This window comes from Hirundo rustica, chromosome 8, assembly GCF_015227805.2.
Source record: "Hirundo rustica isolate bHirRus1 chromosome 8, bHirRus1.pri.v3, whole genome shotgun sequence".
In the NCBI taxonomy this organism is placed as follows: domain Eukaryota; kingdom Metazoa; phylum Chordata; class Aves; order Passeriformes; family Hirundinidae; genus Hirundo; species Hirundo rustica.
Window position 1 is genome coordinate 7,471,131 of NC_053457.1, and position 144,179 is coordinate 7,615,309.

The window sequence follows — 144,179 nt, forward strand, 5'->3', positions numbered from 1 at the left end:
CCCAAGGAGAGAAGCTGTCTCTGGCCTGTGACTTCAGATGATTTCGGGCTTGGAGAATGTAAAATGCACATGAGACATCAGAGGTGGGGAGAAACGGGCATCAAAGGGAAAAAATTTCCCTGGCTAGCACATGCTCCCCTGAGCTGATCCTTATCCTCATGATCAGCTGTGCTCATTCCTCACAGGGAGGACTTGGAGAGAAAGAAAGGGAGCACTGCCAGATAGCTGAAGGGAAAAGCACAGCTAAATCTACATCCATTTTGTTGTAGCTGTAAAGAGGAAAAGACAAGACTTTTCAGGTTTTATTATTATTGGAAGCAGCAGAGGTTGGGAACCTGGGGAGCACAAGCATTTGGTGTGAACTTCAAGTACAGGAAGGTAATGATAGGAGTTGGCGTGGGGCAAAGCTGTTGTTTTTTGGTTTAGCTTTATTTCAGAAAACATAATTGCATACACACCACAAAAGAGAAATGAAAAGTTCATTCATATCCGAGGCAGCCAGCACAGCAGGCTCAGCTGTAAAAAGTCCAAGTCCAGTCAAATCAGCACCTGGAAAAGCACAGGGTGCTGGGAGCCCCATCATTTGCCAGGCTGGAAAGTGTCTTGAGAAAAGGGAGATTCCATTCCATTTAGCTCTTAGATACTCACAGATTCTCTGTTTAATTCCCAGCATTCTCAACACTCACCATCTATCTCACAAGCAGGAGATGAATCCTCTGGGAAGAGATGTCCCCCTGTGACTGGTTTGACAACATGGATCGCAACAGGTGGTTTGTACATTTCTGGTACAAGCCAGCTCTGAGTTCCTCCCGCTGTTTTCTTGTTTCAGTGCTAACCGGCAGATCAAGTTTTGTATGATGCTTTTCTAGAAAGTGCTGCCAAAGGGCCATCACCTTACACCTCTGAAACCACCAGGATCTCATTGCTTTCCCCTAAAGAAGGAGGCGCTTTCCTCCTTTCCTTAAGCCATTGAATAATTTTTTCTCAAACATGCAGTTGGATTCATAAGACCCAAACCACTCTCTCTGCAGAACATAAACAACTTAGAGAGCAGCCTGAAAATTTTCCCACACTGAGGTTGTCACCTTCTCCCCTCCCAGTTGGAGGATTGCTCTGAAACCAGGACAGTAATTCAGTTTTCTGGCTTTCTCCCTTTTCACTCCTTTATTTAGTGTTAACAAAACACAACCGTGTGCCAAACGCAGCGCAATGTCTGTGGAGAGGAAATGCATCTGGGACAGACAGAATCAGGAGCTGCAGCTCATTTCCCACAGGCCACGTCAGAGGACAACCCTCCCCCTGGGCCACTGAGCCTGGCCAAAGCACGGCTACAGGCACAGGGCAGAGCATCCCAGTGGCTGAGCTGTGCAGGTGATGCCATGAAAACCTCGTGTGACCCACAAACACTGACACCAGCTGCCAGCAAGCAGGCAGGGGAGAAAAGACTGGACACAGTAAAGACCAATGTGCCAGAAGAAGCCTTGCCCACAACACCAAAGGTTAGTCTCTACAGACTGATGGTGCTCATGTCTGGCAGCATTGTCCAGCCCCAGATCAGGCACTTGCTTCTCCTGGCCTACATGCTTGTTTTCGTCTTGTCCTCAAAGAAGCTTAGCAGTCACTCAGTGTAAGGGATGCAGAGACAACGTTCCCTCAAGAACTGAAATGTCAAGAAGACACAAGAAAGCCTGGTTGGAGCCTTTCGCAACAGGAAGGAGGTTGTTACAGCAGTAATTTACTGTGGTAGGTTTTGCAGTGTGATTGCAACATATCATTACACCAGTTTATCCTTTTCCATTTGGCAGACGCCAATTCCTCTCCCGTCCTCCCGGAGCACAAGCCAACATGGCTGCCTTTCAAATGGTTTCAAACTCTGCCAATAAAAATATATTATAAAAACCATCAACAACTGAAAATTCTCACAATTGCATTAGCTTACTCAAAACTAATACATACTTATATACATACACACAAGTAAAAAATACACACAGGTCAGCCAACTTGAAAGGGTGGCGCCATGAAATGGTGGGGTTGGTCTCTGTGAGTAGATAAAACAAACAAAAGATAGGTTGAGTAGGAGCCCAAAATGAGATGGGCTGTGCAGGTCTCAAGGCAGATAAACTCATGCTTAGTTGACAGCTTGCTGCATCAAATGCTTTAGGTACTTTTCAGGCACAAAGGAAAACCACACACCCTCTTTGCGAGACTTCTGTGCACTACAGATTGTGGAGTCAGAAGTCATAGGCCACAGGAACAGCAGGGAATCAATGTTCTATTGGTACTGGGGGAGGGAGCATTCAGGAAATAAAATATTTACTGTCATGTTTTCTCCCATCCCCCAGGATGATCTGTGCTCACTCTGCAGACCAACAGTCTAGTGGTTAGAAAAAGTCGTATTCATTAGGACCCTTTCTCAAGGAGGTTAAAATGAGCATTTCTGTTGCTGAAATGCATCCCTCTCCAGGCTTGGCAAAATAGGGATCTTCCCAATCAGGTTACAGACCCATCACCTAAAAGTGCCCCTGCTGTTTGTACAACCAGTGTGTGGGGAAAGGCATTTACTTCCCTTGCTGTGTTTTGTGGAGGTGGCAACGGGGAAATTTTTGGGCATATCCCAGCTGGAGGAAGGCGCATGAAAATCTAAATTCTCTTATTTGATCCCATTTAAGATCTTCAGACTTGATACCTATTTGAGAGCAAGGCAATACATTACATTAATCTTCCCATCTAAGTGATGGGGGAAGAGACAGTTGATATCAGGTCAGATTAGCTCTCACTTAATGGAAGATGCTCCTGCGATATTTTCAGAGGATGGAAAAAATAGGACAATATATTAGTTTCTTAATTGAACGAAAATAAATTGCTGCAAGGTACTGAGCTTATCCTTTGGGGGATCTGTCTGTAATTCAACTGAACCAATGTAGTTCTCTCACAGGGAAAGAACTAATTTAAAAAAATATTAAATAAAATATTTGTGACAGTTGCAACCATTCCACATCTTAGATTTAAAGAATTAGCAATTAATGTACAGTGATAAGGCTGCGTTTGTATTCTAGATGTCAAACTTTGCCTGAGCTCCAGTGCAATCAAGAAACATTAATTTTTAAAATGTATACATACAAGTGGATTCATAGGTTTTGAGGTGAGGGGGAAGAAGAGAGGAATAGAGAAACAGTCACTAATCTTTCCTCCACTTAAATTCTTGTTTATGATTTCAGCAGTGCAGCATAAGTAATGATGAGGAATGAAAGAATTTATATTTTCTCATTTAACAGTGTGAAGTTTTGAAAAAAATATTTTCATTAAAAATTGACTTCAATATCTTGTCAGAACAACATTTTCTTAAAGGTCAGCTATTACACTTTCAGAGAAAAGAAAAATAATAATCTTCTTAATCCTAAGTGACTACTTCAAATGAAACAATAAATGACTTATTTCTTTCCATCCTTCTGCATATATTATCAGCAAAAAATAATGAAAAGTAACTCCAGAGAAAAACCCTCTGAGGGTTTTTTACATGTGGATCAGTTCAGCACAGAATAGCAAATGCGTCTGTGCAGTCAACAGAGTGAACAAATTTGCAGGAAACAAATCTGCAGAATGAGTAACTGATCAGTAAGAGGGAAAAGATTGCATGTTGTGTAATATTTCTGTATGAAATACATTTGAACATGAGCCCTTCTATATGCAGGTAGACCCTTCATTCAATCGTGAAAAGCTGTTTTTGCAGTTCATTTTGATGATTAAATTTCATAAAGCAAACAATCTACTTCCTCGTGCTTTCTGCACTGCAGTGGGCCCCACTTCTTGGGCACCTGGTCAGCTGTACTTGGGCACAAATCCCAAAAGCAGTTCCTTGAGAAGATAATTTTCAACTACCCAGCAGCCAGGTTAGCAAAACTGAGCTTGTATGGGAGGGGAGGCGTTGGGGACGGAAGGTGTGTCTGTGCATGCAATGATCCCGAAGAGGAAGATGGAGATTTGCCATGGTTTGATTATTTTCCCATGCAATTTTCAGCCTGAGTTTCTTGCTTCTGCTCTGTTCAGGAATCCAAATATAATTTAAATATTTATGTCCATATTACAACACTGCAAAAACTATTTTTTTTTTTAATAAATAAATGGTTTAACTCACAAGGTAGATGTCAGGAGGTTTTTATACCACAAGGTCCTTTTCTGATTATTTAAGAAAACTTCATTTTAAGCACAGTGCAGTCAATCTCTGAATGAAAGTTCTTAATGAACTAATCCTTCAAAAATTAAATTTTTATGAAATCCATTTATTGCTCTTGTTAAATAACTCTTCCAGGTGTAATTCTCAAATGGAATGCAAGCCTATTAATATCGAGAGAAAACTGAGCAAACAGAAGCAGCTGTGAATATTTACTGTAGATACCCAGTGTGTGTATAAATCAAAATGATAAATTCTTTCAAGAAAATCTACAAATACCACCAAGCTTGCAAACTAGCTATCAGCTCAGCTGTATAAAATCTTTACCAGTGCTGGATCTCCATTGAATTAAATTGCGTAAACCCCTGATGTAGAGGAAGTGAAGGTTTCTAACATTAATAAAATTATATACAAGCAGATTAAAAGAAAATACCAACAGAAAGCTTCTGAGGAAATTCAGAGCAAAACCTTTACATTGGAAACTAGGCTGAAGCCAAACCAAGCCAATTCCAATTTTAAAATAGGAAAGCACACACTTCCAAATGCCAGAGGATTAAGCTGAGGGATGGAAGATGCACTTCATTTACTTTACACGATAGCATTAATAACATAATTTACTTGAAACAACAGACATTTTATGAGGAAAATCCCACCTGGTGGTCATCAAGGAGGAAAATGTCATTGGATATCTTCATTCGTGGCACTGAACAGACATTTTCTAACAAGTTTCCATAATGACCAACTCCATCCTAAAAAGGCAATAGGCTCATTTGGAGCCCATCCCTGGGTTAGCATGGAGCTGTTTCCTACTGCTATTAAACTTAAAATTCAGTTTTTATCAATACAAAGCCCTTGCTCTTTTCTTATACAGCTGCTCAGAACTGTAAAAATCATAGTTCTAGCACTCTGAATAAACCTGAGTAACATCTGCTTGAACTGTCCCAAATGACTTGACACCTTCAGCAAATGTTGTCTCATTAGTCACCTGTTTTCCCACATAGCTGTGAGTTCATTAAACAGTGGATTGCTCTGCATTCTCAATGGAGATCACATTCCCATGTGAAGACTGGTCATTTGTTCCTCCCTTTTTTTTTTTTTTTTTAATTTGTGTTTATAAATCCCTTAAAATAACAGCCAAATGGAAAAAAAAAAAAAAAGAAAATCCCAAACAGAATTAATCATTTTATTCTACAAAAGTTTATTATCTATACAAACACATGTTGAAGTCCTCACAGTAACTTTGCACGTCCAAAGACACTATATGAAGGTTTTGCTCCTGACAGCACCTTAAAAAACTTAGGAAGTTTACCCTCTCATGGTGTGAGTTGCCATGCCTGTATGATTTGTGTCTTTTTACTACAGCATTCCACTTCTACCAAGCTTTTGATGTAACTTTTATTTCTATATTCTGACTTAAACCGAGCATTTCTTTTCATGCCTGGTTTTATATGATGTGATTGTCAGGCACTATTTACTTGTAATGGAATTTGCTATTCCCTCATAAATTTATTACATTCTATAATTTTAAATCCTGACATTACAGGATTTTCATTATTTTGACACTTCTTGTGATGCGCCACTTAGATTTTTGAAGTCTTCCATGCACAATGGGTTTTCCAGTTTGAAAAAGAAATGCACCTAAGCCTTGGAGAAGTATAATACCGCCAGAATAACCACAGCCAACCAGGCTTGGCTGAAGTGAAGCCCATCTTTCTTGCAAACAGTTGCTCCAAACGCTGTCCCCACTCCTTGGAGACCTAAACTCTGCATCCCAATGCTACCTTTTCCACTCTGTATCCCCCTTTGCTGCCTAGCCTTAGATCTGCAGCCTGTCACACCCTGAGTGCCCCCATGAGAACACCCTTGGCATGAGGGTGCAGCTCTCAACATGACCCTCACCACTGGCCTTTCCGTCTCCCCTCCACCTCAGCAGCACAGCTGTCACAGACAGAAGTGGAAACACAATCAAATGCTTGGATGTCTTCATAACAGAGTTAAAAAAAAAAGAAGGTGAGGCCTCTCTGATCTAGGAAACTGCTGGCATGGCAACAGCAGAGAGGGAAATTGGTGTGGAATGTTTTTCAGCAGTAAATCATTATTTTTAAGGAGTCTAAGGGCAACCCTTCCCTGCTTAGTAGGTTTCTTGACAAAGGGCTTTCTGTAAGGGAGGAGAAAAACTGGTTCTTTGGCAATTTGAAACTAAAATTTCCAAAGTCTCCCATGAAAAGTGAATTTTCAACAGATGATGTGGCAACTTCAGATCTGAGCATTAAACACTAATTGAAAACAAGGTCAAGGTGACTCGTCTTCACAACAACATATGCTCATTAAGTATTAAATGAAAATACTGGCAAACAAGCTTGATTCTAGTTTTTTAGAGAAAATGGAAAAGTTACAGACTGAAGAAATGAATTGGAGATAATTTAATGTTTATAGATTTCAGTAAGAAATCTGATACACTGCTGTTTGAGATCCTGAGGGAAACCATTAATTAAATTGGCTTGCTCTGAAATGCAGTTAAATTGATACAAAGCAGACCACAGAGTTTCAGGGGGAAAAAAAAAATATATATATAGTCATAAGCCAGAGTCCTCCTAGTATCTACCTAGAGCTTTGACAGGGCAAGCGTAGGTCCTTCAGACTTTGCTTAAGGGAACTGAAAAGCCAAGTTTGGAGAAGCTTCCATTCTCAAGTAGACGTGCTAAGTACCCAAGGAGCTATTGAAAATGAGAGAAAGACCTCAAAATGGCAGAGCTAATGAAGCAAGGTTTGTATGAGACATTGCCTGCACTATGGTGTCTAGGAAACAGGGAATCTGACTGGAACTCTTCAGAAACAGCAGCAGCAAAGACGATCTAGCTGTGACACCAGCAAATTACATCGCAGTGCACAGGGCATGCTATAGCCAAGTAACTCAGAAACTGGGCAGCTGCAGTTGCCTTATTTTAAGGATTTCTGTGTCCATGGTCACCAATTAATGTTGCTCATATTTCCTGCTTCATGTACGCGAGATCCAACACCTTTCCTTGCCCATACATACGTTTGCTCTGACAAATGGATCTGTGAGCCCACACAGCTTTGACCTTGCAGTCAGTTTTCAGGCTGCCAACACTCAGCTGTCTGTCAAAAACACTCAGCAGCCAAAAGGCAAATAATTGGAGAACAAACGAGTGAACTCAGCTATTTGTACCAGCCCCAAATATCTGGAGATTGGTTTATTGCTGAACTACAGCCGAGTCCATGCCTGAGCTGGGTACCGATTGGGAAGCCCATGAAAACAGTTTTTCCTTTTAATGTTTGTTTTGCAGTCACAGCAGAAAGTGAAGGTGGGAAAAATATTTTCATAATTTTGGGACTTTATTCTCTAGCTAGAATAAAATGGGAAAATACAGAGACAGATAAATGGGAAATGAAGACAATGTTTGCCTATCCCAACTTTAAAATGCATTTTCTCTGGTTATGAGAAAGGCTTATACTGGCCTAAACTTTATTTGAGCTTTAGGGCTTTACCATGTATTTAACCACACATTTAACACAAAGATTTCTCCCAGGCAAAGAAGTTGTACAATTCTGCTCTTGATGATGGATTTTGTGTTCCCAGCCTATGCTCCAAAGCCTTTGACACCAATTCACAGTGCATTGGCAGCATGGTGGGAACTGAAGCCGCTATTGAGTTGCCTGTTGGACTTTCCATCCTCATCTGGATGAATCCTTTGCTGGAAACATCAGTCTGGAGCACTGCAGCCCTTGCCTCCCAAACACAGCAGTGCTCTGCCCTCCCCACAGAGTCCAAAGCCACCGAGGACTTTGGGCAGGTTTCCATATTTCGGGGAAAGAGCCCATCTGTAAAGGGCAGCACGTCAGCTGCTGCAAAACTTCCTAAATTCCCACAGCTGCCTGAGGGGACAACCACAAAAGCAAAGCTCACCCCTGTTGGGAGGGTTTTCCCCAACAGCCTCACCGGTGAGGAGGAGGAAGGCAAAGCAACAGCCTCCCTGTCTCCCTCCACAACCAGAGCCATGGCAGTCACCAATGCTGTGGCAATCAACTCTCTTCACTGGGAGAATTGTAACTTGGCAAGTTTGGTTTTGATGACAAGATTAATTTCACTCATTTGTCTCTCTGAATGTTTAAATACCATGTGGAAACCTTTGGAGTGTTTCAAACTTTTATTAACAATATACTTCTAATGGGTTTTCATAAGAACTGAGAAGAAATTGCTAGTAAGACATCTGTAAATAGCTTATTCCTTATCCTTGGGATATAATTCATTCCTAGTGCATGCAGGAATGTGGCACCAGGTCCAGCATATGGGGCTAACAGGATAAAAACCAAATAGATCAGAAATACTTTTTTTGTGCATGAAAATGTTTGTACAATATTCATGTAGATTTTTTGTGTAGTTATTTTTCTTTTTAATTTTTGCCAGACTCATACAATTTAAATTATTCAGAGTATTTCAAGGGAAGCAAAATGCACTAAAGAGATTAATACCAAAGTCCTGATGAAACACAGTGTTTTGCACTCTCAGCTCTATTATGAATGACAATAAAACCGTCCTGGCTGAAAACACAGGAATTTGTTCCATCCTTGACATAGTTGCTGGAAATGTAACAAGTATCCCTCAAAGACGAGCATGTTTTCATTGTTAACAGTAAATGTTTTCAGAAGCTGTGAGATTAACACATTACTGCAGTGCACAATTCACAAAAATCTCAAGTTAAAAAGATCTCAGGCTTTACATTTGCACTGAGACTTCACAAACACCACCAGACTTGTTCTCAGCAATGGGTCTGCAGCCAGTCCTGGACCACAGCTCACTTCCAGTGATGCAGTTACAGCCCCACCGCATCGGATGCAGGGGCTCCAAAGCATATTTGCTTTTATAAGCAAGTAAATTTAGTTGCTAGTAAATTCCTGTCTGCACAGGAGGTGCTGCTGCTGCTCAGGGCTAAGGTGGAAAGCTCAGCAAATGCACCTGCAGCAAATGCAGCTCTAAAAAAATCATCACTTAGGTATGTGTAACTGGATTTAAGTTTCTCACATCCTTATTCCATAGGTGAAAAAACCTGTCAGAACTTTCTGTGCCTTTACAGGCCCTTAAATCTTTAAAACGGTTGTGCAAGGAACAAGAAGTCACAATTAATCAAGCTGCTGTTTATCTGAGGGGCTCAGATTGAAAGGAAAACACAAATATCTTGATGATATTGCTCCTCATGAAAAAATCTGCCTAGTAAGAGTCCATGCCCAGCTCATGAAGTGACACTTGAAGCAGATTTTAAGCAGAGGAAGGCTGCTTTGTGCCCAAATTCCCAAGTTTTGTTTTGCTTAAGTTTCAAAACCATGTACATTTGCATACATGCCTTTGAAAAGTCTCCATCAAAAAAGCCCAAAAACCACAAACCAGCACTCGTAGTTCTGCAATGTCTGTTAGTTCAAAATCATTTTTTAAAAGCAGTAACATACTTGGTTGCTGAAATTTCATATCAATGTTTCAGTCAAATTGTCATTCTCCAAATACCTACCGGCCAAACAGTTTTGGGAATGAACATCAGGAAGCACTAACTGAGATGAAGGGAAGAAGAAAACTCAACCCTCAATTCTTGGATTTACTGGGGATGGTTTATTTTTATTTTTGGTATTTGTTTGGAGATTTTTAAATGTAAAAACTTTGTTATCTTATTAAATGCACTGTTTTATTACATTAAATTTTATTCTGTTGCCACTTTATGATAAGGATGATAAAACAATGGGAATGCAGGCTTGGATAAGAAAACCCTCTTATCTTTTGTGACCAAAATCTTCTAAAAAAAGTGAGCTCATTACTATGGAGACAAATCCTACTTCTTCCTGGGAATTAAGTGTCTACATGGCTTGAAAGCTGTCTGGCAAATTTCACACCTAAGCAGAAGAACTGAGAACATTTTTTTTTTTTTTTTTTTTTTTTTTTACAAAGGAAAAACCCCAAACTATCCTTATATCCCTTAGTTGCACACTTTATCTCATCTATTTTCAGGTAACTTCACCTCATCAGAAGGCCACCATGAAGGCAGGGGAAAGAGTGGCGTAAGTGGCATATGAGATATATTAAAAACACATGAGATGGAGGTCTTTTAATACACATGGATGTTCCCTGGAACTTGGTAGTTTGCCTTTTATTAGTTGCAATAGGGATTTAAGAACATATTTAACTTTTTCTCAGAGGACTTGAATAAATGTTTGGATTGGTGCCAGATTTTAATGCTTCTTCAACCTGTAAATGTTGGTAGGGGATCTGTTGCACCACAGGATTTAAAGAGCACTGGAGGATTTGCCCCTCTCCCAGGTGAACCACAGCCACGTGGTCCCTGGCAGCCTCTGTGCTTTAACAAAACACCCACGTCCTGTAACCAAAACTCTCCCCTGCACTGCTGTAACGTATCAGCTTGGAAGGTACACAGGAAGGGCATAAGGAAATGAGGAGAGAAAAACAGCAGGGAAAGTTATTTTCCTTCTGACATTAGCTTTCCACCACATCTCATCCTAAGACCAAAACTCTGGATTTTCTGGGAACACAAAAGCCACTGGCAAGCTCTTGCCTGCAGCTCTGTCGCTCCCTCTAAGCTAACCAGCCTGCAGGTTATGGCCCTTGCTGCTGCACTATCAGTGAACCGTGACATTTCAGAGAGCTCAGAGGACTGAGCTCTCAGATTTTCTCCACTCTGAGTCAGTTAAAATCCCTCATCAATGCTGTGCTCTGCGTATGTCAAAAGGCTGCAAAACCAGCTCTGAAATACTGAATTTCATGTCCAGATGTTGACTGAATGCTTTGTGAAGCTGTGGTTATCTCCAGCACAAATGTGGACAGCAGAAGTACAGAGCACTGAGCAGCAGTCCTAGCTGCAAGGGTCCTGGCCCTGTTAGATATTATTTAAGCAGACAAATATTGGGTGTGTGGCTGCAGTTTAAGTTAGATGGGATAAAACGATCAAAGGAGAACAGACCTTTGCATACCCAAGATAGTGGGGTCAGGTTCTTTGAAAACAACCTGCTTTATGATGTGACTTTCACTTCTGCTTTGTCTTTATTTTGGTGCTGAACAAACACAGCCACTACCGAGTACTGAGGCAAGAGCTTATTTTTTTGGAACAGATTGAGAAATGGTAAAGTTTTTCTCAGATTCTGGAAACTCCAAGTTTCTGCAGTTAGAGGTCAAGAGAGCCCAACTGATAAATTCAAGGGCATGTTTTTATCAGCTCCTCAGTGGATGCTGTCTTTCCCCTCTCACATGAGCCCTCTCCCCCTGTGCTTTCCCCTCTGGCATGAGGGGGACACAGATGTGCAGCTGTGCAGGGCAGGGGCTCAGCTGTCCCCTGGGGATGGGCTGCAAACACAACACCTCCACTTCCTTTGCAGTGCTGTCAGAAATCAATACCAAGCAATGCTGTGCCTGCAGCCTTGTGATGGAAAAATAATTTTAAAACAAAGAAAATCAATAGTCTAACAGACCCTGGCCAGTCCTGGTCTCTGCTGAAGAATAAGGGCAGAGAGAAGAGCTCAAGCACAAGGGAGCCATTGTGCAAAATTTACATTTTCACACTAAGCAAAGTAGCAGGTGGACTCAGCAAGAAGCCCTGCTTTGAGAAAGGCCAAACACCAGGAAATCTGTCACAGACCAGCAGCAGTAAGGAGCAGCATGGCAGAGCATTTTACCAAGGCAGGAGCAGCCCTGCGGCACTTATAGGAACACTCTCAAGATCCTGTATCTCTCAGATGGCTGCAAAATCATCTCCTTTACTGACAGCACTTTAGAAAGGTGCCTAACACAAATATTAACACAAAATAAACCCTAATGAAACAAAGCATTAGAGTTTAAATTGAATTGGCTCCCTAACAACAGTAGATGAACCAGTTTCACTGGTGAGAAAAGGTGAAAATTTTTCCCACTCATATTTTCCATTTGTTCCTTAGAGGTGGAAATAACCGTACAGACTTCATAGTGGTTTTTCTTCCAGAGCATAGAAGCAAAAGGTCATGTGTTGTCCTTCCTCAAAAGCATCGTGATGCTTTTGTCTGGAAAGGCAAGTGGCCCCCAGGGACTGAAGAGACCCACATGGGCAGTGGCTCGAACTCCAGAGGTTCCTCTCTTGCCCAGCCAGCAAACCAAAGCCAGAAACCAGAGTTACTCTTCACAGATCTCATTGAAATGGGATAAGCTTTTGCTCTTGCTGTGGTGAGAGTGCAGCTCTGCTGACGGCAGCACTCAATGTGTTCTTGAGGAGATGCTGGTTTTTCTCCTGTGTCCAAAGCCCTCTGTTTATTTTGAAACAGTGACAAAATCTCTGCTGCTCTCCAGAAAACGCTGTTGCCCTGTCAGTACAAAACATCCCCTCCTCCTCTGCCTGGCCACCCCTCACTGCCTCTGCCTGTCTGTGTGTGACGGGTGGGAGGAGAGCGATTTCCTTTTGCAAAATTATCCCTCTAAATTTTTACCTCAGTTGTTTCTGGACCAGCCTAACGCTGCATTCCTCTTCCAGCCACATGACTCTTCTGTTTTCCAAACTATGGCTTCCTTTTCTGGTCTGAGAGCATAACCCCAGAGCACAGCGCACTGCCCGTGCTGTCCCAACTACTCAACATCAACCACCTCTTTGGGCTGGCAGGAACCTCGCCATTTGTTCCCCAGAATGCACAGACAGAACCCTTCTGAAGGTGAAGGTCAGCAATTTCATATGCTATGTGAATGTTTTCTTCTTATATTCCAAATATCATTACACATTAAAAAAAAGCCCCAACGAAATCAACAACAAAAACAAAACAAAACCCTTTCCCAAGAGAAATTTCAGTCCATTATATATTTCCAGTGCTGAGCTTGTGGGTGTTTTACCAAGACAGAGATCAGAGCCCAAGTTAAGGAAGGCTGGCAGAGCTGTCAAGCCCTGTAAGAAGCTGTAAATGAGCAAACAAGATTACTAGTACATTTTTCAAATGACATGGGGCTGAAATACAAGAGTATTTAAATGACTTTGAAAAAGGTAAGGTAATTGAGATTTCTATCTGAGCAAAGCTAACATGAAAAGTCCTCAGTAAGAGTCAGGGTGTATCACTTGCAGTCTCTTTTGGATATTATATCACAGGACACACATTCTACTCTTTATCACTTTCCATACAGTTACTTAAATTATAAAAGTGAACCAAAGCTAAAGCTCAAGGGAGAAAACTACAACAGCTGTACATATGTATTGGCCAGTGGGATAGAGAAAACAGAGCCTTTCCAGAGCAAAACACGTGAGCTGGGCCAGAGCACAGGGTCCCTGTATTGGGGCCACATTGGGCAACAACACATCCCAAAGGCCCATAACTGCTGATATGGAATTTACATACATCACTTACACACCACTCCCTAAATCACCCTCACTGGAAGGAGACAGACACCACCACTGTTACCCAAACACTGCACATGAATCTTAATGGAGTTATTTTTCAGAGCAAATATTTTTTTGTGTATTTCATCATAGCAAAAGAATGACTCCAAGGTTTTTTAGGGATGGGTTGGCTTTCACCCAGGTTGCCAGAGTTCTGACTGCTGTTGGGTGCAGACAGCCTAAGGTGTTAGATTGGCGTGCAGAGCTCCTTTCCTCTCTTCTCCATAGCTGGCCTGTGTTTGTCTACAGCTCTGCCCTCATGGGAATGACCCTGCCACTGGGGTCAGACCCTTTTCGGGAACCCTCCCCATGCAGGGATCCATGTCCTCAAGGATGGAGTCTGTTACAGACCGACATGTTGGCTCCACACCTGTAGGCTCGTAGCCATTGTTAGCAAAACTCTTCAGGAGCTCCCATTCACACAGACAGCATCGTAACAAACACCTGAGCACCCTTAGCTGATGGGGTAACCTCTTCAGCATCCTCTGCCCACAATGACTCCACATGGCCAGCTCTTCTCCCAGTTGCTTGCAGGTGCCAAGGCAAAACAGGATGCTGCTCTGTTGAGGGCTTGCAGCCCCAGGGAAAACCCCAGAGCAGGCAGGACCAGACTTCAGCTGCCTTCACCAGTACGGCACAGCCCATCCTCCCCTCAGCAATGGCAACAGGAGAAATTCAACACGGAGAAATGCTAAACCCCAGCCAAAACCAAAAGCCAACAGAGCAGGCAGCCAGCAGGGTCCTGCAAGAATGCAATACGTGGCAGCATGCTGTGTTTTATTAAACACCAAGCACCTCGCAACAGAAGAACAGTCTCCAAAACGTTAATTTTCCTGCAGTTGATTAACTGTCCAGCATCCAGACTCACATTACCTCTGAGACTGAGCACGCGTGGGAGGGAAACTGGCAGCAGCCACCGGGAGCGAGTGCCAGTGTGCGATCGTGAAGCGCTCTCACACCACATTTGGGATTATTGCATTCCTTGGGGAGATGCCAAATACTCTCCCTGCTGAAGTTTTTCCCTTTTTTTTGGTGGATGTAGATTAGGATGAGAGGAAGGGGGTGACTGTTTGATTTTCAGTCGGATGCTCCTGCTCTGATTCTTTCAGGCGGGCTGATGGATACAGACGTGTTGCCCACCCCCAAACGCTTTCGTGCAAGGCTCTCGGGAGCCTCCCAGCTGCAAACAACTCTTTTTCATAGAAGCCTTTTCAGAGCTGCCTTGCCACGCTTTTGAACATGGAAAGACCCCTCTCAGACAACAGTATCATTATTTTGTTGTTGTTCGTTTCGCTCTGCAAACAGGAAAGGGACTGAGCTGTCTGCCCCTGTCTCCCAGAGCATGTGGCTGCCACACACAAATGTCAGCCCCAGCAACAGGAACAATCTTGTTCCCGTAAGTCAACAAGCAATGTTTAGAAAGGTCTGTGCTGTGGGAGGATTTCCTAACATAATACAAGTCATCAGACTTAAAACACATGTCTACTCTGGTGATTTTAATAAAGCAACAAGGCTGGGTAGGAAAAAAGATACAAGAAAACAAGAACTTTCTCCTGATGACTTCATCCCACAGAGGTCAACAGTAAATCAAGCACAACATTTGTTTGGAAGGAGAAGCTCTGGAGATTTCTTCGAGAACTTTAAAGGAATCTTGTAGTGCTCAATAAAAAAACCGATGCTTTTCTTATTAAAAAAAAAGGAAAAACCCATCATTTTACCACGAGAGCCTCACTCATGCATAGACTCATATCATCAAGGAAGGAATACGGCCTGAGCCACTAAAGTGTTTGTTTCACCTCTTTTTTACTGCAACACAGGAACACGTAGATAACATTGCCTCCCCATGTACCATATTCACATGTGTATTTTACTCAGGCAATACTAGAGGAGAACAACAAATGGAGTTAACATTTTTAAGCATGAAAAGAAAAAAAGCTCCTCACAAAAGCCCCCAGACCATAGACCCCAAGCCTCACTAAGCCCAGAGTTTGAAGACACTACATTAGGGTTGCAGCAGCAATGGAAATTTGCCCCTGCCCACAAAACAGTCAGAGAGGGATGGACACCTGAAAAAGGGTCATCGGACTGGCACCCAGACTGTGTGCACCTCACATGCACTCAGAATAAAAAAGATGTTTAGAAAATCGTAAGGTGGATAATTTTCCATGTTCTCAACAGAATTACCAAAATGAAAGCTGATCCCGTTGTGTGGAAGCCTCTGAGTAATCTGCTGAAGCCAAGAGGAAATCCTAAGGGATATTCATGGCTCTTAGCAGCACAGTCCTGGACCAGCTGAAACCTTGACCTGCCCAAGAGCAGCTGTTCTCAGGTATGCCACTGTCTGCTTCCACCAAGCAGGGCTTTACAAAGTTGATTTTTTTTAGTGTATATACAGCTGTATGCATTAAAAATAAAATTAATTTAAATAAAATAGTGCAGATTTGTGCAGTACACTGCAGTTATAAAAGTTTTCTCTCTCCTCTTTGTATTGCTTGGGAGCACAAATACATTTCTCATGTATTGTCAGGAAGATCTTCCTCTTTGCAAATTCAGGTATTCTAAACAGGAACGATCTGCTAATCTTTTAAATTTAAAACAAATCAAAAAGTATCACATTGTAGAAACCTGCATTAAAATCCCACATGCATACATGCAAACAATATCTTTCAGTGGTTTAAGACAGAACAAAAACACCCCCCCCCCCCCACCTTTTATTAACTCTCACAATCAGCTTTTATCACAACACTTAATCTACCCTAAGCTTTTCTACAAACAACAGGAGAGGCACGAAATCTCCCATCTCCAGTACCACACTCAATTCAATATTCACCACTGAGAAGAGCAGGGATAAACATACCCAGAACACCACCAGCAACTCCCTGTGATTCCTCCCTGTGACCAAAGCTAAAGTTATTTAGAACACAATACAACAGAAATAAAACATTAGTCATTAGCTCCCTAACCACATCTCAAGCCTTTTACCTGCCTTCCCGAAGTTCCAGAAATCCTGTGCTCAAGTACAAAAAATGGAGCAGCTGTTACTGAAATTTGCAAGCCATATAAAACGCAGAGTTATTCAGAACAGAAACTTCTAAACTGTGAAATTGTTTAACTTCTCTTTGGTTAAAAAGTAAGAGAGTAATAGTCAATAACACTGACCTACTTCAGCTACCTAATTCAGAAGATGAAAGAAAGTTCAATAAGCTCTAGATGACTTTCCTCAGTCTTTACTTGTTGCAGAGCCTGTGGGCATGTGATGTTTTGATGTGGTCTTGTAAAAGTACATTTAAAATTCTTTATTATGTGGAGTTATATTGACCTAATGAAGTTTATCATTTTGGCCAAAAGGATGTTGTTTGTGAGGCTGTTACCGGCAGGTTTCCAGACTCTCATAAAACACAGCTTCATGCATGATTCCTGAAGAGTCCAGAAGTTGCCCCTGGCTCAGTGACAGATTAAAAAATACAATTCACAGGTCACTGTCCTCAGACAAAGCTTCAGCTCTATCTAAGTGCGTTGTACTAACCCAACAAGTACAATTTTAGCATACTGTAGCTTCACACAGAAAGGAAGAAAAAAGATCTTTCACCTTAATGATTAATCAGTAACACTCATGGAAATTTCTTTTATTACTTCTGACCTAAATATGAGCTGCAACTCTCCTGATACTCCTGTGACTCCAGGAGGTTTTTAGCTTCCCATTGAGCAGTCGAACAGCACGGTGGACATGCACTTCTCGCTGCACCATACCAGAGCAAATGCGAACTCCCTAAATTTTAAGGTCCCTAAAAGAACTCATCAAACATTAAAAACAAAGATTTTCACATGCTAATCTGACCATTAGAACTCAATTTCAAGCATTGTTTCTACAGAGATCACTTAAAAAGAGCGGTAAAATCTTATAATTTTGGATGGGTTGAATAAAAATGTGTTGCAGGAAAAAAAATGCATGGTGCAAAATAACAACTAACCTATAAAATTTTCTACCAGCTGTGAAAAATCAAAGTTGTAACAGAAAAAGCGGGTTCCTTTTCTAGCATAATTAAGCATTATTTTAAACATTTGACAGCAAGAGCAGGTGACAGCGGTTGACTGAAAGATGTGCTCTCCTATATTTAAGTTTGTTTTGTCTCAGAAAAAACGGGTTGCGAAGATTCCGAGAACGTTTTGCAAAGGTTTACAAAACGCAGAAATGCCACCTCTGCGTGTGTGTTTGCACTCAGGCACAGGCTGGGGGAAAGCCACAGTTCTGATCTCCCGCCTGGGAAAAAAGCCATAAAATGCCTAGAGAGGGGAAAACCTCAAAGCATCATTAGGAGTTTTGCTACATATTTGCGGTGCCTCTGGCATCCCCTCCCTTGGCATTTGTCACCTTTCCCTCCGCTCTGCCAGACCGGCTCTCCCGGCAGAGCCCGGCTCTCGCAGCAGCGAGCGAAGGCAGCGTCCTCCTCCCTCCGTGCCAATCGCTCCATCTGCTGCCGCAGCAGGGGAGCCGGGAAAGCTCGGCTTACAGCTCACACTGCACGTTGCTGGAAACTTCTGCCATCTGCTATTGCTTCTCCTCCCATGCCTCACAAAAATATCGGTGACTAAATAGAAAGTAATTCCTTTATCAGGCGTTTTAAAGTGGTGTCAATTTTAATCATGACTTTTTTTTTTTTTTTTTTTTGATTGCTTTTTTATTCACATGAACATAATGAATCAGTATTAAGGGACAAAATTGCAAGGTCAGATTTATACAGCTAGCATATAACTAAATATTTTCAACAGCCTATTTCTTACAATAACATTTTTTTTAAAACTACGATTTGGATGACTTTTGACCTGTGTGAACAACACATTATTCTCTCCCAAAGCCAAGCCCTAAATTCATCACACAAGTTATTGCACTGGAATGTAATTTCAAACCACAGACTATCCTACACAAACACACCCTGCCCCTGCCCAGGCAGCACCCAGAGCTGGAGACTGAGCACACAGCAGTGCAGGGAACCCTCCTCAGGGTGCTCTTGTATTTCATGAATTTGCACTCACACTCACAAGCCAAGCCTTGGATGAGGCCAGATACGCAATTCAAAATACACCTGGCTACAAAGAAGCACTTTAAAACAAGAAAAATCAAGCACTTGGTGACTTAAATATCCTCTACGGTCCCTTTGTGGTCACGCACTAAAGGCTTTCAGGATGACCCAGCACAGAGACAACATATTTCTGAGGAACAGCAGACCCAAACCCCTGATATGAAACACTTCATCATGGATACAACAGACAGCTCAGAGGGACACCACGCTGCCTGATGACACATAAGTTTACAATCAGCCTGTTTCTTCTGCACAATTTTAAGAGAGGACTTACCTTTGTGGGTTCTCCGAGTGCACTGCTCCTCCTGCTTTGCTCTGCTCACCAGGGCCAGCATTCTCCCTTTCCGGGTGACTCAGGCAGCAGCTTGTGGCAATGGAGGCAGCTGCTTCCCACACTGGCCACAACCCCAACCCACGGTGCTGAGGAACCCCATCCTGCCCAGGGAAGGAAAAGGGTGGGGGCAACTCATCACCAAATTGGTCCTAGCCCAGGTGGCTCCCCAGGATCCCCTCCAGGTGCACCTCATCTCCCAAATGGCAGCCGGAACATCCTCACCTGTGTGCGCTCAGCTCCCTGGCCGCAGGTGTGAGGGGAGAGGAGGCCGCAGGTGTGAGGGGAGAGGAGGCCCCAGGTGTGAGGGGAGAGGAGGCCCCAGGTGTGAGGGGAGAGGAGGCCCCAGGTGTGAGGGGAGAGGAGGCCCCAGGTGTGAGGGGAGAGGAGGCCCCAGGTGTGAGGGGAGAGGAGGCCCCAGGTGTGAGGGGAGAGGAGGCCCCAGGTGTGAGGGGAGAGGAGGCCCCAGGTGTGAGGGGAGAGGAGGCCCCAGGTGTGAGGGGAGAGGAGGCCCCAGGTGTGAGGGGAGAGGAGGCCCCAGGTGTGAGGGGAGAGGAGGCCGCAGGTGTGAGGGGAGAGGAGGCCCCAGGTGTGAGGGGAGAGGAGGCCCCAGGTGTGAGGGGAGAGGAGGCCACAGGTGTGAGGGGAGAGGAGGCCCCAGGTGTGAGGGGAGAGGAGGCCCCAGGTGTGAGGGGAGAGGAGGCCCCAGGTGTGAGGGGAGAGGAGGCCACAGGTGTGAGGGGAGAGGAGGCCACAGGCGCGGCCTGTCCTTGTCTGAAGGCAACACCCTGACCACTGGCAGCGTCCTCCGTGTCCGAGCTGTCCAGGGCAGCTTCCTAACACACCTGGCACAGGCCAAGCTGGGATTTGGGGCAGCAGCAGGGCCAAGGGTCTGCGTGAGGGGAGCGCGGGGCCGCCTCAGGTGGGTCACGGCTGGTTCTGGCGGGTTCCGGCCGGATCTGGCTGCCCCTTCAGAGCCCCTCAGGGGCTGGGGCCGGAAAACGCTGCTGGGCACCAGGAGTGGGGGGAAAAAAAAGGTGGCAACAGGGTTCATTTCCCTTTGTTTGTCATCACCCGAATGTATTTTAATTGCCAAGAAATTAAGTAAATTTTCCCCAGGTGGAATTAATTTCTCCTGTGACAGTACACAGTAAGGGAGGTCCCCATTCTGGTTGCCACCCACCAGCTGGCACCCGTGTGGCCTGGCCCTGCTGAGGTGAGCACCTGGCATTTGGCCACAGCTTGGCCACATCCTACCAGACACAGCAATAAACCCTCTGTGACCAGTGTCCTGAGACACCCAAATCCCAGCGACAAACCCTGTATCCAGTGGTGTCCTGTGAGACACTCAAATCAACCCTGTACCCAACAGTGTCCTGTGAGACACCCAAATCCCAGCAACAAATCCTGTACCCAACAGTGTCCTGTGAGACACCCAAATCCCAGCAGCAAACCCTGTATCCAACGGTGTCCTGTGAGAAACCAAATCCCAGCAACAAATCCTGTATCCAACGGTGTCCTGTGAGACACCCAAATCCCAGCAACAAACCCTGTACCCAACAGTGTCCTGTGAGACACCCAAATCCCAGCAGCAAACCCTGTATCCAACGGTGTCCTGAGACACCCAAATCCCAGCAGCAAACCCTGTATCCAACGGTGTCCTGAGACACCCAAATCCCAGCAACAAACCCTGTCCCCAATGGTGTCCTGTGAGACACCCAGCTTGGGGCTGGGACAGTGATGGATTAACTGGAAGTCCTGTAAAGGGGGATAGTGAGACAGAAGCTAAACGAGCCAACCAGACCATGGAAAAGATGGAGAATGGGTTTACAGTGATTCAAAAACCTCCAGTAAGAGGAGTGAAACCCCCTCTAGCCAACCCACAGGGATAGAAATCAAAGCTTGACTTGTTTGCAACCTAAGTATAACCTTGTGGAAATCTGAGGTAAGATGTCATGTAATTTATATGACAAATATTCAGAAGTGGATTGAAACAGATTCTGACTTTATCTCTATTTAAAATAAGGTAAAGGTATCTTCTTTTATCTAGAAGAGAAGCTGTCCATTCCAAAGCCCAGTGAAAAGCAGCCTATCACTGAAACTGAGGAGTGGGGATTTTTCTTGTCATCACTAATTGAAAACTTCCAAACACTTTCTCAGTAGGTGAATGAACCCACATTTATAATATAGGCTCAATGCTTAATGAAGAGGTATTAAGAGCATTAATGAAACATTATTTCCATCTTCAGCACACAGCCAGTTTCCTCCCCTAATCATTGAGCATTACCATTACTTAATTACTCAATTAATAAGCAATGCCAAAGCAAAGGTTTCCAATGTTTTCTCCTTAAAGACCTGTTGCAGCAACTCTTCCCAAAGGCAAATATGGAGACTGCTAGTGACTGTTTTTATAATGGTTGTTCATGTTAACCTTTGACCATCCAACTCCTCACTTTGTTAATAACATAGCAATATTACACCTCTAAATAATAAGAAACCATGCTGGTTCAAGGCTTCATTAGGATAATTACATAATGAGAGTTGTGAATGCTGTAGAAGGACAATAAACCATTAAGAAAGCATATGCCACTATTGGGCTCAGTCATGGGTCCCCATGGAGTAAAATTCAGTTTTATGGAGACTTGGGTAGCTGCCAGGAGATAAACCATAACATTTGTTTTGACAAATTTGGGGCAGTCCTCTTTATTTACCAGGAACTGAAAGTACCCTACTTGCACCAAAGCAGCAAGCAAGGGACAGCTTTTATGGGAAAAGGAAGACCCAAAAATTTATACTGTTTTGGTGTGCTGCCCTTCCATGCTTGAGCATGAAACACATGAAATAATTGGTTCCCTTGGGTACACAAATTAAAAGCCTGTTCACCACAGAGTGCAAAGCCTCTCATTTTTGAACAAGTGAACATGTAGCAACTAGACATTTCATACAGCATACTATCAGGTCTAGAAGCCTGGAGAACTTGCTTTCAGAAAAGCCAGGAAAGGTCACAGCACACACTGAGGAAGGAAGTATTGCTCTACCACGGATTTCTTTTCTGTGCTTAAACAGAGAACAATTTCACCAGATTCAAGCCAGAGGAAAAGCTGACCTCGTGAAGGGTTAAGAGGTCCAGCAAGAAAGCTTTCAACATCATTTTGATACTTCTGCACACCTCCCATGTTGAAGAGCACATGAAGACACACTGGAGTGTTTATCAGAAAGTGATTTTCCTTCAGGAACCATAAAAAACTTGATTTGTTTTCTGCCAAATTTTGTGAGCTTGGAAAATCTCAATTAGATTAAAAAAATGCTTTAAAATGAAACACTGACTTATCTGCTTTCAGGAAGGGAGGTGGAAAGGACAGAGTCTCTGTGATTCTTTGTCAAAACATTCTGGGGTTTTATGTATAAACACAAATTCTGAAACCTCTATAAAATTTCACTTAAACCCAAAATAGACCAAAGATACGAAATACAAAATATTCCACTTCTAGTATAGCTTTGAACAGACAATGTGTCTTTATGTAGTAGTTGATTTAATGCCCATTTTATCACAGATGGTATAATCACAAAAAAAGGAACACTTGAAAGGAATTTGACAAACAGAACCAGATGTAAAACATCTTGAAGCTTACAAATTCATCACAAAGATTAAGGAGGACTTGAAAATACAGCATTTCTAAGCTTCCAGCAGACCAACACATCTGTTCAGTCCAGAAGTGCTTTCCTAATTCCTGATGTGTTTACACAGTGAGGAGATGCAGTAGGAACTAGATCAGATGCAATTCTGTTTGGGGGTCCATTACCTCGTCTCTGCAGCAGAGCCAGGGCACAGAATAACCACACGTAAAATGCAACTGAAGAACATGGATGCTTTGGCCTCAGGAGAAATGTTACAGGCAGGTGGGAAGCAAGGAAGAAAGGTGCTGTTGTACTCCAATAATTAATGTTTAAGTGGATGGATCCTAAAGAATCCCTTTGTCTATGAATAACTGTGATTTTATTACCGGTTAAGGCAAAAGCCCTGCACTTTTGCAAAATCATTTTTAAACTGTAATAAAAACACTATGTAAAAGGTTGCTCCTTTCTATGAAGGTTTAAAAAAAAGAAACCAATCAAGCAAACTAACATTTCCCTTATTTAATCTTCATAGACAACTGCCCACCTGAAGAAATCATATCCTCATCTACTCCAGCCTCGTAACCACAATGTACTCTTTATAAAGGCTGTGCTTACAAATTTATTTCCTCACGCTGGCCAAAGATGACCATTCTCACCTGCATCCTCACTGCCACAGTTTTAAAGTCCAACACAAAAAGCAAACACTAGTCTGCCTGAAAAGTTAAAATGCCTCAAACTTCCCAAAAGTACTTGTTTGAAACTTGAGTGCTGATCAGAAGAAAGCAGAAACTTGAACCAAGCACGGGAGAGCCAAGATCTAGGAGAGGTGAGCAGACACCACCAGCAGCCAGGAAAGGCAGCAGTGCCAGAAGTGTTATTTCCAGTCTCCACTCAGGGCTCTTAAATCCCTTCAAAAAAATCTTTCAAAGCTCTCATCCACTCTAGTGGTTTTGGATAATGTCCACATCAATCACTCATAGGAAAAGAAGAAAATGTTATGCTTGTGCAAGCAAAAAGCTCATCAGGCTGCATGTAAAACTTAAAAGTTTGCCCTTTCTAGCATTTGGAGTCCAAAAGTATAATGGAAATAAAGTACCGAGTCAACAGCAGAGCATCTGCAACCACTTTCAGTGAAGATGGAAGATAATCAGTGCTGGAGGCATGCTCAGGACAAGCCTTCCTACATGACAGATGCCTCCAGCATTCCAGTTTGCTGGCTATTGTCACCACTTGGTTCAAAGAGAAACACCGCTGGCACAAAGCTAGGTTTAATATAGCTGCATCAAAACATCTCTTGCCCCACAGGGACTGGTTACCTAGTTGTCTCCCATCCTGCTTCCAAGCAAGATTCAAATCTGTCAGCAGTTTAACTTCACCATGTCAGCTTTGTTTGTACTGATTTCTAGATGCTGGGCTACATAGATAGATCTTGCAGTATTGGAAAAATCAGCATTCTTTGTATTGAACTGCCAGTGCTAAGCACCCAGTGCTTATTCAAGCTACTTCAGAGAAAGGGTTTTTAAGGTACCATGCATTAGCAACTTCTCTCTGAGGTGAGCTTCGGCATGAAAACCGAAGCATACTTTTGAGGAACCAAAACGTTCTTCAGTTGCATGGTGGAAAAACGTCTGCTAAAGGAGAGGGTTGTGAATATTTTGTTTTATCTGAACTTTGGATCACTTAAAAGAAAAAGGAAATGATCCCTGGATTCCATTTTGTTTTCTCTTAGTATATTCATGAGTAACATACAGCAAGATTTACTCTCTACAGAAAGTTTCTTATATTCTTGATAATACATCCTCTTTACTTCTATATTGTATATACATAGCATGAGATTGCAGTTCCCATGGATGGCTTTAGTTTTGGGACCATAAGTTATTTTCATGTCCATCTCAGGCCTCTTAAACTCTTCTGTCCTTCATGGGTGACAAACCAGGATTTTTATCACAGCAAAGAAGTGCAGCAACATCCACATCAGTTTATGGTCCTGCGGTTATTAAATTAGCAGCAACATCATTTCTTAAAACATTAATCACCCAGTGTTAGAAGTGTCAAATTTTTGCTTCATTATATAATTATTTTAGGGTTTTTTTTCTCATATTATGTTTTGCTTTTTCCATCTGTTAGTTTCCATGAAGTTGCAACACAGTTTTGGCACAAACTGCATAATTTCCATCACAATGTATTCATCTTCCTTCATATTTTCATCAACATCTGGAATCATTCTGCATTTCTCACAGAAAATATTCCCCAAATCTTACTCCTTAAGAGAGTAGGGAAATTTGACACTAGATGATGCTCTAATGCAAAAACTTTCAACATTGTTTGAGTCTGTTTCTTTAACAGTACACTTTCTTCAAAGTGAGAAGAAAAAAAATTATCTTTATTAACCTTTAACTGACCCTAATAGCTGTGTCAATTTTCAAAACTAGCAAGTATGACTTTCCTATTACTTTAATTTTTAAAGTCTGCTTTACTAACTCATGAAAGCATGTAAAATATTAAAATTATAAACACTATAAAAAAGTACATCTGCAGCACAGGAAACAAAGATAAAACTCAAATTTTCCTTTATATAAATATATCATCTACAAAAAGCCTTTTGTAATTGCTGGATTCTTGTTACTTCTGCTCCAGATGCTATCTTAACCCAAATAAAAATAAAGGAATTTTATACCAAAGCACAAGTTTATTGTGTGCTTTTTAGATTGTAAGATAGTCCTCACTCACAACTACACCTAATTCAAAATAAAAGCGCTTTTATCTTTAACCATGCTAACATATCTCCCCCTACCTGCTTAAACGTGCTTACAGCTCACCAATTTCAAAGCAGCTGTCAACAACATAACAGACCCCCCAACCATGCATATTGCAATTTTTTTCTACAAGTTCCCCCATTTTTGCACCTTCTGATATCCTCAAAAATTTTGCAGCAAACCTTCCTTCTGCTCAAGTATCTGCGATGCAAAGGAAACTGGTTCTTCAAGGATAAATTGCAGCTCCAACAGCATCCAGACCTGCCTGGAATCAGATACTCCTTGGCTTACTTTACAGTATGAGCATAAGTTTCTGCATACCCGTGCCCATCACACCTGTACTCACCAGCTTACAACAGTACTCATAAAACTTGTGTAACTGTGCTTCCTATGACTTTGGAAAAACAAGAGTCCTCCAGCAACTGTTAGATTGGAGTGGGATCCAAAAGTGAAGAGAGATGCCTCACTTTTAATCTTTACAGTGCTTGGAGACTCCATCTATTTTCTCTTGAGTATTGGTAACATTTCTTAAATGCAACTTTTTGTTCAGACTGAGAATCATCAGTTTTGTTCCACTGACTGGTAGCAGAGAGAGACATGCCCAGTTTCTTCAGGGAAAAATCCTGTTGATGCTGTGCCATGCCAGCTGCTGGGAACACCGCTTGCACCATAAGGAGAGCAGCCACCAAGCTCTAATGCTCCATCACCTCCTGCTCGGTCCCACACCAGCTTTCCACTCTGCTGACTAAAGCTGTTGGAAGCAATATGCCCAAATAAACAGCCCACAAAGATAACTGCCTTGCTTCAGACCCTCCTAGCTCACTACAGGTCAGACATCAGAAAAACTGCAATTTGAAAGCCCACCTGCCTGTAAATTTCCACATAATTTATGTCAATGCCTGGTAAACTGGTGCTCAGCACCACACCCTTCAGCTGCCCTCAGCAGAACAGTTTGTTGATCTCCTTCCTTTACAGGCTCATTCCCACACCTGCACTTCTCAGGAGGCATTCAGAAAAACAACTCTCAGTTCTGCAAGGTGAGTGAGCCAAGAACAGCCATCAGAGCTGTGTCTATGAAACACAGACCACGTTAGGCAGGGATAAATGAGAGCACTGAGTGAGGCAGAGCAATGCTGAACCTGTACCAGCAGCTGTGGACCAAACAGACAGGACAGACTGTGGCTGTGCACATCACCTCAGCGTGACAGCTGTGCCTCTTGCCAGGCTGACTGGTCATGTCCCAGCAGCCTGAAGAAAGAACTCCCTTCCCCTTCACACACCTTACTTCTATGCTGGAAGAAATGACCATCATGAAAAAACAAACAACCTCTGCCAACCTGACCAGAGCAGTCATTGAAATGGAAAAACCAAAGAAAGAATAGAACTCCTGAGCCAAACCACTCAGTAACTGAGAAGAACTGCTAAGAATTGAACCTGTGATAATTTAACTCCTCTTAGATTAAGGAAAAGCACCCCCAAAAAGCATTCTCACTTAAAAGCCAGGCAAAGACACTGTATGTAATACAAAGAGAACAGTAAAACACATGAAGCATTAACATGTGAAGGAAACATGTTGCCATTATGTCAAATACTGCTTTTTATATTTTATTAACAAGCAAGCATCCCTGGAACCAGGTCTATAAAAAATACTTCATGAACCAATCAGAATACAAGGGAGTTATATAAATTTATTTTATGCAACACTGATTAGTTTTGAAATTTTCCATTTTTAATGTTTTAATTCCAACTTCTATTTAAAAAAAAAAAATCACTAAAGGGACACAACCCACAAAAATACAATCTGTATCTGCTCTATATTTACAGATAACTGGTCACTGTTAAGGCACAGATTTAAAACTAACATTTTATGTAGCAAGTCAAATATTTGTGCATAATGTAACACTAACAATACGATACGCTGTACTGTTATATTCCCTTTGTGGAATCAAAGTAAGTGAGAATTTTCTTTACTTCCAGTGTGGGGTTCTTTTTTTTTTTTAGGTTTTTTTTCACTTTTTTTTTTTTAATGTGAAGCCCTACTGAAAAATAATATTGTTCATGGGAAATTTTTCACTTTGGTGTAGATGAAATAAGCACTGCTCAGTAAAAGACCACATCTACTTAACGCTGTAAGAAAATCAGTTTCTGAGTATAGTACCGTCTGGATGCATGGCACGTATCTACAAAAGACTAAAAATCTGAGTGCAAAGCTTTTGGATGCTTTAAGTTTAGGCAAAACAAGCAAGAATGGTTTTCAGAAAATTCTGTACAAGGTGTTGCTGAATATTTAGTTCACTGAAAACATTTTATAAAATAATGAGTCTGAATACAATTTGATTTGCAAGCACAGGGCTTGCAAATGCAAACATTTAAACAACAGCATATCTTGTAAGCACGTAAATAGTGAAGAGAACTATCTGCATGCTCAGAAGCAAGCACAAGTGTAAACAGCTTTAGAATGAGAAGCTGTGGCTTCCAAGAGGGTTTCCATGAAATTGCTCTTGCCTGTGCAACACACACACATCTCTCCTAGACACGTGGATATTGACTCTTGGCATTGAGCACAGGAACTTGCTGTGAACAACTGTGAGTACCAGATACAGTTTTAGCCAGTCACATCTGCAGTACCATTTTAAAACCAGACAAAGCTGCTACTTGATCTACAGGGGAAGTCACCCAGTTATACACCATTAAGTAGATATGGCTGAAATGAGCACTGAGCAACAATTTTTAGCTAACCACAAGACTTTATTGCTTGATCATCTATGCCCTCAAGTAATAGTTTCTTTAAATTCCCTTTGTGTATGCAATTTTCTCCACACATCATTTTGCATTCTCACCTTAAAAGAAAGAATTACCCATGGAAAGTGTCAAAACTCTCTCACCCATTTTTGCATAAACCCCAACTACTGTAAAAGCTATTCTAATGCCTTCTGTTAGAGCACTTGACAGTGGTTTATGTCCATCTCAAAAGGCTTGTACACTGAACATAAATAATACATTACAGTAGAGGTAAGGTAATTCACAATATTTCTCATGGGAATGCTTTTCAATTAATGCTTGGAAATTACACATTGCATTGCAAAAAGAGGCACTTTATGGATTCCTTCATTACACTGAAACCCTTCATAAACCCATAACACAACATCTCTAAAGACAGGAATAACATTGCCAAATCTTTCGGACTTTCACAGTATAAGAAGGCAAAATTTAGCTCTAGCCGCTTCTAACATGGACTCTTTCTGTTGAACATAACTTGTTTCAGAAATAGTTCATCTCCAGAGTTTCAAACACTTCTGCAGCTGACAATCACAAATCTAGATCGAACAAAACAGATGCTATTACACCTATTTTATGTAGGTCACTTCATTGCTGCATGCATAGTCATGTAAGTAACGTATCATTCATTAAATGGCAACAGTGCTGTCTTGTCAAATTAGATTAGTTGTCTGTTTAATCAAACTGACAGCCCAGAGCTCTAGTTTGATGAATGCCTTTCGGTCTCTACCATAAATCTGCAGTAGATCAGTTTAATCTGTTACGTATTGTAGGTGTATAGAATCTAAAAATAAAAGTCTGATATAAATAAGTGTCCTTTAGTGGCAGGGTACTAAAAATAGCCCTTTGCTTTGAGACAACCATTAAAAACGGTTTTAGCATAAAGGCAGCAGTTAAATATGTTGACTGCAAAGGGTTAATATTGCAAGGTCCATTTTGGTCTTTCATTGCATTTGTTACAGTGAGTATTATTGCAGGCAGCATTAGACTGCTTCATAAGAGCATAATAAGACCGGTCCACTACCAAGTGACTTGATCTTGGAACAATCTCTTCAGATAACTACCTGGGAGACAGAGAGAGGAAAACACAAAAATCTGCATAAGAACCAGTTTCTAGTACCATTATAGTGAGATGTGACTTAATGCAGGAACACCTGAAAAAATTTGATTAGTGCCAATATAAAAATCGATACGGAAATGAAAGAGAAATAAATTTCCACAGGACAAGAAATCAGAACATGTAAAGTGCAGAAAGACCTCAATAATTATTTTAAGCAGTACCAGAAAAATCCATCTTGATAAAGCCAAATCTATGCTCTCTGGCATCCCAGCTCTCCATTCTTCCTTCATTCAACAAAGTACAAAATTCAGTGCATACATTATAGTTATAGGTAATAAAATACTAAACAAAGAACCCTATATTATTATTATTGCAAATTCTGTCCAATCTACATGAGTAAAACATAGCCCACATTTGGTGTTTCAAAAGACAACTGACAAAATGTGTTCTCTCTGATTTTTTTTGGCACAGTATTGTGCAGACAAAACGCTTTGGTCCTTGACACCCAAACTCCCAAAGTGCAGAGGGTGGCGTGCAGTGAAGGCTGTCCACAGGATTGCCATGTCCACCTTTCCAGCTGATTTCTGTGCCCAACCTCCTGCTACCAGCGCCCGCTGACACTGGCAATGTCCGAGTGATACTGGCGCGGCAGTCTCCCACTGGCTCCGCCTTCCAGGAACGAGGCACGGATGTTTGACGGGTCAAAGAGCTTTCTTCGGTTTTTGTTCAGCTCTGGAGAGGTCAAGCACACCCACAGAAATCTCCCATCAGAAATTCATTTTAATGTTTTGAGCTAAACCAAACGCAAAACTTCTGTTTGAATGAGTAACGTGTTTTAGACAGGTATGGGATGCACTGAAAATATCTGTGAGGTACTCCCTCAATTAACAAAAATCCAACAGGATAATAAGAGCATCAGGTTAGGACTCAGAAGCTCCTTGGGATGCAGGCATCTGCTTGGGACAATTCTTATCTGGCACTGAGACAGTGTGAAGTGAAGATAATTTTTTGCAATATTGATTTAGATCAAACTGACATAACAAACTTTTAAAAGTTTCTGTTATAATACTCAAAGACTGCAATCCTTCTGAAGGCACAACCATGCAGTGTAGGCTGAGATTGACAGAAGAGCTTGTTATCAACTTGATAATTTCTCAGCACACAATTCTTTATTTTAAACATAAAACTGAAGCAGTATTTTAACAAGGACTTTCCAAAAAAAAAAAAAAAAAGACCAGATGGTCACTGCTCATTTAAATGTGCACTCTAATCTTGTATTAGTAACAGACCATATAAAATATTTTTCTTTTCCCTGCTTTCCTTTTCTTTTAAACAAACTCTGTGCTAGATACACAACTAAGAGATTACATAGATTTTCAAGACTGCTACTGAAGTAAGTACATTTGCAAACAAGAAAGAAAAAAAAAAACCACAACCAAAACACAAAGCCACCCAAAAGTAGGCACTTTTTTCCCAGTAGGATGACTGCTCTGCTAATCAATAAAATGGAGGACACGGAACCAAAAGGTGGAAAGTGCCAGTTGTGATTGGTACGTGGTGCTGTTCAGACCCTGCAGCGCCTGGAATCCCAGAGATTCCTGCACCCACAGTTCTGGGACATAAAACATCACAACCTGGTGTAAGATGAACTTTCTGCCAAGCTCCAGCTTTACAGGACTGTTGCAAGTGAGCTGTTATTAGGTCATGGGAAAGCTCTATAAAGCCTGGGTTTAAACACCTCTAGTGAAGGGCAGGCTAATATTACCTCTGTAGACTCTTGACTTTTCAGTCTTTCCAAGGCTTTTTTCCTTTGTTGGCTATAAACACGCAATTTGAGTGAGAAGAATACAAACAGTGCTTAAAATCAATAAATGGTGTTCTGTGTTTTTTACCTGAGATTGCAAGCAGCATTTTTCTTCTGGCACCAAAAGTGGTAATTCCCAACTCTTTCAAATCTTGATCAGTAAGAGTGAGGAATGTCTGCAGATCAATCTAGAGTAAAAAAGAAATAAGAAAACTATGCAAAACAAGTCTTTCCACAAAAGTATTAAGTGTTCAGAACAGCTTCATCTTTTTTCCTGCTCCATTTTACAGTTATTTTGCCAAACTGCTCTTTGTATGTAAACAGCAATCATGGCTGTTCACATAGTTGTTCAATTTGCTACATTTCTGACAGAAAAGGAGAAATTAAAAAGTAGTCAACTCTGGAGAAGCAGAGAAAAATCAATCAGTCTTATTTATTTATGAGTCTTGAGATTTTGAGTATTTGTGCAAGACGTATTTTCCAGCTTTGAAAGAACAGCTCATGAAAATCCTGTCACAAAGTGAGTTTCAAGTGGGTTTTGGTGAAGAGACAGCACAACTACAGCTGGAAAACATCCTACCAACACAAAGGTGTCTCTGGAAGGAACACCAACCTCCTGCTGCTGGAATACGTCTGTGTATTTGCCCAAACCAAGCTTGCTGAAGAGCTCAGGCAGATCAGATCCCTTAAACAAACTGTTGAGGTTACAGCCATTGCTTCCTGTCAGCGAGGAAATGCAGTCCATGTAGTTACTGCTACTGAGATAGTGTTCAGCTGGAAGGGAACAAGTGCACTTTCAGATACATCACAGAAGAGCATGGTTTTCCAACAACATTGTATTTATCTAGATCATTAAATTGAAAAAGTATTTATATCTATTTTTCAGACAAAAAAAAGGCTCCCAGTGGTCTGGGAACAAACAGCATAAAGGAATTTTTTTTTGCTAATTAAGTTCCAGTGTTTGTTTTCTACAGACCTACTTTTGTCCAGCCAACTTTTTCGCTTTTTCTTTTATCCTTTATCCACACATTTTATTCTCTGGGAAAGCTACAGCTGCCATAGAACACTTTCTTCACTGCCAATGTATTTGTGCTTTTAGTTTTCTTCTAACACGCATGTAAATACATTTTTAATCCTTAACTATTTTAACTAACCTAGAACTTCCACTGTTGTCCAGTTAGGCTGAAAACATTAATAGATTGATTTCAAATAAACCTGTCATCTCTTTAGTTCTTCAAGTAGTTAGAATATGATGTGCAACCATTCACAGCTCAAGTAATGTGCTTTTTAAAACCATGAACATTTTCACTAATTGGTGCCATCCTTTCTTACTATGTCCAAGTTTCATTATCTGTGTACTTTGAATTTGGGATTTAGGCTTATTCGCTTTTAAAAGAAAATGCAATGACAAAAAGTATAAACAGCCACAGTCCTTATCTTCCCATAAAGCAGTTAGGTAGTATGAACTTTGTATTCTCTACCTTCACTTTTCACTATTTCAGAAAGACATCCATTAACTTATTCAAAAAATAAAGTTCCCAAGAGTTCAACAAAAGTAAAATTTCAATTTTTAAACTTCAAACAATGCTTAAAAAGTAATTACAAAACATACAGTGCGTATCCACAGTAACCAGTATTTAAAATCATGCTAGGCCATGCCAAACACACGGACAAGCTTCTTTTCATAGAATTGCCTGGGTTGGAAGGGGCCTGAAAGATCTTCTCTTTCCAACCCCCTGCCATGTGCTGGGACACCTTCCACTATCCCAGGTTGATCCAAGCCCCATCCAGCCTGGCCTTGGACATCCTTCCAGGGATCCAGAGGCAGCCACAGCTCCTCTGGGCACCCTGTGCCAGGGCCTCAGCACCCTCAGGAAAGTTTTTTCCTAATATCTGACCTAAACCTACCCTCTTTGTAGCCACTGCCCCTTGACCAGCCACTACACGTTCTTGTAAATTTTATCTCCATAAGGAGAATCATGCTTTAAAATCCAGTTTCAGCACAGATTATGACTTCACCAGTGAGCAAACAGCCCAATAAAGCCCTGGCTGCCGTTGCATTGGCAACAGAGCAGAATGAGAGTCATGTAGAAATCAGCATTTTTACAGGTCTGGTTTCAGTATACCTTGAAAAACCCACTCTGTGACAGCAAAGAGTTTTCAGCAAGGATTTAACAAGGCATTTAACAAAATCCTTGTAAGTTTTCCTTTCGGACCACTATTTGTATTATCATGTTACACAAGCTTGCACTTCTCAATTTGTAAAAAAAATTACTTTACAAGGTGTCAGAAATTTAAATCCCTAGTGAAGTCAGGACACATTCATATCAAAAATAAACATTGATATCAATATGATTATTTCCTTTTTAATCAGATAATAAGAGCTTATTAACCCGATTTGTTTTGTTTCCGTTTGGGGCTGCCAATTGAGGAGACAAAATCGTGAGCAGCGGGTCCGAGCCCATTCCGGTCTCTCCAGTTATCAGATTCACTGCCGCTTCCCAGGTGCTCCCGACTGCTGGACCGGGAGAGAGACATGGATGAACCCTGCAAAGCACAGGAAGAAAATCTGGGCTGAAAACAGAGCTTTCATTGTGACTCAGATGTTTTCTTTGAAGCAGCTCACTTAAAAAGCTGCTTTTGATGCTCGCAAACATTCTTTTGGCAGTTGATAAATAGTCAAATTATTGCAAACCGGACACAAAAACAGCAGGTGTGCTTAAAACATATGCAGTTTACAGTTTTTAAGCAGCAGTTATTTAAAGACCACGATTCAAAATAAATTGCTCAGTATTTCCAAGTTTGTTTCCAAAACATTCCACGGTATCAAATTCCCACACAAATTCTAGACAAAGCAGTCTATTGACTACATCCCTTCGCAGGGAAGAGAACATAACAGAACATTTATCTGAAGATAAGTGGATCAAGTACACACTACTTGACAACAGTCTTGCACACAATACTACAACAACAACTCTGCAATGCCTTGTGAATTTGTACTTGTTTTGTCTGGGGTCTTTTTAAATAGATTTTCATATATCTGTAAACACTAACTACCAACTCTCATCACGTGGGTCAGAATGTAGCAATACAAGGCAGCAGTATTCCATGGGAACATATCCAAAAGAAATCGACCTTACAGATATCACATACTAACATGAGCTAAAAATTATGTAAATTAACCATTTAATTCTATAAACGTGTAGCAAATTTGAGTTGAAAAGCACCACTTAGGAGGCAATCTTTTATACTATTTAGTGAAACTGACACCCCTGAGGAAACACTGTATTCTTGGTTAGAATCACAGACCTATACTTTGAGATTTTAGATATCAAGGTCTGGGGGAAACCCCACCCCAACCAACAAAGAAAAGTATGCAAAAAAAAAATGCAGATTTTGGTTGCAGCTTTTTCTTTCCCCTAGTTACTACTGCATATGTAGTTGAATGGCTCAGAAAGTTGATATGCCAAGTGAAGAACACCGAGGCACATTTTTATCCTGGTTGAATATTTCTTTTGCATTAACAGACAGGTATATCCTAGAGAACTACAAAGGCCCCTCATCAAGAAACATACCATTTATATTTTGTATAAGCAGGACAGAAAGAGGCATCTCTATGGAAGCTGGGAAGGATTACAGCAAGGAAGCATGCTAAAAAGCAACTTCAGCATGCCTTTGAGAAGAAAGGAACAAACTCCCTGCAAGAACCCCATGCTGGAGCTCAGAAGAGAACTGCTGGACCCTGTCTGCCTTCTGCCTGGGAAAATTCTGAGCCCAGTGAAGAGTGCAAGTAGAGACAGCTGTTCCAGTTCTGTCCACAGAAGTCTTCTGCTGTTCTCCTCCACCATGCAGTGATACGCATTATATAGTTTATGTGGCACTTATACACTGTTCTCATTAGGTTGCAAATTCCCTGTTGCTTGTTTGCAGCTACTGAGATGTTTGGTGCTGTAAGTAGTTAGAAGCTGCTTTAAACAAATACATTTTAAGAAGCGGATGTCTATGTTCTGTGACTTATCTAGAAACAGATATAACTTTGTGTGTTGGACTGAATGTATTCCATATGGCTTAATATTTATGTAAGAAACATTTTTTCACCATAAAAAAATATTTAGAACACTTATCTGCAGGACTTTGTTTTCAGAGAAGTTAGACATTTCTCAAGAGAAACAACTGTATCATTCACTAGAAGCAAACTTCCATTCCAATATCCTTTTATGTACCTCATATGTAGTTGTCATGGAAGGCTTGTACGATACGTGATTCGCTCTTCTTAGCTCCTTGATAGTTTCTGCAGGCATTGATTTAGAGAACCCCAAACCACTCCATGTATTTGTTGGAGTTCTCACTTCTGTTACAACTGGCTTCTTTAACATAGCTGAAAATACAGAGACAAATCAGTAAATCTCAGCCTCAGCAATGGTACTGAGAGGATAATACTGAAGTGATGTTTGCCAATGGCCTGAGCCTAGCAAACCCTAGACACCTCCACTTGCTACACAGCTTAAATCCCACCCTTCCTTAAAGCCATCTACTCTGCCAGAAGATAGTTAAATCCCACAGGGCTGCATGGAAGCCAAAAGAACCATATCTGTTTCAAAGAGACGCACTTCTGTTTTTCTTTTGTTGAATGGGTAATTTGGTTTATTTTATACCAGGGTCAAAGATATAGTTAAGCCCCTTAACCAATTCCACAACTTAATTTATCCCTGATATAAGAGACCATTTAGCTGATACAACAAACACATTAAAGTTTAATTTGCATCCAAATAAAGCAAAGTGTTACAGCAATGAGCTGTCTGAAAACCATATTGATCATTTGCAAGTGGATGTATTTACACATCCCATCTGCAAGCTGCTTATACTGCATTTTATACTATGTTGGTAATAAGACTTTTTTGGAACATAAAGCTAATATACAAATGTTTCACTACCACTTTCAAAAACTGGATTACAAAACAAACTTCAGGAAGCTATTTCATCCACGTGCTAACAAACTTTTCAGAAGTCACTGTTCATCCACATACCTTTGGTTGCTAGTAGTTTCTTCTGTTCATAGTCAAATGCCTAAAAATTAAACAAGCAGAAGATAATTTAATTGCCGTTCTAACTAAATGTCACTCGAGTACTCATCTCTGTGAAAACAAAGGTTTCCACAGTGGCCAGTGAATATATCTAGGAGAAACCTGAAATACTGCACAATAATTTCGTGGTAGCCCAGTTACAGCCTTAGCTACCTGAACTGTTCACTTAAACAGAGATAAAGATTTTAAATAACTACCTGATTTCCATATGAGTGAGGCTGCAGCAGTATTTACAAACTGCTTAGGAAGAATTTTTTCTTCAAAATTTTTTTTTTTTTAATAAGATATCTTCCAAGCATTGCTTCTCTTCCTTAACTATCTGTTCCTAGCATTTAAAATATTCCTCAACAGTAAAGGTGACATATCTTTGCACATCTAGGCACCAGTTATTTTCAATAGTCTTTCAGGTTTGGTTCTCCTCCATGCACTCATCTTGTGAAAGAAAAAGAACTTAAATTTTGAGAGGATTTAAAGAACTTTTGCTTGTATTCTACCTGTGTCAATGGAAGATGTGGAGTTTAAATATCCTTGATTAAACAAGCTACACTTTGCTGAATTACAAATTAGGAAATCTAAACACAAAAGCTACATAAATGCTGTATTAGCCTGAAGTATTGCATTCTCTACTGAAAATAACTAGAGGAATAACCGAGTAAAAGGGCTGTAAAACACCAGCCTTCCTCTTGTTCCACTACTCCATACAGTCTGGTGTTGCCCACACCTGAGCAGATCTGCTCTGAGAACAACCCTGTTACTGCTTCCTGACGAACAAAGGGGTCTCCTCCCCCTTTGGGGAGATTTGCAGGAACATGGCAATGGTTTATACTTGCAGGCAGTAATTAACCAAGCTGTCACTGCATATGAAAAGTTGGAACATCTATTTTGTAGCTATAATTCCCTCCAAGTGACAATGTAAGATTTCTAACAGGCAAATGATGCTCGTGGAGGCAAATCCAGCCACACAATTTTCTGTACTTAATTTTTCTTACTCAACATAAGCATAAGAGTTTTTCTGTCTTCAAGACTTTTCATTGACAACCCACTCCTCAGTCGAAACAGCCGATGAATGCTTTTACTGAACTGGCAGTGACAACTCGATCTCCAGTCCCCTCTGCATTCTACGGCAGCTTCACTCTGCAATTAGCAAGACCCACGCCTGCTCGCTTCCTTCAGGGAGACCCACCTGCATATTTACAAAGGAGGGCTGCGGGGCCAGACGCGCTCTCTCCGAGTTCTGCTGGGCGGCCGCCGCTCGCTCTGCTGCCCGCTCGCTGCCCGGAGCCTTCTTATCGGCCACGGGGCTCTCCGGGGCGCCCAGCTCTGCCTCTGAGAGCAGCCTGTCCGCGGTGCTGCGGGGACAAACTCCGTTAGCCTGGCCCTGGCTCCGGCTGCCCCTGCACCGGCACGCAGCCCTCGGTGCAGCTCTGCAGAGCTTCACCCCGAGAAGCTCGGCAGCCAAGTCTGTACGCAAAGATTTCAGCGCTTTAGCGACATTTCCAAACGTTTCGGCTCTCCTGTCCCTTTTTCTCTGTCACTGAAGGAAAACGAGCGTTTCTCCTTCCTGTGTTACCAAATAAGATGTATAGCTCATAGATTCAGTTTCGAGCTGTCTAGTATCTGGTATTATTGCGTGCAATCCTACTCAGTGTGATTTCCTGCTTAGCCTTGCTCAGGCCAGCAGTTCTAACAGGTTCAGAGTTGCAAGATAAAAGGGATTGCATAATAGGGATTAAGAAAGTTGACACAAGTCCTACCTGCTTTCACAGCTTCAATAACTGCAGTCCTACATGTCTACATTACCTCTTGGGGCAAATTTTCTTTTTTTCTAAAGTGAGCCACATTTTAAGCCCACTCTAGAACAGTATAAACTTTTACTTCAAAAAGTGATCATGTTTTAGAAGCTGTAAACTACTACCCTCAGGGAAACTGAGTGCTATGTCCCCAGCAAAAAGAACAAGACACACAAGCAACCAAATTTGGTTAGCAGGATTCCTTGGATCTTTAAACTATGAAAGCAGAACTAATGAAATGCATATCATAGCTTTAATAGCGTAAATAAATGAAGCAAAAGAGAATACTGTCTCAAAAGAGTGGTGATAAACAGTTCCCAAACAAACAATGAGAACATGACAGACATCAGACAAAAACACTGCATTAAGAACAAAACCTGTGCTGCCAAGATGAATTATGACTCAAGCATTTCTACTGCTGGGTCATTAAAGAGCCAACCCAACCAAAATCATCACAAGTGTTTGAAACATGCTGCAATGCCCTGAACACAGCTTCCCTAAGAAGAAAACAACCTCACATATACACAAAAGCTGTCAGGAATTATTCTCTAAGCAATCAATGAAGAAGGAAAGTGCAAAAGTGTATGCTTTAGAAACAGGTCATGAAAGTTCCTTGTCAGAGGAACTCTCCATTCTTTTGTGAAAGAGAAAAGTCATTTTTAAAACCCAAAGACAAACAGGATGAACAAAAAGCATTCAAAGTCTGCAGTTACCAGACAAACGGGGCTGTATTAACATCTAATGTGATGGAAAATCAAGGCCAAATTAAATCAGCTCTTTGAGTGTCTTATGACTGAACCACCCCTTCTGTGTGTACAAAAACACCTGAAGTAATTTCACGTTGTGGAAGTTCCACTAATCTGTGTTTATACGCTCAGCTTACTGTAGGTGGGAGTTTTTGGTGCCTTGCAGCAATTCCACGGTTTGTCTCTTGGCACAGGCTTGCTTGGAAGAGCTCATCATCTGCTTCAGGTCACTGGTGTTCGCCGAGTGGGACGGACTCCGAGGCATGCCCACTTCTACAAAAGCATCATTGCAACCTACGAGGCCAAGCAAAGGAGAGGTAAACAACCTCCCTGCTGTGCCCTAGGGAGCTTTCTGAGGGAATGATAACTGTGGGAGAAAGCCTCCTCTTGCTCCTTACAGGACTGTAGTCAAGGATAGCTATTTGGTCAAGGTTAAGCAGTCAAGATGTGTAAGTTCAAATGCACAAAAACAGTGTCGGTATTCACATATATAGTAGTCACACTAAGTATTTGCTTTCTTCAAGTATTTAAGTAATATTAATTAATAACAAATGTGAACACTGACAATTCAAAGTGACTAGGTATTCTGAAGAAATTTGATTTTATACCCAGTTTTAATAGACTTTTTGTCAGGTGCTCAGGTAATTTCTGCTGGAACAAGAGTTCCCCCCACTTCATGTTCAACTATCATTAGAACACGTTTTTAGAAATATTTATCACTTTAAATTGGCAATGTACCTTTTATTCAAATCAGCATTTCAAATGATCACAACCCTAAATAACAGATGATCTCCTTGATCAGTATTGACAGGGGAAATAAGGCCTTTACAAATATTTGCTCAAGTTGAACTGGAGCTGGCTTCCCCTCTGCCAAGAATGACAGGGACGGTGAAGTACTTCAGCTCCTAAAAGGCAGCATAACTGAAATGCTGTTGCACAAGACACAAAATTGTTTCCCAATGTCATCTAGGTTAGATCTACACAATTTTCTGCAAAAAACCTTCTCAGTGACATTATTTCCTTTTGTTAAAAAGCAAAAGCAAAACACCATTTAGACCAGCAGAGTTTAAGTGAAGGTGCTGTAAAAAATACTAAAATCCTCATGGGTTATCTTCCCTCTGCTCCTAGGGAATTAGTTAAATGCTGCAAATACATCTTTGTTGATTTAAGGTGTTTCTATCAACAGTACAGCTCAGTTACTACAGGTTCTATTTACTTTCCTTGACAATGAATCTGGGACATCCAGCAATATTTTCCTTAAACATGGTTGCAAAACCAATTTGGAGAGAATGCCACTACATTTTTGTATCATGAACTGTACACAGACTGTACAAACACTACCAGACAAAGGAAGGCAATGTCAAAATCTCACCTTCTTCACTATTTGCCTTGGCAGCTACCTGGTCTGAGGCACCATGGGCACTTTTTTGCCTTACTCCATCACTGTGGTTTGTGCTCAACACATTTTCTCCCAGCGATGTGGCAGACAGTGCAGCATACTTGATATTTGAGGCCTGAAAAGATTGTCACAAATCACTGAAGTGATTTTTATGCTTAAGGAAATAACAAAACAATTTCCCCTTTCTATCTGTGCATGAAAAAGAGAAATACATTCCTGGTACAGCAGAACAAGATGTTTTAATGTTCTATTTCTCAATCTTTAAGTCATATTTGAAAACACTTCTGTGTATTTTTGAATTTAGAAGCTTTATATATCTAATCTGTATAAACAGCTGGTTTTCTCTTTCATCTTTTCTTAGCAGAGGTCTAGTACAAAGCAATCGGATTCTCCAGCAGCATATCACTCACCTTTACGTGACCATTTAAAGAAGGTGAACCTCTTTTACTTTCTGATTGCATGCCATTAACGTGGACTTCAACAGGAGTCAAGCCTGGTGGTGGAGATGGAGTGTTTTGACCATAATTAGGCACTCCAGACAGCAGAATACTGGTTAAGGTTGCTTGGGCAGTAGATGGTATCATTAGGTGTGGAATAGCAGAAAAACCTGTAACAAAACTTGGTTATGTTCTGATTGTCTCATTTAACTTCCTCAGGCATTACACTACTTTATCTAAATCTTTATGTAGCTATGATACATTAGTAAAAAGTTCCTATTAGAATTGCATGCCAAACCCATAATGCTTTATCTGGGTAGGTTAACTTTGTTTTCTACATAAAATAGATGAAAACACTGCCTGTGACAGTATGTCATATATTAAGTTATAACCTTAAATTTGCATATTTATTCCTGTACTAAGGTAAGTGTAGGAATTAAGGTTCCAAAGAATTAATTACTCTTGCCTTGTCAACTGCAATTCTAATGACTTGGTGTTGCACAGTTCATTTAATTCACATTAAACTTCTACTGACCTGTGGTGTTAGTGTTAGCAAGAGATGTTGCCCACAATGTGGGACTGGGCGTGCCTGAACTTGGACTCTGCAAAGGGCTCACAGAACTATTAAGGGCATTCAACAGAGAGTTTGGAGCAGTTGAGGTGTTGACTGACAGGGCTGTTGGACCTAAAAGGCCTGCAAAAAATTATGCAAGTGAATAGTTAGTTTAGACTTACAGCAAAACATTTTTCAGAAACGTACCAGTTGAAAAGAAACAAACAAACCCCCTGCTAATTTGCACCAGCCTGTATTTCACAAACCGCTTTTAACATGAAACCTGCAGTTCATTTGGTGCACATTAAGAATTCTTGTTCTTAAACTGGGCATCATACATCCAAGAAGATTTGGAGCATCTTTTATGTCATTCTACGGGACCCTAACTGTGGTTATAACAGAGCCTGCACTGGCTGCTTCTCAGCCCCGGCATCCCTTTGTATCCCCTCTTGCTCCTGATGGGCTTTGTTTTAAAGCAGCATCACAGAGGCAAGAAAGCAACTGCACTGCACCACCTCACTTTCATTTCACACAGTAACCTTTTTCCCAGAAGCTCTTGTGAATCGACCACTACTTGCACGCCAACAACTATTCAATTTCTTTTTGCACCTTCAATACAGGCTGCAAATCATCCCCCAAATGCATTGATCACTCCCAAAGCATTTCCCCAAAGCAGCTCTTTGTAAAAGCATTCACAAAGCCGTTCAGCACTACACACTGCCAAGGTAAAAACCCCAAACCCCCAAAGTGCAGCATGACAAGAACAGTCACAGAAGCATTAAAAAGCACAGTCAAATGGCACAAATGCTTTCTCCTGTGTGACCCCAGGGAAGCATGAGAGATGGAGCTACACAGCACTCTTGCACGGCAGGTCACAAGGGACAGTGCTGTTTACATGAGAACTCGGAGTTTCTAGGACCTGTGTCAAGATTTGTCACTGGATTCTTCTGGGACTACTTGGGTTTGCTATCTATACATTTCTGATACAAAGGCATTTTCAGAGCTTGAAAATAAAATGGTACTTTCAGTCTGGACTATGAGCTCCCACAAAATTAGGATAAGAAGTTTACTCATTTTTGTCCCAAATCTCCAGCTGGTAAGGTCTAAACTGGAAGCACATGGATCCCTCAGTTACAGTGAAATACTGACCTGAAATGTGGTGTTTGCTATGTTACCTTTCCCAGTACTGTTGCCAGGCTTAAGTACCCACCCAAATTCAGGACAGCCTGAGACATCACACAGCCAAAGAAGCTGTAACACCCATGCCCTGCCTCACCTGTGTTTCCCTCCCTTTCAGCTGAGTGGTTTGCACACTTCCAGAGATTTTTGTACAGGGACGAGTCCCACAGCTGATCACAAAAGCCTTGGAGAAGTTTTATAATCACGAGCCCTTGAGAGGCCAGGGGCTGTTACAACTCTCCAATGTTTTAACACGACTTCTTACGCAAAACACACATCCGGTCCTTTTTTCTAGTACAGGTGAATTCAGTTTAAAACAAGACTATATAAATGAAAATATAAATATAATGAACGCATACCAAGCCCAGTGAGTCCTAGCCCTGCTGAGGACAAAATATCCAAACCAGGACAAGACAGACCAACGGGGCAAGAGACAGTAGAGGGATTTGATACTACGGTGACTCCGCTACTTTCAAGTCCCAAGAGACATTTCCGTGCCTCGTACATATTTAAGGCATTTCGTTCAACACTTTTTACAATCACAGACTGCAGGGAAAGAAAACAACAACAAAAAAAGGAAAACCAGTGAGTAACACTTCTCTACATCACAGATCTGCAAACAGATAATTCCTCTGCATACCCCTGCATGGCTACCACAACCACAGAAGCGTGAGACAGCATGAGCTAAGATCCATTAGCAGCTATTTAAATTCAGGGGCCTGAAGTTCAGGAGAGTAAGATTAGGGATTTTGTAACAATTTGCAATGAGAATGATGGAAGACCTCTCTAAGAAAATTAACTACTACAGTACCTTGGTGCTTCTTGCTGGACCAAGTGTTAAGTACCTCAAGAGCTAGATAACTGGATTAATAATTAATATCTTCTCTTTTACCTGAGCTTTTTACCTTGAAGTGGACAAAACCCCAGTTGTTCATATTAAATTTACCTATAAAATTCATAGCTGTCTGAGAATGAGGTAGTAAGTTTCTGGAAAATTAAATTACAAAATCCCACTGCTTCTTGTACATCTTCTACAGGACATTTCTTTGTATTGATTTTATATATCCCTACACAGGGAAGCTCACAAACTGACACAACAAAATGATAATTTAAAATTGTAGAACTTTTGCCTGCTTTGGCATTTTATACAACAAAGATAACTGCAAGAGTCCCTGTACTGGCCTAAATACTTTACAATGAACGCCTCCCACTGCCTTTATCAATGTATTCTATACAAAAGCTAATTTCTTTATTATTAAGCATTTAAAGAAAGTCAAATCACTCTAAAGTAGAGCTGCTGGATCGTTTAAACTGATATTTCAAGCAGAAAATACGTATGGCTTTCACAAATTTATGATCCGTTAAACTGGTGGGGAAGAGCACACATCAACTCATCAGCTCTAAAACCTTGTCATGACAGCCTAAAAGGAAAATATTAGCTTTGCACAAACCTTGCTTGGTTGTTTTGGCTTAGGCTTAATGCTTATGAAGACATCTAACTGCTCCATTAGCTGTGTTATAAACTGTGGTTCTACTTCAATTTCTTCCTTCATATCAAACATGAGCACGAGGGGAAGGCAACCCTGAAAAGAAAAGCACAAAAAACTCCTAGCACTTGTACCTGGCCATTTTCCCATAAAAATACCAGCAATAAACTGAACTATATATAGACATTGTAACATTTACACATCACGATGTAAGGAAATTTCTGTCAGTTCAGAAAAAATAGCAAGGCTGAAATCTTAGGGAAAGCCATTTCCTTGTATGCAAAGAATACAGTTGTATCTTTCTGTCCCGGGACTCTGAACAAAGAGTTTGGTAGCATAAGAGTGAAATGATTTACTGAATATTTGACATTTCAATCAGCACAGTCTTGTCAGGAAATGATGGCAGGACACCCATACTAAGAGTCTCCCATTAAACTGTTTGAAATAAGGAAACACACTTGTAAAAAATCTCTAATTTACCATTGCCTAAGCCTTAACTTTTACCTTTCTCTTCCCCATTCCAGATCAGCTGTGTAAATATTTTCTAGTGATATGGACAACATCTGTAACATCCTTGAAATACGAAAGCTTTAGAGTAAAAACCCCATAAACTGGATGGTCCAGTCCTTGCACATTTTGTCTCTCAATATTCACAAATATAAAAAAATATGTACATACATTAGTACTAAAATAATGGCTAAAGGCTCCTGTGAAGTTTAAAGACCAATATACCAAAAATCTCCACAAATAATGATATTCACCACCAGAGCTATATTTAGAAAAGGCCTTATAGAGTTGTGACTGTGGTACTATAAAGAATGTATGACAGCAAAATAAGTAATTTTTTCCTACGGTTTCTCAATTTCATTGAAAACTTGCCTATGTGGGAACTAAGGAATTGAACTAAGGAATTCCTGACATTTCCCTTCAAAAGAAAACTTTTTACCTCACAAACATAGAAAAATCAGGTTGGCAAAATAAAACACGACCTGTCAACCAACACACCCACAGAGTGTTTCAGAAATCTGCCTCTACTCAGAGGCATATTGCTACTGTAAATTTAAATGACTTACATTGCATTTATATTACCAAGGTTATTTTTCAAGTCACATTACCAGAGATCACAAATATTTTCAATAACTACAAACACTGACAAAACCCTGACAAAAAATTGAATTGGCTGTTCGCAGTGTGAATAGCAATTCTTCCTCTCCAAGGCTAATTTACATGTGGCTTGTAAACACACGCACAGCAAGCACATTTTCTATGATCTGGCCATTTCTTCACACAAGATTCACTGAAAGTATTTACCATGAGATATTGCCTGGCAAGACAGACAGACTCAATAGTGCCCTGGAGGTAGACAGTGGATTTCTTCTGTGGGTTACTAGGGTCAGGGAAGTGGATCTGAGCACCAGTCCTCTGCATGATATGTTTGATGTTGCTGCCGTTTCGACCCATCATAAAGAGATGATGCTGCGCTGCGATGTCCAGCTGTGTGCTCACAGGGATTGCAGAGGCCAGGCTCCCAGCCAGGTGTTCCAGGAGCATAGCTGTTCCTTCCTGGGGGGAAATGGGAGAAACCACTGAAACAGTTCTCACAGGCACACAAAAGGAGATCTCAGACTGCTTCCCTTCTTGCCATGCACTCCACAGGCAAGATAAAAAAAGACGCTGTTGGGTTTAAAAGCACAATTGATTCGTTAAAGGTAACAAAATGCACTAAACTCTGCCCACTACTCCCATTTTATGACCAAATGCAGCACTTAATGCAGCCACTCTCTAACAGGCAGTAAGACAGTGCCACAGGGTTTGGTCCCAGCAGACCTTTTGCGGCCACAAAAGCAGTCAAAGTTAACAGAGATTTATCTGGGTAGGTACACTTGCAAAACTCACCTCCCGGTGTTGGGATCAGATGTTCTTACTGTCTCGAGATAAACCCATCTGGGACCATATCAATCTCTCATACTGCCAGTTCCTAACAAGAACACTTTTTCACTTTATTAAGATGAACAGGCTCCTGGCAGCTCCTTGCCTTGGCTGTCAAATTCACATCTCCAAGCGCTGGATTCACAACACCAGTTTTATTGACTGATTGGGCAACTTTCAAGGTTATAAATTTGCGTGCAGGTTGAGAAGTGCTCAGCATGAATGATTTGAGATGGAAGGTGTATTTCATGGTTTCTATTTGCTTTTTTTTAAATTAAAAGATGGGTAAGACCAGCATGTATTCCAGAATTGTCAAGAACCCGAACAAATACGCAGGAGGTGAGCACGAGATTAAAACCTTACCACCAATGATGCTAAATCCTAAACTTTAAACTATTTTCCATGCTTCATTTTTACACTTCACCTGTACTAGTACAGGAAAAAATTCAAACCTTCAGGGTTTGCAAATGATTATACAATAATGCGCTGATGAGGCAATGAATACCATCTGAGACGTATAAATTACAAATATATGACATTCAGAAACCTTCTTAAGAGCAGAGATTACCTTCACAGCACTAGTGTTGTTTTGTGACCCTCTGACAATGACTGTAGCACCATACATTCGAGAGCGTTGCTTGAAGGAAACAGAAATGTTATACGTCTGACATACGTGCTGAATGGTCGGAGAATTAGGGTCTGGGATGGGTTGGAGAATTCCAGCAATAGGCAATTCAAACATGAGTACCAATGGAAGCAGCTCCTACAACAATAATGAAGAGGAGACATGGAAAGCCAGATCAAACTAGAGCAATTTTATTCTTCAACTGTAATGTACTGGTCAGTGATGATTTAACTGACAAAACACATCCTCTGCCCAGAGTTCATGGATAAAAATATTTTGTCACTTGGAAAAAAGCACCTCTTTTTCCAGAGATACTAGAGTGGGGTTTTTTTTTGTAGAGACTTTTTCAACTTTTGCTTGGCTGATTTTTTTTTCCTCAAAATAAGGAATAAGGTTGCGTGACATCTCTGGCGAAAAACTTGCAGAGAGCTTTTGGTAATTTACCTGATTTTTCATGACCCATGCCAAAATACATGTAAGAGTTGAAACGAAAAGGAAAATATAGAAAATATCTACAAGTGGAGAATGACACTGAATTATTTACATAAATTATACATGAAAATGGTTAAAATGTGAGAAGCAGAAATTACCTTTCCCAAGTCATAGATTTACATAGGATGCCTGAGCTTCCACAGGCCATCTGTGGTGGGTAAGTTAAGATGTAATTTTCTACACAACATGGAATTAATTTACATCTTGCTGAGAATGTAGACTTCGTGTTCAAGACCCACTTTGGGCCAGTTAAAAATTCGGCCAGAATGCGAATCACTGTTACAATACCCTTGGCACATTTCTCATATGGATGCTCACATTTGTTCCCACATTTCTGCTGTCACCAGACAGAGGTAGACAGCTCTGGGGCTCTCAAAACTATGCATTTTTTCCCTGACAGGGATTTTTAAGGGGATGCTACACTGAGCTAGAGCATTACCCGAATTCTGACTCTTGCGGACTCCACTCCAGCTGGCTGTCCTGCAATAGACACCTGGAAGAGCAAGAATATGAAAAACACTGGATCATATTTTCAAGTGAGGCATGGAAGAGTTATTCAGATAGCTGTGGTCACCCTAAGCAAAAAAAAAAAAGAAATCTAAGGAAAACAATCAAGGTATTTCCCACCTGCTGACATCCTGATTGTTCTCCAAACACTATCTGAAAACTATAGCCAATATAAGAAAATGTTACAACATATTAGGTTATATATATTTAAAAACAGTGGTTTAGGTCAAATCATGGAATTATTACTGTCTACATGTGTTCAATGCTAATATTCAGACAACAGTAGATTTTCTTGAACGCTTTGAAATTACCACATTTTGCTCCGCAGCCGTTAGGATGCACAAGTGGGAATTCAAAGTACAAGGGTGAGAGACTTGAAAGTAAGCATTCCACCAATATTAGTATTAGAAAAGATGCACAATTCAGGCTCAATGACTTATTCTAATGAAGTTGAACTCTTAGGACATTCATATCTGCTGCCTATTTGCTAAGTTTAGTCTACAAGTAAGTTACACCATAAGCAAAAAGCACCAAAACCAGAAATCAATCAATATGCTGAATAAGTCAGTGTTGAACAGGAAAAAAAAATTACAAAAGCAGATTTTTTCATACCACTTCTCTACCGTTCACACTAAGTTGCTGACTTCAGTATGCACAAAGTAATTTTAGCTTAAAAAAATTAAAATGATTCATGAGCCATCACAAATTGTTTCCATCTGTTTTTAAAGATTTGCTCACTTAGGAAGCCCTGTACTTTCCACACAGTGTAAATACCAAAAATCTATTTCCCTGAACACAAACACACCATCCCCAAAAAACTCATATTGATGAGAGATGTTTAGAAATGTTTTATACTCCCAGGAATTACAATACAAATGAGCTCAGTGTTAAACAATACTTACTTGGTTGCTCTTCTCTGCTTGATTGTTCCTATTTGAGTCTGGAAAATGGATATGGCATCCCGTTTCCTCCATCACTTTTTTAATGTTATTGCCACCTTTACCTATCACATGAGAGTGTTCTGTATGTGAAACATCCATCTTCAAGGTTACCCGATTGCTCTGGAAATCAAGCACCCACAGTTAGATTTGGTCAGAGCAGAACCCGAGGATTTAACTTGTTAAGAGTAACGTTAAGTTCAAGAATGACATCCAAGTCGTATTTCCAAAGTATTTTTGCTATTACTGAACTTCTGCTCAAGGAGGGCGTTTTTAATAGCAACCAGTTGGCTGTTCATTTGGTCTTGCTTTCTTTCTAGTGAGGAAATAAGTTGGAGATAAACACCCCAAAAGATGCAGCTTAAAAAAATGACTAAGGCTTTTAAAATACCCCTGAACTTTTACCAACTGTGACTTAAGCGTCCTTTTGCAATTTATTTCTAATTTCTTTTAATTCTGTCTTCTTTCAGTTGAAGTCATGCACCCCTGTTTGATCTGAAAGGATCACATTATGAAGGCTTTGTAAATCAAAGCCATGGGACCAAATAACTTTTTTCTTCCTTAACCAATATTTTTTTGGTAAATGAATTTTTTAAAATGCACGGCCTACAGCTATTCTTAAAAGCTCTGCTGTTAACAGCTCATAATAATGTTGTTAATAGTTGTTCAAAAAAGTGGTGCTTATCACTCGAGTGCTCCTTTTGGCAATCTGCTCAGAGAAGCAGGAAGGTGCCATACAACTACACAGGAGCCATACACACTGCCCCAAAAGAGCTGCTGCTGAATGACAACAATATCTGATGAACAAAAGAGACCCCCGGCCAAAATCCACACGTTTTAGAAGTTCTGGTCCTGATGTTTCAGAGTGTAATAATAGAGTAACAGTTAAAACGTAAAACAGCATCAATGCTCCTAAAATCAAATTTCAAACAGAAACAAAATGTTAGGTTCTCTGAAGTGGTTGCATAATCTATTGCTTGCAGGGAAGCAGTATTTCAGATTTTGAAGTAAAACCCCAATTCAATGAACAAATCACTTATGCTTTTAGCCATATGGCTGGAAATACTGTTTCTATATAATTCAGATCTGGAAAAGCTGCTTCAAGCAAGTATTTTTCTTGCAAAATGTTTAAATATGTGGGTATACACCAATATCAACATCTGCAAGGCATTTATTGGAGACTTTGCTTTAGCGTGTCCATAAATACCTTCTCTTGGAACGTGCCCATTAAAGAGATCAATGTCACCACAAAATCAGGGGCTAAGGTGTCATTCTATGAAAGTTTTCTTACTTTTGTGTCCAACACAGACATGATTTTCTCTTTTGCTTCTTTAACGTTCTCTTTTTTCCCAGAAACTTTAATATGGGGATCTATAAAAGAAACAAACGTGTAAGAAAAATACAGTAAAATACCTATAAAAAAAATTTCCTCACCGCTCAAATAAATTTGAGCCCATTATTTATAATCCACTGATAAACTGTACCACCAGCCTTTGGGATTCAGCTGAAGACCAAAATGTCTTATTCCATCCCTTCAGCCCCACCATTAGGAATACCAGATGAATTTATAAAACATGAGAACTGACTCAAAATAAATAGAAATCGAATTCCAAATGCATATCACAGTATCATAAACACTGCCTGCAATGCAATCACATAGCTAAGCCAACATATCTTCTCAAACCAAAAGTAACAGCGCACAAGTCAAAGCTTTTTGGCAGCCCACCAAACTCAAACCGTCCCTCATCATCCCCTTTGTTACATTTAATTAGTCTCTACAAATATCCTTTGCAGTTTTATCCTGGCACTAAAGGTGTCTCTCCAAGGTTTTCTGATTGCAGTTATCAAATGAAATTTAAATGACACTTTTCTAAAACAAATTGCTGAAGTTCAGGTACATAAATGAGCAGGAACACCCACTGATGGTGGGGTTTGCCAGTGAGATCTCAAATACTGACTCTACAGCCCACTTGGTTTACATGATAATTTTCAGACCACTGCCCTTAAACGACACAAGGTGTTGGGCTGAGCTAGCAGGTGCAGTTCTGCATCCCGTAATATACACCTGGACAGAGAGCACAGACCCAACTTTGGAACTAAACCAAGCACTCCGAGTGTGAAAATGACACGTCAGCCAGTTTAGCAGCACCATCTGGTGTCCAGGAGCACAAAGTGCCACAGTGCAAAATTACCATCAAAACATCGAATGTAAGCTCGGTTACAACAAACAAAGAGAAGCCCAACTACCACCCACATTTCTAATTGTTAAAAACAAGGGTATGGTACTGCTGAAAGATGCCTCTTTTGCAGTGCCTTTTTCTCTTGTGATACAAAGGACTGTCCTTAAAAAAAAAAAAAAAAACAAAAAAACAAAAAACAAAACAAAACAAAACAAACAAAAAAAAAAACCAAAAAAACCAAAAAAACAAAACTCCACTCTCTTCTGACTCTTGAATTAATGGAATTCATTATGGTAGACAAATATATACATCTTAGGGAATATAAAAATAAATATTTTCTCAGTGCCAGGAGAAAACAGCTGTAACACAACATATCTGCCTTTCCCATCATCTCAATGATTGAAATCACTTCCCTACTAAACAAATGTGAAATTAATACAACCTCAGGCTGTAAACCTGTTCTATTCAATTGAAAATTGAAACTCTTCAAGTCATGCCTGGATACTCTTTTCCCTCCAACAGTAAAAAATAAGCCTCTAGTCTTTACCACTGAGAAGTTCTGAGCACATTCAGCTGGGGATACAGAAACTCTGAAGGAGCACAGGATTCACTGCCAAGTTTCATGGAAGTCAAGAAAAATGCAGCATTTTGAGTTCTGAGAAACACATATATTTTATTTTTCAGATGGAAAAACCATAGTCACAAAAACATGGTACGCACAGAGAACCTACGGAAGCTTCAAAAATCTGCTGCTTCAGCCTTTCACAATGGAGCAAAGTCAAACAAAAACCCAACAAAATGGTCTTAAGGGCAAATTTTCTTTTCTTTTTTAAGCTGACAGGAAGCCATGTGGTTCTAATGCATTTAAGCTGTGAATGATATTTGAAGTGGATGTCGCAGTCAGAAATTCCCAGAAGCAGATTCTAGCACACTGTGTGTGCTCCAAGTGCTCTTTTAGATGCAACCAGGAAAAACACAAGGCCAGACCATCAGCACCACTGCAGAGCTGATTTTCACGTATTTGCAAACATTATATTTCAGCACACATTTGATTATATGTAGGAAAATTACCTGAAATCAAGCCTGGCATCCTATTAGCGCCAAAGGAGATTACTATCATTCCATAATATTATTTACTTACTCGTGGGTGAAAATACAGTTTAGAATAACCTATTTTTTCCATTTCTCATCTCAGTTGGACGCCTCTTTTCTGTTGATACTGACAGCGTCGGGCAAACATCCTGTATTTCTACATTTGTTTGTTCTTTTAAGATGAAAAAAAGCTCAACTGCTCAGTTTGAAAACAAAACCAAAGATGAACCCACAAAGCAAAAAAGAATCCACTGATGCCAGTGACCGTTCTAAAATATGACCAATTTTGAAAGATTTGGGAGCATAAGTACCCTCCTCTCCTTGCTTGACTTCTTGTCATGGACACAGTAGTTGGAAATGGATATGAAGTTTAGGTCACAGAAACTTGTTCTTTGAAAGTTGTTCACCCTTTCCTTCAGTGAAACACTATTTAACACAATATCCTCATCATATTTTGCCTGAAAAGAGTTACCTGTAACTAAAAGGTGAATGGCCTTGCATGATTTGAACGCACCTTGAAATTACATATGATCTGCAGGAAAACTCACAAAATAACAGTCAACAAGCAGATCATTTTAGGAATCAATGAAGAATTTAGAGAGACAATTAGATCAAAATTAACCTGATTTTCTGTGTATCACAGAAACAATATTTCTTAAAATAGCCGTGGAATCAAACAGCTCGTTCTCTTTGCAGCGGATTGCCTGGATTAACAGCTCAATTAATTACATTCAATTAAGGAAAAAAATCCTACCTTGTCTTAGGCACTAAGACAAAAATCTTGGTTGGATATAGCTCTAAACTTAATATTTGAAACAGCTACAGGTGCGATGGCAGCAACGCACTGTCAAAGCCCCCAGAAATATCCACGGCACTCTCAGAGGTGTGAAGAGGATTGCCAGGCACAAAGCTGCAACGCGTGCGAGGCACGTCTGGTCCTGGCAGCGCAGATAAACACAAACTGCAGGTGTTATTTCCACCGACCCGTGTGGCCACAGCACCGGCACACAGCCCTGGCTGGCAGGAAACCACCCACTGACCCAACCCACTCCCCTGGCTGGGGCCACAGCAATGCCACCTCTGTCCAGGCGATGCTGCATCATCCCTCATCCCTAAGGAATGCAGGATTTGATGCCTGCATTTACTGGGGGGGGAAAAAAAAAAAAAAATCATCCTTTTTTGTAAGCTCCTCAGTATAACCGGGAGTGTATTACATATAAAACTAGAGAGAACAAAGAGCAGGTGCCTACCATAAATAAAGACAAGAGACACCAAAGCTTTGCAAACACAGAACAAAGGCTTCAGAAGAGGTCTGTGTGCTGGAAGCGTACTAGGCCTTAACACTTTATTTAAAGTGTAGCATCAGACCCTGGGAAAGGTTTTTAACTCCTAAGAAGCAACATGATGAGTGTCCTGCAAACTATAAAAAATGCCGTTCTATAGTAATCCATCTTTTCCATCCATTTTGAAGGGCAGTATATTTTCCTTCAGGAATGGAAAATAAATAATTAACTTTAGCAGGCCTTCTTCCCCGCCTCTCAAGAATGGAGGAATATTTACACAGAATAGAAAGCTGAAGTTACACAACAGATACCGCTGGAAATTTTTCTCAGCAGCCTTCATTTTGCCAGACTCTTGCCTTCAAGTGGTCTTTTATTGCTCCTATCCTCAAATTCCTCACTCCACACTTTGGCAGAGTTTCACCTCCCCAATCTTTGTCCACAGCTATACCAAGCAAGCCTCCGGCTTTTATTGCTACTATTGTGTGTGACACTTCAGTAAACAAAACAAAATTCCTCCAAGCAAAAGCATGTCTGTGCCAGTGCAAATGCATCTACACCAGCTTCTGCCAGGCAAGAAATATTTTGAATAATGAAGCCATTGAACTGTGTGGGCCTCTCCTGAAATTCAAGTGTTAGATTTAGTGTGTGGGGCAGCTCTTCAGATCACAGCTATGCATCCAGCTTGTTTACAGGATGAACAGCCTTCAGTTAAGTAACACAAATACCAAAATACCAATACTCTAAAAATAGCCAGACAACTGGGCAACACCAGGGCAGATGACAGTCATTTTTAACGAGGGGCTGATTAAGATCTGAATAGCCCGAGAGTATTACAGAACTTGAGCCATTCAAACAAAAAGACAAAAGAAGAGATCCAGCATTTTTAAGGGACAAGCTATGAGAGTGTCTGTCCCAAAAGTACCAACAAAACCACACTAAGCTATGTGAGAAATTAAAATTAAGGGGGAAAAAAAAAAAACCCAAGCAATAAATTAACACGTAGAAGTTGGTATGTTCTCATCTGAAAGGGCAAATACACTGATCACTCTGCAACAAGATGAAAAAACAGACCTATAAAAAAAGTGAAGTAAGCAAAAAGGTCAAGTAAGGCTTCCTATTAATATGGAAAAAAGTAATCTAAAATTGAAACAATTTATTTAATGCTCATAAGTAAATTAGGAAATACTGTGTGTACAGGTTTAGGAGTGGATATTCCCTCACCAAAGTAGATGATTGGTAATAGCCAAGAGAGACTTGAAAAAGGCTCAAACTATTGCCGTGGAAAAGCAACATTAAGGCTAAAAGCATGGAGCAAACGCTCAGGAGTAAGGGCACATGCAAAGGAGCTCAATTGAATAATAAAATAAATTTGTGACTTGGGCACCTGGTGCTGTTGGCTTACCAGTCTAAAAGAATTCTTACCCTCGCTCCAATATAACTCAGGGCAATCACTTCTCCTCCCAGCGTCTAAACCACAGAAGGAAAAAACTACTCGTGTATTAAGGCAGAAAGCAATGAGCCATTTCCTACTGCAGGCTCCTGAGTATTCTCAGAGGTATCACTCAGAAACAACATGCATTTTTTTCATTTGAGGCTCACCGTTTTTCTTTTTCAGCTGAAATTAGACTGCAGCATCATTTTCTCTGAACGAGATTTCACCCAGCTAACTTGGGCATGATCAAAAGCCTACCAAGAACATCATAAAACTCCACATGGGCTGCAAGCAATTAATAGTGTCTTGAGAGGAGACATACCCTGAGGCTCTGGGCATTCTGAGGGATCTATTTGTTGTGGACAAACAACTGATTATGAAATGTCCCTGGGAGGAGCTAGAGACACTGCCTATATGTGTGCACACATTTGAAAGACTCTTTGCCTTCCCAGCACTTTTTCAGCCTTTTTTTTCCCCATTACTGGCACCTAACTCCAGACCATGTTTAGAAGGATTTCTGTTCAACTCAGGACGTGAGAAGGAAGCTGAGAGAAAGCAAACACTTGTTGCACTGCTCCCGCACACTGTTCCCTCCAGGGAAGGCATTTTACACGCAGCCCTTCGCTCTTGTTACAGTTTGGCTGCTGCCGTGCTGTCACCTGTGGAGCATTAACTACCAGAGCACTGCTTTCCCTGTAACAAGGTACAGCCAGCAATCCCATCCTCACTTCTCCATTTACAGTAAACACTCCTATACACACACACAGGCAGACAGATGTTCACAGGGACTGAGGAACACACCGACATCACACACACAGACACCTGGTAGAGCAGAGAATCTTGTTTCTCAAAGACTTCAGCATAGCTCAAAAGAAAATGTCAATATCTGCAACAGGCTGCTTAAAATGGCTCTCAGAGTGAAATATCTTTTTGATGCAGCCTCACAAATTAAAAGAAATGAGACGCGCTTGTACACGGATCATGGCTGAATCCCACATTTGGAGCTCTTAGCAGCTTTGAAACATCCCAGCAGAACACTGAAAATTCGTGTTCAGAACGCCCAGAATTAGGTGAGAATTAGCTAGAAACATCAGATAAGCTTTAAAAAATAGATTACCTGTACAACATTACGCTTGGAGAAATAAACTATTGATGACTGGATTTCGGACCACTGACAGAGGAAATGAAGTTGAAAGACTTCTCTTAAAGCATAAGCAAAGAAGGGAAGACAAGGAAGAGGTAACAGATCGTATGGCAATTTAAACAGAAAAGTGACCAGATTTCAAGGGAGAAGGGGAAGGCCAAGGTGGTGAAGAAAACCTGAAAAGAAGAAACGAGAATGGATTAATTGTAAAGACCAAAACACTCCATTTCAGTTACACAGCTTCAGTTACCACCACGATGAGCTTAAACTCCTTATTTAATTTCTAAAAAGAGCCATTAAGGACATTTTGCAAATCCAGTCAGCCACGAAAAGGCACATGCCATGCAGCCCTCCTGCTGCCTCTTGGGCAGCTCTCTTTAGCCCAACAGCCACCCAAAGCAAGGCAGTCTCTCAGCAGGACACAAAATCTGCTATGGCTTATTTTTTTCAGCATGGACCCAACAAATTCACAGTTCATGACTTAAAGGTCTGTTGCCATTGTAACTCAAAGCACAAACACAGAATCACAGTGCCTGGGAAAGAAAATAAATACAGAGAAGGAAAAAGTTATAGTATTTTAAGATCAGCTTAATGGAGGACTAGAAAACAGCCATGACATTCCTATCAGAAATAACACCACTGTCTCCTCACTGCACGCAGACTCATACTCAGGGTTGCACTTCTGATGCATAAGCCATGAACTAATTTTAGTTTCTCACGCACACACATGCTCAAAAAAGTCCTTGTGACTGCGTTTTTCTAAATAAAAAACATCATCTGACTCGTGAGCTTAAATTCACGCCTCAGGCTGAGCCTTCCTTGCAGTATTCTCACATCCAATCAATCCCTGGCTGCTGCTGCACCTTTTAGTGTCTGATTGCTGTGACTGACTGCACCCCACTGTGCGAGCTGGTCTGGACACAGCCGCTGGAAGGACAAAGCCAGCGGCTGGACCAGGAGGATGCAGTTAGCCTGGAGCAAAGATTAATGCACTATATAGGCCCGAGTGAGCAGGACAAACAGACCTGCCCTCTTGGGAATCAGGATGGAATGAAATGTTATTGGAAAGATAAAAACAGCTGCCTCCCAAACAGGACCGCAGACGTCAGGTGACTAAAGCCAAAGAGAGCTCACAGAATATTTTGGATCACCACTACAAATACTTTACCTTCCCTGCTTTAGTATCCCACTCTGTGAAAGGAATTTTCCCAGGAAAGTTTTCCTTTCCCAGGTTATTATATTTTAAGAGGTTATTTCCATGGTATTCCTGATGAACACCGTGAACAGGTATCATTTTTTGTTTGTTTCCTCTGTTTTTCTAAACAAAGAGAAAAATGGCAAGTCCAATAAAGAAATATCTAAGCTGTCTTCTTGAGAGCTATTCAAGTAGCAACAGCTACATGAACTAGATGAAAATTACGACAATAATAATCAATGACAAATTATGACAATAATCCAGTAAAACTCCAGTCCAGAGGAACAGTGACTCACGGGCTTAGTAGGCTCTTACAAAGAAGAACTCCAGTACAAGCAGACCACTTTCACTGCCCAGAATTTCTTCCTACGTACCAGACACTAATTACGTTGCTTACAACAGATACATACTAAATAAGAGAAAGTGAACTCTTTTTTGAAGCTGTAAGAAGTCATTTTCCTAGACAGTGAGATCATTAACACACACCTATCTCTACATCTTGGGCTTGAAATTTGAAAGATCAATACATATTTTAAACTTATGATAATATTAAGGATATGAAATTTCACTCAAAAATTGCTGTGGTATCAACAAGTTTCTGCCGTTGACTGAACATGACTACTTCTTTTATTATTTTTTAGAAGCACAAGGTACACACTTTTTTTCAGCCAGCGTGGCAATGTTTTGGCTTTTTCCACACACCATTCCTGTGCAGGCTCTAGTCTCCAGGAAGAAAAAGAGAGAGATAAGAAAAGCAGAGTTTCCATCTTCCTTCTAAACCCACTTGGGATGCACCTAATCAACAAAAATATTATCCATCTGGTGACATTCAATTGGTTCTGAATACTAAACCCTTCTAGATGCTTTTATACCAACAGGTTTTTGTGTGAATATTGAATCACATTTTAATCATGTAATAATTGACCATTTCTTAGCTTTTAGCATAGCAATATGTATATAGCACTCCAAGAGCTGTATATCTTACATTAGAAGGTTATTCACAGATATTAAATTACTTTCATCAGTATAACATGCAGTCTGCAGCTGATTTGGGAAGAGATCCTTCATCTCCTGAACACTTCTGGTTTTCTCTTCAGGGAGGGGCTCAGAGCCAGCAAACACCGCCAACACTGTTCCCCTGTAAGGGCAATTTCTTTGTGATATACTGAGAAATAAAAACACCAAACACCTGATTGTCCAGTGTTGCCTTTCAAATCAAGAAATTATTCCTGAGCTGTTCTCAGATGAATTGTCTCTGCATCACTTCTGTCCATCTGTCTCTCCCCATTATTACACTAATAGCAAAACTCACCTCTGGGAAATGAATCGCCTATTGAGCACCTCTGCAATGTGCCTTTCAGCAGTCACTCTGACAAATTGCATTTTGTGTCCCAAAAATTGAGTTTAAATAGAAAGATGGGCATCAGAGCAGAACACTCTCAGTCTCCAGTTTACATGCAAATGCAGTTCATAGCACTTTGCAAGGTATCTGCTAGCTAGAAGTGCCTAAAAATCCCAAATCAATGCATTGACTAATTCCAATTTCCACTGAAAGATCATGACAAATTTGTACTCTCAAGTAATTTAATTACAGCAATAAGTTTATATTACTACATTCCAGGGCTTGAAATTTCAGTTGCACTACAGCTACGGCCAAGCACACTCACTGGATGTTAAACCCCTTGATAATTCCCTTCATATTACAACTGTGTTTGTATTTTACCCCTCCCTTGTCTTGTCAAGTGTAAACAAATCTGTTCTTCGCAGAAAACACATCAAACCCCGACCAAAACCAGAAAAGCCCCAAATCTTCCTACTCTTACAGGAATTGACCAAAGTTCAAATCACTCCTGTGTAAGTGGAGTTAAAGTACAATGCCCACCTGCTGGCTCCTTTGCTGCCTAGAGTTTCCTTAAAACATTCACCAGCCTGACCATAAATGCATTTTATCTTCCTCTGAGCCAGTAGAAATTCCTGGCTCCAAGCTCTCACGGCTGCAGGCACACACCCCCCGAGCACACAGGAGATAAAAGGCTCAACAAAATGTGACTTTCTTTAAAAGCCTTCTCGCCTGTCACCTCTCCTGCACGCCAAGAGCGGAGAATTAATGGCTGGGGCTGTTTTCTGAAGTGGCAGCAGTCAGGAGGCTGGGATAAGTGACTCCAGTAAATGAGGGATTTGCTGCCAGCTGCTGGCACAAGGGATGCTGTGGGTTTGTGCGTGTCTAACTGCTCGGCTCACAGAGAACCAAGGCGAACTCCTGTGGCCCGGTTTCAAATGGCCTGGGATGGTCTTTCTGTCCATTTATGTATTGCAAAACAGGGAGGAGTCATCCATGCTTGAGTCAGCTGCTCCAGAAACAAAAGAAATAAACAAACTTGTGATCTAAACACAACGGTTCTTTAATTTTTAAAGTACACAACTGTGGGGTTTGGGGGAATTTTTCTTCGGAATATAAGAAACAGTACGCACTGACAGCTTCTCATTTACAGGGAAAGTTAATAAAAAGCAGATGGAGGTCATAATACAGCAACTACAATACATGCTGTAATTAATCTGGCACTCCAAACAATAAACACAATGTCAGCAAGGGACTCGCTTTAAATCTCTAAGTCAATTACAGATTGGGCGCCTGAGCAACACATTACAGAAATCACTGACCATTTACAAAGTTGCACTGAGATAAGAAATCCTTCACTGCAACAGGTACTCTGTAGCATCATTAGGAAGCTCAGCACTGAGTACCTAGAGTGAATACTTGGAGGAGTATTTAAACTAAAAAGACTTTTCCCCCCTCAAAATATTCACAAGCCAAACATCATAAATGCAGAAAACAGCAGAATTCTTCCACCTTCACATCTCACCCTGAGGGAGCAAGCCACTGGCCAAAAAAACCCCCTGGAAAATTCATGTGTATGCACACATTTCAAATGGCAAAACATGCAAATACTATCACTCTTGGCAAGTTATTAAGAAAACTAGACTAGAAGATAGTGAGGCATAGGAAGTTTGGGCCCCCAGACAGAGAGTATGTCCGCTCAGAACAGTGGCAGTGCTGTTTCATTTGAAATGCTGAGAAAAATCAAAGAAAATCATCTTCGTTTCAAGTTCTACATCCACAGTTGGAGGAAAAAAATTACAAATCACTGTGTCAGTTTTCCAGTAACAGTTTCTATAAAGAAAAAAATAATTACAGCCCCTTTCCAGCCATCTCCTACAAATATTTCATGTCCCACCAGTTTGAACCAGGAAAATGTAGAGCAACACCTATGGACAAATAACGTAAATCAGCTGAAAATTGTCCCCACAGCTGAGCTGTCTAAATACTTGTGGGAGAAGACAAGTTTTCCATTAATTGTAGCAAAATCAAACTCTAATTCACAAGTAGAGCAAAAAAACCCCAAAACTGGTAATTCGATCAATGATAAATCTATGTCATATTCATAAAGTTGCTTTCAACTGATTTTACTTGGGTTCGTTTCAACCAGCATTAAAACAAAGGAGTTTTGTAAATATTTGTGTATTATAACAGTCTTGGGAGTTACTTAAAAAATTACCAGCCAACACTAGACTTAAAAACCAGAGAATTGCTTGAGCTAAACCACAAAATACGAGCCAGCCCTCCCCATACTCCACCATGCCAGTTTAACCCTTGAACGCCAAGGCTGGGCATAGGTTTATGTCAATATTTTGGTTAGCAGCTATGGCCTCACAAACCTCACTCTCTGGATAACCTTTAGCCTGCCCATGGGGGAAAAAAAAAAAAAAGTAAAAAAAAAAAGTCATCTCATTAGGGTGATTAAGGCACTGGCAACTGAAAGAGGTCAGCAAGACAAAAGTTCATATTAATATCAGGAAGTAGAGAGCACCAACTCTCCCCACAGCTCTTGCTGACATCTCTTCCCGGCCAGCAGATGAGGGCAGAACTCCAAAGGGCACCACTTGCAGACAACTGCAAGTGTTCAGAAACTGCAGTTTAGGCACTCAAGTCTAAGTTACCAGATGCTCATTTTCAGCTGCTGCTGATGCTGGCAATGACTGAGGTTAAAGTTTTAATTGCAAAAATAACAGAAGGTGAAGAAGCAGAAAATACGCAAAAAAATATCTGTGTCTCTTAATGCGTGTTAGGCAGGCAAGAAAAAAGAGTTAATGCAAAAGAATCTCTTACTTCTTAACAATTTCTTGTTTTGGGCTGATATGCTGCTTACACTGCTAAGAAGCAATTTTCAATGTAATGAGTCAGCTGATGAAAAGCATAACCCATTTTGTCATAGCTTTCTTATCTTTATCTGGCATTCTACCAATAATTCACGCTATAAATGGCCTTCTCTATAGTAGCTTCTTCTGGTTTATTTTTCTTCCAACCCCACTACTCCAGAACTAACTCCATCTTTAACTTACGGAATCCAAAATCTGCTCCCCTCCCAAATGCACCCATGTACACTGTCCTGGCATTCCTACAGGGACTCTTTCTTGCAGCATCCTTCAGTAAGCAAATCCACAAGAAGAAAAAAAAATAAAGTATGGTCCCAAATAGCCACTTTCAGTATTTCTTGCCCTCACAGAAAGCACACGTTCAATCTGACAATCCAGATTTCTTGGATGTGACCAAATGTGCATCTGTAAGCCAATCCACCTTGGCAATCCCCCACATGAGAGCACCCAGAGGCAGGAGAGCTGAGCGTGAGCTTCACTGCTCACTGCGCTCAGAGCAGCAGGAACAGCCGACAGCAGCTATACACAGGAATGCATCTTGCACATGTAGAGATACAAATTTACTGCTGGAAATCTCAGTGGGAGCTGTTTGGCATAAGAGGATTTTAAGCCAATTCCACGACACAGCTCACACTTTTCTGAAGCCCAGTGTTTTCACAGCTTATTTCTTGGCTACTACTCTCCTCCAGCACTGCAAAACCAAGTTTACATTATTTGACATTGCACTGGACAAATCCAATCAGCTGGATGAAAGCTGCACTCAAAATTAATCCTTTTTATTGCCATCTTGGTTTACTTGCACACATTCTAATTCTGTTTTGCAATTTTTTGGTAGAAATTGCCAATATCCTTAGCTCCCATGGACTGGAAATTCATATTTTGCGTTCCTGGTATTTTAAGCCATACATATGTTTTGATGCAAGACAAGACATCTGGCAAATGTTTAACAAATTTAAATTGCAGCCATCAAAACTACATCTTTATGGCAGCTGCACAAAGACATCAGATGGGAATAGTGACATGTTTGACACCGAATGACTAGTCCAGGACAGTAATGAAAGTAAACATCAATACAGCAGCACTTACCAGCTTTTTCCTAGGATATTCATTAAGTAAGAACCTCAGAACTGTGTCTGATCTAATTTCCAAGACAAGGATATGCATTGGAAATTCATGCTGGACATCTATGAACACAAGGCTGCAATCTTCCTCACCACTTTTTGCAACACGCATTTTCACCATCTTCCTCCTTTGCACCTCCCATCTGTTTTCCTGTTATCTTTACACCACCTTTATCACTAACTCTATTATTCTACTCTTTCAAAACCCTAATTTCTTTAAGACTCCCACTCTAACATCACATTCCCTGCCATCCCACCTACCTCCTTCCAGCTGGCTTCAGTCCCCTCACCAGCCTCTCATTTCCTCTCCACGTCTCTCCCCATTCCACTTCATTCCCAACTTTGTCCTTTCCCACAGCTTTGTTCCCATTAACAAGAGCTCGTCTGCCTTTCCCTTTCACAGGAGTTAATACAGGGTGAACATGTTGCCAACAGCCCTCTGAGACTGGCCGTGGTTGGCGAGCATTGCCAGGTGGTTTTGGCCTCCCCAGCTAAAAGAAACCAATTCCAAAGCCAAAACTACCAGGAGTGCCCAACAAGCATTTACCAAAAAAAACATAAATGTTTTTAAACATTAAAAATCTGGACCAAAAAGGTCACCAGAACACTAGCTATGTCCAGGATTTTGATCTCTTTCAATTTGACTTGCTTTACAGGCAATGTTAGTCTTGCCAAATAATCAAGGAATTAAATGACCAGCACTGTTTTATACAAGGTTAAGTTTGTACAGATGAAAAGCTTAAAATTCTGAAAACTGTACTATGGCTATTTTTCTGATATGCCCTCCTACTGCTACTTCAGAAAAATCATATGATTCAAATTGCAGTTTCCAGAGGAAGTCATTAAAGAGACTAGAATTTCTATCAATGATGGTTTTGTAAGTTTGCACTTGGTCTTTGGCACCGACTCTGGCTATATTTAGAATGCACAGTATAAAGAACGCTTGAAATCAAAGCACACACAAAAAAATCAGAATTTTACCAGTAACACATCAAAGTCGCAGGGAGAGGATGATACTTCTGTGCACTGTGATTTCAAAAGTTTTACAGGGCTTGATCAGGGCTGGAGCGGGAATACAGCAGCCAGTCCTACCTGCAGGTGCTGCGGTCCCCAGGAAAGCTTCTCTGGGGAAGGCACCTACAGAAACACCGTATCAAACACTATAACTTTTACTGGTCAGCAACAGAATATCTCACATTAGGTATAATTGCTTCAAAGTATGAAAATGTAGTGTTCTCACCGGTAATATTCAAGGGCAAGAGATTTTTTTTTTCCCTCCAAACTGTGACAAGACTGTTAAGTAGATTTCTGCCACGCATCTTTGCTTCTCCATGCTTTTGAGAGCTGGAGGGTTCTGGCCTCCTCCACTCAAGTAATTTTTTGTTCCAAATCAAAACAAGAATTCAAATCCTGTTTACCAACCTGACATACCATTGCCACTCACTGAGCAATGTTCAATGCATATCTGGTGTGTTGAAATTAGCACCCTCAGTTATTCATATTAGTGTCAGATATTTGCATACAGTGACACATTAATTTTGGCAGCAAGAATTTCTCAACATCCCTTTACGCCTTCTCAACCATTAGGATTGAAACTCATGGAAGCAGGAGTATGTCATACTCCAAAAAAAAAGATGAAATGTGACACTTGCCCCTTTTTAACACTTCTCCAACCAAAGCCAGAAAAAAGGACATGGTGATAAAAGAACAAAAATGTACCATGGGCACTTAACACCAAGAGTTCATCTTCTCTCATGAAAAATGCTCAAGAGGATGAACAATCCCTTCTCTAAAGGAAAAAGTACTAGAGTAATACAAATAGCCTTAATTTTGCTACAAGGTCAAGCACAAAAATAAGCTAAATGCCATTCTAAGGAACATAAACTTGTAATTTCCCAGACTGTGTACCAAATCTGACTGAAATTTTATTTTATGAAGGAACTGCATAGGTAAGAAACCATCTTACTCCCCCGTCCCCAAATACTGCCAGCATTCTCAAGAAACATTGCAGAGAACCCTTCATCTCCTGGCATGAGCAGCTCTCAATTCTGTTGCAGAATCATTTGTGCAATTCATCTACTTTTAAGATATGAGCTTTTTTTTTTTTAAGAAATCTACTTATATACACAGTTCTTAACTGGACAATTGCATAACAGGGTGAATCTTTTTTCCTCCGTTTTTAGTGAGGTCAAATAAGAGCTGCAAAGGAATTTTGCTGCACACAGAGAGCTGACACAGAATACCCCAACCAATGGTTCTGTTGTCATGGGCACCAACAAGGAAAAGACATTTAAATGCCAAGATTTTTGAGAAGAACCTTTACTGAACTGGTATGAAGTCAGACCCACAATTTTATACCTTGGGAACCAAAACAAAACAGCTTTAGGAAAAATTCTGCTGACAAAAGAGCACTGGCCCCCATGACCCAGCCGCCCTGAATGCCCCCTGCGTCAGTGGGACTGGCACCAGGGCATGCCAGGCTGCAGGGCTGAGCTGCCTAGCAGGGAGCTGTGGAGGCAGGGGACGGGCTGGAAGCACGCAGCAAGGCAGGAGACAGAGAGAAGACCACAACTGTGCTGTTTGCCAGCTGTGAAAACAATCACGTCTCCCCTTACTTTGTTTCCAGCACTTTCATCGATGCCCACACTGAAATCAGCGCGGAGTCTAAACAAATTAAACCTTGATCATGATCTAATATAAAGTTACCTCTGTAAGTGCTTAAGCATCCAGGCACTTCAGAGGTTGAGGTGCTCTCTTCTCTGCATCACTCTACATCCCTAAAGACCACGGAACAGGAAGAGTCATCACTCCATGCATGCTCAGTTCCTACCAAGAGTTGGGGTACAGCTTTTCAGGATAGTTGGCACAATTTTCAAAAGCACCTTAGTGGGTGAGAAGCTCAAGTTTGTCAGAAAAGCTCCACGTATCACTGCAGACCTCCAAGGGCCTGATTAATTCCCCCATCTCTTTTTTTTTTTAATTGGAGCTTAAGGCTCTAAACCAATTAAGTGGCTATTCATAGTACAGAATTTAGGGTAGGAAAATTAGCTGATTACATCCCACATTCACTCGATCTGGTTTGGTTTTGGGGTTTTCTTTACTGAGAACAGCAGAAGGTACAATTATTGTAACTAGAAACAGCACACAAAGATAGGAAAGTAGGTCAAGAGCAGGAGTTGACCCAAGCTATGAAAAACCACTGTTAAGAGTCCTTGGTTCATTAACAGGTGTTAATGAAGCACATGGTACTCCTGGGATGCTGTGTGACCTGCCCAGGTGGAGCTGATCCAGCACTTAAGACTCAGGTGCAAAACAAAACTCAGAGCCTTGTTGCATTTACAGAAACACAAAACATCGATTCCTTCTGCAGTAATTTACAGTAAAGAGTGTTTTCCTTGAAGATTGATAAATCAGTAACACAGATAAGTAGTGGTAGGCATGCAAGGAATTCCAGCACATGAAGTTCTGTTTCCTATTATCCACAACATTTTAATGCACTTTTAGAGGCTATATATGGCTACAAATGACGAGATGGCAATTTTAGAAGTGAATGAATTATAGGAGGACTATTAATATGAGTACTTTTACCCCACAATTTACATGGGCATAGTCTTTAGAAAACTAGCAGGATTCACTTCTGCATTGAAAGAATTAAGATCAACTAAGAAAACTAGCTTCTGTAAGAAAATGCTTTCATGCAACTTAAACTATCTCTGAAATACACAGTCTTTAATTTCTGCAGTTTTTCCACAATGCAGCTAGTCCCAAATCACATTTTACAAAAATTAACATGACGTATAATATATATACAATGTGAAAAAGAAAAAAATAATCAACTAATATCTCTTTGGCCCAGAAGAAGGAAGTAATCTAAGGAAAAAACTAAAAACCTCTGCTATGGCTGCAACTATATTAAGAAGGAGTAACATATCTATAAAGCCTTGAAGAAAAGAAAAACACCAAAGACCTAAAAAAAATGAGGTGATCCAAATAGTCATTATCCTATATGGAATCACAGGATCTTCAAGGTGGGAAAAGACCTCCAAGATCACAAAGTCCCTAACCCTAACCTTTGACTGAGCACCACCTTGTCAATTAAGCCATGGCAGTGAATGCCGCAACTGCTCCGTTTTGTTGAACACTTCCAAGGACGGCAACTCCACCACTTCCCTGTTCCCATTTTCCAATTCTTCACCACTCCTTCAGTAAAGATACGCACACAAACACATAGAGAACAGCATTATCTGCTTGGGAGTTGTGTAAGACAAAGAAGCAAGTAGCCTAAACAATCAGGCATTTTCTAGCAGCTTTTATGCTTATTTGACTGACCTAGGAGTTGGCCAATTTCTTGGGGAAATTTCAGGTTGTATAACCGCACTTTGCAGACATGCCAGCATCTGAAGAACATCAAGCCATCTGGTACTTAGGAAAAGGTCAAGTAGGTAATGTAAATTTAGTGGCATAGACCAAAATCCTTTCAGTATTTCAGCAATCCCAGCAATAACTGAAAGCAGAGAAATCTATTAATTCCACAAAACTTTGTATTTACTACAAAATACCATCAACGCAAGGAGAATCTGCTGAAGCAAGGGTCCAAACCCACTAGATAACACACAAGTATTTTTCCCTCTCCTCTAAGTCTCTCAGCATCTGCCTTATTGAGCCCTTTGCTTTTCTTAGGGGTGTTATGGTTTGGTGGAGTTTTTGGGGTTGTGGTTTTTGGTTGGCTGGGCTTTCCTGGGAGGAAGGAAACTCCAGAGACTTCCAGGCGCCCTACAAGAGGTTACAGTGATGTTTAAAGTTCCCAAGACCCCTAGATAACGATGCTGTGCAGGGTTATTTACCCTTCCATGATCACTGACATTTAATAACAAAAGACTGGGTTTGGACAGAAGCATTGACAAAGTCCTACCTGCACCCATTAGTCTGAGGTGGGATTTTTGCAGCGCGGAACTTCTGCACGGCAATCTCTCCTTGGTACAAATGTGGGATTCAGCTCAGTTGCAGTACCAAGAGCAATACTGCATAACTCATGATGCACTTGTGTTTTAAGCAGTGATGTAATCCCTCCATGGAACACGTGTGTAAATGATGAAGTGCTCGCACACAGGACGCTGAACTGGCAGTCACAACTCTGAACTACTCATACGTTCACCACTCCTGGGATATTTTACTGCTAGAGGTTCAGCTTTAAAAACAGCTCACACTCCTTTCCAAAACGATTGCATTGACAAACTGAATTGAGGAAATTGAGTATTTTTTGAAAAGAAAAATAAATTATCTAAAGACCTAAAATGAGATTTAAGATTTATCAGAAAGCCTATGGCAAAAGAAGAAATACGCTGGTATTTTATTTGCACACTTTGCTAAGGCAGCACAGCCTGACACCGCAGTTCTTCGTTCTCTCCCTCCCTGTTTCATCTGAAAATGTAAACTTCAGCTTCTATCACAGTACTGGGAAACAACTGAAAGTTGATTTAAAAGTCTGAAGTAAAAAACACTCGAGCTTACTCTAGATATCTAAGGCAGTAAAACTCCCATACAAACTTGGCCTTGAGTTCACTATGCAGTGAAATTTGTTTTAATAAAAGAGGAGGCTCTAGCTTTCATCACAACACCTCCTGAAACAAGCAAAGTGCTTCCCTTGTACCTAAACAACATTCCAATAAAACAGAGTGCGGTTTTACTAATTTGGCTGAACTCTCTCTGTGGTTATTTGCCTCAAATGTGGTATTACACTTATTAACTTCATTGTGCACATCACCTTCACAGCTTAGGATGCAAAGAGGGGAAACAGTTGAACTCGGCTTGCAAGATAATTTGCAAAAGGCAAAGTTTAATGAAGTGTGAAATCAAATTGCCAGGCCATGAATGCCAGCAGTGCCTAGTGATAGTTACTGCTGCCTTCCTTCCAGTGCCTTCAGCACCACTGTTTCTTGCTGCTCTCCTGAGATATGCATTCAACATGCTCCGTACTTGTGTCGGAGATATGCTAATAGAAAACAGCATGTAGGAAATGCTTTGATAACAGAAACTAGTCTAAATTTTTTGAAGTTACTCAAAAAGGTGCAAGAATTAGTGAAAAGTAAAATCAAATGAAAAAAAGTATAAACAGAACATGGACTAGATTTTTATTAACTAATGTAAAAATGCAGTGATAAGAGAGGAAAACCAGAAAAACAAAAAGCCACAAAGCCAGAAACAGCAAATAAGAGAAGAGGTAAATTAAAATAACAGAAGTTCAGGAGAGAAAGAAAAGAAATAAATTGGTAACTTCAAGACAAAAAAAAAAAAAAAAAAAAAAAAGAGATCCTGACTAAGGAAAATGGAAGCGGAATGAAAATATGAGAGTAAGGAAGAAAAAAAAAAGCAAGAAGTCCTTTTAAAAAAGTGAACGGTGGAAGAAACCCCAGAGTGCTACCTGCTCTGTAAGTTCAATTTATCGTTCATTTCCCCTTACCACCTTTTCTAACCTCCCAAAATATTCCCCGCTCCAACTCTCTGATCATCCTCCTGCTTAGAGCCACTAAGTTTCCAAGAGCTGAAGGGATTCTTATGGTGGCTGTTACCCAAAGGTATTTCAAGCTGCATTTTGAGCACACACATATCCCATAAAGACCATAACCCTCTGTGGAATACAAAGGGTCACAGGGGTATGGGGGAGAAAGAACTATAAATAAAAAGAATAAGGAATGTGGGTGAAATCTGAACTCCCATACACCCATTTCCTAAAGAACACCTTCAATACCCCATCCACAAGCACATGACATTCACCTGCTTCCAAGGCATTGAGCATTCCAGAACCATACAAACAAATGGGGAAGCACGAGCATCTATAGTTAGTGTTCAGACACCCAGCAAGTGAACAAGAACTCCCCCCTCCAAAAGTAAAAATTATCCATGGCTATTTTTAAGGCACCCTGGTCCCCCATGCGAGCACCAATGACAGCACAGCAGAAAGGGCTGGACAACAAGAAAAAGACAGGTCAGTATTTCCGAAAGGGAGAGCAAAAATCCCATTAGCTTATGCCTGTTGGGAAACTGGAACTACAGCAGCACCTGACCATTTAGGAATCTGGCGATCTATCCACACTGACATACCACTGAATAAATCTTTAAAAGACAATTAACAGCATTTCGAAGGAACAGTAATTACAACAGAGTGAAAAATCATGTTGAGAGCAAAAGTTACTGTCTCTCAATTTGGTATTAAACTCACCAGGACTGGAGAAGATCTCAGAGCTCCAGAACATGGGACACCCTGAGCTCTACAGCACCAGTGCAAGCAGTGCAAACACTGCCAGTGCCAATTCTGCCACTGATGGAATCACTCAAGAAGCGCTTTAAACTGTTCACTTTTCTCCCTAAACCCTTAATGCTATGGGATCTCTTTGGCAATCTGAACAAATGGCTGGCTGTAAGATGCTGTGGAAGATTTATATAGGTTTGTGTGTTTTCTAAACATCTATTTCAAAATTCTTTAACCCTCCTCATCACTAGAGTACAGCTAAAGCATCTGGTCTTCGTTAAAATCAGGAAATTCCTGTTTTGCTCTTATGAAACTGTTGAGAGTTGATAATAGCATTTTTTTTTTTAATTTAGCTTTGTGATGAAGTGTTTTAGAAAATTCATATTAAATAATAAATTTGAATTACCAAATTTTTAAAATCTGCTTATGCTAAATTCAGGTATTAGTCTTCTACAATTCAAAAACCCATCAGAAAACATTTATCAAGTGTAAGTTAATGAATTACCATTATGATACTTAAAAAATAGAATTCTGAACTCATCAAATTAAAAGTTATAACCCATATAACAGAAAACAAATGATACAGAAGTTCACAAGTCATCTAGTCTTGGTGCTTCAGCTTCACTATAGCATATTTTTTTTCTAAAAGATCATGAAAAGATTTTGGATCTCGTACAGAACTTAATCTTCATAATCTTGCTGAACCTTACTACGCACACCTTGGCTGTAAATTTCAATACCTTTGTGTTTCAATTCAAAACAACACGGTCCATCCTTATTGATTTAGTATCAGTAGTAACAAATTAAAACTGTCAACAGCAGTGAGAAGAACGATACCATTAACCCCTAAGTGCTTCACGACAGATTGACCAACATCACAGAAAGAAAAGCAACGACTGTTTTTCTCCTGTATCGGCAGGAAAGCTGGGAATGACCTAAGGCCACAACACGCAGGATGTGAAGCTGCTGAAACTGCAGGCAAATTATATCACAAAACTACACAAAAAAAATCTGGTCTGTCTTGATGATGACGGGGTCCAGCACAGGGCTGGGTAAGGCAGTGTCCATCCACAGCCGCTGCTCCCTCACTGAGTGACTCAGGCACTCGGTTCCCAGCCAGGAGACAGGCAGAGATAGCGTGCTCCGAGTTCAAGGCCCTGGAGAGACGGCCAGTTATTTGTTGCAGACTCTCCTCTCAATCACAAAATGTCATTAAGTGAAGCTAAGTGGATGTTACACACTTGGAATATTTACCCCTATATAAACAGCTGCTGTAGCTGCAAATAGAAAGCTACAGAACTGCAAACAACTGGTATTAAGTGCAAACAGAACATATAAACTACACTTTATTTCACAAGAAATAGGAACCTCAGGGTAAAGGGGCTCTTTGTACACACGCTGTAGTTTCCTATCTTAGGTGCATTATATATATACACACAACTCAGCACACCAGAGCTGGCCAGAGGGTACAAGTCTTAACTCTAGAGCCACCCTGAATTTGAAACTGTTTTTAATAGTATAGCATATTGCTAAAATGTCTTAAATGTCTTGTTTACAGCCCATCACTATCTCCCTATCTAAAGTTTCTTTTGGCATAAAGAATTTCTAGGATAATCATTCCCGCTGCAGATACACTCAGTATGCCCAGCTGTAATATGTGTCCCCTTTTCTCAATTTTTAGTTTTATCAGCTCATAACTCTGAGCTGTTTTATTTCCCATGGTGCTCAAATTCATTCCACGTACAGATAGAGCTTCACCACATTATCTTCTACTTAAGGTCACTAATAAAGAGGTTAGGTTAACTTACTTTAAAGCTGCATCTCCAAGTACCAATGTAGAAACCCAACCAACCACCTCTCTTACCTCTCTTGTCTTGGCCTTTCACTCATGCTTTTCATCTTCAAACTAAGCCCATTTAAATAAGGGGGAAAAGGGAAAAAGGTACAGGCATCACTTTATTTCTCCTTTTCTGCCCTCAGAAAAAGAACAAACTCTGGTGCCTCAGCTCCCTGAGGAGCATTAGGTGTGCATCAATTCACAGCACCCTGAGGAGAGGGAACACAGAACTCCCCAGGTTTGCACAGAGACCTTGTCACTCTTGCATCACTATAAATGTTAGTTCCACATACTAATGCTTACATACATAACACCTTTGTTTTTCCCAGTCTTAATTCCTTCCCCAGTTTTCCCCATTTAAGTGAGATTCTTTTTCCATGCAAGTAGGGAAAAGAAAAAATGAAATAAATTTGGACTTTAATACCATGTGGGAAAGCTCCTCAGGGGCCATCTCACTTTACACCATGAAAATTTTATTAATCCTGCACCTTTCTAAAAAGATCATTTTTCTTCTCAAGCGATCTTATTAATTTACTAAGGTTAGCCCACCAATACATTTCTATATATAGCAGAGAGAAATTATCTAAAGTTCACCTTCTTGGGTTTTAAATATCAATCAGCCTGGACAGACATTTAAAAATCACTCCCAATTTCACTTTTTTATGCAGAAGAGAAATTAAGTGTTTCTTTTCATCGGTCACAGCTCAGACTGCTTAAGAGCAGAACAAGAAGGTTTATTTCAAAGAGAGATGTTCCAGACTGTATACTTAGCTCACAGTAATAGGCTGGGCTTCCAAGAGAAGCATAATTTAAAACATAACACTGGTCATTCCTAAGAAACAGCTCCACTTAGGTTTCTCAAAGAACACCCAAAAAAGCAGGCAGGCTGTCCCTGTCAGGGACACAGTGAGTATTTACTGTTCTGCTGGGCTTGGCCAACACTCATCTTTGTACTCTACAGAAACAAACAAAAAAACCCCACAGAACACCCACTCATCTAAAATGTTACCAGAACCACTGACTTTGGCTGCTGTAAAATAGCAAAACTGTTCTGATTAAGATACAGAATCATACAGCAGAAGGCACACACACTTAATGCAACAGCACTGATTAAATAAAGTACTCACAGAAATGCAAGCTCCTTAAAATGGGTTTGTGTATCAAATACCTATATAAAGCCAAGATAACTTCAACAAGAAATTTCTGTAAGAAACAGTAGGTTGAAATCAAAATACTTCAGGTGACCAGTATTGATGTGAGACTCTAAGAATCCAATTCTTTATTCTGTGGTTTTACTATGCTAACAACGAATCCCAACCCATAATAAGAACAAAATAAAATACCTTTCTTTGATTTTGCTCCAATCTTCAACTTTGATGGCCAAGCAATCTGTGTATTTGTTTCTTCCATAATCTATTGAAAAAGAAAGCATTTTCAGAAAAATTAAGGTGGTTTTTTTTGCTCCTGCAAAGGCGTATGTTCATTCTCAGAAAATACAATGTTTGCCATTCTTAAAACTGTTGATTATTATTACTTTTAAATAGCACAAGCCATTAACTTCTCTGGTTTTCTTAAGAACTTTTGTCTGGTAATACATGTGGCTGAGTTCTGACCATTCAAAAGAACTCCACAGAGCAAAACCAAGATGCTCCACAGCTTCCATGAGGTTCAGATGACCACTAATAGCTAGAGCAGGCTCTACACATTCATCTCAGAGAGAATTTCACACTTTCACAAATATTTCTTCAGTTACCTTAAAATGGTTTTTAAGTAAAGCCTATTAAATTAAAATCAAGTCTTTTTGAGTCTCCATAAAAGGTATATTGATTCGCCTCACCTTTACCCAAAAGCAGCTTTTCATTATAAACTTATCCAGACTCCAGAATTTTTACTTCTTGGTTTAGCAGGTCAGAGCAGACGTTTGACAGCATTTATTTACTATGACACAGCGTGTAACCTATCTGTACATCTCCAACCAGCCAACAGGGAAAAACTGCGCACACTCTTATTCTGTGAAAACCATGCAGTCATTTAGCTCAGTGTCAGCTCTCATTCTGCTGCTGCCTTTGGCTCAGTGAAAATTCCAGCTGCCCTATTACAGGCATGCTATATTGAAATTTCACCCTGGCACAGAGCTACAGTGCTTCACCAACCCAGTCAGTTGTGACACAGGGAAGGATCTGCTTGACACCAAAGACTTTAGACAAACGAATGGAAATCCAGCTCCTAGGAATGCTGGGCATGTCTACTGAGACTGAAAGGCTTCTCTTGTATACAGAGATCTCATCAACAAGCATGCTGAGCTCACACCTCTCATCACAATTAAGATGGAATGAGAACAATTAAAATGTCAAAACAATTTGCAAAGCCACTTCCAAGAAGAAAACCAATGCATTAAGAAAAGAGCTACAATGCCAGTAACTTTCCTGTAACAGTGCAATTCAGAATTAAGGCAGATTTCTCTAACAGTTCCTAATTCTTATCTCCTACATCCAAATCCCAAGGACACCACAACAAATTCCAGATTAGCATGCCATGTGGAAAAACTGAAAGCATCAGCCAGACTTGATTATAGAGTATTTTTGGTTTCAGCACTATTGGGTAATAAGTTACAGCTGAAATAAAACATTTCCAGGAGGGTGAAATTCTACCAGCAACATACATATACTTTTCACCATTTTTCAATCCAGATGTGAAAAAAGCTATTTCAAAGAATTCACTTGTCTCTGATAAAAGGCTTTGGGCCAGGATTTTTTTTTTTTAATTGTGCAACAGGCAGTGAAATACACAGAAAATTGGAAGGCACTAGCTAAAAGGAAAAGGGAGATGCTACAACAAAGAATGGTGCAGGACTGGGTTATAGAAGATCCAACATGAAAAGAACCACAAGAGAGGAGACAGAAGAATGCATGTCTTTCAAGGCAAGTCCATCAGTCCTTTACCCTCTCAGTAAAGGTTGGAGACTACTTTCTTAAAGAAATTAAATCCTCCCCATTTCTTATGCTAAACTAAAATAAAAGGAAAGCCCACAACTTCACAGCTCCATTCTGGGGATATGTGAAAAAGATGTGAATGAGATCTTCAAAGCAGTCTGATTGCCAGCCACTGAGATTTGGCATCGACTGAGACAAGTTTATCTCCTATCCTAGACAGTTAGGGGAAAAAAAAAAAAAAGTCAGGCTGCATTTAAATGAAGGACATTTACTGGAGTATCAAAATGCTCAGTCCACGCTGGCTTTCAACTCCAGGCTGTAACATTACAACTAATCGGGGCTTTCATAAGAACGCTTAAAAAGAAATTAAACTACACTGCTTACTTCTTAAACTATCATTGTATTTAAATTACTATTCATGCATTACAATTACAACAGCGGAGTGTCATAAAGCTCTGAAAAAACTGGAACTGAGTTTCTATTGGGGCAGTTAAACTTGACAGTAAAGATGATACTGACGGCTGCGTAGATCCCTGTTGCATCAACCTTTTGTTTCAGCTTTACCATTCAAACCCAGGCAGCTTTAGGTGCCAAGATTTTATTTATTATTTTTTTTCCTGACAAATCTGGAATCATTCCATGACAACCTCAAGTGCATGTTGCAATGGAACAGCTTTATTAGTGAAAACTCAGTGTTGTCACATACCCTGAGAACAGGGGTTCTGCTCTCACATGAACAAAAAGAGAGCACTCACAAGTACTCCAGCTATAATACATCTGTTCCAATAGTATAAATACTTGAGTTACATAACATTTAGAGGAAATGCAGCCTGGGGATGACTCAGAGTTCATGATCTCTGCAGAACATATCTCTGCTAGCTTCCCTCATTTCCATAATTGATAAAGTGAGTTCTAATCAGTGCTCTCCTCACCTTGAGGGATCAACCAACCAAAGGGATCAGGCATACCTGTCAGCAAGGTTCAATCCCTTAGTAAATAACCTTGTGCTTCTTCTCAAAATGAAGGAAAACCTAAGAAACTGTCTCTCTACAACTTTCCTTCTTCCTCTTTCCCCAAGTGTAATTGTAGTGTTTACAAGCCAAAATATGTAAGCTATTCTCAGTGGAGAAAAACCAGAAGACAACAAGACACTGGAAGACACCAACAAAACAAATCAGACTGTACTCTGACCCTGAAAAGACTGGCTGTGGTTGCAAATCATTGAGCCTTCAAGAAAAAAAAAGGCAGCTGGAAGACAAGCTTTTGGATTCCTTGTATTCCAGCTTGAAAAGTTTATAGTTTAAGCACTTTGGGGAGTTTTTACATTAAAACAGCAAGAATTCATTTTTTCTTATGGTGTATTTTTTGTTTAGCTGATTTTGGATGGAAACTGGAATGTCCTGAATGCAACAAAACCAACCAAACAAAACTCCCCCAAAGCCCACAAGTATTTCAGAATTCAAAGGAACTATTTTACACACAGCAGATGAACAAGAACATATATAACAGACCTTTCTTCATCTAAGCACATTAAATCAAAGTATTATTCTTTATAGTTAGTGTTGGTAAGAAACCTATTTCTGACCTTTCAACCTTTAGGATTGGGGCATCTTGGCCTTTTCTGCCTCAGGTATTAATGATAGTAAGAGGAAAAATGGGTCAGACAGGAATCTTCATCCACTAGTGTGTTTGTGCAGTTTCCCAGTCTGAATTCCTTCCCCATTTTTACCCACTTAAGTGAGGAACTTTTTCCACACAAGTGGGGAAAAGAAAAAAATTAAATCAGTTTGGACTTCAGTACCATGTGGGAAAGTAACTCAGAGACCATCTCACTTTACACCATAAAGATGTTATGCCTAGTCTCTGAATACTTGATTTCACAGACTTAAAATGTTCATCTTGCATCTTCAGCTTTCAGAAAAGTTGCCTTAGTCCCCTCAGTTTGTATATATTCACAGCTGTATAAACAAGTTTATTCTTATGATTTATTAGGACCATGGAATACAACTTAGATGAAAATGAAAGGAAAATATATTTCCACAGGACAAGACCCAAAGTGAAGAGTCACAGCAGACAAGTGAAATTCTACATGGGGTGATGCTCAGTTCCTCTTGCAGTGCACAGGGGGTGATGCAGCACAGTCTGAGAGGATGACTAATCCCTGAACGTGACTTTTGCCAGCAAGAACAGAGCAATGGGTGCAGCTGGAACCAGAACTATTATATCTAATGGTTTGTTGTCTTTTTGGTTTGGGGAGAGGAGAAAGCAAGGCAAGAACAAGGATGGGAAGGAAGAACAAGACTCAGAAGAGGGTTGTGTGAAGTTACCCGTTGTGAATTCAAACTCCAAAACTGGTGAGGCCATAGAAAGCTCTTGAATTGCCAGAGTACATCAGCAGGGCAGCATCAAGGACTACTGGTTTGGTGAGGAAATTTGAGGAATATAAGGAGTTAAAAAAGAATACAAAATGGCCCAAAGCCTGGGGCAAGTACACAGCTGTTGTGGAAGTCCGGCCAACATTTTGGGTACAGCAATGGATTTGCATCCCAAGCCCTGCTGTGGTTTCTTTCTCCCTGAGGTGATCGACAATCAAGGAAATTACAATCAAGAATCCACTGTTTGTCACAGCCACGACTCCAAGTTGGACAGTACAGCCTGACCCCAGTGTGTTAGCACCATTTCTGCAGGTAAGGATGAGGAGCTGCTCCTGAGAAGCAGCAATGGCACACGGCCCCAGGCCCCCCCACTACACTGTCCAGAGTTTCCAGTTTGTGCTTCTGTGTGGTAAAAAACCCCATATCTCCTATGCAGAGGAAAAGAATTAAAACCATAAAAGACAGAAAATGCTTTAGTAAGTTTGTTCTGACTTGAGACTGTCAGCACTGACAGCACACACGTAAGTGCAATCTGTTTAAAGAACAAGTGATGCACAGGGAGGACAAGGATCAAGCTCCACCTGTGTGCTCCACAGAAAGGAGCAGAGGGACAACGGGGCCTTTCCACGTGCAAAGGCATGAGTGCCTTCAACAGCAGGGCTCCTCAACTTCCCATTTTATAGTCCAACTGTCAGAAATCCAGACACATTCTCAGAAAAAGCTTGACCTTCTTCCCCAGTTTTACTTGGCTTGGAAAAAGGTAATATATAAATTATTTTAGACATTACTCTCTGGAATAAGCAGCATGGATAAGGATCAATACCCTCATATGTTTTTGTTCGTGCTTCCACTGCAAATCATTTGCTTCAATACTGCAGGAAATTGATTTTCACCTACCCACTTGTCCATCTCTGTTAAACTGATTTTTATTTCAAGCTTTTATTAAATGCTAAAATAACTATCAAAAAACATTGATGTGTTTCTAATTGACATATAAAATGGGAACAGGAGGGAAATTTGCCTCCTTCCCACCTGCATACTGCTACACAGTGTCATGTCAAGCTAAGCAAAACACCAACAACACTTCCCTACAATGTCTCAGGGCCAATATTTTTGTGCAGACTTTGAGGATTCCCCAGAGCAGCAAGCAGGCTGCTCACTGTCAAGGACTAATCCTAGCTCATACTGCCTCTAACAAATTGACCACCTTCACAAGTTATTCACAGCTGTTCCTACAGACCCTACAACAATTAAGGCAAATGTGCAGGATGAAGAGGTCCTGAAGCTAAAATTAGAGGTTAACATCACAGGCAATGCATTTATTCATAGTTTTGATCAATGTGTATCAAAATCTATGTACTAGATATTTAAACTAATGAACAGATTATGTATAAAAGCAATAAAGGCAGCAGAGTAAAAGGCATCAGTTTTACAAATCAAACTTTCAGACTGTACATAAAAGCTCTAAATCACTAAAGATGGAATTGGGAAAGCTGCCTGCAAGGATATGGCTCTGGAATTTTTATTGTTTCCATTTCCAGTAAGGGATTTTTAGCCTAGAAAGGGTGAGAACATATGCCTGCATGCACATACACACTGCATGTTTTTTAACCTTCACTTCACCTGAAAAGAACTAAGATGATTCTTAAAACAAGGGTCTTGTTTAAGCAAATATTTCAGTATTGTTGCTGCATCCAAAACCCGCATTAAGTGAACGTTCTGCAACAATAACATTTACAGAACTTTGTACTTCATTTACAAATGCAGCAAATAAAGTTAAGCGAGATTAAAAATCAGTTAAATGCCCTTACCTATGGAGAAACACTGAAGTCCTTTGCTTGATTTAAATGTTTTGTTTACCCTCAATATAAGTATTAGTCAACAGGTCACAGGTAACACTTTTGTTTTAAATACATGGCAAAGCACAGCCGAAAACAAAAATATTTAGGCATAGCAAAAAAATTATCTATAGAATTATCTGTCTGTACAGCACTAATGAATTACACAAGTAATGTAAAAAATTCTAAGAAAAAGTATCATTGAAAAATGAAGCCCCACAGAACACTGCTGAAAACACCAATACTCATCCAACACTCCTCTCTGAAAGCAACATCAGTAATTCTCCTCAGAAGCCAGAAACCCAGTGTATATTCTTGAGCTGTATCATTCTCATACTTGTCTCCTGTATATTATTTTTTTCCCCCCCAAGGTAAAATACAGAAGTTTCTGAGAAGGAAATCCCTCTTCTATTGTAAGGGAGGGTTTAACTCTCAGAATGAAAAGCACTGAGCACCTCAGTTGAGATGGTGGTGGCAAACCACTCCTTCTCCATTGCTTTACAGTGCAAGAGCTCATGCACAGTGTTAAATAAGCAGTAAAGTGGCATTAAGTTGAACCTTATCAACTAACACTTCATATGACAGGTAAAATCTCAAGATAGTGCCCATTGTATCAGAAGCAGCACAGGAGAAACTGGAGATGAAATGAAAACCACCAAAAATCCCTGCCTTAGCAGAATGGTCACTATACTACAGATGGGATGAGTGCCACCTTCCACAAAAATGAAGCCTTCCCACCACTCAGCTCTGCCTGAACTAAGCAAAAAGTTAAGTAAGCATTCTTGATTTACCTTCTTAGAGAAATTGATCCAACCTAAATAGTCTTCTTTCCACTGGGTGGGGTTTTGCCAAAAGGGAGACAAATGTCTCAGTCCCAAGATTTCCTGCAAATGTTAACTTCCACTGACATTCTTTCAGCCCTCTAATCCATGCTGCCCTCTCCAAGCAGTCGCTTCCTCTTCCTGGGAAGCTGAATGAGAGCGAGCTCAGTGTAAATTGGATGCCAGCATTCCCATCCCAGCCAGGCACTTGAAGCCAACTCTGGAAAGGTATGGCCCTAATATATCCTTGTCACACGCTAGGAGCCAAGCTCTACATCAAGAGGTTATTTTAATGTTAGTGCGGATCATGATTTCCACCCAAAAAATGTGGAATGTGAGGAACCAGTCCCTGCAGCTCCCAACTGCTCCTGTGGTTGAAACAGAGACAAGACCCATGATAATGTCTGATCACCACCACGTCACGAGGTCTCACCTCCAAGATAAATAACACGGCAAGAAACCGAGAGCTGAGTGTTTGCCATCCGAAATGGAAACACAGCCCTAGGGGAACTACAGTTATAAATAGGCAGCTCGGGAATAGCCATGGCTGAAGACACACGGAAAGCCCTTCAGAAGTCACTCCTGAACGTGGATAATAATTAGCTTGAGACATTTTAGTCTCAGGTCAATGATTAATATTTTTAATGCCTGAAAATGCCCTAAGCCACTTGCATTTGAAGCTCTAGATATGCTTCACGTTCTGAGATTAAAAACTAAGACTGATCCACTTCCAGACTGACCTACTGCAAACAGAAGATTATATTTATTTGTATCAGAATATACTACCTATAACTTACAAGATGCTTACATCAACACTGCATTAATGTATTCACATGTAAGAATATTGCAAAAGGTAGGTGGCTTGTCCCAGACCAACATAAAAGATATTTTTCAAAGATACAAGAGAAAACACAGGATTGAGCTTGCAAACCAAGCTCTTTTACTGTCTTAGATAAGCAAACAGGGCTTGAGGAAGCTTCCTTGCCACCTTTGCTGCCAGAGCCTCCCAAATAAATAAAAATGCACAATCATTAGTAACTACCACATAGAGGACTTAAACAGAAATATGATTAAAGATGCAGTTAGATATACCTGTTTTTTACATCTTCAAATAATTGCTGGGGGTTTATTTGTTGGCTTTGGTTGGGCATTTATTTGTTTTATTTTTTAGTCTCTTGCTACTACTGTTTCCAAATACTCGGACTGAAAAGATCAACTGTTTTTAAAGTATGGTTTCACCACATCTTGCTTCCAAAATGGCCTCAGTAACTTGTATGGTGCTGATTATTTAATAAAATTAGAAGCTACAGCTTAAACATGTTACATGTAAGCACAGGAAGGAAAATGAAAAGAAACCACTAGTCTTCCTTTACGCTCCTAAGCTCCTAATGATTAACAGAAGAGATTTTGGTACACACGTGAAACACTTGCCCAGTTGTAACTTCACAACTCCAAGCACACTTTGGTCTCCCTCAGGGAATAACAGAGTCTGCAGTCAAGAGAAACGTGAACATTTAAATACACTTTTTGCCTAAATCCAGAGATATCTTAAAAACCCCTAAGTATCTGCAACCGAGCAAACGCATACAAACACCACTTCTGTTTGTTTAAAAAAAGGTACAAAAGAAACCCTAAACATAAAAGAATGTCAAACAGCCAGGAGCAGTAAAACACACAAGTTACAGCTGGCTGGTAGTGTTTTGTGCTTCCCACAAAACCAAGCTCTGCAAATGAACGCTAAGAGCCAGGAAAGGCAGAGCTGAGAGCCCCTGCAGGCATGCTCCCAAAGCCAGGACTAACACATACACTGAATGATACTGAAATGAAGAGCTTGGATGTGACCCGGAGTCGCTGTGCAGAGCATCACAAGCGCAGCATTTCCAGGCACCACCTTCTGCACGTACAGTCCCACCTCAGCACAACTCCACCCAAATTCCACCAAAGCCACAGTCTTCACCGCCTATCACCCACCCCACTGCTCACAGGCCCTTGAGAAGGCTACAGACACATTCCTGTCCTGAGAAGCTTCAGAATGAAGGATTATCATCAGCACGAAGATACCCAAGTGTTCAGAAAGAAGAAAAGAAACCAACCTGTTGATGACAGAGCTAATAGCAAACCAAAATGATGCATGAAATTCCTTTCTGTCCACATGGCCAGCCCTCACCTGTTTTGGATTATGAACTCCTCAGGACAGAGAATCACCACCTTCTTACATTTTAGATGAGAGTGCCACACATCTCTATAGGGCTACATAAATTATCTGTTCCCTGGAACAATGTCCCGGCTTTGCTGGGGGAAAGAGCCTTGCTTCCTACCCAACCAGATGTTGTGGAACTTGGTGGAAAAAACCCACCATCAACTGAAAATGGGCTTTGGATCAAGGACATGTAATAACTTTGTATTATGTACTCCTATCACAGAATAAATTAGAACAACATTTTAGAGAGCAAGGTCCACAAGGATCTTTTACTTAAATAGTATGTAACACAACAGCAGAGAATTCCGTGTTTATTTAGGATTACCTGTCACTGAACTGCAGATCCGAGAGCTCTACAGAGAAAACTATCCTGTTATTTACTGATTTCTTGCTAAATTATTAGTTGGTCCCAGTGGTTTTGAAAAATCCTCATTAGATGTTAGGTTTTCCCTCATCTGAAGCAGTACTACAACTCAGAAATACTAGAAGAAAGTATGATGTGCTGTTCAGACTTTAGAAAATGACACTACCAAAAGACATTTATCTACTTTTCTCTTGAATTCAGGACCAGAGGAAGGGGCACTTCACCTGATCTTCACTGCCACAACAGGGCAGAAATATCACCTGAATTTCACCAAGAATTGGGGCTCACTCCGTAACTCCACAGGCAACTGCATTACAGTGTTTCTGCTAAAATGCTCCGTGAAATAACACATTTTGACATTTAAATTGTTATTAAACTCCGTAAGCTGAAAGCTGGTAGGAACAGTTCGCATCCCCTGAGATTCTACTTGATTTTGGAAATCCAAGTAATACTGCTTTCTCACATGTTTAAAGATCAGCAAAAGACTGCTTAGCACCAAACCCTAGTATTAACTTTCTTTAAAAGCCCCTGCAGCTTACCAATGCAGGCTGAGCCTCTGTCAACCCCCCAGGCACGGCCTCCTCTCTTCTCCCTCTTGGTCTGCATGTCTTGACATACGGAATCACCTTCCTGAATTTTTGCCTTGTCATTTGTCATTTCAACATTGCTATGAAAACTTGTTTCACCTCACACAGCACTTCCAGCCAACAGCTAACCTCAGCACACTGGGGGCAATTCAGAATACACCAAACACGGCATCGTTTATGCAAATAGTGCCTTCAGGTTCTAGATGTGGCCTTTCCAAGATGCACTTCCCCCTCCCTGTTCCACTCAAAATCTTGCCAATAATGTCCTGAAGTCTCATCATCTGAGCTGCTTTCAAAAAATGCCTTTGCAGCTTCGAGCTCGTATCGAGTTTCTGGAAGTGTCCTGCTGCCTTAGTTTGCAATGTGGTTCTAATGCCACAAATCACTTTCCTCCTCACTGCACCAACCTGAAACACATGAAATGAGTCTTCATTTTACCTCCACATACTCTGCCTTATTCATTTCACATGAGACAGGAAAAATCTAACTCTGATTAAAGGAAATTGCACAGACAGAGACAGTGAGTAAGCTATGAGCAACCGTCCAAAGATTTCTTCCAACAAAAGAACTCAAAGGAGATCGTTTCCATCTGGTTTCATTAGCTGTAGTATTGTGTCTATGCGCTTAGAAACTTCAGAAACCTACACTGTGGAGTTGATGATATTATAAGAATGCCAGTTAAAATGAAGCAGCTTTAACCTATTGCAGCACCCACGCTGTGCTAGATAATAATTATGCACAAATATGACAAGATCTAAATGCCAAGATTGCCACTGTATCATCAGTGTGGATAAAGAGTGCATTTATCCACACACTTGAAGTTGGGCATATTTTGCTTTCCTATTCAATTCAACACAGTATTTTCTGCTATTACAGCAGTGACTACATAATTGTAAGGTACATTGCACCTACAGTAAATAATCAAGTAATCAAATACACGTAAGCCACTCAAAAAGAAATATTCTATCCACATCTTTAAGAATTATGAGGAGATTTATCCAAGAGATAGAAAACACTGTGGTAAAATGAATAATGTGTAGAATAAAGCATAGGCTACTATGGCTTAGCTTTGTTTCAGCAAGTAAAAAACCTCCAAGTATTTTGATAAAGTCCTGAGGAGGAACAATTGACACATTCTCCTCTCTGCACACTAACATCAGACAGTTAAGCACAAGCACCACATTTGGAAAAATAACTCACTGTCAGTCAAGAGCAACATAAATCTGAAAATCCAAACATTTTGGCAGCATATACACTCCTCCTCACCCGCCTTTATCAGGGCACCCCACAGTCATATGCAGGGTAAAGCAACCTTTCACATCTTCCTTTCTGCCATGACTACTTAAAATTACAGCAAACTACTTCAGTGTACAACAAGTCAAAAAGGAGTATTAAGGCATTTCAGCATACAATAAAGTTTACACTGTCTTCTCTGTACTAAAGACAAAACAACCCATCATTTTTACTAGCCTGCAGCATGTAGATGTTCATGAACATAATTCATAAGTAATGTTCCTCACACTATTCTTGAAAAAAAAAACCTCTAGTACCATACAGCTTTGTAAAGAATTTCCAAGTCATTACTCTTGACCATGTTTCGCTCTGTAGTTTAGTTGCTGCAGGACTCCTTTTTCCAGTCCTTCCGTGCCTCTGTCCAACCACAAACTTTTTTGAACCATTTTGTGGATTGTGCATTTCCCAACCAAATATTTATGCTTTCAGCAATATCACAATAAGGCGCAAGTCAGTTTTTTAATAACAGGATGCAGCATTTATCCACAGACTGAATCCTTGAGACCACCTCACAACATCTTCTGTATGGCCACAATTAAGCCTAACAAATGTTCATCAGGCATATTTTAACATTTTCACTGAAAGAATTGGTAAAACTTAAATTGTTTTTGTGCATGGATGACAGGAGCACGCACCAAAGAACTTATTTCTCAGCTCATTCCATGCATTGCTGGTAGCAAGGAGACACTTTAAAAGACGAAATCATTTAAAAAAAAATTTGATTGATACGGTGGAAACTGCACATGAAGTTTAATGAGTCGATCACATGCATGAGTAATTGGTATATTTTTTTTTCTCTAGTCAGGTGATGTTAGAGAACTGAAATATGTTTCTTACCTTCTGAAAAAAGTCTTCCCCACTTTTCCCTTTGCCCTCTGCAGCAGCTGTAAAACAAAAGCAGGATCAGGTTACTAAACACACAGGAGAAAATTTGCAGGCTCACATATAGAAATTCTCAGTGAGTACACGCTACTGTAAAATAACTCTGGGTATTTTTTCTCATGCAATAAACATTTGTCAACAACTGAGTAATACCCAGATCAACCTTTCACAAGTCACTTGCCAAGGACTGAGTCTGAGCCCTCGGTATTTGCGTACTGGAGCTCTAACACACGGATACTTATTTTAGTTACAAAACACACATGGTCTAGGTGTAACCATTCAGTCACACTGCATACTTTGCCCTGCAATTCTACCAACAGCAGGATCAACAGAAAGCTAGGAGAGCACAAGACTTGCTGTATCAAGTATCACAGTACTCAGTGATCTCAAGACCACGACCTGGATTACCTCCCACTTGTATTTAAACCCGTAACTGCAAGTTTAGTTAATGCAAATTATCACAATTAAAACACTATGAGTGTTTGCATATAGCTTATGCTGTAATTTACTAGCAAGCAGTTCAAAACACAGTAGCTCAGACTGATTATGAAGAGAATTGTTTCCTTTTCCCTGGAGAAAGGGATGCCTTCAAAAAGAACTCCAAGGGTGGAAAAGAGCTTCCTGAATGGTACAGGATTACTGAAGCAACTTGCACTCATCATGATTTTTTTTGTATTTCTCATGTACAAAACAGAGCCCTCGAGCTCACCCCATCACCCTGGCTTCAAAGCTATGTTTCAACTACTTAGATCTGCCCCCTCCTCAATTACACAACCAATTCCAAACTCAAGGAACTGTTAACTCAGCTAATGCAGTGTGATAGCAAATGCAAGTGAGCAGATACAGGCTGGAGGCATGACATGACTTCTACCCCAGAGGAAGAAGTGCCACTACATTTGAAATAAGCTTCTCAAAATCTCAATAACAAAACACTTAAATACCACAGAGAAGAGCACACTAGCAAGTTTCATCTAACACAGTTCAGAAGTTCACGATTCAACTCCAGGGCAGCCAGAGCAAAGGCAGCAAATGAAGCCTGTCAAACACTCATCTTGCTGCAGAACAATTCCAGATTCCCCAGTTCCCCAAGTCTGAGGAAAAAAATAGCCCTCCTCACCTTCAAAACCCATAGGTGCCTGGGTGAGAAGAGCAAACAGGTCCATTTCTCACCAGAACAAGGTTTTCAGGAAGCAGAGAAAACAACTGGGGAAGGTTTTTGTTTTCCAGATTTACAAGCTACTGATGCAAGCAGAAAAACACAAGTTCCTTGAAGCAGCCCCTCGATAGGTGCACGTTGCTCAGCGTGTTTTCCATTAACTCAGGAACAGATAGGAAACGCTTTTGGGAAGGGAGGAGCACCACCACTCTATTTCAAGCAGAACATGGGACCAACATGCTTTTAATCAGAGGGTACACGAGATAAATTTGAGATGAGAATGTGACAGATGTGTGGCTGAAGCTGCAGTTTTGAGAATAGACAGATTTTGTTCCAGCTGCAAATGCATAATTTCCAAACTGAATACAAACAAGAGATGGCTTAAGATAATAGCAGTGATGCTCTGCAGGGCATTAAGTAGAATGCTGACAAAGTGGATTCCAAGCTTTTTCATTGTAGGTTTATTTTTAATATGAATCATTCTGGTGACCTGATTTACAGCTTGGCCCCACCAACGACTGATGGCACAAGAGATAGAACCCATCAAGCACAAAGTGGGAAAGAAGAGGGAATGGAAACATCTCAAAATGGGTTCACAGGAAAAAAACCCACAACAGCAGAGACAATAGGAAAGTTGGAGCAAATGGCACTTTAGAAAAATCTTTGGTTAGTAACTAGTGGGTTTAGTTGTTACAATATCCTATAAAGATATGGTTTCTCATTAATAAAATGCTTTATGATAACCCATTTGTCAGGTCTCATGATACCTTTGAAAAGACAGGGAAGACTGCGGTGGTTTTTGGAAAGACACTGAAGTTCAAGGTCTGTACCTTAGAACAGTTCTTCACATGTTCAGAGATACTGCAATCTGTTGGAATTTTGTCACTTCATGTTCAAGATGCAGCACTATTCAATCCAGGGAAAGGCATGCCACTGTTCATACCTCATTTTTCTATACTAAGGTGATCTAGTCATTACCATCTCCATTATGGATTGAATTAATAAACAAAAGATGCTCACAATTGTGATTTAAAAAATGTTGTTACACTTAGAATGATATATTTCACTCTAAAAGAAAAATTGCCTAAAAACTTGAAGACATACTACATGAATCAATGTATTTTGCTTCTTTTGAGGTTAGTTATTTTCCACCTATTATCTCCTTTTTCCCCTCCTTCCTCTTGTAACATAACTCTTTATACCAATTACCTACTTACTCTCATTTTATTTCCCAAACTTCCTGTTTTTTATGAGAAACAATTACAGTTAAAGAAATATAAATTCTATCAAAAATTTAAATTAAATTCATTAGTTTATAAACTTTTTGATGCTACCCACAGTTACCTACATTCGCATGTATGTTTACTCCCAAACTACCTACCTATGTTTAAGAAAGCTTCCAGCATGTGTCTGAAGCGTTTATGATTCATATGAAATTATCTTGAAGCCATTCTGCTCTCCAAAGCAGGTAAAGGCCATCCTAGCACTTCTGAAAACAGCAGGGATAGCCAAACCCAAAGGCAAATTTACCCATTTCTTTTATAATTGAAAAGCTAAACAGAGTCTGTTACAGCAAGACAAACCCAACATCTTTTGCAGGGAAATGAGCAAGAGAAGCATTCCAGAGTTAGGAAATTTATGCAGAAGCCATTAAAATGCAAATCATTTACAGTGTTCTCTACAAGCAGATGCAATTTAGTAAGGCATTGAGGTTTACCTCAAATCAGATAAACTGAGATAAAAGCAAACTCGAATTTGTGTTTACGAAAAAAAAAACCTCTCCTAGGTCATCACACCCCGAGATCATCTTTTCCAAACAAATCTTGAGAGTATTAACCCTGACTCTCAAAATAAACTTCAGCTTTGAAATATCATATTAAGAAGCTCACGATATTTACATCTGACAATGCACTCTGGCAAATTATTTTTGTAATCTTAATAATAATTAGATTTTCAAACCAAGCTTTATTCAAAAAAGCAGGAAGTTTTCAAGTTATCATACACCAAAGACCACTCCACCCTTCTGCCAGTGGTCCCTGTCCCCAAAGCAGGGTTGGGAGAAATCACAAACCAAATGCTAATTAATCCAGTTGTATCTGACTTCTGACTGACAAATTGTTTCATTTCTGCCAACTCAGGAAATAGTTGTTTTCTTAGAAAACAGCGTTTACTTTAAGGTATTGAATAATCACTTAACCAACTCTCACAAAAACGAGGATTATTTTTACACAAGGTGGCTACATTGGTTTCAGAAATACAGGTGAAACCTATGTAAATGTGCATAACAAGCATTTTATATTTTAAGCTATACTCTGTTTATTCTAATTTCTTCCATACCATGAAATATTTTATATTAGATTTTTGCTTTTCAAGACATATTGGATTGCTGAGGTTCCATCCAATACAAATATGAAGCAGTTGAAACAGGTGTTAACTGTTATGGTATCCATGAAGTGCACCATTTGTCTACTTAATCACCAAATCATAAAAAGGCCCAATTGTAATTCCTAGGTTCACATGGAAAAAATGAATTTGAGCTTTCACTTCAAATGCTATTTTAGTTATTTAAAAAGTTATTACAATACAGGTCATATTTTACAGGAAAGGAACTCAAGATACACTGATTAAGCCAAGTCTTTAAATGAATTACCGTAACTTTGCCGATCTCACACATCAGTTTTGTGTCTTATTTTCCAAACTCTTGAAGTTATCAAAAACTCAGGGAACTGAATGTGACTGAGTTGGTGACTCTGCCTTTACATCAATTAGTGTCAAATCCTCTCTCTGTATCAAAAGATTATATTTTTAAGAGAACAAGAAAAGCACGTTCTGCTCTTCAGGTCTCAACTATGATGAAACAAAATCATTCCTTACATCAAAATACTCTTTAACATGACATAACTAGATATTATTTTCATTTTATCAAGACAAATCAACTTAACAGGATTTCAAGAAGCTGCAGAATAACATACCCGAAGCTAAGTCCTCAATTATCCTTCACCTTTCCTATCCACTGAACGAGAAAGATTTCATAATTTTCTTGACACTTATATCAAGACTGTCCTCGTATTATTTAGGTTTGAGTTTTTTCTGAAGCTGCCACAGCTACATAGCAGTGATTTGTATTTACTCCTAATTTTTTAAGCGGAACAAAAGTTATTTATTGAAAGCCTGAGCTATTTCTCCACAGTGACCAAGCTGCTGTCATACACAAAGAAATCCGACCAAAAACTTCTGTCATTGAACCAGAAACCACCTGACAAAGAGATGTTTTCCTGTGCACCAAGTCAGACACTAACCCACACATGCTCTGAAAGCTTGCTTATATCAAGCCAAGATAAAGAATTCCACCCCCATGACCACAGAGTTAAGCCAAATTGCTGAAAATATGCCTTCAGGAATAAAAAGATAGAGCGTACATTGTTAAAGAAAAAAATCTGACCTTAAACTGAATTTGCTGAAATCCAAACAAAACAACTTTCCATTTTTCTTGCAATTGCAAAGCCAGTCTCAGTTCCAGTTTTCACCTTAGGAACTTAAGAAGTCACAGAGACAATTCAGCTAAAATACACAGTCTGACAAGAGAAGTAAAAAGGTTTAAACAAGCAAGAAATCTGCATGAAAAATCCGAATATTTGAGGCTGTTAACTGGCTTTTCAATAACATTATGTATTCTTTTTACTTTATTCATTATAATAAACTCCATAAAATAACCTGCTTCACATAGCAATCTCTCAATTTTGGAGTCTTATGTGGCTTCATGGAGTTTTCCAGAGTTGATGAATGAAAATCAGATATTCAAATCTTCTTAAACTTATATACAGAGCCATCTTCAGATTTTGAGGATGCTCACTATAGACAGGTCAGAGTCAACTGATGGTACCAGCAAAGGAGACTGAGCAAAGGGAGAAATGCTCCAAAATTCTTGAGGAATAACTGGAACATTCAACAAGCGAGAGAAAAAGCAAACTATACCTGTGCATACACCATACTCAAAAAAGTAACGACAAAGTCTGGACCTACATGGTATCTGGAATATTACAGAAACTGTCCACTATCTACATATTTTGCGTCAAAAGGACTCCTGGACTGAGGGTGAAAGTGTCACCTTTTATTAAAGTCAGGTAAAAAATATTAGAAGTCCAAACGAAACAACGCACGATACAAACTCCAAATGTTTATAAGGGAGCATTCTTGCTCCGTTATAGCAGCCAAAGAAGAACGGGAAGAATTTCAGCGTGCTCAGTAAATGACAGTAAGCAGCCTGTCAAGTATCTGGACACTTTTGGGTGGGTTCCACTGTACCGCCTCCTGCTAGCAGGAACTCGGTGCACAACTGCTGAGCTATCCACAGGGAGGCCAGCTGTGCTCCAGCATCTGACACACCAAAGCAGGGCTGGGAAGAAAGCAGGCTGAGCCTGGAGTGCTGCTTTTAGCCTGCTGCTGAAATGCAGTGTCAATGAGCCCCCTTGGCCATGCACGGCCTCCTCCCGGACCCTTCGCCAGCTGGAAGAAGTTCCCTGGATCAAGGCCTGTGTCATTCAAATGTGACTGTAAACACAGACAGGTAGCACATCCATAACCCTCATTCTCCCTTTAATATCAGTCATATTCACTTAGAAGAATATTAACTTTTCAACTCCCCTGAAGACTGTATTAAAATTAAATCATTGATACTACAATTAAGTTTGTTGGCAAACAACTAAAACCAGCTCTACAACCAAAACTCATGAAGCTACACTCATCCATCATTTGTGATGAATAAAGGGAACAGCAACATAGAGAAAAAGGGAAAGCTTAAAATAAACTACACTTGCTTCCACTAGCTCTGCATGCCTTGCCAAGGAGCGCAAGAAAAAAAAGTCAAAACAACACAACTACCCTGAGGACCAAAAAGACATTGATTTTCAACAGATATTCCTAGAGATTTCCTTGCAGTATTTGTAGGGACCTGACAGATTTGGTGACTGAAAGCTAAGGGGAGAAACAAATAGAAAGGGAAAAAAAAGGAAAAAATAATTGGGTCATACAGAAAGCAACTTGCCTTTTCCATTCCACCATCAATATTTTTAGAGTTGCTTAACTAAAAAACTCTATCTAAAAATCAATAATTTAATACATAACATCTGTAAATTTTAGCTATCTAACAGATTTTTCTAATTTTGCAAAACAAATTTAACCATAGGGAAAAAGCTGTCTGCCAAGACTCTGCATAGAAATAAGTCTGCTTGTTTATTTATTTTTAGAGACAAGCCACAGCTTGAAGGCAGGCTGTGAAGCTGGGGTTGCTCTGGGAGCCCCTTTTTGCTTGGTGCAAATCCCTCCTTTCAAAGGCACACTGGGGTGCAGCTGGTCCCCACAACCACGGAACGCTGCCTGGTGGAGCACAGCGAGCGCATGGCAAGGGATTGAGGAGCTTAATGAAGATAATGAGGTGACTGCCTTGCCTCCTGCCAGCCACTCCAGAACAAAGCCAGAGAAACTGAGCAGCTGTCAGCACTGCATTACCTGATTAAAACTACTCAACCAGCTGCCACTTGTTCACTGCCTGAGCCACAAGTGCCCCGCTGTCTCTCTAACTGGGTAAAACATTACTGGGAGTCTCCTGTGCCATCCTCCAGAGGCACTCAGGGACTTCTGCTGTTTCCTACACAAGATATGCCAGCTGATGCTTCCAAACAAATTTGCAAAGCTCTGCCAAAGTCTTCATTCCCATGACTGACACAGACTAAATCAATGGCCCTGCTTCTGGGATCAGCAGAGGGCTTCTTGGAAATTGCTTGACTAATAAAACTCAACTGAAGTCAACAAGAAAAACAAAGCCAAGCAAAGCACAACTTCACTCAGGATTTCCCGAAAGCATAAGGAGTCTCGAACGAACACAAGTTTTCCATTTCAAGTCTGTAACCGCTTTGATGGTACTGTGAAAGGAGAATATCCGTGCAGACAGGGCACCCAGCTGACAGGTGGGGGGAAAGAGGAGGAGAATTCCAAGAAAGAAACGCTTGCTGATTTTTCATCAAATAATTCCACTATTATCCCCAGATTTTTAATTACAACCTACATTTTTCTTCCATTTTAATCAATGGATGAAGACAGCTTTTTGACACCTAAATAACAGCCTATTTCTAGGTCCTCTTCAGACAGAACATTTCCATCTGTGCTATGGATGATGAGTTTTTTACAAGTGAGCCTATCAAAAACTCAGTTATGAGACAGCTTTGTTAAGATCCATTGCTATCAGCCTGAGTGAAACCTGATTAAAACCTTACATTAACTACATTCAAGCACTGTAGCTCCCCCAGTTTCGAAAAAAGCATCTTTGAAACAATACTGGAGACAGTAATAAAAAGGGAGGAGAACAATTCCATGACTTTCCTGTTTATAAAATATTTTTGCTGCCTATATCTATAAAAATAAAGCATCTGTGACCTCAGCCTCCCTTCACTCTTTGCCAAGCAGCTCCCTGAGAGATGTGAAGTAGAATCAGTCACATCCCAAAAGCATCACCTATACTGAGATGAGTAAAGGGAAGGTGATGTGGTTTAGCTTCCATTATTTTAATCAAAGGGGTAATTAATGGTCACCCTACCTTCAAACAGGACTTCTAGCATCTCAATTTTCCAGGAAATTTAGAATGCTACAGCCAAAACAATAGGCTGGCCAGAAAAAAACAAAAAAAACCCCAACAACAATCACATTGTAACAATTTGTTGCAACTCCTTTGTAGTGGAAAACTGACAGCAGCAGCGCACAGCCAGGCATGAAGGCAGGGAGAGCACTGTCCCACTTCAAACACAGCTTAGATGTTATCAGTTCCCTGGACCTGTTATCCAAAGAGAGGTAGTTTTGGAGGAGACAGCTGGAGAGGGGCAGCTCTAGTAGCTGCAGGAAGATCTCACCAACATCCCATACTGCTGCTATAAAACACTTCTCTGCACAGCAATAAAAATTATGAATATTTATGCCAGCAACTCACTTGCCCCCTACTGTAGGCTTCCCCTCTGACAGGAGGGAAGAGCCCAAAACCCTGTGACAGGATGAAGCCCTTCTCTCACCTCACCTGCCTCGGCTGACTCCCCGTTATTATTAGTGCACAGCTGCCATGCACATAACCTGCACGACATATGGGGCTGTGGCTCCCTAGGAAAGCATTTCAAATAAAAACATGGAAGACAAGGATGCAGGGTGTAGCATTTTGCACCTTCCCTTCAGTGTGGCCGCTGTGAACACTGCAGAAGGGACAGGACAGCTGAGTGAGCTGCCCCAGCACTGCCACACGTCTGGAAATGGGCCAAAGCATTCACAGAAGGGCAGGAGAAATAAGAGATGTAAAGCTGGTTATTCTTCTAAAGAGCACTGCAGTGGGACTGCCTTGAGTCACTGGATGTGACAGCTCAAAAAAACAAAACAAAAACTCAGCCTTTGAGTGCCTCAGGAGGCAGAACTTCCCTTGCTGCCAGTGCCTGACAGATCCAGCTCTGCCCCGAGCGAGAGTATGCATTTAACAGGACTCGCTGTTTACAGGAGGAAAGAAAATCATAATATCAGAAGCGCCCTGGGGGCTGACAGAGGATACCTGCCAAATACAAAACCTCTGCTCTCAGCAGATTGATGGCTGGGGATATTCTCTCTATTTGTTTAGCATTCAACTTTCCCTCAATGCACAACCACTTTTCTTGTCAGGTATGAGCACAGACACAGCATGATTCATTGCATGGGAGGGGAGAGCGTAGCAAGGCTGTAAAAAAATTAGAAACAAAAGCCCCACAGATTTGGATAGAAATGTACACAATATTTTTCTGATGGTCCTGCTTGTTATGAGTCATTCACAGATGTGGAGTTAAAGGAGAGAAGCCAAGATGAAGTCAAAGACAAAGCTTTATACAGGAAACCAGTTAAAGTCTGTTGCAATGCAGGTTAAACACTGAGCTCCAGGCCTTTTCCAAGAGTAAGGAGACACTGCCTGTATCTGGACCCATTAAGCTGAACAAGATTCTGGAATATAATTGACAGGGACAAAAAAAAAATACCCCCATTATTTGGAATTTCAAAGTCTCCTGCTTTTCTAAAATTCAACCGACCCCACACTCTCCAGCTTCCTGGATGAAACTGGAATATTTCGAGCACAAAACCAGAGTTTCCTTTTTCTGTCCAAAAGCACTCACTCTTAATTTCTGTCTCTATCAGAAGAAAAAAAACAAACCAGCAGCCTGTTTTTAAATGTCACATGTTGTGAACCCTTTTCTAGGCATCTGTTCCCCTGCTTCTGCACGTCCATACAGCTGGTAACACTTGCAAATCCACACACCCAGGCTGCTTGGCACTCTCCTTTTCCCTTAACCTGAGAATTTTGAATGTCTGCCATCTTCTAGTTCGCATTCATCAGTTTCAAAATACACTGATCACCTTAGATGTAAATACTTCCCCAGACAAAAATCCAATTCAGGCTTCTTGCTGTATTTTAGACCCAGGTTCTAAGGCATGTCACAATAGAGGAAGTCTAGCAGGGGGCTGTTCAGTTTAGAAAAGTCAATTTCCAGTTCAGGGTAAAATTGAGAGCCACTCTTGCACACTAAATTTGTAATATGTTAGACTACTGACAGTACTACTGAAGCAGTGCCCACCTGATATCAACTGTTGCCTTGAGTATTTGCAAAAAGTAAATTGCATCATTTTTGTATCTTTTACTCCCCCTAAATGAAAAGCACCAGTTAAAATTTACATACAGAAAAATTTAAACCCACTTAAACCTTTCATGAGGATAACTGAGCTATAAACCAGCATTAAGTAGCAAATGACAAAAAGTTTAAAAAGCCAAGAAGAAAAGCATAAGATAAACAAATTTAAGTAAGTGTAGGCATAAGCACTGGGACAAGGCACTCATGCATTCAGTTAATTAAAAAAAAAGGACAAAGGTAAAAGTCACACTTAAACACATAACCCCATCTTCAGGAATACACTGCATGTCTGAATTCATAGCTTTAGAGAGAGGAAAAAATGGTGCCAGTTTATTCTCGGATACCACCATAATCTACATAACATCTGAAGAAGGCAAGTTCATCAGTTTGACCCAAGAACCAAAATAATTTGTTCAAGTAACATCAGTGAGGAAATCACAAAGCAGATTTGTAGAGAGAGCGGGATGGTTCCCCCCAAAGGATGGAAGCAGAGGAAGTCAATTCACCCATCCATCCATCCTAGAGCTGTGCATCACCACCACAAAGGGTGCACCAACTTGTCACCCATTTTCCCATGCACTTGCCAGGCAAGAAATCCAAATTATGTATCAGCACAAAAATACAGTGATATAAGACACTTTGCCCAACTCAAGTTTACTCACAACACCAAGATCTTCCTGCTTTTAAGAAATGAAGGAAATGAAGTAATTGTTTAGGTAAGAACATCAAAGCACAACAGAAGTCTAGACCCTTCTGGTAAAGGTGAACGAGTTCTATTTTCACAGCTGGCTTTATGTCCACATTTTCATCATCTACATGGATTTCTTATGAACTGTTCCCATGTTAAAAAACACAACTGCGACATACAGCTGCCAAAGCATTAAATTATTCTACTTATGTTCACGCATGTAAACAAAACCATACATATTCACAGTGAATCAAGAATGCCAAGATGTACAATTAAGATTGCTAGACAGAGCTTACGGTAAGATAAAAGCCAGCACTGGTTTAGATTACAAGTGGTAAAATTTGGCCAGAAGCTTGGCATCCATACCAACTCCAATCATGCCACAATAGGAGATGTGGGCTGTGTGTTAAGAATAATTTACCAGCTTTTAATTTAGAATTGTGGACTGCTTCGCAGAAAAAAGGACGGCTACCTTAAGACAAGCAGAAGCATTCTGATTTTAGGGTGTTAAACAAAAATAAATTAAACCAAATACATTAGTTTTAATTAGTTCCTAATTAAATTACTCCACCTGGGAAATCCTACCAGCTTTTAGACCAAGGCAGCAGTACAGATATAAAAATTTCTGGACAGAGACATAGCAGATGTATGTATCCAGAAAAACACTGCTCTAATGTGGCACCAGGAGAAAGCCTCTTCTGGGCAAAAAGATACAACTCCACAGGAAATTCTGCACTTCTACTGGTAGCACTTCTTTTTGAGTTTTTTGAGGTAAATAGTTTTCTATGAAAAGTCCACTGAATGGCAGCAAATCCTTCTGAAATTCGGGTAGACAATAATTAAATTCTTCCATCTATTTCTTATTAATTTTCATCAATAACTACAGAAAACCTACAACAATTTTCTTTACATGGAAGAGGAGCTGAACGACAGGAGGATAAATCATGCTGATACAGTATTTAGTTTGCTATTTACTCTTTCAGAAAACCTGAGCATTCTTGCCAAACCAAGGGTAAGGTGGCATATACAAGTGGAATTTCAAGTTACACAAGCAAGCAGCAAAGTCAGAAATTCAAAACTCTTTCGTTGTGAAGTTGCTTACACTCCAGAGAACACAGGATGGCTCAAGCATTAAGAAACTGAGCTCAGGCTGTGTATGACAGAGTCACAGGAAAGAAACCTCAAGTTAGTCACCTAAAGGTTAAAATAAACCCAAACCAAAACCTTATCTGGCAGAACATACAGAAATAGTTATTCAAATACCACAATGCTACTGAGATTTGTCCCTCAAAAATCCCAAAGCTCTTTCTGAAATTGAATGCAGACATGCTGGAAGCACACATCACTAAAGGCTACACATGGATAAGAAGTTTTAGCTGCCCCTTCACCTTAAAGCACTGATCTAGGCTCTCAGCCCTATGAACATAGGGACTCCTCCCAAATTTGGGCGGACCTCAAGAAAACAAAATTAGTCAAAGATGCGAATTTTGCAGTATTTAAATAAAAATAAATTATCATCCTATAGGAATAAAGATTATCAGCAACTTTATAACTCAGCCATCAAGCCCTGTATGCATTTTTGGCCTGTGATTCCATTTACATTAACAGGCTCAAGTTAATTTTTCTTGGTTTCCAGGCTATGTCTTCTGGCTACAGGGGAGATGTATAAAAATGCAAAGCTCCCTCCACCCAAGTCTCTAAACAGATGAGTCTTTAGAAATCCAGCTGCATTAACCACTGGATTCCTCGTGATTTCCACCTCCTAGAGGCAAGGTCCTGCCACGGGACAGCTGAAACGCTCCCAAGGGACCGCAAAGCCCTGGCAACACCTTTGAACTGCTACACTTGCGAGGGGAGGGAACTCTTCATTGGCACTTTTCAGTACTCAGGAAACAGCCCTGCAGAGGGGTGAAACCACCAGTGGGCACCTGGACTGCTCAAACCTACCCCAACACCGCTGTGGGCATCAGAATAACTGAATAAACATCACTTTGGAGTGTGTGCACCAAGACTTGAAAGCCAGCCTTTGTGGGCTGCTGAACCTTTTATTCAAGCCTCACGAAGCCGAGCGAGGCGTTTAAAGACCGGGCAGGAAGTGGAGAGTTGAAGTTATGTTGCCTACACAAACAGGCCCAAAATATGTTACTCAAACCCCAAGATTCCTTTCTTTTCAAGCACAAGCAAATCACTGACTACAGTGTACGATCTCAAAGACTTGCATCTGGCCCCCTGCTATCTTATTTGTATTTTTATGGACTCTAAGCTATTTCTACAACCTCTGTTTACAAGAAATATATAAGTCGGGAAAACTCTACAAAGCTGCATTTCCACAGCCTTGTGACACGGTGCAGGAAATGCTTAAGCTAAATTAATGACCACAAGTAAACAAGAAAGCATTGTTTTGTGGTTAGACAACTGTAATTCTGAGTTACACAACTCATTTATCTAGAAACCTTGACTATTTCTGAAATTAAATTCCCCTTTTTTATGTTCAAGACTCAGGAAAGTCCTGCTTAGAAGAAACGATACAACACAAAACCCCTTAAGTTCATGCAAAATAAACTGGAAAGAAACTTGTAAACTTAGAGGATATAAAATGTCAAGCGTGGGGAAGTGAAAAATTAAAACAAAGAATGTGCAATTTCTGCCAAAATCTAGAAAAACAAACAATAACAAGTAAGGAACTAATATTTGGCCCATTTCTGCCTCCAGTTCCTGCATGGGGGCTTTAGCTCAAGAAAGATCATATTTTTGCAAACAAAAGGAGGCTTAAATAACAAGATGTTAGCGCAGCTGATTTAATGCAATGCTGTTCTCAGGACTGTTTTACCATTTTTGCCCAGTGTTACTCAATCTGGATCTTTTCCGTAAAAGTTCACGTCAACTTCTTTTTTTCTGTATTATGTCAAGTATCAACTCCTTTTCCAGTAACCAATACAAAAACAATTCCTTATCACCAAAACCAGGATGACTTTACCACCTATTCATAGAACTCACTATGGGCTGAGCATTGTGTAACATCTCTCAACATGTTGCACTTGCAAAATATCCCAGTTTTCATAAATATTGCCCATGTGTTTCATGCTTTCATAAAGCTTTTGCCAAAACACTCACTTTTTAAGCGACACGGAAAGCTTAGTAATCTGGAAGGAATGTCAGTGAACCAAAGAGAAAAATCAAGTCTACTTTCAAACCTTGCCATTTGCCCTGTTACCTGGCAATTGGTGTTCTTTGGAGTAATCATAATTAACTGACATAATTAGCGCACACATCCAGGTCTGCTGAGGCTGAGGTGACATGGCGCACTCAGCAATTTCATGATATCTTTCGTAATCAAGGAGCATAATGCCACTCTGAGGACTTGATAGCGAATAAAACCAAAACCACAGCCAGTTTCTGGACAAAAAAAAAATTAACGTGCCATCTGATAATTAGATAACAATAAGATTGCTATGGTAGCAACTGGAAACCACAGGAAAGCAAGCTTTCACTCAACAGATACAGAAATATTGATGAGGTTCTTTTTGAAAAGACCAAGAAGTAACTAGCATAAAACATCAACTTACATGTCAAGGAGGCCTGGCAAAAGGAAAAGTATTATCCAAAAGTCTTTAAAAATAAACACAGCCAAGAACCATACAGAGGGAACACTAGAAGAGATTGCTCTTGAGAATAATTCTAGGAATGATAAAGACAGCAGTATAGGAAAAATGTTTTGGTTATTTTTTTAAATTTATTTATGGAGGCACATTTATTCCTGAGAAATCCCCAACTGTGTGTGACTCATACGATGTAAAGCACAAGCAGACCCATCCAGAAGGTACCTCCAATTCAGTTATACAAACAGGGTATTTTTAATTTACAATAACCACATCTGTATGCTGGCATGTGGGAAAACAAGAACGCCGCACAAACGCGTGATTTCTAACTCAAACAACAGTTTTGTTTCCAACAGGCAAGGGGGGCTTTGAACTGCAAACCTTCCTAAGGAAATACAGTCCACTTGAGAGCAGGGGGACGTGGCACAAAGTCAGCATTCCCAGACACAAATAAGCGTGTAGTGGGGTCAGCTTTCTGTGAGAGAAATGAGTTACCCTGCAATAAAAATGACTATATGCGTGTTTGCAACAGCCATCGGTAGTTTCTCCAACCAAAACCAAACCATGTGAGTGCTTTATGTCCAACAGAATTAGCAATAAACCAAGCCTCAAGCAGTCATTTTTGCTGCAGGGTAAAAATGCAATGGCACTGTTGCCACTTGACAGCCAAGATCTGGGATCTCAGGATTGTATTTCAGTGAGAAACAATCACCACCCCGGAGCACAGATTGGTCAATACCCCTTGGTGCCCACCTTTGGCTACTGTTTCCAGTAAACACCAGCTGGCAGTTCATTCTAAAAACAAAAATAAAGCATGCAACAAAGCCTTCTTCTAGTCCTAGGCAGATCCATTTAAGAAATATTGAAAAAAATTGCTTTAGGTTTGCATTCTGTCAAAATGTGTAATAAGAGTGGATGATGAACAATGAATAGCAGAGAAAAAGCCATCCAAATAAAAACCACACAGTTCATGTAAGAGGTGAACATGCTGTAACTCAGCCTCACTTTCTCTCTGCTGACTTTTTCAAGCCATGTAATTTTTCAACACCGAATTCCAATGCATGCAGGCAAGTATCACAATCACAGAAAAACCTGTGGTTTTCCAAGCCCTCCATTACTTCCTCAAAGTTTATCAAGCCCTCAGAAAAGAATTCTTTCACACTGGGTGAGATTTAGCTTTCTTGGAAGCTCTGCAAGTTAACTTGCAAGTTAAAAAAAAGAAGTAAACATATAATATATATGACAAACCCAAAATAATGTCTAATTCTTCTTCCTCTTAAAATTTAAGAAAAAAACCCTCCACAGAACAACCTCTGAAATTGTGTTGTCCTCAATATACTAAGCCTCTGACCTTTATTTCAGCGTTTTTAATCACACACAGCAGCTCAGGATCGAAAAACCCAGGTCAGTATTCCCACAGGCTTGCAAGAACTATGCAAAGCCTGGAATGATGCTGAATAAGCCACAAAGCCATCCAAGAAAAAAATAAAAACCAAGCTGTACCATCAGTTGAAAACTGAAAATTTAAGGCTAAGTATTTTACCCAAAATTGCCAACCCAACAATTATTTTCCTGAGAAAGGAAGGAAAGGATAGATCCTGGAGCCCTTGAACATTGCTTGCTACTGAGGAACAGAAAAGTTAAAAAAGCCATGACATACTTTGCTCTTTGCCATCCAGAAAGCTCTGCTTAAAAAAAAAAAAAAAAAAAAAAAAAAAAAAAAAAAAAAAAAAGGAACTTGTCCACAAAAGATTCCAAACATTCTTCTTCCATTACAATTATATAGATTTCAAGATGTTCCACAATGTGAACCAATGCTTTGTGCAGTGCAAAGCAGCCAACAGAAAAAATACATTCTTCCTGCAGTTAAAATGGATTAGCTTTAAAACCAAGCAGAAAAGGGACAAAAATCGAGGACTTGGTGCTGTAGTTCCTCTGCTGAATGTTTGGAAAATTCATGTTTCAGGAGTCTTTTAGCACAGTAAACAGCAGGAGAGTGCACTGGAAGAGGGAGAAGGTTAAACACTAAGTTAGACTGGTAGAGCCAGGGATCTAAAATCACAAATGTATTGAGAAAGGGTAAGAAAAGTCCCCATATAGTTCAGTTCTTTAAACTGAAGCTATGCTCAGCTCTGCTGTCACACAGCACACACAAACACCACCAGGGAAAATGGGCATTTCCAGTTCAGAACAACCCTCCCCACAGTGCAAGCGTCCACTCAGAATAAACTGCATTATGCCTCCTGCAGGAAAATGGCAAACACAGCCCTACCCACACATGATAAGTATTAGGCAAAGCCTCCTACTATTGACTTTATTTAACTGGGTCTTCCTAGAGTTGCAATTAATCCCTAGGAATTTTCCAAGTTCCTAAGTTTGCAGAGACTGTGGGTGATTTTTATACCAAGCCTGCTTTTGCAGATGAAAAAAAGTCCATATACTCAAAGAAATGCAAGCCCAAGATTCAAGCACCACCTCCTGATACTGAAATCCAGGTATTCTAAAAAACCATAAAATTATATATACATCTTATTTATGCTAAAGACAATACATATCATCAACAGCACTTAATCTTGAGTTCAAAAATAATACAGAGCTATCAACTGCATATAGTTTATCGCACAGATGCAATAGCACAAGCAGGGCCCATCAGATGCGGCTCCAATCTTCACAATTCACGCTGTTCTTGAGATAAACATGACAGTTTTGTGCTTCCTACTGTGCCAACGATGACTTTATCACTTAATTTATGCTTCTTCCTTCATGCTATATTTTTACTAGTGCTATCTCAACTATTTGAGCTGTTCCTTCAAAACAGAACTTGGCTATTGTTTGCCTTTTTTGGCACATTACTAAAAACAATGAGGCACTGCATACAATTAGCACTAATTAAGTGGTATGGAAACCAGCAGATTGTTCTGTAAGGACAAGCATTTAAGTTCATAAATTATTCTTGTGGAGGAAAGAACATTGTAGCAGCCTGAAATTACAGCCAAAGAAGCTCACTAGACTCTGAATGTCTCTGCCTATCTCAACCATGCATAATAAAAAAAACCAAAAAAACCCCAAACCATCTAGAATTAACAGAGGTGAAAGTCTGGAGGGTGCACTCCATTTTTGGAGTTCATGAGCCATTATTATTAAGACTGCCAAAAGAAGCAACGTTTCCTGTTTGCATTTTTTTCTTCTGTTTTGATTTTAGTTGAATTTGGGTGTTCTGTTATGGCTCAACTGGATTTCACCATAAAATACTTTTCAGCTCTTTAAGTTGCTACCCTGAAATCATGAGACTGCCTGGCTACCACAAACCCATAACCACAGCTAAACCCATCTGCAGAAATTGATACAAATCTTTTCTGGAACTTAATGAAAAATTCAAGGTGTCAGAAAAAACACTTGGTTTTAGAAAAGAAAAGCAAATAAATTTCTGTTGCCTAAGCTATCATTGTGAAAATGTTAACCAGCTCTCACTACGCCCACATTGAGCCCACTCGACCACAGATCAGAGAGGTTTCTCCAGAAAAGGAAACTATTCTTCCATTGCTGGAGAAATAGCACCAGGGAGCTGAGACAGCTCAAACACCAGTCCCCCAAGGTGTTCAGTCCACTTCAATCCTTGTATTGCAGTAATTAACCAGTTCCTGCCAGAAACATCCCGAACCAGTCTGTGTTTGAGCAAAAGGAGCTGCCCTGGGTTCCACCTGCAGCAGTAACCACCACTTAGAGAAGAACAAGTGTCATTAGAGCACATCAAAAAAAACAGAATTGGAAGTTATTTAACTTACCAGAAAAGGTGTTTCCCTCTTCTCCTCTACTTCTGTCCTTAAGAAAGCTGAGATACTCTCCCTTTAAATTCAGCAAGGTTTAACTCATGGACTACCTCAAAGGAGAAATGGACTTTGTATTTCTGAGCTAAAAGAAATGCAGCCCAAGAGTAGAATGTTTGAGAAGGCGACATCACAAGAGACCACAAAGATAATTATATGCTATAATTAGAGTAGAGAACCATGTTTTCACTTGTGCTGATGTTAAACCCTTTTACAGGATATAAAATTACTCAGACATAATTAAGAGCACATTCTTACACTGATTATTAAAATGGTAGAAGAAAGGTTAAATTACAATGAATTGCTAAATACTAAGGACTTTCAAGTGTTTCAGAATGAGAAGATTTCCATAAGTTTACCATTACCTTCACACTACCAGGTAAAATTGATCTACTTTAAAAATACGTGTATTCCCCCAATTATTTTTAATCATTTACAAGTAATTAATATGAGCCAATCCCTTACAAAGTGACTACTTAGCTGTATGCAAAACTACACTCCTAAAGTCTCTACTGTTACCCAGAAGATTGAGAAAATGCTTTTGTGGCTGTGGCTCTTCTCTTTAGAAAAATGCAAATCCATGCTGAGGGACACCTGACCAGCAGCTCCACACCACGGTCCTCCAGTTCACATCTTTAACATGGAAGTCAACAAAATGCACCCAAACATCAAATCAAGCATCTTGCTACATTGCAGTGAGGCAGGCCTGAAGAACAGGAGTAGCTGTTTTGGGACACACATCACACAGAAAGAACCCACCCTGGGTGGGTACAGAGCAAAGCATCTACACTCAAATGTAATGTTCACCAATGATCTCTACTCCATCTGAGAGAGCGGTCAGGAGAGGATGGAAAAGGGCTGTGCTCACCCAGCCCCTGCAGGCTCCCAGCTCTCCCTGCCTGCCCTTGGCCTGCTCTCACTCACACGAAGAGGAGCAGCCCCAAGTCTGGGTACCAGGTGCAGAGATGCTGAACGTGCTCCAAGCGATCTCGATCCATCACGCTGCTGGGAGGGTGCAGAACAGAGCTGGTGAGTGGTTCCTCCTCCTCCTCTCCCATAAAACACTACAAACAGAGAGAGAGGAAGAGAGGCTGAACAGAAGCACTGCTCCTCTCCCAACAGCGTGCCTGGCTGCCGTGCAGTGAATCCAGAGATCCTTCTCATGCACATCCAAAGCTACCGCACTTTAACAATCCCCTTAGGCACGTCTCCCTTCGCCTCTTGGGTCCTGACATCTCCCGCTTTGAAATTTCCTATCTGTCTGAGAAACTTGGCTCTGAGGCCCCCCACTCACCCTCTGTTCTGGCTAACCTGCAGGGGCAGTTGTGTCAATCTTTCCTTGAACTCAGCCACCGGTGCTCCCACGCCTGGCTCAACGCTGCAGCGGCCAGCCCCAAGCCACTGCTCCGCTTGCAGGATGAACATTCCTTGGACTCACGCAATGCAGAGAGCAGGAGCAGGGAAGAGAGACACCAAAAGCAGCCTCAGGCAGCACGGAGCCGCAGCACCAAGCTGACAGCACTTGATTCTTTAGCACGTTATTAAAACCAGTCTCAAACTCTCTGCTGGCTGTTGAAGCCTGGAGGGAAGGCAGTGCTAACAGAAGCTCTGCAGTGATACAGGAAAGACACCCAATGAAAAGATTCCTGCAAATACGCAACTGATACCCTCTAAGGAAAAAACTGTATTAGCATTTTACGTTTTAATTGATCTGTATTATATTCTCAACTCAAAACACCACTAACCTTCGGCTCTCTACATAAACAGAAAACATACTTCCAACAACATATAAACCAATTAAAAAAAAAACTTCAGTCAGATAAAATTAATCTGTTGTCTAAATTTGCATCTTTCAGGTGACAAATATCTAAAACTATATTTCAAATCCAGCAGAATAATCTTCTAGCACTCACTTCCCCCAAACATTTGAGAACACAGAATATAAAGTCTTGTATATGTTTAAATATACGCAAAACTTTGCAATATCCCACTTTTTTTTCCACAGCTTAAATGATTCCTCATGTCTCAACACTGGAATGACTTTTTTTATTTCTGCCAAGTCTCTGAATAATCTAAAGATGTCACTGAAGACCACTTAAAGTAAAAAACCTGAGTGCTGCTAAGCAACCAGAAAACATCATTACGTGTTCAATTGTTTAGTGGATTGAAAAATTTCACACATATTGAGAATCCATGTACTCTGCACTCTAATGACGGTAATGTCTTCCACACAGAGGAAGAAAAGAAAATTCTGCAGAATATGTTCATATTTCAAAAAGGAATTGCTTATAAAGAACTAAAGATTTGATCAAATTTATTCACTGTTTCTGCACATGGAACAGATTAGAAACAGATTCTCTCTTATCCACTATTTTATACACACTCCGGAAGCAAATTTACTAAGGAAAAACAGCACTTGTGTTTGTTTAACTAAAAAACTAAAGACATGGCAGGATTCTTTTCCACTATATAAAACAGTGTTTTAAAAATGTATTCCACATCCAGACTCTTTAAATCAATGCTATTTTAACTGCTTCAGCTGCATATAAACAAAGGCCATCTAATGTAATCTAATATTTCACCACTCTATAGCACTTCTCACCATGGATGTGCCTACACACCCAGAAAAAGGGAGACCAAGACTCATATTCCTTCAATGAAACTAAGGATTTCCATATCCCAGCAAGGGTGACATGCAAATGTATCCCTCATTTCAATTACACATCAATATAGATGCGTGTTTTTCCATATAAATGTAAGCATTACACACACAGAGATGTGGTTTTAAACACAGGTGATTTTAACCCCTTCCTGTTCAGCACATGGCTCATCTTTCACTCATCATGGCTCTGTACCACAGTGTAATGTTCTGCACAAGAACTCCCTCACAACAAAGCTCCTGGTTTAATTACACTGCATCCCAGTTTATACACCCTCAAGGAACACAATCTCCCCCCAGAGGTCATGGGGAATATCTTCTGAAGACATCAGTGTAACTAAACATAAAAATGTTTCACTGCATCACTTATAATGGACTTAGTATTTATTTTGGAATTATGGATTTCATTTTTTCCATCTCTCAAGATGCTTGGTTTTAAGTTACCAATCTTGTATATTCAACTGCCATAGATTTATTGCAGGCACAGACTGAACAGAGCCAGTCAAAACAGACATAATCAAAGCCTCCATTCACACAAAGTGATTGGCAGTAAGGTAAAAGGCACACTTAAAGGTTAAACCACTAATTCAGAGTGGTAACACAGATTTCCTAAACCAAAGTTTGCTCAAAATGTTAAAAAGAAAAAAAAATCGTCACCTGTATGTAGAATTAAAGAATGTTTTATAAACAAAAAGTAAGGGGTGAACTTTTGTTTATAAACAAAAAGGGGTGAACCACAGAACCTTAGCGTATCAAAACAATCCAAAAACTTAAAGCTTTATATAGCAAGGTAGAACAAGAGGTAAGGGCAGAAGCTGACACCCAGGCAGCTCCATCTGAACATGAGGAAGAACCTCCTCACTGTGCAGTGACGAGCACTGGGACAGACTGCCCAGAGAGGGTGTGGAGTCTCCTGTTGCCACATTCTGTTAGCCTTCTGAATGTTTACATTTTTGTAGTGGAGGCTTCTCACGGATTGCAACAAACTAAGTGATTGTTTTCGCATTCCTCTCTGAGGAGGGACAATTGATGGACTTCTAGGGTGACCAGTGGGATGGAGAGGCGTCGACCTCATTGTCCAATCCCTGGTCACTGTTCAGAATCTATATGAGCGAGGTCAAGTAAATAAACTTCTCTTCTTTTTGCTCCGAACTTAGCTGTGTGAGCATCACTCTTTTCATGTCCTCTAGCGACAGTCTCTCCCACTGGAGATATTCCAGACCCAGCTGGACACGTTTCCGTGCTCCAGGATGAACAGGGAGGCAGGACCAATGACCCCCTTGTGGTCCTTTCCTGTGTGAGGCTGGAACAGCAGATACACGTACATGCTCCAGAAAACAAAAGCAGCACTTCAGAACAACAGGACAAATCAGTGGTGTTACCAATTTCTTCCTCCAGTTATCTTTTAACATTGCTTCTTTCAGACCAGATTTACTTGGCTTAATACAATTTTCAGATATGTTGTACTAGGGCCCATTTAGCTTGGCTTGATTGTAAAAATGTTGCAAGTTCTCTTCACAAGGAAATCTAGCGTAATTCCTTTCCAAGACCCAAGTTTAAACAGATGAAGCCCATGATCTGAGCTGTTCCACGAGGAGCAGAATGGTATTTTGGGTTTGTCCTGCTTGTCATCCCATCACTAGTACAGACAATCATTCAAGCTTTTACACATACTTTGTGCCAAATAAGTGAGAAAACACACATCAATCTTTTTAAGTATATAATTTGAACATGCAGATATATTTCACTTGAATGATCTGGAATGAGGCTTCATTTTTTCTTTCCTTGGCACTCTTTAGTTTTTTGCCTTCAAAACCTCTGTAATATTTTAGCAGTCAGAGAAAAATCCTGTGCCATAACTCCTACAAATAGAAGTTAATTTTGCAAGTTAAAAAGCTGTAGACAAGGACTGAAAGACATAAAGTTATCAACCCATAGCTTCTTAACATGTTGGGCAGGCGCACAGGAAAACAAACAAACCAACCAACCACCCAGAAAAACTTTCCTATGAGATGAGGGAAAAGAAGTACCTATAAAACCCAGTTTAATAAATATTCTTCAGCATCTACACACTGCAAGCCTGACAATAACCACATAAGCACAATGACTGCTGCTTATTTTTCCTTGAAAACCACTCTTACGAACCCGATTCATTCACATAGTTTTAGGGGAAAATGGAACCAAGATTTTGCAAAGCCTCCCAGGCCTGGCCTGAAGAGAAGTTTAGTAAATGGAAAATGGATGGCTCATGCCTCACTTGCATCTACACATACTCCCAACAGGCAAAAAGCCAAAAGAGGAAAGGGGACTCACTATTTCATACATTAATATTTGAGAAAAAACTTCTCCATACAAGTTTATCAAGTTTTATAGATAAAGATTATTTTTCACAAGTTTCATTGCAACCTTTAGATGCCAAGCGAGTCCTGGAATTGCATCAGAATGGGGAATGCAGCTGCCTTGTGGCTGGCACCAGCTACACTGACCAGCTTCCTACCTCTGGGAAAAAGGCTCAGCAGTCAAATCAGATGCGGCAAAGAAAAGTTATTTTTTCAAAGTCTCAAAGCAGCAAACCAGAGAATATTCCTTCCAGCCCAGTAAAACTTCTATCAGGCTACATTTGAGCCCTTCTAGAAATGGTAACAGCTAAAACACTTAGCTGCATACAAAACTATCACTTATCGAGGGCTAACTTCATCTTCAAAACATCTTCAGATGGCAGATTTTGTGGGAGTCCTGGAAAGCATCTCCTCAAGCGACCAGTGTGCCCCAGAAGTTCACAGCCCCTAAAAGAATGAGCCAAGATCTCATCTTTAAAGTTCTAGGACATATCAACCTGGGCAATTAAAAAAAAACCCTCAGAAATAAAAAAGGCGCTTTCCTCCCTAACATTTACAAACTGTTGATCTCAAGATGCCAAATTCAAGACACAGCTGCTGGCAGCTGGCCATTTGGGATGCAGTCAGAATGACTGGAAATCTAATGCCTTTTAAATGCATCATCTGTTATTGACTTTCTCATCACAAGTGATACATTTATAAAGATATTTTTTAAAAACCTTTCACCTTCGAAGGGAAAGAAACCTAAAGAACAAGTTACCTCCTGCTTGTTACATGTGCAAGGAAGACACTTCCAGGAAGGACAAACTGAGCAACGTGTCCTTCTGTGGTTTACACAACAGGATCCAAGCCATAGCGATAACAGGACTGCGCTCCGATCCCAGCTGCGCTCCCGAGTCCTGTTTTCACAGCTTGCTCACACACCATCAGCCAGGACACCAAGCTCCGGAGGATGTGGTGTAACCCAGAGCACGGCGTCCTTGAACTGCACCACTGGAACCAGCAAGGCCACTGCAGCCCACGGCCAGCTCCCAGCCACTGAGCATCCGCTCGGTTTATCCCATCCCTGGGGAGAACCCTGACGGGGCCTCAGCAAAACCTCCAGCAGGTGAGAGGCACACAGAGCTCACCACAGCTACGTCCTTGTAGGACCAGCACTCCAAAAGCTGTCTGAAGGCAGCAAAGCAGCAGCGCTCACGTGCTGCCACAGCAGACCCGTGTCCCAGCTCACCCAGCCAGGCTGCAGGGACCCTCCAGCTGTGCTCCTGGGGGCCAAAGCACCCCAACACCACGGCCAAACACAGCCCCCAGCACCCCGGTGTGTGCGAGAACCAGGACCCGCCCCGGCAGCAGCTGCCTGACCCAGCCATCGTCTCGCCTTCCTGGGGACTGCAGGGATCTTCCTGGGGGCCAGCATAACCAAATCCTACCAGGAGTGCTGAAGATGAGGTCTATGGACCAGTTTTCCCAGCAGATGTTTCTCAGTGCCCTGAGGAAGGCAAATTGACCCCTAACACAACCACAATTTTATCAACTCTGGAGAACACTTCAAACTGCTGCTTTTAATACTGGTATCTGATCAAGGATTTACCTAAAAATGTATTTTTAGTCATCTTCAATACCTAACATTAATAAACACTGTGCTTAAATATTCCAGCCTAATCTCAGATTTAGTATTTTAACTCAACAACTGAAATTGTAGTTAAGAATCCTTTGATTCCTTTGCTGTCCAAAAGAGACAGCAGTGGTCTCACTTCAGCACTGAGCACTGCAGAAACTGGAAAGTCTCCAGATTTTAGGGATTATTTCCTTTCCAGAAAAAGGGTCATAAAATGACATTTTTTCTGATTGTTCTGTCATTAGGCACTACTGAGAAGACTCTGGCTGCATCTGCTCATATCCTCTGACACACACAATTCTTACAGTGTTCCCTTGCCTTCTCAAGATTAAAGCTAAACAACGCCAGATGTCTCAGCCTCTCCTCCTGTGTCCATCCTCCAGCCCCTCAGTAGCGTTGTGGCCCTTGGCTGGATCTGCTCCAGAATGCTGGTGTCTCTCTGCCACTGGGGAAAGCAGCACTCCTGATGTGTCCCACCAGCGCTGCACAGCGTGTCAGGCCAGGACCTGTGACAGCTTTCTCCCCTGCTGCAGCACCTCATGTCCGCTTTTGCCGAACTCCATGAAATTCCTTTGGGCCACTTCTTCAGCTTGCCAGGGTCCCTCTCAATAGCTGCCCTCCACCTTCACATTCATGAGTAATTTTTCCTTGCAAGCAAGGCAAAAGCCCAGCAAACCAGTTCCTGCCATCACCTCTCTAATCATCTGTCTGGAAGCTGCCACAAAAACCCTCCAGAAACCTCCTAAGGGTTTGTGTCCTGCCAGGCCCTTGCCCCAGCAGAGAACAGAGGGGGTTAAACTCCTCCACTGCAAACAGGAGCCTTCCTCCACTCCCTCCAGTTGTTTGAAGGCCTGGTGTGCTGCCTCTTCCCAATCAGGTGGTCTGCACCTGTAAGACCACCCAGCCCTCCTGACCCTGCACCCTCAGATGGCTGGTGGTGTGCCCAAAGGCAGAGCTCCCCCACATAAAAGGGCAGCACCTCCTCCTCATCATCCCACTCTGTGGGCCCTAAAGACGCTGCCACTGAAGGACTCCAGTCCCCAGAGCCATCCCATCACAGCTCTCCATCCTCAGGGAGATGACAACCCTGCAGTCCCAGCTGTCTGCCACCCCTGCACTGCCATCAGGCGTTTCAGGGTTCCCAACAAAGGATTTCCTGGAACAGCCCTGCAGGCACATGCCTATGGTGTGCCTTCCCTATTCCTGTACCCTGGTGCCTATTACTTCAGTAGAGCTGCAGAACAGCTAGGACAGAACAGTGCTGCTGCATGCTCCTGACCCTCTCCAAGAAACCTGTCTTGCCTCAGAAAAATTAAATGAAATTGCGCTACCAGGCAAGTGACTTATTCAGGCACTCGGTGCTTACAGTTATGTACTTGTTTCCAGCCCCCTATCCATCACACCCATCTTTTTCTGCAGAGACATCAAGAGATTTTCCACCCAATATCTGAAAATCACTTTCACACATGAGAGAACTTGATGATTACTCAGATTCCTTAGACTGCATTATCTAGTGAGATAACAGTCACTCAGGAGCGTTCCCTCAAAACATCAATAAAACTCTAACATGGAACTATTTATTCCAGTAAAGAGGATATCACCGTAGACATCTTTACATAAATCAGCCATAAAAGTCACTGAAACATGAAGAGTTCCTTTGTCTCATGCAATACTCGTACTGGTTTGAGCCAGAGACCAAAAAAAAAAAAAACAAACCCCAAGTAGTGATTAAAAGCTGAGGCCATGTTCAAAGAATGGCTTGAATTGCTTAAGTCAAAATTATTTTAGAAACTACCACTAATTAACAGGTAGCACCTTAAAGAAGGAACCCTTAAATCAAGTGCTTCTTCCTTCAGATAGCTTATTAGGTGTGTATACTTTCTGTAGCAGAACTCCAATCATACTAGTTTTTAAGCTCAAAGTTCATGAAAGTCACCACAGAGTCTTCGCAGCAAAGGCCACTACCGTAAAAATGTTTAAAACAAAGCTATTAGTTCTTCGACACAGAGGTTTGAAATTAAAGAAAACTAGCATGTTTCATTGTTTGAGAGGCATAAAGCCAAGAGCCTGAAATGAGTACTCAAAATAGGACATATTTTCCAGTGGAGGTAAAGATTACAATATAACCAACAGGAATGTGCAAGCCAGCAATACTTAACTCGGCAGCTCATGCCAAACCATGATAGTCCGTTGTACTACTCGAACGCTGAAACTTGAGAAAGTGGTATTATTACAATTGTTAATAGTGGAATGCAAGATCTACAAGGCACACAAATTCATTTCATGTATTTATTTTTTGTAGAAATAGACTATTCAGCACTTTGGGGATTTGAAAACCTGACAAAGAACTTGGATTCTTTTTTCCTGCTACATATAAGTTAAAAACCAAATGTAAATGCTATTAGGAAGGTTCCAATTTCCCCACAACTATGTCCTTCTATAGGTTATGCTGACACATTACGAGGAACAAAATATAATAAAAACCACCAACAGAAATCTCACAATTTAGTAGACAAACCCCACATTTTCCTCCTCTAGGAACAGCAACTGTGGTTAGGACCTACTAAAATAAAGAGTAGGATATTTCAGTAGGAATCTGGTCATAGACAAGCTATAGTCCACAACCCCTGGAGCTCCAAGAGGGACATGGGAACTGTAAACAGGAATATAAATCAACACTACTCTGAGTATTTTTAACTTCAGCTGCAAGCAAGGTACACTAATTATTTGAAAGACCACAGCGCACTTTTATTGTAAAGATTTCTGCCACCATCACAAAAGCGCAAAAAAAATCCAGGGGAACATCAGTAATTCCTGCTTAGCCATTTAAACATAAAACCCCCAAATAAATTTAACACAGAATTTGCCCACCCTGCACAGACACCGTTGTATGGGCATTACAATCGCCTGTTAAGCAGCCAACTTGCTCAAAACTCGTATCTTCAGGGTCCAGCCTCTAATAAAAACCATTGTTTGAAGCACTCAGCAGAAAGCCTGTGTTTCTCAGAATATCTCTATCTTCTTTGGCACATTCCAATAAAACTGCTTTTCTTCCCCCCCACTCCACTTTCCCCAAGCTTTGCCTGCCCCACGTACTGATTTATCATTCGCTGCAGATGAAACAAACTAGTGCAGAAGACAATGAAAAGTACTGAAGTAAACTTTCCAACGGTTATGCATTAAGTAGGGAAAATATACTTGTTTAAACACAAGTTTCACCTGATGGATCAGCAAACAAAAGCTGGTTATCATCCAGGCATCGGAAAGAGGCATTGCACTAAGTCCAATCAAGATCTGACAATGGTATCAGGGTGACCTTTAGGCAAAGGAATTAATTGATTTACAGTAAGTTTCACCTGAATTAAAACACGCAAAAAAGTTACCTAAATATTTGTGTCACCTCTCCCTAAGAAAAACAGGGCTTGTTCCAGCAGAAAGTTACTAGTTGAGCATTTTTAGCTCCCTGTGACAGCCAAGAGCACCAAAACAGGGAGAGTAGGGGGAGAGTACACCCAACACTGCAACGGCAGCAAGGACAGAGCTACACAAAGGCACCGCAGTGAGCTGCTTGGAAAGTACTTAGTCCTTACTGCCTGGAAAGTAATCAGTGATCCACCATCACTTTTAGAAATCGAGTCTACACTACATCAACTCAGACTGACACGATTCCTGTAATTCTGGCCTACTCCAGCTGACCTGTGACACAACCAGTATCAGCAGTACCAAAGCCAGTGCTATTTTCCAAGGTGCCCACCTGGTAGCAACACAACCTGCTGTATAAGATGAGCTTGAGGGTAAATTGGGTTTCTGCGCTGCTGAGTGCTCTTCAGAGTTTCCTGGGCATGTAGGTCTGTGTTTCTTTATCAATAGTCAGGCAAATGCTGAATTACCTCATAAGTGGAAAAAAAATCCCAACAGAACCAATAAAAACATGGAACAAAAAAAAGCCACCACCCATAAAGTTTTAGATCCCTAATTAAAATTACCCTGAGGAGTCTTCAAAATGAAAGATGATGCAGAAAAGAAAAAAAACCCAAAAAAACAAACAACCCCAAAAAACCGAAAAGCATAATGAAGAAAACCAGAATTTTAACAAGCAGTTTTGTTCTTTAATGAAAGAGCCATATGTAATACGGGCCCACACACCACTGCTAGATTTAGACTCTTATTAAAAACAGCATGGATTTGTTTTCTTAGCAAGCTCCTATCGTGTGATACTGCATTATAAAGTCACAAAGTATTTAACTGTGAATGCTTAAACCACAAATATCACATAAAAAACACTACCTCTACTAAAGAGCATGACAACGAAAAAGGATTATTTGAAATGCAAGATTGGCATAACGTTTTGTAACCAAGAATGAGACACACCACACAAGTAAAAAAAGGTGTTGCTTTCTTTGGTTTGGGTTTTTTTTAATGTTCATGACCAACTTGTCTAAGCCTACTGATTGCTGCAACGTCAGCTGATAGATTATACTTTTTGGACAGCTTTCCTAAGTTTACAGTTCTGCATCTTTACAATAATGCCCAGCTCCTATGGTAACAGGCACTCAAAACACTCACTAAGTAAATCATCCCACAATACCAAGTCACCTGAGCATTTACCAGAATTAGTGCAGAGCAGCTGTAATTAATTGGGCTACAAGGAAATACCATCTTCTGCCACTGCTGGAAAGAACAGCTGATCTGTTTTACTCATATTGGCCTCCTAGAAAGAAAAAATATTCTAGAAGTATATGTCCACCAACAAACTGATGAAGACATGAGGTGTAAGAGAGCCTACACCCCACTGTAAAGACTGAGATTTGTTTGTGGGACACGATCCCAGCCATCTATGTGCGAGTAATAAAGACTCACACAAAGAAGGTGGACACAAGGAAAAAATGGTTCTTACTTGCAAGGGGTTTTGCAACTTCTGATATCCCAAACAGAACCAGTCAGGAAATACCAATTCAATTATCTTAAAGCAAGGGTAGGAAAAAAAAAAAAAAAGGTAGCAGAAGCATCCTCAAATCTATCAAAATTTTCTGACCCCTCAAGTTAGATTTGATTTATGCTTCAGATACAACTGGTAGCAAGCTACCTGCACCTCCTCTTTTTTTTTGAAAGAGCTATGGCGCTCTTGCTACAGCACCCCCTGCAGTTACTCTGTACCTCACAGGAAGGTGCCCAAGTCCCCCCAAGAGCTCCAGACTCTGCTATTCCCAGGTGAGCTTGCTGGGATCAGCCCCAGCCCCCAGGAAACTGCCTACAAACCATCAGCTGTGGGAAAGATGAAAGCAACCACAGCAGCAACGCATTTCAAACTCAGCAACACAAAAATTAACAGAAGCACTGAGCTGAACCCGGAGCTGCTGCCTATTCTTTCTCCCAGATAGTTCTTCTTGCCTTTCACAATTAGTACAGTAAACAACAGATGTTGATGAGGAAAAAAAAAAAAAAAAAAAGCACCCCTAAGCAAGAATGAGAACATTTCCTGATAAGTTCCTTCAACAGATGCTCTTTCAAACTTGGCTTTAAAGACAAGTGAACTAAAAATGATAAACAAGTCTCGCTCTTCCATAATATAAGAAAGGTGTGGTGATCACTAGAAGATATTCTAAGTTTCTTAATAATGTAAAAATTAACTTTCCCAAAGGTAAGCAAGTTACCTAGTAGCTGGTAAAACCAAAAGAGGAGCCTTTAAGCATATAATATGAACAATAAGCTGCATTTACACCAGCCCAAATTTAAAACAAACAAACAACCAACATTAAAAATTGACTAACTTCTGGAAATAAGAAATCTGCTCATCATCGCTTGAAGAGATGTTTCTCTTCCATGATGCAATTTCTGCACATTTTAAGAGCTTCCATGGAAGGATCTGTTATTAGAAACCATAGGGAACACAACATCTAACAGAAGTTTGTTCCTGGAGATAGTTCACGCTGCTTTCCTTTCCTACTAGGGAAGTCAAAGCTTCCACTCCCAAAAGACAGACACAAACAAAAGGTGAGGAGGGTGGGAGAAGATAAAAAGTAAAATCAAGTTTGGCTTGTAAACAGCAGCATAACTAACTCTGAATTTCTGGACACCAGTTACAGATCTGGCTCCACGAAGCTTTCCCTGACAGAGCTGCTTGGTGCTTGAGGTTCCTGTGGGTCAAGAGATGAGACAAATACTCGTAAAGCACGGAGAGGAAACTGAGAGGATATTGACAGAAAGTGACAATGTTTAACAAACAGTTCAGTTTTCTCACAGAAAGAGCTACTATGTTTGCCACTTGTTTCCTAATAAGCAGTTTTTCATAAAGAGTAAGCCAGACAGTTCAGATTTTCATATAAAGCCACTTTTTTCCCAAGTCTAACAAACTTTCCAGCACAACAAGGATAACTCTGATACAAACCCTCCTCAAACCATCACCTGAAGAATATGTATTCTAGACAGGGCATACAGGAACCTCACAGGCAGTATTCTGCTTGCATTTACTCACTACGCTCTATCATCCATATACTTTTTACTACTTTAATCTTCTTATAAAGATAAGACAAAATTTGAAAAAGGAGTAAAGATAAATCTTACATTTTGACGCTGGCTGCTACTGGGTCACACAAGCTATAGAGTATCTGTTTTCTGCTTGGGAGCTTTGTTTACCCCTTCCTGCTTACTACCTCAGGCAGTAGAAGAAAGGACTATGTGAGGGATGAGATAATGGAAATTTATTTGGCCATTAGAGGAAAAAGTGAAGGCAACCTTCATCTTCTTGCAGAACTCTAACTTTTGACCCTTCTTTACCACTTCTTACACAGAAATACCCGTGTGGTTTTGGTTTTCAGACACTTTCAATGAGGACATCTTTATAAATAGTCGCTGCTGCTCCATTTCTTTAAATGCCTTTCTCTTTACTGCATTACATAATGAGATTTTTTCTCCTAGCACTAAAACATTAACTGATTAAAGATTAACTCACCCCCAGGAGAGAGCATCTCAATTAAGAAAATTCCAATCATTGTAGTCACCAAGTCAAACCGCAGCTCTTCAGCGACCAACCCGGCTTACCAGCTCGCGTTCCCCCGCTCGCTCCCACATCCTCCCTTCCCCTGCCGCAGGGAGGAAGGCGGCTGCCCTGACAGGGGATGCTCATGGGTGTCGGGAGCACCTAAAGCTTCCTTCCAGTAAGCGACTGAAACGCCTTCCTTGCGACACGCCAGCTGAAACATTTGTCAAGGGTTTGTTTGTTCTGAAAACGTACACAAATGCGTGAGTTACCATGTCAGTGTAACATCAAATGTTTACTAAACAGTAGCTCCGAAGGAAAAAAGCGCCCTCTCGAAACCACCGCCGTGTCTTCGTGTTGATCCAGACGCGCCTTGAGATTTGACACGGTAAGGCCTGAAACTCACCTCGGTTCTCACGGGCTCCTCAGACCAGACAGCCGGGAACACCCCGGGGGAATTACCCCGCTCAGCAGCATCCTCAACCGGTCCAAACCTACTCATGTGCTCTTTAGCAACAAAACCAGCAATTACTACTCCTGTTTTGTCAAAAGCTGTCTACGTTAACTTCCACTGAGAGCAGATAATTCAAAACATACTGAGATAAAATATGTAGCCTCAAGGAAAGAAAGAAAGAACGAACTTCAAAAACAACCCCAGAAAGCGGAGCCAAAGGCCGAGCCGATCCCACGGCAGCGGCGGCCGCTGTCAGCCCTGCGGAGCCGTCCCCGCTGCTCCGGCCGGGGCGCCCGGCTCCAGCGGCTGCCAGCCTGTTCCTCGAAAGCCCGCACCGCCCTGCCCGAGCGGGATGTCCCGCTCTCACAGACGGAATTCGGAGGAGCGGGGACCCTCGGAGCCGCAGCGCCGCGGAGCGGGACGAGCCCCGGCAGGGCTGGGCACCGGCACCACCCGCGACGCCGGGGCCGGCCCAGCCCCGAGCCGCATCTGCACACCCGGGCTACGGGGCCGGGGCTCGGCTCCGCTCCGGGGACACGAGGAGCCGGCAGAGCCGGAGCAGCCGAGAGGCCACGGCAGCGCCCGCAGCCGGGACCGGCCCACCGGGCTCCCGCCGACCCAGGCCCGCGTCCAGCGCCCGGGAAAGGGGCTGACAGGACGGGACTCCCGTTCCGGAGGGGAAGCGGGAGCCGGGACGAGGCACGGCGGGGCCCGGGGCCCCCTCTCGCCCCTCCCGGCCGCCGCCACCGCCCCGCGCCCCTCGGGCACCGCCGCCGCTCCCGCCCTCACCTTGGAGCATGGCCTCCAGTTTCTTCCTGTCCACCCGGAATCGCTCCTCGCCCCACTCGGGGCCGTGCAGGGGCCGCGGCGGCCCGGCCGAGTCCTCCTCGGAGCCGGGCGCGGGCGAGTCGGCGCTGCGCTCGCTGTTGGAGCCCGGGTCGGAGAGCGGCTGGGGCAGGTACCCGCTCAGCGGGTCGCACTGCGCCGCCATGGCGCTGCCCGGCGGCCGCCGCCCCGGGCCCCACTCGGCCGCCTCCCCGCGGGACGCTATCTGCCCCCACAGCCGCCCGGCCGGCGCATCCCAGCCGCCGCCGCACCGAGCCCCGGCGCCGCCCGCCTCCGCCCGCGGCTCCCCGCCGAGTGAGCGCGGCCCCGGCCCGGCGGCGTCCGCGGCTCGGCGGCGCCCCCAGCCCGCCCGCAGCCCGCACAGCATCCCCACCTCCATTGGGCCGCCGCCCGCCGGGGAGGGGCCGGGGATATCCCCGGCGGGAGGGGGCAGCGCCGCGGCCCCGGAGGAGGGCGGGGAGGGCGGGGGAGGAGAGGGGAGATGCCACCGCCCACAGCGGCACCGCCCCCGCCTCGGGCCGCTGGGCCGGGGTCTCTGCCGGCCGGGATCACCCTGCCGGCCGGCCGGGATCCCGCCGCCCCCGGCGACCCCCGACCCTGCACAGGACAGGCGGGCGGCGGCCCTGAGTTACACCGTGCCCGGAGCCGATCCCGAATCGCCGGTGTGGGCGGCACGGGCCGGCCCGGCTTTGCAGCCTGTCCCGCGGTCGGTGCCTGGCTGGCACATCCTCCCGCAGGGAGGGCCCTGGCTCCCCGCTCCCGGGACGTTTCGCTCGCTGCACGGAGCCTGGTGACGGAGAAGAGCCTTGCGCTGCACCGCAAGAGGCTGCGTTACACGTCCCTCGCCTTCCGGCAGAAGGGTGTTTATCCACGCACAGAATCGCAGCTGGATGTACACCGGCACAGTTCGTACTCTGCCAACAGTCTGAGCCCAGAAGCACGCAGAGGTGTAGAGGAAACATCAGCACGAGCTGCCACACTGCTCTGGTGGCAGCGGTGGCGCTTCGCTGTTCCCGCAGCCAGACACTGTCCAGGGGGCCCATCGCTGCCCAAGTGTGACTGTCCAAATCACCTGGACAAAGAGCGAAGCACGGACACCTCACTTTCTCTGGGTCTGGCTTGTTTCTACTGAATCAGAGAAATCCTTTCTGACAAAAAAAACTTACATACCACGCACTCCAACAAAAGCTTTCGGTTTCAGTTAATCCCTGTATCCTGCTGTTTTCCAGTCTGCTAGACAGAGGATGACCCAGCAGCATTGGGTCTGGAATCCCACAAGCTGTCCTACACTGCAGACACTTGTCTTCTCCAGAGCTGCAGCATCCATGCATTTATGGTGGCCAAACCAGGTTACTGGATGCGCTCTGGAAGCCAATACAAAAATTACAGCTGATGTTATGGTGAACTCACCTCGTTGACAACATTAGCCTGAAGGTGCTAACATTTGTGAGGAGATTTGCTAGTACTCCAGGGAGATGGGACCTGCACTGTGCCCAGTCTCAACATGCACTCATTTTTACAGTTCCAGTTTGGGCTTACCGAGTCTTCACATATTTCCCACTTAGTCCCACGGCAGTAGGAATTCTGCAACACCCACGACTCCAGTTGTGCATTACATGCATGGGGTGAGGCATTCTCAGCCTCTGTGGATGGCAGCCAGCAGCTTGCAGGCAACACACTGCTCTCAAGATCCTCTGGTACTTCCCACGGCCCCAGGAAATAAAGAGTCTAAAGTCAAAACCACTAAAACAAAATATGAATGTAGCTCTTGAAAACAGTGCAATCTCCCTTTCTGTTAACATTTTCTTGTAGCATGATTTCACAATAGGTGTGAGGGGCCATCTCAGGAAAGACTGAAAGTCTTTTTCTTCCCAGCTGAGAAGTTTACAGTCATTAAGCACTATTTTTTTTTTTTTTTTAAGTAGATGAGAAAGTGGACATTGTCCTTATCAAAACAACTTGAAATGGACTGAAGTGTGCTGCCTTGCCCCAGCCCAACACCGGCTGAAGTTGTGTGTCTTCTAGATGCCAGGACCTGTGAGCTGCACCATTCAAACATTCACAAGTTATGGGTGTTGACAGCACCAGTTACAATCCACAACAGCTACAGGTGCTTACCTCCTCTAAGCAAAACAATTTGGGTCTTTTGCACACATAAATTAGTGAGATTTACAGAGATTCTCAGTGTAGGAAGTCCAGGAGGTTCCTTTCCTTGTGTTTTATCAGTTCCTGCAATGCAGCCACAGAAACCTTTCTCATCAGTAGGTTGAACCCAGAAGTGATCTTTTTTTCAGTAGCCATAAAAAGAATATAATCAATCAAAGACCTCTTAAAAATAATTTTGTCCACAGTTTAGTTTTTATTCACTGAAAAAAACCCCTTTCTCCATGTGCTTTTAGATTAAAAAATAAGAATTAAACTCTTTCCTTTCCTATTGAAATCCATATAAATGCTTTTAAAAGTATACAATGATTGGGCATTATTATTGGTAGTTAAATTCAATACCCTACCACTTCAATTGAATAAATGGCATTTTATTTTCCTAGGATATTGCAGGGGAAGAATAAAATGCGTTTAACGCAGAAAACTTGAACTAAGTAGAAGAACACATTTTTAATGGCTACATAATATCACATGTGGATAAAATTGGGGAAATGGGTGGAAGCTGGCACGCACAAGATGAAATGGCTAGAAAGAACATGGGCTGAAGTTGACTTTGGCTTATGTAATTTATGTTGGCCATTTTTTCTGGGGCCATGTCTTGGTTTTGAAAAGACAGGTGTCTGCTAAGGAGAGGCAGGCCTCTCTAGGAAATGAGGAATTTGAATCCTTCCCTCCGTGTTATTATAATTTGGAAGATTAAAAAATAAAACTTTTCAGTCAGAGCTATGGGGAAAAGGAATAACAGTCCTTTACTAGTAAATATAACAGGACAGACAAAAAACAACAGCAATTATAACAATAGTAGAACAGAACCAAGAACCCCGAGGGCAAACGGTGGCGGCTCCGGCGCTGATGGCTGGAAGCCGGGCGCGGTGGATTGTCCTCCGCAGGCAGGGGGTGTCCTCGGCAGGCAGAGGTGGCAGTGCCGGAGAAGCTGCAGCGGTGGGACCCAGGCTCACCCAAAATCCAGCAGGACAGCGAAGAAACTCCGAATTCCTGGATACTCCAACAGATGGTAGAATTCCCAGGACCAGACTCCTTCGTTACCCGTGGACTCCAGAAGCCAGCCGTGGCCCGATCCGTGCTCCCTCCCCGGAAAAAGAAAAGAAAAAGCCGCGAGATCCCCCCACCCTCCGCTCTCTCCGGGAGCTTTTTTCCCTCCCCCAAAACTAAGTTATCAGTTCTTTTGTCCAGGTTAAGCACTCAGCACTTAGTCTCCTAGCAACTTGGGAGGGGGGAAAAAATTCCACAGAGACTTAAACCCCAACATTATCCACCCCGAATTTTTTTCCCACACCAACATATTATATTGAACTTAAATCTTTAAATAATATACATATATATACATGTGAATATAAATACAGACACAGTCACAGTGTTCACCGAAAAACAAGGTCCCCTTGAGGTATGCAGCGGGTCCCTCCATCCTTTTGCATCACCCACCATGTGCAGCCAGGTCCCTGAGCAAAAACAACCCCAGGAGCGGGATTGTCTTTGCTGGAGGCAGAATTAATCCAAACAGTTTTCCCCAGCATTCCTCTCATGTGTACTACAGGAACTTTATCTCCATCTCTTGTTCCCAGGGGCTCAGATTGGGCGGGGCCTGCTCGGTTGGTGGAACCTCGAGTGTTCACTAACCAGGTGGCCTTTGCTAAGTTATTCTCCCAGTTCTTAAAAGTCCCTGCACCCAGTGCCTTCAAAGGGGTTTTAAGCAGGCCATTGCATCGTTCAACCTTCCCGGCTGCTGGCGCATGATAAGGAATATGGTACACCCACTCAATGCCATGTTCCCTAGCCCAGGTGTTTATAAGGCTGTTCTTGAAATGAGTCCCGTTGTCAGACTCAATCCTCTCAGGGGTACCATGTCTCCACAGGATTTGCTTTTCAAGGCCCAGGATGGTGTTCCGGGCAGTAGCATGGGGCACAGGGTAGGTCTCCAGCCATCCAGTGGTGGCTTCCACCATGGTCAGCACATAGCGCTTGCCTTGGCGGGTTTGGGGAAGGGTGACGTAGTCAATCTGCCAAGCTTCCCCATACTTATACTTGGACCATCGCCCGCCATACCACAGGGGCTTCACCCGCTTGGCCTGCTTGATGGCAGCACACGTCTCACAGTCATGGATAACTTGAGAAATACTGTCCATAGTTAGATCCACCCCTCGGTCTTGTGCCCACTTATAGGTGGCATCTCTGCCCTGATGGCCTGAGGCATCATGGGCCCATCGAGCTAGGAACAACTCTCCCTTGTGTTGCCAATCTAAGTCTATCTTTGACACCTCTATCTTTGCAGCGTGATCTACCTGCTCGTTGTTTTGGTGTTCCTCATTAGCCCGACTTTTGGGGACATGGGCATCTACATGACGGACTTTGACAGGTAGCTTCTCTACCCGAGTGGCAATGTCCTTCCACTCATCTGCAGCCCAGATTGGCTTTCCCCTACGTTGCCAATTGGCCTTTTTCCACCTGTCCAGCCAGCCCCACAGAGCATTGGCCACCATCCACGAATCAGTGTAGAGGTAGAGCTTTGGCCACTTCTCTCTTTCAGCAATGTCCAGGGCCAGTTGAACAGCTTTGAGTTCAGCAAGTTGGCTTGACCCACCTTCTCCTTCAGTGGCTTGTGCAACCTGTCGTGTGGGGCTCCATACAGCTGCTTTCCACTTCCGGTTCATCCCTACGACGCGGCAGGAACCGTCAGTGAAAAGAGCATAGCGTGTTTCTTCTGCTGGCAGTTGGTTGTATGGTGGAGCTTCTTCAGCACGTGTCACTTGTTCCTGCTCCTCTTCATCCATGAGACCAAAGTTTTCACCTTCCGGCCAGTTTGTAATTATCTCCAAAATCCCAGGGCGATTTGGGTTTCCAATGCGGGCGCGCTGAGTGATGAGGGCAATCCATTTGCTCCACGTGGCGTCGGTGGCATGATGGGTGGAGGGAACTTTTCCTTTAAACATCCACCCCAGCACTGGTAGTCGGGGTGCCAGCAGGAGTTGTGCTTCTGTGCCAATCACCTCTGAGGCAGCTTGAACTCCTTCATAGGCTGCCAAGATTTCCTTCTCTGTGGGAGTGTAGTTGGCTTCTGACCCTCTGTAGCTTCGGCTCCAGAATCCCAGTGGTCGGCCCCGAGTCTCCCCAGGCACCTTCTGCCAAAGGCTCCAGGACAGGCCATTGTTCCCGGCTGCAGAGTAGAGCACATTCTTCACATCTGGTCCCGTCCTCACTGGGCCAAGGGCTACTGCATGGGCGATCTCTTGCTTGATCTGGGCAAAGGCTTGTTGCTGTTCAGGGCCCCAGTGGAAATCGTTCTTCTTGCGGGTGACCAGGTAGAGAGGGCTCACAATCTGGCTGTACTCAGGAATGTGCATTCTCCAGAAACCTATGGCGCCTAGGAAAGCTTGTGTCTCCTTTTTGCTGGTTGGTGGGGACATTGCAGTGATCTTATTGATGACCTCAGCGGGAATCTGTCGCCGTCCATCTTGCCACTTTACTCCCAGGAACTGGATCTCTCGGGCAGGTCCCTTGACCTTGCTCTGCTTGATGGCAAAACCAGCTTTCAGGAGAATGTGGATGATCTTCTCTCCTTTCTCAAACACTTCCATTGCCGTGTTCCCCCACACAATGATGTCATCGATATACTGTAGGTGCTCCGGAGCCTCACCCTTTTCCAGTGCAGCCTGGATCAGTCCATGGCAGATGGTGGGGCTGTGTTTCCACCCCTGGGGCAGTCGGTTCCAGGTGTACTGCACGCCCCTCCAGGTGAAAGCAAACTGAGGCCTGCATTCTGCAGCCAGAGGAATGGAGAAAAAGGCATTAGCAATGTCAATTGTGGCGTACCATTTTGCTGCCTTGGACTCCAGCTCGTACTGGAGTTCCAGCATGTCCGGCACAGCAGCGCTCAATGGTGGAGTCACTTCGTTCAAGGCACGGTAGTCCACAGTCAATCTCCATTCTCCGTCAGGCTTGCGCACAGGCCAGATGGGGCTGTTGAAGGGTGAGTGGGTTTTGCTGACCACCCCTTGGCTCTCCAGCTCCCGAATCATCTTGTGGATGGGGATCACGGCATCTCGATTTGTCCGATACTGTCGGCGGTGCACCGTCGAGGTGGCAACTGGAACTCGTTGCTCTTCTACCTTTAGAAGTCCTACTGCAGATGGGTTCTCCGACAGTCCAGGCAAGCTATTCAATTTCTTAATGCCCTCTGCCTCCACAGCTGCTATTCCAAAAGCCCACCTGAATCCCTTAGAGTCTTTGTAATAACCATTCCGGAGGAAGTCTATGCCCAAAATACACGGGGCCCCTGAGCCAGTCACAATTGGATGTTTCTGCCACTCCTTCCCGGTCAGGCTCACCTCGGCTTCCAACAGAGTCAGTTCCTGTGATCCCCCCGTCACCCCAGCAATGGAAATAGGTTCTGTCCCCACATATTCCGATGGTATCAGGGTACACTGAGAACCAGTATCAACTAAAGCTTCATATTTCTGTGGCTCTGATGTGCCAGGCCATCGGATCCACACCGTCCAATAGACCCGGTTTTCCCGTGCCTCTCCCTGGCTAGAGGCAGGGCCCCTCTAGCACCGGTCATTATTCCCCTCCTGAGCATACATGGTAGAGGTTCCTTCATGGGGATCTGACATATCATCCTCACTTCTATAATACCTGGCAGCCTGGTCGTGCGATGTCGAGGCTACCTTCATCTTAGTGGAACCCCCTCGGTTAGTGTTTCTCTCCTTGAGCTCACGCACCCGTGCTGCCAGGGCAGAAGTGGGTTTTCCATCCCACCTTCCCATGTCTTCCCCATGGTCACGCAGAAAGTACCACAGGTCAGCTCGTGGGGTGTACCCTCTCTCTCTAGCTGGGGGCTGTTGAGCTCTGACTCTGGGGCCTGTAACTCGCACCGGTGCTACATGGGAACTGTTCCTCCTCATCATCTCCTCCATCTTCTCTGTCACCTCCTCCATCTTCTCCCTTATCTCCTCTCTGAGTTCCTTAGCCACGGCAGAGACCTGAGCCTGCATTGGGCTACAGATGATACTCTCATAATTTCTAAGCTTGTTGGCTACAGAACCCACTGTCTCTCGGTTGGTATCAGGATGAATTGTTGCAATGTATGTGGCGTATTGAGATGGTCCTAGAGTTGCCAGATTCCACAGCATTTGCCCTGTGCACTTGACTTTGTCGGGGTCATTATCATGCTGTCCACCCCTCCCAAAGAGTACCTCCAATACCGCCACTTCTCTCAACTGTTGGATCCCTTCCTCAAGGGTCTTCCAGCGCATTCTATGATGGTGCTCTTGCATTCTGTCTCTGTGGACAAACCTCTCCCGTACACTCATTAAAAGCCGCTCCCAAAGGGAAAGGGGCCCTGGCTCCCTTACGAATACCTGATTCACACCTGAGTCCTGGGTCAAGGGTCCCAAATTCCTTGCCTCACTACTATCTAGCTGCACACCTGTACCTATAAGGTCCCAGACCCGAAGTAACCAGGCTGTATAAGCCTCACGTCCCCGCCGTGCAAGATCTTTTTGCAGATTACGGAGACTTTCATATGTCAGGGACTCAGTGATGATCTCAACCTCTGACTCCTCCCCGGGTTGTGAGGGCCCTCCTTTCTTATCCTTGTTGCCTGGGTGCTCTGATTTCACCTTATACTTCTTTGTTTCCACAGGGGCCACTGCTGCTGGCTGTGGCTGCCCCTGTGGTTCAGCTGGAACCTGGACGGTTGTAACGTCTGTGGGTTCTGCTGCTGCACCATCAGACTCTCCTTTGTCGGGGCAGGGGGAGGGTTTCCCAGCAGCTGGGGCTAATGAGGCTACTACAGGGGAAAGGTACTCCCTCAGCATCTCACCTATCTCCTTCACCCAATCTGGGTGGTTTATTCCTGAGGCAGGCTGTGGGACAGTGTCAGGTTGTGGGGCAGGGTCAGGTTGTGGGGCAGGGTCAGGCTGTGGGGCAGGGTCAGGCTGTGGGGCAGGGTCAGGCTGTGGGACGGGCTCAGGCTGTGGGACGGGCTCAGGCTGTGGGGCAGCATCCTTATTCTCTAGGGTAGGTATCAGGGTGGTTATCCAGGTCAGTCTCCCCTTATCTCTAAATGCTAAACAGAACAGGCATACCAGCAACACCAGCCACTGTATGATGTCATTAACATTCAGAGATTTGAACCCTTCAAAGACTGGTGGGGTAGGCCCAAAGAGCTGGGTGAAGGGTTGTGAAAAAATTTCCCCTGGTGTCATTTCTTCACAGTAGGTACCGTTGTTAAAGTAACTCCAGAAACACACAGTTAGTGTATGATAGCCCTGAATCCATGTGCCTGCCTTCCAGAGGAAATTAAAAATCCACGATTTCCTCACTTCATTAACCCATATAGCAAGATTGATGACAGCCACAGTAACCTTAGTTACAGGGCCCATGTTTAGAAAAGGGCCTGCAAATGGGAGAAATACGGCCACCACCACATGCCACCCAAACCAGGTTAAGCCAGACCACATGATATCCAGTGCACAGCAATGTAGGCACTTAAGAACTGTTATTCCTTTTTCTCTCAATGCCCCACGATCTGGGCGCCAAATTCTGTCTTGGTTTTGAAAAGACAGGTGTCTGCTAAGGAGAGGCAGGCCTCTCTAGGAAATGAGGAATTTGAATCCTTCCCTCCGTGTTATTATAATTTGGAAGATTAAAAAATAAAACTTTTCAGTCAGAGCTATGGGGAAAAGGAATAACAGTCCTTTACTAGTAAATATAACAGGACAGACAAAAAACAACAGCAATTATAACAATAGTAGAACAGAACCAAGAACCCCGAGGGCAAACGGTGGCGGCTCCGGCGCTGATGGCTGGAAGCCGGGCGCGGTGGATTGTCCTCCGCAGGCAGGGGGTGTCCTCGGCAGGCAGAGGTGGCAGTGCCGGAGAAGCTGCAGCGGTGGGACCCAGGCTCACCCAAAATCCAGCAGGACAGCGAAGAAACTCCGAATTCCTGGATACTCCAACAGATGGTAGAATTCCCAGGACCAGACTCCTTCGTTACCCGTGGACTCCAGAAGCCAGCCGTGGCCCGATCCGTGCTCCCTCCCCGGAAAAAGAAAAGAAAAAGCCGCGAGATCCCCCCACCCTCCGCTCTCTCCGGGAGCTTTTTTCCCTCCCCCAAAACTAAGTTATCAGTTCTTTTGTCCAGGTTAAGCACTCAGCACTTAGTCTCCTAGCAACTTGGGAGGGGGGAAAAAATTCCACAGAGACTTAAACCCCAACAGGCCAATAGCTTGATCAAAGAAAAGAATAACAGGATCTTTCTCATTCTGGTGTACCATGTCTATTTTGCTACATTCTCTGCCTTCGTTTTTTTCATCCTGGTCTCTTTCCCTCACCTCACACACACACACACACACACACACACACAATCTGCAAATCTCAGAGGAAGCATAACTGAACAGGAGAATGTTTCACTGTCACACTCAGCCTCGGTGCAGAGTCCACAGTCATTGGGGTGAATCAGAACCTGGAATTCACAGGAACTTCATGAGCTGGGTGATCTACAGTGACAAGTGCCACACGTTTGGGGCTGCACCCAGTCCCCAGACGGAGAGCGGGGCAGGATCCCTCCTGGGAAGGGCGAGCCCTTGGCCCTGGGGGTGAGAAGTGCGGGTCAGCATGCAGAGAGCGCCCCTGGATGTGTTCAGGTGTGCTTTGGGGCTCTCCAGGTGCGTGCTGCTGGTCACTGGGTGCGTCTGCACTCCACGGGCCCAGGAGGCAGAAGTCAAACACAATCAGAAGAGTGCAACTTCCCCGTAATGCAGCACCATCTGTACTGCAGAGCTTGCATTTATTTATTGTTCTTGTGCTCAAATTTCTCCACTTCACAGCACCACCATGAAGCAAAGTGCTGTTTTCGGTACTTGCCTGAGCTGGGTGCAAAAAGGGCGGTTTGGAAAGCTGCAAAGTGAGGGTGGGGAAAGAGAAGGTGGCACGCGGATCCTTCATCATCTGCAGTATCTGGGAATGCTTTTCTAGAATGAGTGCTAAATTTGGGGGTTGTTATTTGGGAGGGGTTTATTGCTGGTGAAAATTAATGCTGGTGGTGTTTTGAAAGGCTTTATTGCATTCCCTATTTTACAGAAGTAAGAACCTATAATATTGTGTCTTTCATGATGTTATGTCATATTCCCCAAATGAGTGCCATTAACTTAAATTTCTCAGAATAATATAATGTGGCCTACTGTGTTCTAAAGTAATGTGCACCCACCAGCAAATAATAATAATAAAAAAAATCTTTCACAGCTGTTACAAAAACTCTTCTACCCCTAGAAATTCCCCAGATAAATTCTTTTTCTAACCAAAAGGGCAGAGTGATACAGAATCATGGAAACATTAAAAATTTTTTTTTTTTTTTGAAAGAGATCACAAAAAGGTTATCTCGTTCATCTCCTGTCTATGCTGAGTTCATTCCTGGTAGATATTTGTTTATTCACTCCTTTACAATTTCTAATGATGAGGTCTTCATGACCTATCCAGGAAATTCCTGTGCCTCACTTACCATCAAGAAGTATTTTCTCCCTTTAATAAGTAACTTGAATTATTCTTGCTGCAACTTAAAGCTATTAGTTTTCATCCTGTCCGCCATGGACACATTGAACAAATTATTCCTTCTTTCTGTCAGACTTTGGTGCTTATGAATACTTTTATCAAGCATTGATCAATCTTTAAGAGTTCCCTTCACTAAGCTAGATACTCCTAAGTCTTTCAGCTCATTCTCAGAGGTCATATTTCTTGTTGGTCTGCAACAAACTCTTTCCACAGTTAGCTACATCATTCTTGAAATCCAAGCACAAAACTGGAGGCTTGAGCAGTGCCGGACAGAACTGCATGATCTTACCAGCTGCCTCACAGCCTGTACTCCTGAGTTTTCATTTTTATGCAGTGCTTATCCTGTCTGCATGCTCTTACTGACTTGTGTTGATGAACTGTAACCCCCAGGTCCTTTTCTGAAAATACCATCATCCAGCTAATTCTTCCTTGGTGTATTTTGGTGCTGAGTACTCTTGCTCAGCATGGTCATGAAAGGCAGAACAGATACAGTCCCAGGGTAGAATTTCTGTGTATTTTGGTACATCCTTCCATCCTAATGGTCACCACAGTCCCATGTGGGGATGCTCGTTACACATTTTTATATAATGGACAACTTTCGCTGTATTTTATGGGAATGTTACAGGAAATAGGATTTAAACCCTGCTGAAGTCCTGAGTTATGTCCTCTGCTGCTGCCCCCCCATCTGCAGACATTCCTGGTTAGTAGCACATTAGTCTGGTAGGATTTATTCTTGCTACTCTTGTTATTAGGTTCCCTATTCCAATTACCTCTTCCAATTACTTTTTTACTCCAGAATATTTCTGGGAGAAGAAGTTAAACTGACTAGCCTAAAACTTATTGTTTCCTTTCCTGCCTTTTTTACAGAGAGTCACTATATTTGACCTTTTTTTTTTTTTTCAGTTTTCTGGTACCTCACCCATCACCAAAGGATTTTAAAGAGAGCCATTAATGGTTGTGAGAATGAGCAGGGAAATAAATGCAGCCTTGGTGAACCCGACAGAAAACCATTGGATCTTGGCTTAAAAGTCTGACTGATCACACACGAGGTGTTAACATTTGGTAACATTCAATGTGCTGTACAACCTCATATAGACACTGCTATTTATTAGAGCCACCCAGTTTTAAACATCTTAATCTCTGGAAGATTTTTCAACAGATGGATTATGTGAACCCTGTCTTTTCTGAAATGTTAGGAGAATTAGAAACAAATGTACAAAACTCAGAAGTCCAGGAATTTTCACTCTTGGAAATGGCACGGGCGTTTTCTGGCAAGAGTGAAACCTGTCTGTTTTGGCTCTCAGAAGCAAAGTCATAGCTCACATTCTAAATCTAATTAGAAAACACCATGAAGAGAGATTTAAATATTACCAATTAGAAAAAGAAAACTGACATTGCCTAATTTTTAAGGAGAGTAATTAATGAATAAGAGCATGACTTAGAATTGAATACGGCGCTCTAAAGAACCAAAAAGAACGAGAGCAATAATCCTGCACTGGCAATCTCCTTGTCATGACAGGTTACATCCTGCATTGCTGTCAAAAGAACTGCATTACAAATCTATAAATAAGTATACAAAGTATAAGTATTACAAATCTATAATAAATAACCTAAACCCTGAACTTGATAACTGTGCTATTTCCTTAATTAAGAACAAGAAAGGTTCTCTCTCTTATTTAGAAACCACTGGAAAAGAAGCTCTCCTGGGTTAAGAAAAAATATTCCTGTTTTGAAACTCACCTCTTTACACTGTAATCTTCACAGGTGATTTTTAGGTGTTTTACTTTCTTTCTGTTCCACTCACATAAAGTGTCAAACAGGAAAAAGTGGTTTTATTGAAGGAGAAGGCATCTGAACTAAATTCTGATATAAGTTTACAATTGAGGGGAGTTAAACCTTTGATTTAAATTGAATATATAATGAACCCATTTTTCTCTGTCTTCCTGAACTAATAAAAATAAAATTACAGATGGGTAGAAGTATCTTCTGGATTCAGGTTCCAAATGGATCAACCTTCTTTATTAGGAATATTATGGTTATTTTTGTTTGCTATTACTGGTGTATGATGTAGTGCACATTCTTCTTCGCATGCTGCATTGCTAAAATGCTGCATTTAACAATGACGGATTTCAAAAAATCTATTCTTCAGTTTGTCTCAGCAGGTAAGAGTTGCTCAATTATTATAGTAGTCCCTCAACTAAGAAAAAAATCCCCTTTACACTGCAGAGGTTCCTTCAGTCACTCAAGGCTTTCATAATGTATATAATGGCTGAAATAATTAATGCCCTTCAGTAGAGGCTAATAGTAAAGGATAATAGCTGCTGGGATTAGCCTTGGGGTATCTATCAGAAAATGAACAAAAAATGGGATTTGAGGATTTCTTGTTTTGTTTCTTTCATACAAGTCATTAAGAAACGACTTCATTACTATAAAATTGTTTGCACTTGCAGAGTCACTATTCTGTAAAGAGCAGCTGGGTATATTTAGCACTTAGGACACGGTTGTTGTTATTTCTCACCACTACTCCTCCTTGAATGCTTGCCCTCTCCAGCAGTGCCAGGGCTGTGACAGGTTTGGTTGCCCTGATCAGCCCCACCTGGGCTGGGACCCCACCCACACCCTCCACCCATGGGTGCAGGAGCTCCATTTAAGCCTGGCCCAGAGCTCTTATTCCTGGTTTGAGCTTCCCTGGACGTGGCCTTTTGTTCTGTCTCTGCTTGGGCTGGATGTTGGTTTTGAGTTGCAGGTAGGTGATTCTCTGTGCTCTTCTTGTTGCTGCAGGGGTTCCCTGTGTGGGTCTTTCACATGTTGATTTTTCTTGTGCCCTTTTTTTTTTGTGTGTGTGTTTTCCTCTTCCTGAAGCCTAGGAATACTTGAGGGATTAGAATGCATCAGTAAGCTTTATACAGTTAGGTGGAAAGACTTGTTTCTAGCTGTCCTGCTTAAACAAAGGCATGAAAGGATAGAGTGGTATGGCCATGTTTCTAAAGGCTTGGGAAGCAAGTGCTCATCTGCAGGGGCTTTTTCAGAACAGTCAGAAGACTTTGGGTTCTGACCCTCAACAACTGGAGCCTTGCATGGCTCTGAAGGAGTTATGATGACAACTGAACTTGAATGATTTGCATTAGGCAGCAATGTAATTATTTCAACTAAATAGATAAATCTACTCTAAGAGAAATGGTTCTTGCACACAGCAGAATTAAAACCAGGAGTAGAAAAGGCGCATTGGCAGTTCCAACTATCCTGAAGACTGCAGCCAAACCAGCAAAGACTTAAGGAAATGACTCACAGTACTCACAAGAAAGAAAACTATCATGGCAAGGAAAGCTAGGTTAATATAACCAAACTGCTCAAGTCAACTTTACTGGCCCACGGAGGCAGAGACAGGAAGCTCTGAAATGACTGAATGGCATTCCTAAAACAAGTTTGTAATAGTGTTTTGTCAGGTTAGTGACTGTAACCATCCAAGAGCTCCAGCGGACTTGTTGGAATACATTTTGCTCTTGGATGTTTTCACACAGACGTGTTGGAGTAAATGACTTTGCCCATGAAACAGATAAAGATTTTATCCAGTGATCTCAGTGTAATGAATGCTGTTTGATAATGCCATGGAGCACGTGTTTCAGTTTGTCTGATAAATACCTGAGTTTCAAAATGCTACTATGCTAATTTTTAAACAGTTGCTGTCAAAAAAAAAAAAATTCTGTGTTTTGTTTATTTTTTTGGCAAATGTTTATACTGCTCTTTTGAAAAAGAAAGCCTGCCTCTAAATGTGTTTATTAGCAAGACTAATCAAATAGGAATGCCCTTTATCTTACTGCATGAATAGGCTGCACAGAGTAAAGAAAAGACTGAGATTCCAGAAGATTCGATGACATTTTAGAATCACCTAAAAAACTTATGCTGTGATGTGGTATTTATTTATGGAGCTTAGCATTTATTTTAATGGTGTTTTTCTGGAATAATTAGTATTGCCTTCAGCACACCGTCCAGTGGGCTGAGATAGCAGGGCTGCCTGACTGAGAGCATTTCTTTCTCTAAAGCAGCAGTCAGCTGATGGCAGGGTGGAGGTAGTGGGCACAGGACAGCACAGAGTCCTGAACGGATTTTATTCACAACATGGTCACCTTAAGGGTGGTCAGTTACTGTAGCAGTTACACAGGGAGAGTGTTACCTTCTCCTATGGTTTAGTTTTTCTGTAAAGCTGGGAAAAACTTTAGGATTAAATTAAACTTGGGTTTTTTCAGCGTTGTTGGGAGAAGTAGCTGTCTGGGACTACCATTTACAAACTCCCCATAGGTGTGAGGTGCAAAGGTGTCTATAGCGGAGGTATGAAGTACAAGTAGCTTTGCCAATGGGTTATTATATGTACAGCTTGCCTCCATCCTGTGAGAATGCCCTCCTGTTCAGGCTGGGGCAGTCCCCAGAGCAGTTTCAGGTATGCAGGTATGGCTTCCATAGCAATCTGAGAGGCTTGGGTGGCTTCAAGGTATGTGTCTTGCTGCACTCTGTCACAAATGCCAAAGTATGGAGCAATGCTGTACTTCTCTGGAAGCAGATTGTGCTTCTGTATGTGGTTATAATACACAGATCTGCATGGGTGAAATGCAAAATCATCCAGCAGCCTTCCTTTTTGGTCCTAGAACGTGCACTTTAAATGAGATGAATAGCTAACTTGACTTGGTTAACCCTAGGGGAAGGCCTTTTAATTATTAACTGAAATAGTTGTGTGAGTTTTGTGCATTTTGCTCTAAGAATGCTTTGCATTTTATGCTGAAATGGGTCCAGTGTGTCTTATCTGACTCTCGGGAGATTTAAAAGACATCTTTTGAATCCAGTACAAAACCACTGTGTGACCATAGAGCGAAATCAATCCAAACAGGTGCAGCAGGGATTTCAACTGACAAGAACAGTGCCCTGTGCACCCATCATGCCTGAGGAGGAGCTGCTGGAGTTGGGGAAGAGCATTGGGATCTTTGCAGGGTGATGTAAGTGCAGGGAGATGAGGGCTCTCAGTTATGAGGTGCGACTGAGAATATCACAGTGCAAGGGATTCTGTACAGGTGCTGTGCTCCAAATGATGCTCCCTTAACTAATCTGCACCTTTCCTGAACCCATTTTCTGTAACCAACTGGACAGCCCTGAAGTGGCAAAAGGCATACAGGGCTTGAGAGATGAAGAAAGGTATGTGATCATTGTATATTGAAAAAAACCCAAAAATACTGTGCAACAGACAATCCTCCCCCAGGGGATGAACACCTACTGCAGTGATGCTGAGCACTGATGTAGAGAACAGACTCCTTGAACCCCCTTGCAGAGTGCAGTGGTCAAGAGACACAATGCAATGCCCTGTCCCTCAGGAGGTGAGGGAGAGCAGGGTTCAGGTACCTAGGGAGAGGCACCCTGTGGTGCCACAGCATCAGTGTTTGGCTAATTCCACAAACCCATGGACACAGCTGGTCTGAAGTAGCTCAAGCCAACTCATTGTGGATGCATATGCTGATATTAAGACAGCTGGATCATCAGGGAAAGTGTGTGGGATGATAAAGGTGTTGTTCACTGTGGTGCTTAAGCTTGGCTTCACGTGTGCAAGCAGAATAGCCAAAATAAATAGGCTTAATTGACTGAATTCATGTATCTGCCTTGTTCTGGCTGGAAGGGAGTGATATTTCCAAGCATGGCATGCAAAACAATGCACTCCAGGAGGAAAGAATGGTCCCCAGCAATATGGCATGAGAGGGAGATAAAGATTTGTTTGACTGTTATACACAAGCCCAAAAGAGACAAAGCTTATCAAGTGGAACGTGACATGCGGTGGGGAACAGTGCTTTGGAAAGTGGTTACAAACACCTTAAAAGTAGGTGGCTTTAACCTACTTAAAAGTTGGTGTTTTACCTGGGGGCACAGGCTTTTGCCATACTTTTCCCATAGTAATAAAAAGTTGTATAAGGACATTTAGGAAAACTTGTTGGCCACTAATAGTTATTCTGCTTTTGAGGCAGCATTACCAGTTAGTTGCTATCACCATTCTGGTGAAAATTCATCTTTTTCTGTTATGGAGCTGATAAAACAATAGCTAGTCGTTGAAGAGTTTCCATGTGCTCACACCAGGTTAAGTTTTAGAGGCAGGCAGCATTCCTGGGTCGTAGAAATGAGCTGCTGTGGCACTGTGATTCCTGAGCTATGAGAGAATGTTTTCTTTGGTTTACAGGTGGGTTAATATTGGAAATGCCTATGAACAGTGCCAGGTATTATTTGCTATGATAAGGAACTACAGTTTAGCTTTAATCTTGTGTTTGGAAGAAATACATCAGTCATGTACCTTCAGATAGCACGGACAGAGCAAATTTCAGAATGACTTTTTGGGTTTTTTGGGATCTTTCTACTGTAGTTATAGAAATTTAGGCAGGTCCAAAGTATGATTTTTTCACCTCTTGTTTTCTTCCTTATGATGCAGAGGTTAGATAAGGGTTGTGGGGTTTTTTGGGGTTTTTTTATGCCTATTTTTACACTTATAGCTCAGGTGCTTCTCTTAAAGGCAGTATAATAAAGGAAGGATTAGTTAAATTGGTGATTTTTTTCCATTTTATGCAAGTGAAACATGAGCCATTATGAAACTATTGCATTTATAGACTCTTAAACATCTTTTGCCCATGCCGTTATTTTAATGTTTAGTCTGCTCTAACTATTTGGGGGTCACTTTCCATAAATTTTGCTTACTTTTGTTGGAATGGACAAGTATCTCTCTCAGGATCAACTTGTCTGGCTGGAAATCCTGAGGAAGAGGAGAAGGCTCTCAGGCTTTGTAGGGATTTTTACTTTCCCTTCACCAGCATCATGATCTCTTTCAGGTTTTTTGCTCAGCCAGTGGCCTGTTAGGGGTTGTCCAGCAGCCTCTACTCAGGCTTTACTCCCCCTAGAGCAAGCCAGAGGTCTGTGGTGTAGTGAAAGAAATCTGCTCTGGATTGAGCAACTCAACCTAAGGGGACCTAAGTCTGAGAAGTACCTGCAGGGCTGTGGCTGACCAAGGCAAGCATCCCAGTCACTGGCTTGTCTAAGGATAATTGGCATTTGGTATGTTAGTTATCACCCACATCATAACCTGTGAGCAGTCACAGTTGTTGGAAGCTGAATAAAAAAAGACCTAAGCAGTGACTCTGCTGAATTCAGATATAAACACAGCACAAACTGACTTGTGGACCTTTACCTTCCCTGCAAGATGTGTGATTAAAACAAAAATTAACCCAGAAACATTCTTAACTTAGTGAAAAATATGCTGTTGTTGACCTGGATTGACACACTGACCCAGTACAGTGGGAATAATCCCTGATAGTTTATATGACTCTTAAGATGATGTAATACATTTTAGTACAAATATGAAATATTGTTTAGCATACAAATGGGTTCCTCATGTTTTTCCCTTAGAGGTTTTATGAGTTCTGGTCCATTGTTGTGAATCTATCATTGCTTTTCCTTCTTGCTGTCAAGTGGAATGGCTGGAGATTCTATGGTTCAGGCATGGTATGAGAACACAAGGGGCTAAGGATTGCTGTGAGTAAGAACACGGCACTGGACTCAGTTGCTTAGTCAGATGTATCAGAAATATGCACAATGTACCAGTGTCCTTGTGTCTGTCCAGCTGGGTGAGGAGGTTGTCTTCAAAAGCAACCTGCAATTAATAATTAAAAAAAAATCAACCATTTGGTGTGTTTTTGTTTTGTTATGTAAGAAAGATGTACTTCTTTTCCTCTCTGACAAATGAAATAAGCGGTTTCTGGAGTTTTCTGTAGTGCTGGAAAGTAAATGTACCTCTAATAGTTTATGATGGCTCGAAATCAGCCAGTTGGTAGAATGCCTAAAAATTCCTGCTTCCTGTTGAAAGTACATTCAGCACACTGGGACACATTTGTCTGCATGTGATCTGTGGGTCTACTTTTTTTTTTTATTTACACTAAATTTTCAGTGATTCCTGTTATTTCAAACCACATACGCCCACACAGCTATGGTTACTTGGAATCTGTCTTCGACTGGAATATATCAGGAGTAATTGGGTTGGTATGCCATCTTTTGTTGATAATTGGAAACTCTTGGATCTGACACAAGAAGTTAACAAATTCCCTGTACTTAGCCATATGCTTTAGAAGTTCTTGCAACAGCAATTTTCAGGTCATTTGTCTGGCTAGAACTTGAGAAGAAACATATGGCTACTGCTTGTGTCCTGCCTTATTATTCTTAAGAGTATTATTTCATAAACAGAAAAGAGCTCATTAGCTGGTAAATTATTCATAGACCTTGCTGGAATTGTACCAGATATGCACTGGGACTCTTGAAAGGGTCTTTTTTACCAGCCCACATTTGGAGTTGTATGGGCAGAAATATATGCTTTTCTTTTCAGTAAGACAAATAAAACCCTACAAAGCTGTTCGTCTCAGTTAATTCCAGCTGTATGGCGATTCCATGTCAAATACTTCTCCTGTGTGATCAAAACTTGCTAATAAATCACGGCTGTGGCTGCCCCTTGCACTCTGATGGGCTGTGTACCACCTGTAGTAAGTAATTAAGGAGCTGGTATGTATGGCAAAGAGGGCTCTATTTAATTCCGCGGTTACATCTCCTTAAGACGATCCCAGGTCCAGCGCTCCTTCCCGGTAATGTTCAAATATTCTCTGGTGCCACCTAATGGTAAAATTGTCCGCGTACTCGGGAGTGAGAACAAACAACGGGCTCCCACCACATCTACTGCTGCACTCAAGCCCATGGGGATCAGCGCTGTGGCCTGAATATGCATGAAATAAAAAAAAAGGCTCCTGACCATAATTGCTTCCAGTCAAAACATTTCACTGCTAAAGGAAAAAGTACAGTAAACCCTGCAGTACTTCCTTTAACCGTTCTAACTGAACAGTTTTTTAAAAGGTTTGGACACAAGCCTTGACCAAACCAACTGGCACTTAAAGCTGTGTTCTCACAGTAACCCATCATTTCCTAAAAGTCAAATGCTGTTCACCCTTCTTCTACTGGGAATGCAACGTTCAGATTTATGATATAGCTTTGTGTTTTGTTTTGATTTTTTTTTTTTTCCTCTTCTGTGTTCTTGCCCCAATGCTGCAATTTCCAGGAAATGGAGAGATGCCTCTCTGCCTGTGGGCAGTGCAGTAAGGATAGATGTGAACGGTGCCCCTCATTTTCACCCCTTCCATTGCCCCTGAGCTGGCAATGTTGTGGATGAATGTCTGCAGTGAGCACAGCCCACAGGGCAGGCAGGGTGCAGAAAGCCAGGCTCTTTACCTGCCCAAAGCAACCTCTGGGACACATGGATCTGGCTCCTTCCTGTCTGCAGGCACCTTTCTAGTTTCCCTTCTAAGATTTGGCTTTTCCATTAGCTTCCTGGTTCCCTTTGCCTGCCTTTGAATGTGCTCTAGCAGCGGGAAGTGAGCATACTTAGAGTTTTACCTCTGGATGTCACCGAGCCTTGCTGTGCCAGTTTACATTCTTTTCCTGGAGTGGGTGGGGACCTGCTCTGTTAGGGGAAGAAAAAGTAACTTCCTGCTCTAAATAAAGTGAAAATACATGTGAATACTTAGCTCAGTTGGTTTGAGCCCAGTGCTAATGATGCCAAGGCTGGTGTTCCCTCTCTGTATGGGCCAAACACTTCAGGGCTGGACTCGGTGATCCCTGTGGGTCCATTCCAGCTCAGAATACTGTGTCATAATTTATCTCGTGTCAGTAGGGAAAGCAACTGTAGTGGGGTAGATGCAACTCTATGATTCTTGTAAGAAGCTGGTGGGAGGGACAGTGTAGCCAAAGGATGTTGCAAAAGAACTACTTAAATGAGCTGTTTCTCAATCCTCTGGAAAAGAATGTTCGGTATGTTTCGACTGATCAATTCTGCTATCACACATTTTCTGAATACCTGGTTTAGATGGAATTAGTGGGGTTGAGGCAAATAAACAGCAATACCCTAGAGACAAGGAACTTTTATCCAAATAGCTGAAATAATAGGTTGGCTGCCAGTTTCTGAGAATCAAAAAGCTATTGAATAATGTAATTGTCAGTTATTCCAATCAGAACTGTCTGTGCCCAAAACAATCTGAGCTGCAGATTTCTACTCTAATGTCCTTTCCAGCACCAGACTTACAGTTCTGAATCACCTTCTGATCCCATTGTTGAGTCCTTTCTTCAAGAACAACCACTCTTGTAAACAAAAAGTATTTGTGTGAGTGGGAGTTCCGGTATCACTTTTGGGGGAGTTTCATTTCAAAATGAATTGTTCTGCTGCCTAGCTATAGAAGAGTTATATTTTGGAGCTAGAATTGACTGCTGCTTTGTGGAAATTCTCTCTTGGGAGGAATAAAATAAGACACCTTTCTGATTTCTCCTGGGTATCCTAGAAAACAATGTTATTGCTGTTGGGCATTGGTACATGTGAATAACATGGATAAAGCAGTCACTATGAAAGTGGCATTTTTTTCCCTAAGCATGACTAAGGAGGAAAATACTGTGTGCTGAATTGTTTGCAGATGTAACTGTTGTGGTTTCATTGAGTTACAGTCAGATTTGAAAAGATTTTGTCCCAACAGGAGATAATACGTGCAAAGCGTTGCTGATGGTCTGGCCAATTTGTGGGTTCTCAGTCTGAGCTGAGAAACTGGCACTCTGTTTTTGAGAATCTGGCTTTGAGGACTTGTACCTTGTTACAAAACCAGAGGGCTTGGCCCACATTTAAACTAACTGCCTGAATAGCAGTATTTTCTTTTTTTTCTTTTTTTTTTTTTTTTTTTTTTTTTGAGCCAACCCAATAATAAAGTTGTGTTTCCTTCCTTGAGTTGTAGATAAAGAAAAGAATCCTTTTCTGTGGGTGGATGGCTCTTGTCCTCAAAGGCACTTGTCACTGACTTAATATTGGCTCCCTCTTTGGCTGGGATCCTTCTAGAGGGAAAAAAAAAGGCCAAAGAATTCAAGTTAAAACTTTCCACCATGTACAGAAAACATCTTGATCCTTCCTGTTTGTGTCATTGTAAGCAAATTGTTCCTGCTTTTGTGATCTGCAGCTCATAAGCCCAGTCGTGAGTAGCTGTCAGCTCCAAATGCTTAAAAACCATCAAGCTGGCCCCAGGTTATGACACTGAGATACGGTTAAGCCAAGCAGCTCATGCTTAGGATCACTTTCAGTGTATCAGGAATGGAGAAAGGAAAGAAGGGATTAACTCCCTAATTATGGGTGTTTGGGTGAAGCCTCAGGAGATGAACACCTGTCAGCACTGCAGTCAATAGCAACAGTTCTGCCCTAACTCTGGTTGTGTTTGCAGCCTTGGGTGAGGCAGATCGTGCCCCAAGCTCAGAGTGGAGCTGCATTTAATCTCTTTAAAACCATCACTTTCCTCCACAAAAAGTGTGGGGCCCAGCCACTGGGTATTTGCTATTTTTAAAACCAAAGTTTTTAACACTAGTTATCACCTCAGCTGTGCTGGGTGGTACCACTTTGGGTGTTGCTGGGCTGTTTTTGAACTATATGTCCCATGGGAAAATGAAAAGTAGGGCAACTAGATTTTGGTTGTTTGCTTTGAGGCTCTGTTTTGGTTTTGTGGTGTTTTTCATGTAGCAGATATGTCAGATGTGAGATCCAGGTCTAACAGCACATTACCTTGACAGTGGACTGTGTGTGGTTATTTTCAGAGGCCTCTAAAGGAGCCTCAGACTGAGTATTTCCTTAGGATCATAGTCTTGGGGCAGACAACACACTGCATGCCGAGTTCTCCTATGAGCCACAGGAATATTCCAAGGAATACTGGGGGCTTAGTGAGTTTATATGCTGGCAGAGAACCCTGGAGACAGAAATTAATCAGTGGTGAAGCTCAATCAAATATAATCTCCTTGCTGCTGGAAAGAGAATGAAAAAATTGCTGGTATCAGTTACCACCACGGTGCTGGTGCCTGGAAAATGCTGTGGGAAGGGCCAGGACTGATGCATCCCACTGGCAGCCCTTATCAAGGGCTCCTGCAGGGCCCTTCTGAAAATGAATGTCATTCCAGAGAAATCTGTCCAGGCAAATAGGCTTCCTGCCTGTACTAACCAACTCATAAAAATGGGAGGTGGATGCAATGTGTGGTTGCAGGTTTGGCCCTTCGTTTCCTTAGAAGCTTCTAACAAATTCAGATTCTACCTCATTGCTTTCAGATTTTTCATGGCTTTCTTCTGCTTTCCCCCTGGCCCCTGGAGGTCTCCCTTCCTACAGAGTTCTGCTTTCAGAGCAAATTACCATGGGGGTCTGAAACAATCTTTTTGAATCTGAGCTTCTGGGCCACCTTCTCAAAGCCCCTCTTGTGTCACTGATACCAACATCTGCAAAAAAACTCAGCATCTCTGGCTCTTACTCCCTTTTTCCCTCTACTGTCAGCCCTGTCCTTGGTCACATGTTTTTGTAAACTGGAGGTGGAGAAGTAGAATTTCAGAGAATTTTCCTCAATGTACTGTAAAAGCAGTATAGGTCAGGGGCTGCAATTTTTAGGGGCTGGCTCCTGTAAGCAGATCTTTAGTCTCTCATAGAGGCTGTGAGGTCAGTGACCAAAATCCCCCCAAAAACAAGGTCCTGACAAACTGCAGCCTGTTTTCTGTGTCCCAGACTATGGAGGGGACACCAGCTCCAGTGGGAGGCAAGTCTCTAACTGTTGGTGAGTCAGGGGAAGTAATATTCCAGAGGATCTCCCTCAGGAGGAGAGATGGGGTGCCTGGGATAGGAACCTGCTGAGCAGATTGTGCCTGAAATGAGACTCCCCACCTGAATATCATGTAATCTGTGACAGTTCTCTGCACCACAGTATATCTGTTTTATACGAACTTTAGCCCCATTAGTGGTTGATTTAACATCTCAGAGGCAGTGGGAGCACTGGTGTTTTGGCCCTTTTTGTAAGTGCCTCTTACCTAACAGACTGCCTTGTCTGTTAGGTTTTACACATGTTATTTTAACAAAACCCCCCCCGGCCGGGGAGACTTAAAAGACCAAAAGAAACCAAAACGTCAGCTCTTTGGATTTTTCTTCTATCTCTTCCTCCTAATAATCTTATCAGAGAGATGCTTGACTCGTTAAATTTGCTGCAATATTTGTTCCCGATAAGCCTTATCGAGCAGCTTTGCGCTGCTCCTCCAGCCTGCGAGTGCCCTCTTGTGTTTGCGGCTCTGCCGGCGCTCCGGGCTCATCCCGGGATGCTCCGGGCTCATCCCGGGGTGCTCCGGGCTCGTCCCGGGGTGCTCCGGGCTCGTCCCGGGGTGCTCCGGGCTCGTCCCGGGATGCTCCGGCCTCGTCCCGGGATGCTCCGGCCTCGTCCCGGGATGCTCCGGCCTCGTCCCGGGATGCTCCGGCCTCGTCCCGGGATGCTCCGGCCTCGTCCCGGGATGCTCCGGCCTCGTCCCGGGATGCTCCGGCCTCGTCCCGGGATGCTCCGGCCTCGTCCCGGGATGCTCCGGCCTCGTCCCGGGATGCTCCGGCCTCGTCCCGGGATGCTCCGGCCTCGTCCCGGGATGCTCCGGCCTCGTCCCGGGATGCTCCGGCCTCGTCCCGGGATGCTCCGGCCTCGTCCCGGGATGCTCCGGCCTCGTCCCGGGATGCTCCGGCCTCGTCCCGGGATGCTCCGGCCTCGTCCCGGGATGCTCCGGCCTCGTCCCGGGATGCTCCGGCCTCGTCCCGGGATGCTCCGGCCTCGTCCCGGGATGCTCCGGCCTCGTCCCGGGATGCTCCGGCCTCGTCCCGGGATGCTCCGGCCTCGTCCCGGGATGCTCCGGCCTCGTCCCGGGATGCTCCGGCCTCGTCCCGGGATGCTCCGGCCTCGTCCCGGGATGCTCCGGCCTCGTCCCGGGATGCTCCGGCCTCGTCCCGGGATGCTCCGGCCTCGTCCCGGGATGCTCCGGCCTCGTCCCGGGATGCTCCGGCCTCGTCCCGGGATGCTCCGGCCTCGTCCCGGGATGCTCCGGCCTCGTCCCGGGATGCTCCGGCCTCGTCCCGGGATGCTCCGGCCTCGTCCCGGGATGCTCCGGCCTCGTCCCGGGATGCTCCGGCCTCGTCCCGGGATGCTCCGGCCTCGTCCCGGGATGCTCCGGCCTCGTCCCGGGATGCTCCGGCCTCATCCTCGCCTTGCACCGTGGTCCTGGGCGGAGGAATGCGTCGCCGCACTGAAACGCACTCGTTGTTTGCCTCTTCTAGTAAATTGAGCTACTTTTTTTACAGCTTAATGCTCCTTGGCGGACTTGCGCAGGAAATCGCTGCTGTTGTGCGAGAGAAGCACGCTGACCTGTGTGCTTTGTTACGCTGCTGATTTCTCAGTCCTGCACCTGCAGGAGAGCTAACGCTGATGAGCGGCCACTCGTGGTTTGTTCGCCTTCTGCCCCCGAAGCCACGGCCGCTTTTGTTTTGCCTGGGTTGGTTGTTTTGCTGAATGACTAATCAGCTGCCAAGTCATCCATTTTTCTCTAAATGCCAGAGAGCTTCAGCTGCTCCAACGGCACCCGAGAGCCTTTGGCATTCTGGGGTCACTGATCTGTACTTGCTGTCAATACCAATACTATTTGATTCTCAATATTAGATTTTATGCCTTGTGCAAAGCTGCGTGTGGCCAGGATGTTTAACTGGCTCATAAATTCTGAACCCACAAAACCAACAGGAAGTAGTTGGGTTAGTAAGGATGTCACTAAGGAAGCCCAAAATGGGGGTGATGTGTGTACATGTAAACCATCACTTCAGCTCAGAGTCTTTCAAAGCAAATAACGAGCAGGATTTCACCTTGGCACCAGAAAAATATTTTAACATGTTGTTTAAGCTAGGAGGGAGACTTACCAAGTGAGAAAACATCAGCCAGAGAAAGAAACTGCAAGATACAAAGATGAAATTGAGCTTTTTTTTTTTTTTAGCTGTGAATGCATCCCTGAATGTGGGCAGATAGTGAACAATTTATTAAGCTACCAGATCCACTTAGGAGTGTGTTTAAATTTATTAGCAAACTGAAAGTAACAGTGAACAAATAATTGGGCTGTTACATAAAGGAAAGAAGAAAGGAATGACAATATAGATGACTTTTGCTCTCAGCTAATATTTAACTCATAAATGCCATAAGTCCATGAACCCTGTGTCTGAAACCTCTGCACTGGTCTTAGACAGCAGTATCTTTCAAAGTGTATAAATTAAACAAGCAATTGCTGGTGACTTGGGTCACATTTCCAGATTTCTGTCAGTAGCAGCTGTGTGAAGCACTGAAAGGTGACTCTGAAGAGCCCCTCGCTGCTCTGCTTTGTGGCTAACAGCAACACACAGTGGTAAACTTAGGCTCATGCTCTGTCATTTCACTGTTTCATGTACCAGCACTTCATTTGGCCAGTTCAGGTTTTGATTTGTGAGGCTGAGCCCATGGGGAAAGTGGATGTGGAGCTCAACCTGTTTTCTCATTTGTCTGCTCTGCTTTTGGTACCCTGACCCTCGCTTCCCATGTGCAGGGATGTCATAGCAGTGGGAGCAATTCTGTAAAAATGCTGGGAGGAGATGCATGGCCTTTGATCTCAGCTGTGACAGGACGTGAGATGTTAGCTAGAATTACACAAAAAACTTGGGACTCACAGCTGAACACCAGGAGAAATCCTTCAGCCTGGTAATGATGTTGATGACTTATTTTAAATGATCTGCAAGACCAAACCACTGCTCTCTAATGTTCTCCATGAAAAGCTCTGTCTGAGCTTCTGATGTGACTCAGATTCAGCAGGGCTGAGAAGCACGTGGGAGAAGCAGATAACAGCTTAGAACAGGCTGAAATGAAGGCATTGAGCCTCTCTGAAAAACTGAGCAGGAAGGACTGCAGAGAGCATGAAGACAAGAAAGGAGGTGGCTTGGAAAATGTTCCTGGTTAGACATGGAGTAGCAGGCCAGGACTTGTCAAATGGGGAGGAGGGGAAAAGCTAAGGTGCCAAAAAGCTGTGAAAGAAAAGGACTTGGGAGTGCTGAAGATGGGGAGCTGTGCACATAAGCACAGGGAAGAGTACCTTTGGTTTTGTTGTGGATAAACCTTTGGAATTTGAGGACAGCAGTCAGCACTGAGACTCAGCTTAAAGCAGTGCCCTGGGAGACCACCTGAGGAGCATGGTCTGGGCAGGAGTGAACTGAATACAGCTTTGCAGCCTGGTGCACACAGGCACTATCACAGTGGAAAGGTCAGTGGAGAGGAATGTTCCCTTTCCCTGCTGCTCCTGGGCTCTATTGCAGAGCCTGGCTGGCTGCACACACGAGCGGAGTGGGCTGCTGCCTGGAGCCAGGTTCCTGCTCTGCTGTATCAGAGGTGATGGGTTTTGACAGAACAGCAGGTTCCTCTCTGCATCCGAGCTCCATCCTGAGTGCAGGGGCCTTGGCTGATGGAGGG

The 144,179-nt window shown here is 42.0% G+C and overlaps 1 protein-coding gene and 1 long non-coding RNA gene across 4 annotated transcripts; both read right to left on the reverse strand.

The window, feature by feature from the left end:
- Window positions 1-360: 360 nt before the first annotated feature.
- On the reverse strand, window positions 361-19,086 carry LOC120755956 (uncharacterized). Of its 2 annotated transcripts, none has more exons than XR_005701952.1 (3): window positions 18,931-19,086; window positions 1,969-2,038; window positions 361-1,873 (listed from the first exon to the last, which is right to left on the reverse strand). It is a non-coding gene; the product is annotated as an uncharacterized LOC120755956 (long non-coding RNA). The 2 variants fall into 2 exon arrangements; XR_005701953.1 differs by having other exon boundaries at window positions 1,957-2,038.
- An 8,039-nt stretch (window positions 19,087-27,125) lies between these two features.
- Window positions 27,126-117,214, reverse strand: BICC1 (BicC family RNA binding protein 1). Of its 2 annotated transcripts, XM_040071050.2 has the most exons (21): window positions 117,000-117,214; window positions 84,166-84,212; window positions 72,261-72,330; window positions 49,461-49,540; window positions 48,134-48,292; window positions 47,164-47,217; window positions 46,176-46,370; window positions 44,990-45,241; window positions 43,643-43,774; window positions 42,551-42,737; window positions 40,995-41,153; window positions 40,433-40,629; window positions 39,996-40,137; window positions 38,761-38,917; window positions 37,271-37,436; window positions 36,031-36,070; window positions 35,227-35,381; window positions 33,397-33,550; window positions 31,617-31,777; window positions 31,092-31,191; window positions 27,126-29,931 (listed from the first exon to the last, which is right to left on the reverse strand). In XM_040071050.2, exons 1-21 carry the CDS (start codon window positions 117,199-117,201, stop codon window positions 29,801-29,803), a joined length of 2,940 nt encoding a protein of 979 aa, XP_039926984.1. In that variant the 5' UTR covers window positions 117,202-117,214; the 3' UTR covers window positions 27,126-29,800. The 2 variants fall into 2 exon arrangements, with proteins under 2 accessions (XP_039926984.1, XP_039926985.1); XM_040071051.2 differs by lacking the exons at window positions 72,261-72,330; window positions 84,166-84,212; window positions 117,000-117,214 and adding an exon at window positions 55,274-55,297.
- Window positions 117,215-144,179: the final 26,965 nt, after the last annotated feature.

Coding starts and splice junctions, on each gene's coding strand:
- BICC1 (XM_040071050.2), bottom strand. CDS start 117,201: ATGGCGGCGCAGTGCGACCCGCTGAGCGGGTACCTGCCCCAGCCGCTC. Junction 47,218..48,133: donor AAGCAGAGAAGAGCAACCAA/GTAAGTATTGTT, acceptor TTGCTCTTCCAG/GTGTCTATTGCAGGACAGCC. Junction 41,154..42,550: donor GCTAGGACTCACTGGGCTTG/GTATGCGTTCAT, acceptor AATTTTTTGCAG/GCCTTTTAGGTCCAACAGCC.